Consider the following 144,179-nt stretch of genomic DNA (forward strand, 5'->3'; position numbering starts at 1 on the left):
CCACGAGGCGCCGGGACTTGGATCTCAGCTAAAGACATGGGTTGACTCAGTTGACCCGTTTAGTAATTTCAAGTTTATGCCCAGCAGTGTCTACTGCGAGCTGTCAAAGCTCAAGGTTAACAAGGCAATGGGACCTGACAACCAATACCCCAGGGTGCTCATGGAGTTGAGTGATGTCTTGGCGGAACCGCTATCCATGCTCTTCAATCTCTTCCTTAGTACAGGTAGCGTCCTGTTGGACTGGAAGATGGCTAACGTCATTCCACTCCACAAGAAAGGCTCAAGGATGGAGGCAGCAAACTACAGACCAGTGAGTCTCACATCAATAATGAGCAAACTAATGGAAACTCTAATCAAACGCCAATTGGATACAATTCTGAACGAGGAGAATCTACGGGACCCCGGTCAACATGGATTTACTAAGGGGAGATCATGCCAATCCAACCTGATCAGCTTCTTTGACTGGGTGACGGGGAAACTGGATGTTGGGGAGTCCCTGGACATCGTATACCTGGACTTCAGCAAAGCATTCGATAGCTTACCACACCGCAGGTTGCTGAGCAAGATGAGTTCTATAGGATTAGGTGACACATTGACGAAATGGGTTGGGAACTGGCTTGGAGGTAGGCTTCAGAGGGTAGTGAAATGATGGAGGTGAAGAGACTTGGCAGAAGGGCTCCGAGGTAAAATAACATTATTCGCCGATGATGCCAAACTAAGCAATGTAGTGGGCAAAAGCACAACAGACAAAAATTCAATGCCCAACAACATGATGCACAACCTACTCCTACTGGAGCGCTGGTCTAGGACCTGGCAACTCAGCTTCAATGCCAAAAAATGCAAAGTCATGCACCTGGGCAACCAAAATCCATGCAAGACTTACACCCTTAATGGCAAAATCCTAACAAGAACTGTAGCAGAACGAGACTTAGGGGTGATCATCAATGAGGACATGAAGGCTGAAAATCAAGTGGAGCAAGCTTCATCCAAGGCAAGACAAATCTTAGGTTGCATACGTAGGAGTTTCATCAGCCATAAGCCTGAAGTCATTATGCCATTGTATAGATCCATGGTGAGACCCCACCTGGAATACTGTGTGCAATTCTGGAGGCCACATTACCGCAAGGATGTGCTGAGACTGGAGTCGGTCCAGAGAATGGCCACCCGGATGGTCTCGGGACTCAAGGATCTCCCGTACGAGGAATGGCTAGATAAATTACAGCTATACTCTCTTGAGGAATGCAGAGAGAGGGGAGACATGATCAAGACGTTCAAGTATCTCACGGGCCGCATCGAGGTGGAAAAAGATATCTTCTTTTTCAAGGGTCCCACGACAACAAGAGGGCATCCGTGGAAAATCAGGGGTGGGAAACTGCGCGGAGACACCAGGAAATTCTTTTTTACTGAAAGGGTGGTTGATCGCTGGAATAGTCTTCCACTTCAGGTGATTGAGGCCAACAGCGTGCCTGATTTTAAGGCCAAATGGGATCGACATGTGGGATCTATTCACAAGGGTAGGGGAGGGTCATTAGGGTGGGCAGACTAGATGGGCCGTGGCCCTTATCTGCCGTCTATTTCTATGTTTCTGTGTAATTAAGTACGTCCAACAAGCCATCCGCTGGACGACTTGACATAATACGTCCATCTGAACATAATATGTCCATATGAACAAATCCGAAAGACGTCTAGGCCACGTTTATTGGTACATTTAAATCCAGGGGCCCGGGATACGTTTGCATCAGCACGAACGTCCATCTCCTATCTGTTCAGAGACACCGTCCTATCTACTGATGCAATCCTAACCCGTTTGTTGGATGTTACACATTACATGGTCTGCCTTGTCAAGCGTGTGGCTGTATTCAGGTAAGCAAGTATTCCTGCTTCATCGATGATATTTTACATGCTTATAGAAATGTCTGGGCCTCACGTTGCTGGTTACCCTCTGGAAAGCCTGTTTGAAACAGCGTTTAGACAAGCAGGGGGGAGCAATCTGCATAGGGGCCATAACAGGGTAAGGGCAAAGACTGGGTGAGCTTCTTGGAACACACCTCTTCCCTCTCCCCGTCCTCCATCCCTGCCTAGGCCAGCCACTGGTCAGCTTCCTAGTGCTTCACCTTGCACATGTGTAGCTCTTATGGGATCTAACTGATTGCATATGAACGGCAGCATTGCACAGCAGTCACCAGCTCCCTTTTACATGAGTCCTCAATCATAATTTGTCCCTTCAGAGGCCTCTAGAAAGAGGGGAAGCTATTCGGACAGTCAGGTGTTACATCCATTGCAAATCATGGAACTCTACATCTTGAACTGTGACTAACACAACCTCTGTCTCAGGTCCTGCAAGTGACATGGTCCTGGTCTCATCCAGATCTTATTTACAAGATGGCCACGTTCCCACTTTCAGTTGGCTGCCTGCCTGTCCTTTTGTTAGGTGCAGGTCAGTGACATGATATCAAGGGATCACACATGACACCCAGTTTAGATATCTGTTATTTATTTTGGCCTGTTTTTGTAGTCAAGATTCAAATATAAATGCATACACCTTTGCTGAGGTAGACATGAATGGTAGAACACCTGGTCACAAATGACTGTCATAGAACAATCGCCATACAAATATGTACGCATTATGAGAACATATAATATCATAGTTATGGTAACAACATGGCACACGCCTGTCCAATTGCCCCAACATGCCTAACACTGCTCCAACCTGTGCAAAGTAATCGAGCAATTCTGAGCCTCACATATGTTTTCATTTGTAAGGGTCAGCAAATATCTGTGAGGGCTGTCCTGCTGCAGCAGCCTCTGTCTCCAGGTTACATCATCATCCATTGGCCCATAGGTTATAGAAGCTATTTGTGACCTCAGAAATGCAGCCTAGCATTCCCACTTTCTCAGTGTCAATCTTTATGGCCTACCGGAGGAAGTGATCAGGCAGAGTACGGTACAAGGATTCAAACAGAGACTGGACGGATTCCTGAAGGATAAAGGGATCATGGGATATTGAGAAAGCTAACCAGAAAATAAGTATACAAACCCAGGTCGTGCATGTGCAAGACCGGAGGGCTAGAAAGGGAAACCAAGGCGGCATGGGGGCCCCTTCTGGTGAATTAGACAGGTCGTGACCTGTTTGGGCCGCCGCGGGAGCGGACTGCTGGGCAGGATGGACCTGTGGTCTGACCCGGCGGAGGCACTGCTTATGTTCTTATGTTCTTATGTTCCTCACCACATCCCATCTGATGGTAGGGTCTTTTCATTTCACTGGATACCTGTTTTCCACTGATATGGGGAGAGTACCCTTTATTGAGTTTAACACTGTCCCACCATATGCATGTCTTCCTACCCTAGTCATGGGATTGGAACACACCTTTAGTGCAACTATTGTACACCTTAACCATCACTGTACAGTTTGCATCTGTACATCACATCTCAACATTTGCAATCATTGGCAGAGCATATGGTGACAGCATTGTACACAACAGCCAGTACCATCAAGTAGGTTAACATCCAAGTATGTCCCAATGAGATACAGTAGGTAAAGTCTCCTGAATATGTGAAGGACAGGCCATGTGATGTCCTTTCAGTCATTGGATTTCTGCCAGCTACTTGTGAGCTGTCAGGGACACTGTTGGTAACATGATTGGTGCCTCAATGGCCCATTGGCAGCTTGGCCCTCAGGTTTGCCCCTTCAAACCCTACACTGGCTCCTTGAATATCTCAACCAGCTGGCGCAGAAGACTTATAATCTCCTGCAGGGTCTGCATAGTTTCACGCCTCCCCTCCTGCAATTCACTGCGTATTTGTCCCACCATGTTGAGCAGCTCTCCATACGCCTCAGGAGGGGGAGGAACTATTGGGGCCGCTGGCTGCACATCATGGCGTGGGGCTGAGGCTGCTGCCTCCATGACCACCTATTCATCCCCTTCAAGAGGAGGCATATCCTCATAGAAGTCAGGAACCTCCCATGCTCCCTGCTCCTCCACCACATGCTGCTGCTCCACCTCCACCACCACCTGTGCCTCCACCTCCGCCTCTACCACCTGGGCCTGGTCCTCCACATCAGAGACCTCCACCACTTCCTCAGGTTGCAGACTTTCCTCGGAGGCAGAGTAGCCTTCCACCTCCTGCTCTGCCTCTGCCACTGCCTCCCTGGCTGCCTATAGGCATATGTCCTGCACCACCTCCTGGGCTATGCCCTCAGCAGCATGCTGTGCGCGACCCATGTGCAGTAAGAATATGAACTCAAGGTTACCATAGCGTGCATTGGTTGCATACTACATACACAATTACCTATCAACCCCCCCCACCCAACCCAGTAAGACTAAGTGGGAGACAGATCAGGCCAGTGTGTGAACATATATGTAAACTACTTTCTGTGTACAGTTACACCGGTATACATCTAAACAAAAGGTGGCCGGCATATGCAGGTGACACTGAATGGCTTTGATGTATTTGTTGACACAGTGGACTGACCGGTATCTCATCACCCACATTTTGGGTCGCAATAGGTTGCATACCAGAACAGCTGCCAAGGAAGAGCACATTCACAAGAAAGTGAGCTTTGAGAGGTAGCAGACATGATATGACAGGATAGAGGGTGACACGTGCAACTATGAAGCATACATTATGCTTAGAATCGGATAGTAGGAGTAGGAAGGAAGTAGGAGGACAGTAGGCTCGGGGTAGCGGCGAGAGTTCGCTCCGCCCCCCACCCCCCACGCATCACAGGCAGCGCCGGACTCCCCCTTGAAAAGGGGAGGAGCCAGCGCGGCACACGCGGTGCCGAAGAGAGAGGAGAGAAGGGGAGCAGGAAGCAGAGGAGACAGGCAGCGTTGGTGCCGAGCACCGAAGAAAGCAGAAGGAAGTAGGAAGATGGTAGGCTCGGGGTAGCGGCGAGAGTTCGCTCCGCCCCCCCATGCGTCACAGGCAGCGCCGGACTCCCCCTTGAAAAGGGGAGGAGCCAGCGTGGCACACGCGGTGCCGAAGAGAGAGGAGAGAAGGGGAGCAAGAAGCAGAGGAGACAGGTAGCGTTGGTGCCGAGCACCGAAGAAAGCAGAAGGAAGTAGGAGGACAGTAGGCTCGGGGTAGCGGCGAGAGTTCGCTCCGCCCCCCCCACGCGTCACAGGCAGCGCCGGACTCCCCCTTGAAATGGGGAGGAGCCAACGGCGCCCAGCCGTTCGGCACGCGGCGAAGGCGCGCGGTAAAGGCGCTCACCTTAGCGAGAGCGCCTTTGCGAAGGGCCTTGCAAGGGACGAGCGCTACTCTCAAGAACACCAGAGGAGAACAGACCGGTAAGGAACCGACAAGCACAGAAGATAAGGAAGAGACAGACACAAAAGAAACCAACCCGCACATACAATCAAGGTGAGGTAGAGCAGAGACAGCACACACGAGAGAGACAACAAGGCAAGCAACACAAGGAAGCAGCAGGCAAGGGACACAAGCACACAAAGGCACAGGCACTGTAACACAAACAGACTCACTCAAATAGGAAGCCTGCAGTCAGGAAGTCAGAAGGTAAGGGGGAGGTAGGATCAGTAGGAAAAAGAGCAGCAGTAGGTCACAACAAATCACTCAGACAACCCACGAGTGAAGCACGAAATGGAAGCCCAAGGAAGTCAGAAGATGAGCTTTCCTGTCTTCTGTATCGACTGCAATATGTATGACTACCTCCCTTCGGGGATCCAGGCATACATTTGCGATCGATGCATGGAGATGGATAGCTTGAAATGTCAGTTAAGACTATTGGAGGGAACAGTGATGGAACTCGAAGACAGAATCCGAGCACAGGAGAAGATTCTAGTGGAGTACAGCCCAAACGACGAGGTCAAGGATCTAGAAATGTTCATAGAGGAAGCCCATCAGCACCACGTAGAGATCCCAGGGCTGGAAAACTGTACTCAGGAAACCCATGTGAGGAGAGAAGACACCCATGCAAACACAGAAGAAAACGAAGACGAGGTAGGAGACAACCGCACACCAGGAGGAATAGTGAGAGCACAGGAAGATGTCCCCCCACCCAAAGAACAGGAAACAATTTCAAGAGTATCATTGGAGGAAGATGACTGGCCCTACTCCAAGGACGTGGACCTACGCCCCCCAAGGAACTCCCGAATAAAGAAGATGGGGATCATCGTAGGCGACTCCATTATACGACACGTGGACAGCCACACCGCAGGAGGAAGAGAGGACAGAGTCGTCACCTGTCTGCCTGGAGCAAGAGTACAGGATGTGACCAACAGGATCTCCAGGATCATAGATGGCGCACGGGGAGTGGACATCGCTGTGCTTATCCACATGGGAACAAATGATGTGAGCGGGCGGAAGTATGACAGGGAAGAGATGAAGGGCCAGCTCCGCTCACTCGGAAGACAACTGAAGATCAGGGAGGTGAAGGTGGCCTTCTCTGAAATCCTCCCTGTACCAAGAGCAGATGGAAAGAGACAAGGGGAATTGCAAGTGATCAACGCCTGGATGAGACGATGGTGCGAAGACGAAGGCTTCGACTTCGTGCGCAACTGGACGGCATTCTGGGGAAAAAGCAAGTACTACAGAAGGGATGGACTACACCTCAACAAGGAAGGAGCAAGAGTTTTGGCAGGCAACATGAAGAAAGCAATAGAGAAGGCTTTAAACTGAAGGACAGGGGAAAGCCGACAGTCGACCACCGGTCGATGGCATAGACAACAGGTTGCCCCGACGTAGGAACAAAGGACTACTACTCATACACAAGAGAGGTCGACCTCACAGCCAACAAAGGAGAACAAGCAGGAAGGGACAACTCAGACACAGGAGGGGATGACCACACAGCAAACATGGGAGATAACACAGGAGCAGTAAAGGATACCGTAAATGAAACTGTAAGGACAGCCAAGAGTAGAAGGTCCAAAAAGGTAACACGAAGGGAACTTAGATGTATGTATAAAATGCTAGAAGTCTAGGAAACAAAATGGGAGAACTAGAAACGATAGCAAGACATGAGAACATGGATATCATTGGCATAACAGAAACATGGTGGAATGAAGAAAACAAATGGGACACAGTACTACAGGGATACAAACTATATAGAAGGGATCGAGAAGGGCAGAAAGGTGGAGGTATTGCCCTATATGTTAAGGAAGGAATAGATTCTGTTGGAATGATTACAACAGACAGGAAAGAGAAGCTGGAGTCCCTCTGGATCAAAATTCCTGGTCACAATGGCGCAGATACAAAAATTGGCCTTTACTATCGTCCCCCAGGACAGGCGGAGGTCACTGACTCAGAAATGATGGAGGAAATCAAACAAGTATGCAAGACAGGCAATGTAGTTATATTGGGAGACTTCAATTTCCCAGGAATAGACTGGAAACTAGGAGCCTCCAACTGCGGCAAGGAGGCCAAGTTCCTGGAGGTGCTAGGGGATTGCTTCCTGGAGCAAATGGTAAAAGAGCCGACAAGAGGCGACGCCACCTTGGACTTGGTCCTAAATGGTCTCACCGGACTGATAACAGAAGTAGAAGTCATGGTTCCACTGGGAACGAGTGATCACAATGTAATCAACTTTAAACTTGACATCGGGAAAGGGAAACATGCCAAAACCTTAACCACCACCTTAAACTTTAAAAAGGGTAAATACGATTGCATGAGAGCCATGGTAACAAAACGACTCGAGAAGATGGTGGACAAACTTGAAACAGTAGATCAGGCATGGTGCCTATTGAAAAATACTATTGCAGAAGCACAAGATCTCTACATTCTGAGGATTTCCAAAGATCGGAGAACTAAAGGCAAAGGAGAACCGGCATGGCTTACCATACAGGTGAAGGAAGCCATAAAAGAAAAGAAGGACTCTTTCAAAAAATGGAAATGCACGAAGACAACCGAAGCCTGGAACAAACATAAAGATGAACAGAAGAAATGTCACAAGGCGGTGAGGGATGCAAAACAGGACTATGAGGAAAAAATAGCCCGGGAGGCCAAAAACTTCAAGCCCTTCTTTAGATACGTGAAAGGGAAAAAACCTGCAAAAGAGGCAGTGGGACCCCTGGACGACAAGGGAAGAAAAGGGTACATCAAGGAAGATAAACAAATTGCAGACAAACTAAATTCCTTCTTTGCGTCCGTCTTTACGAAGGAGGACACCTCAACAATACCTGAAGCGGAGAAACTGTTTACAGGAGAAATAGAGGACAGCCTCACCACAGTTGAAGTGAACTTAGATCAGATATACTACCAGATCAACAAACTTAAAAGTGACAAATCCCCTGGACCGGATGAAATTCACCCGAGAGTCTTGAAGGAATTGAAGGTTGAAATCGGAGAGTTATTGTAAAAACTTGCAAACCTGTCAATCAGAACTGGTCAGATACCAGACGACTGGAGGAAAGCGAACGTCACACCAATTTTCAAAAAAGGATCGAGAGGAGAACCGGGCAACTATAGACCTGTGAGTCTTACGTCTGTCCCCGGCAAGATGATTGAATAACTGATCAAGGATAGCATAGTTCAGCACTTGGACACACACGACTTGATGAAACCCAGTCAACATGGATTCAGGAAAGGGAAATCGTGTTTGACGAATTTACTCCAATTCTTTGAGACCGTGAACAAGCAAATTGATAGTGGAAAGCCGGTGGACATAATATACTTGGACTTCCAGAAAGCATTTGACAAAGTTCCACACGAAAGACTTCTCAGGAAACTACAAAGCCATGGCATAGAGGGAGATATACAAAGATGGATAGGCAAATGGCTGGATAACAGGAAGCAGAGAGTGGGCATAAATGGGAAGTTCTCCGACTGGGAGAAAGTGACTAGTGGTGTACCCCAGGGCTCGGTACTTGGGCCGATCCTTTTTAATATTTATATCAATGACCTGGAAAACGGAACATCCAGTGAGATCATCAAGTTTGCAGACGACACAAAACTCTGCCGGGCAATCAGATCGCAGGAGGACAGTGAGGAACTCCAGAGCGATTTGTGTCGGTTAGAAAAATGGGCGGAGAAATGGCAGATGAAGTTCAACAGTGGAGAAATGCAAGGTAATGCATTTAGGCAGTAAAAATAAGGAATACGAGTACAGAATGTCAGGTGCAACTCTGGGAAAAAGTGAACAAGAAAGGGATCTGGGTGTACTGATAGATAGGACCCTGAAGCCGTCGGCACAATGCGCGGCAGCGGCAAATAAGGCAAATAGAATGTTGGGCATGATAAAGAAAGGAATCTCGAGTAGATCGGAGAAAGTTATAATGCCGCTTTATAGGGCAATGGTCAGACCCCACTTGGAATACTGTGTCCAACATTGGTCTCCCTACCTAAAGAAAGATATAAAACTGCTGGAGAGGGTGCAGAGACGAGCAACTAAACTAGTGAAGGGTATGGAGAAACTGGAATATGAGGATCGACTTAAAACACTGGGATTGTTCTCCCTTGAGAAAAGGAGACTGCGTGGGGATATGATCGAGACCTTCAAAATACTGAAAGGAATCGACAAAATAGAGCAGAGAAGATTATTTACATTGTCCAATTTGACACGGACAAGAGGACATGAAATGAAGCTAAGGGGGGGCAAGTTCAGGACTAATATCAAGAAGTTCTGCTTCACACAGAGAGTGGTTGACATCTGGAATACTCTCCCAGGGGAGATTATTGCGGAATCGACAGTCCTAGGCTTCAAAAGCAAACTAGATGCATATCTCCTTGAGAGAGGCATATAAAGATATGGTTGGCTATAAAATAAATTAATCTACCATAGCAAGAGGAATATAATAAATCTTCACACAAAGTATTCCAATATATACCCACTACTACAGAGGAGTGAAATGTGAGATAGGTATATACTTATAAAAGGAGAAAAGACCTCAGTTTCTTCCAGGGAAAGAAAAACGTTCACCTGGAGGACCTCTATGTCTGCCACATTCAACTACAGGCAGCATAGGAAAAAACATCCCTGGTCAAAAACTCCATTATAAGATTATATCTGAAAAACTGTTAATCTGCAGTCCAGAACATCAATAATCACTTATCTCTTTGATTCAATGTCCTCCAGGTGGGAACTGAATCCAAACAGTTCAATTGATATTCCACCACGTTGACTTTCTTGCAAACATGGGAAAGGATATATATATAAGACTCCCGACAGGCCCTGTTTCGCTAAAAGAACGTTGCATCAGGGGAGGTCTATAGAAATATCGAGCTACCGCTTCACAGATTCTCTAAAAAGAAATCTTTTTAGAGAATCTATGAAGCGGTAGCTCGATATTTCTATAGACCTCCCCTGATGCAGCGTTCTTTTAGCGAAACAGGGCCTGTCGGGAGTCTTATATATATATCCTTTCCCATGTTTGCAAGAAAGTCAACGTGGTGGAATATCAATTGAACTGTTTGGATTCAGTTCCCACCTGGAGGACAGTGAATCAAAGAGATAAGTGAATATTGATGTTCTGGACTGCAGATTAACAGTTTTTCAGATATAATCTTATAATGGAGTTTTTGACCAGGGATGTTTTTTCCTATGCTGCCTGTAGTTGAATGTGGCAGACATAGAGGTCCTCCAGGTGAACGTTTTTCTTTCCCTGGAAGAAACTGAGGTCTTTTCTCCTTTTATAAGTATATACCTATCTCACATTTCACTCCTCTGTAGTAGTGGGTATATATTGGAATACTTTTTTGTGTGAAGATTGGCTATAAAATAAGCCAGGTGTATACCTAGCAGGGCCTCCGCGTGTGCGGATCGCCGGACTTGATGGACCGAAGGTCTGATCCGGAGATGGCGCTTCTTATGTTCTTATGTTCTTATAGAAACATAGAAACATAGAAACATAGAAATAGACGGCAGATAAGGGCCCACGGCCCATCTAGTCTGCCCACCTTAATGTCCCTCCCCTACCTTTGCCCTGTGAAGAGATCCCATGTGCCGATCCCATTTGGCCTTAAAATCAGGCACGCTGCTGGCCTCAATCACCTGTAGTGGAAGACTATTCCAGCGATCAACCACTCTTTCAGTGAAAAAGAATTTCCTGGTGTCACCTCGTAGTTTCCCGCCCCTGATTTTCAACGGATGCCCTCTTGTTGTCGTGGGACCCTTGAAAAAGAAGATATCTTCCTCCGCCTCGATGAGGCCCGTAAGATACTTGAATGTCTCGATCATGTCCCCCCTCTCTCTGCGCTCCTCGAGCGAGTATAGCTGTAATTTGTCAAGCCGTTTTTCGTATGGTAGATCCTTGAGTCCCGAGACCATCCGGGTGGCCATTCTTTGCACCGACTCCAGTCTCAGCACATCCTTGCGATAATGCGGCCTCCAGAATTGCACACAGTATTCCAAGTGGGGCCTCACCATGGATCTATACAATGGCATAATGACTTCCGCCTTACGACTGACGAAACCCCTTCGTATGCAGCCCATGATTTGTCTTGCCTTGGACGAAGCCTGCTCCACTTGATTGGCAGACTTCATGTCCTTACTGACGATTACCCCCAAGTCTCGTTCTGCTACCGTTTTTGCTAGGATCTCGCCATTAAGGGTATAAGACTTGCATGGATTCTGGCTGCCCAGGTGCATAACTTTGCATTTTTTGACATTGAAGTTGAGTTGCCATGTCCTAGACCATCGCTCCAGTAGGAGTAGGTCGTGCATCATGTTGTCGGGCACTGAATCTTCGTCTGTTGTGCATTTGCCCACTACATTACTCAGTTTGGCGTCATCGGCGAATAATGTTATTTTACCTCGAAGCCCTTCTGCCAAGTCTCTTATAAAGATGTTGAATAGGATTGGGCCCAAGACTGAGCCCTGTGGTACTCCACTAATCACCTCCGTCATTTCGGAGGGGGTGCCGTTCACCACCACCCTTTGGAGCCTACCTCCAAGCCAGCTCCCAACCCATTTCGTCAATGTGTTACCTAATCCTATAGAACTCATCTTGCTCAGTAACCTGCGGTGTGGTACGCTATCGAATGCTTTGCTAAAGTCCAGGTACACGATGTCCAGGGACTCCCCAATATCCAGCTTCCCCGTTACCCAGTCAAAGAAGCTGATCAGGTTGGATTGGCAGGATCTCCCCTTAGTAAATCCATGTTGTCGGGGATCCCGTAGATTCTCTTCATCCAGGATCTTATCTAATTGGTGTTTGATTAGAGTTTCCATTAGTTTGCTCACTATCGATGTTAGACTCACTGGTCTGTAGTTTGCTGTCTCCATCTTTGAGCCTTTCTTGTGGAGTGGAATGACGTTAGCCGTCCTCCAGTCCAACGGGACGCTGCCTGTACTAAGGGAGAGGTTGAAGAGCGCGGACAGTGGCTCCGCCAAGACATCACTCAGCTCCCTAAGCACCCTGGGGTGCAGGTTGTCCGGCCCCATTGCTTTGTTAACCTTGAGCTTAGACAGTTCACCGTAGACACTGCTGGGCGTAAACTCAAAGTTACTAAACGGGTCAACTGAGCCAACCCTTGTCTGTAGCTGAGGGCCGAGCCCTGGCGCTTCTCGGGTGAAGACTGAGCAGAAGTATTCATTTAATAGTTGGGCTTTTTCTGAATCCTTTTCCACATAGTCTCCGTCTGGTTTCCTAAGACGTACAATCCCGCCTGAGTTTTTTCTTCTATCACTGATATACCTGAAGAAGGATTTATCTCCCTTCTGGATGTTCTTTGCTAGAGACTCCTCCATGAGGAATTTAGCCTCCCTGACTGCTGTTTTGACGGCTTTTGATTTGGCCAGGTAGTCTGCTCTAGAGTCCTGCTTCCCTGATTGTTTGTAAGAGATGAATGCTTTTTTCTTCTCCTTGATCAGGTCTGAGATCTCCGCAGTAAACCACTGTGGCTTATTGTTCCTTTGCCGTTTACTTACTGATTTTACATAGCGGTTTGTTGCTTCTTGTATGGTTGCTTTCAAAGTCGACCACATGTCTTCCACGTTATCGGTTTCTTCTTGGCTTTGTAGCGCCTGGTGAACGAAGTCTCCCATTTCTTTGAAATTTGTGTCCTTGAATTTGAGGACTTTGGTTAGTGTAGTAGATTTAGTGAAACCTTTCCTGATATTGAACCATACCATGTTGTGGTCACTGGAGGCCAATGTGTCGCCCACCGAGACCTCTGTGACACTTTCTCCATTGGTAAGTATCAGGTCCAGTATTGCCTGATCCCTTGTCGGTTCCAACACCAGTTGCCTGAGGCTTGCTCCTTTCATAGAGTTTAATAGCCTCCTGCTGCTGCCGGAAGCAGAGGTAAGTGTAACCCAATCCACATCAGGCATGTTGAAGTCACCTAGCAATACTGTGTCCCCACGCAAGGTGATATTTTCTATATCTTCGATTATTTCCATATCCAGGTCATCCTGTTGTCTTGGGGGTCTGTAAATTACGCCAAGATACAAGCATTTGTCCTTCCCTCTGGCCAAATTAACCCAAAGGGATTCCCCAGTATACTGGACATCTGAGATTCTCGTGACCTTAATGTCATCTTTAGTATATAATGCTACACCCCCTCCCTTCCTACCCTCTCTGTCCCGGCGAAGCAAGTTGTAACCCGGTATGACCATGTCCCACCCGTGGGAGTCTGTGAGCCAGGTTTCGGATATCGCCACCACATCCAGGTCGGCATTCCTTATTTCTGTTTCCAATTCCAGGATCTTGTTTCCTAAACTGTGTGCGTTGACGTACATAGCCCTCCATGTTATATTTTTGTTATGTCTCAGTGGGGATATTCCTGTTTGAGCTATTTGAACACCTTTAGCATTGTTTGTGTTATTTGTGCTTTCCTGAGGCTCAGAACCACAATGTGTACTCCCCATATACCCAGAACTACAGTGTGTACTCCCCCTAGACCCGGAATTACAATGTGACCCATAAATATGATGTGACCCTACTCCCGACTCAAAAGTGTGTGCACTCATCCCTGACCCAGAATTTTGGTGTCTACTTTCCTCAGCCTCATAAATGTATTGGCATTTTAGTTCGCCTGGTATGTTGTTTGTGCCTGTACCCTCCCCCGACTTACCTAGTTTAAAGCCCTGTGGAGTAGGCGGGCTAGGCAGTGTCCAAGGACATTCTTCCCTCTTCTGGTTAGGTGTAGCCCGTCGTGTCCCTGTAGTCCTTGCAATGCTTCTCCATGGTGCAGAAACCCGAAGTTCATCTCCTTGCACCATCCTCGCAGCCAGTCGTTCGCCCTTTGTATTCGATCCTCTCTGGCTCTGCCCTTGCCCCTCACTGGGAGAATCGAGGAGAAGACTACCTGCGCATCCATCCTCCTCAGCTTCTCCCCCAGGGCCCTGAAGTCTTCAGGTATGCTGTCCGGGCTGCTCCTTGCGGTGTCGTTGGTTCCGACGTGGATTAGAACCATGGGGAAGTGGTCTCGGGGCTTGATGAGTCTGTCAATGCAAGCAGTGACATCCCGGATCCTGGCCCCTGGCAAACAGCAGACCTCTCTTGATTGTAGGTCTGGTCTGCAGATTGGTCCCTCGGTGCCCCTCAGCAGCGAATCTCCGATGACCACCACTCTGCGTTTCTTAGGGGTGGGCTGTACTGTTGATTCCGGAGTTGGAACCGTCTGCTGAACAACTACTTGTAGCTCTTTCTCCGGACCTTCCTGTAGCAGCTGATATCTGTTCCTCAGGGCGATATGAGGTGTCGATGTTGAGCTGTCCTGTATGGGGGAAAAAGAGACAGAGTTAGGTCCTCTGCATTTTCTTGTGGAGGAAGTCACCAACTGCCAAGAGTCAGCGTCTCCAACCACTTCCTGCATTCCGGTAGTTTGTCTCAAGGTGGCCGTTTTGGATGCTATGGGTGTTCCCAGAGTGGTCTTGTCAGGTTCCTGTTCAGCGATCTGAGACAGCTCCTGGATGACTCCATCGATGAAGGTCTCGTCGTCTCGGATGCTCCTTAAGCGCTGAACCTCCTCTCTCAGGCTCTTTAGCTCCATCAAAAGGCTTTCGTCCGGTTGAACCATTACTTCTGTCTGCGTTGAGACTGTAGACATCTTTGAGGGGATGGCCTCGGTCTGTACAGAGACCTCTGCCCTCCGTCCTGGTTCTCCTTCCATCTGTACTCGGACCATAGCCATCCCCTGGGTGCTCTCGGTGACTGAACTGCCTGTTTTGATTGAAGTCTTGCTGCTTCTAGTCCTACCTGCCATTACAAAGGTTTATTGTTATTATTTCTTAATTAAAAATTTTTTTTTTTTTTTTTTTTTTTTTTTTTTAGGATGTTTGTTATGGTGGGGGCTGTTAGGTGTTGGTCAGTAAGTGTTGAGGGAGGGATAGAAGTAGTTAGTTAGTTCTTGGTCTGAGGGATGGAGTAGTTAGTTAGTTAGTTAGTAGTAGTAGTAGTTAGTTAGTTAACAGTTAGTTAATTGTCAGTTAAGAACGTCTGTTTGTTAGTGTGCCTGTTTAGTGAGAAAGATTTAGTAGCTTGTTGGTGAGATAGAAAGTTGTAAGATTGAGAGTTAAAGACTTGGTAGAAAGTTGTAGATTGATAGTTAAAGACTTGGTAGAATGCTAAAGAAAGACTGAAGACAATTGATTAGTTAGCTAGTCTTATAAGTTGGGAGTCCGGCTATAGTTGATAGCCCTTTCTTGATGCCCTTCTTGAGGCCCTTCGCAAAGGCGCTCTCGCTAAGGCGAGCGCCTTTGCCGCTCGCTTTCGCCGCGCGCCGAACGGCTGCGCGCCGTTGGCTCGTCCCCTTTTATGGGGGGAGTTTGGCTGGTGATGTCAGGGGTGGGCGGAGTTAGCTCTCGCCTCTTCCCCTGCTAGCACCGCCTTCTCTGCTCCTCTCTCTGCTTCTTCCTGCTAGCACACTCTCCGCTCACTGTTCTGCCATGTGCTCAGAACTCTGCTACCATGTGCTCAGGACTAGGCACAGCTCCTGCACTCTCCCTTCGGCTGGCCTTGCACTGTGTCTCTCTGAACCCCTTCTCTGCATTGAGCTGCATTGTCAAGGAGGCATATCTGAACAAGGGATATATGCCTCCACAACAGCAGGCCTGACATTGGTCTGGAGCTATGAAGGTGACCTCCAGACCAACATGTGGCCAGTAGCTTCTGAGGTGTATATCCCTTGTTCAGGAATGCCTCCTTGACAATGCAGTTCATTGCAGAGAAGGGGTTGAGAGAATGAGCACTTAGTATGCTACCAGCACCGATATCAACTGCACAGATATTCATTGATGTGACAATTACCTCCCGTTCCTCCATTATATCTTTTTAGCATCTGATAGTCGCCTCCACGTTTCAGGGTTTCTGGTATGTCTTACATGGCAACTGCCATACCTGAAGCAGGCTTGGTAACAGCTGTTCTAAAAAGGCAGGCATGTCAGATCCTTCAGCCTCCTCCCCCAAACCCAAAATTCTCACGTTACATCTTCTATTTCTGTTCTCAAAATATTCAATTTGCTTAGATAGATTTTGAATTACCACAAGGTCCTGCTGACATTGAACTTGAATTGCTTCAGTTCTTCCCACTCGGATTTCAACATTTTCCAATCTGCAGTTAGAAATCTCCAGCTGAGCAGTCAAGTTGCACAACTTATTACTCAGTTCCTCCAATTTATCAGCATTTCCTTAGAGCAATAGTCTAATTTGCTTTTATTCTATTTATTTATTTATTTTTTGTTTTAGGATAAAGTGGTATATTAGTTGTGTTGATAAAAATTTATAAACAAAGCCCTGCCAGCTGAATATCTCTTTCTCTAGTTCAGCAGCAGGAACTTTGATTTATAAAAACGGAATAAGCTAAATATTAGAGTACTAAGGCTTATATGGATGCTGCGGGGACGGTGTCGGCGCGGTGAATGGGATGGCAGTGGCGGTGATGGGGCAGTGAAAGGGATGGCAGTGATGGTGACGGGGCGGTGAAGGGAACGGCGGTGACGGGGCGGTGCAGAGGATGGTGAGCCGGGGACGGGGCGGTGACGGGGACAGATTTTTTCCCCATGTCATTCTCTAGTGTCAAGGACCATAACACAGATAGGAAAGTGGTTTTTTGCCATGCGTATTTGTATATGACTAAAGAACCATTCACCTGTGAACAAATTCACAAGGTTGCCCTCAAAATTCAGTATTTTCATAATTAAACAACTGATAAATTCAGCTCTAAGACAGAAAATATGATTCTATATACAGGGAGTCCTGTCATGGCCTTCAGTGGGTTGAATATCTGGTAGATTCTAATCATCGAAATCCATTTTCTAATGTATTTATTTTCTAAGTATTATAAATCAAGTGCACAATTCCCTTGCTGTTATTATTACACTCTTCACAAAGCACTCCTTTGAAATTAATATTTATCTTACAAGGTCATGTTCAGAAAAACAAGTTTATAAAAACAATCTATATTTAATATCAAATGCCCAAGTCAGTAGATGAAATCCGCTGAGGCTGAACCTTTCAGGAGCAGAGACCTATAAAGATCACACGATGCCCACACAGCTGCAGGATACTCGCTCGAATCAGCATTCACATCAACATCAGGATGAAGTTCTCTGGTCCAATCATAAAGTGACCTGTGTCCATCAAAGAGTCTTCTCAGTGTCAATTTGAAACTTCTTGCATAATACATAATATATAGATTTAAAAAGATGGGTTTCACTATGACGTGCAGAATCTTCCACTAGAAATTTCCCAAAGTGACAGAGCAGGAAGAGCAGTTGTTCCTCACCTTGAAATATGGCAGCTGATCCCCTTTTGATTTTATTCATATTTTACACTGATCTCTGGAAGCCTATTGAGAGCCAATGTCCAAAGCTGTACATGGACTTTTCAGAAGATGGCTACTACATGGATGGGGACATTATAATTGGGGGATTTGTTGAACAGTATGCAGTTAAGTTAACCAAATCCTTTACCAACACCATATCTTTTAATTACTCAGGGTAAGTAGCATTGTGCATTACCTCCCATTTCAGAAGTGTTTGTGAGTTGCTCTGTGACTAGCTGTTGGAAATATAACTTGTACTTGTATGAAGGATGTTTTGTAGTCTATGTCTTATAAGGAGTTTACATTTTCCTTCATTTTTATATGATATTACTAAATTTATAATTACATCTGAATTTTTGGTGTCCTCATTCTATGAATATTTTTATTTATCATTGAACACATAAACTCATGATAACCTGTAGCAAGTGAATTTTTACTAGCCAAGCAATAATCTTCCATACACTGCTAATATGTTATCATTTTTTAAAATTGAAATTTAATATATTTGCACTTTTGTCAATCTTAAAACAGATGAACATGCCTTGATAGTCCTGTTTGAAAATGTCCTCTGTCCAGTGAAAAGTACATTTCTTCTTCCACCTTTAGGCAGCCAGTGAGTAGGTTTTCCCAGAGGGGTGCTTTGAAAAGATGAGAAAAGCAGAGAATGTACATGACATTTTCACAAGAAGGCAGGGAATTTCCCCTTTTCAATCAATCACCCAAAATAGCAGGTGCAGTCACATTTAAAGCGCATACTTTACAAAATGAAGACCATTTAGGCGGGGACCCTAAAGAAGAACTTTCACATCATGAAAGACTCCTGCCTTGTTAATTCCTGATGAGCTGGCTACTCCTGGATTTTCAGCACTACTTGACTGGTTAATGCCACTGAAACTGAAGCATCACTAGCTGATCAGATGTAAGATGGTGTGGGGTAATGCTGATAAACAGAGCCAAGACCAGTGTGGGCAGGAGGTTGCAGGTGCTGGGAGTGCTGGCAAAGAGTTAAAGAGATATGGAAAGAAAAATAGACAAATGTTTGATAGGGGCATGGGAGGAGTGTGGGTGTGCAGAAGGGGAGGGGGGTACCTCCTACCATGACTACTCCACTGAGTTGCTAAGTAAGACTTTGTGTATGTATTGAAATGGTTGGAGGCTGTGTTGGCCACTTTTCAAGGTAACAGAAATAAAACAAAAACAATGGAAAAATGGTAACTCAATGCATTTTATGATGAAATTTGTGACAAATAGTATATTTAAGGAAAATATGTAAGCATTTCAGTGATAGTATCACAGGAAGAGGGAGGGGTTGGTGGGTGGACAGGAGATAAAGAGGTGGCAAAGCAGTGTTAAATTTCTTTGGAGTATGAAATAAAGCCCAGATCTTTAAGTTCTGTCTGGTAGGAGTCAAAATATTTCATCATTTTAATTACAAAGGTGCTATGTTCTTGGATTGAATGGGAAGCACTGATTCCCAAATAAAATGTTCTTTTGGATAGAAAGAGTGAACAGTTTGTGAAACTATATTTTGCTTTTGTGAACTCTCCAAATTTTAGAGTAAGAGACTTATCAGTGAAGGATAAATATATACCCTGTAAGAGTAAGAGAGAATCAATTTTTCACTCTTTCAAAGAGAACAAAAACCAGGAGACACTAAATTCCATTACATGGGAATAATTTGAAAACAAAGACTAGGGGACAGTCAATGAAGTTAAAAGGAGATACTTTTTAAACCAATAGGAGGAAATACTTTTTTCATTCAAAGAAGAAAAGTTCATAGTCTGTTTTTTGAAATGGACATTAAGGAAAGCCATTGTTTGCCATGGGATCAGTAGCATGAAACGTTGCTTCTATATGGGTTTCTCACACACTGTCCCAAATGGCCTCAAGAAGTCAAAAGAAAAAGGGGGAAAGGTGAATAGATAAATTACTATCACTCCCTAGAGTTGCAATGAACGTCAAAACAAATTGTTGAAAAAACTGCTTTCTATTAATTGAAAGAGAGGTATCAGAGTTGCTTATAAAACCTGGATCATATGACCTTATATAACGCAGTTATTCCAGGTCCTGATCTTATGATGTAAGCCTTTAATCAAGTGACTCTCTTTTCCTATTTACTTTCTGTTGTTAGCAGTCACCACCAACTTGTAAATGCAGAGAACCCAGAAAATTCAAAAATAGTCCTAACAATATATGCCCTTTTCAACTCCAAACATTGGTACACGATTTAAGGCAACTTGCTTCAGGGGATTCTTGCTGCCGATATCCTAGAAAAATACATAAGATGATTAAATATCTAACCACCAATCTAACTAGAATAAAATTACCTCAATCAAAAATTACTCTACTACAGCTAGCTCACAATAATTCCTGGTTTAAGAAGATTCCTGACTCAAGGAGAGTCCACAACCCTTGATAATTTACAGCACCCGCTTGTTTGTAATCTGGTGATGGCATGTTAAGTAACCAGGGTTTAATGGAAGAATATGTTAGAGAATTTGATTATATATATATAACTAGTCTTTAAGCCCGTTACATTAACGGGTGCTAGAATAGATGTGTCTGTCTGTATTTCTTTATCTCTCTCTCCTTGGCCGCTGTCTGTATCCTTCTGTCTCCCCCTCCCCCCCAGAGCAAAGCTGTCTGTCCCCTTTCCTTATATCTCCATGGCCCCTTCTGTCTCCCCCCAGCACACCCCTCCCTCCAAATCAGCCCCCTATCCCTCTCCCTGTCTCTCCATGGCCCCTTCTGTCTTCCCCCCAGAGCAAAGCTGTTTGCCCCAAGCACACCCCTCCCCCCAAAGCAGCCCCCTTTCCCTCTCCCGCTGACTCTCTCTCTGGTCCCCTTTCTCTGTCTGTCTTTCTGTCCCTCTCCCTGCCCCTGTGTCTTTCTTTCTTTCTGTCTCCCACCCTCCCGGTGTCTGTCTGTCATTTTTCCCCATTTCCCTGTGCTGCAGCATTTCCATCACATTTCCCTATGCAGCAGCAGCAGCATTTCCCTCCTACCCCCCCTTTCCTGTGTAGAAGCAGTAGCAGCATTTCCCCCCACTACCCCTTTCCCTTCTCTTACCTTCTCTTCCCTGCTCTGTTCGGCCCCTCCCCCTTCTTTTACTGCCATTGTCGATCCGGCCTGTTCCTGACCCTCCCACCGCCAACAAACCTTGGGGGCTCCAGCCACGTAGGCAGCACTTTAAACACGCTGCTTCGCGGTCTTCTACTGCCGATTTCCTCTGCCGCGTCTGTCTCCGATGATGTCATCAGAGACGCGGCAGAGGAAATCGGCAGAGAAGGGCGCGAAGCAGTGTGTTTATAGTGCTGCCTACGCCGCTGGAGCCGGGAGCCGACGGAGAGGGCAGGGGGTGCTAGCAGCCGGCAGCCGCCGCTCCGCAAGTGGAGAGCAGGGAAGGACGTGCAGGACACTTGTCGTACCTCGCGTGAGGCCAGACTCTAAGCCGCGCATGCGCACTTCCTATGTGTGCTACAGCTCACGGAAAACGGACGCACGCATAGGAAGTGTGCATACGCAGCTTACCGTTTTATTATATTAGATGACTCCACCAAACATCAGTAGTAGCACTGAATATCTAGAAAACCACTTTAAAGCTGTTCCCACCTTCACAAAAACACACCATCAGAAACATGCAAGATCACAAAACCCCCTTCATATACACTCTAAATCACTCTAAAGAACTATAAACACCCTTACAACATTCAACTTGCCTAACACTAGGAATGGCATGCACTTCTCCTCTTTGTTCCCTAAGCTGGAAGTTAATGCCTAGAATGCAAAAAGTGGGCTCCAATGCCACATTCATGATACTAGCCATTTGGAAACACACTGGCTAAATAAAAAAATCCAATGCCCCTCCTTCTGTATCAAGAGTCTATAAAAGCCACTTCCCCTCAGACTATTCTGAGTTGTCTCCAAAACTGTGAATCATAAGTTATTAAAATAATGGTGGAAATCAAACAATGTGCAGCTACAGGTGAGTTCTTGACCTGTTTTTAGATGTGAATTTAATGCTCAATAATCCTCATTTTTTAAAAGCCTTCATGTTGATTTCCAAATGGGAAGTGGATTTCTTGCGATTTCCGTTGGTGTTTGCAAACTGGGAGGAGGCAGAATGAGAGAAGAGGTGCAGGGAGGTTTGCTGCAGAGGGGAGAGGAGAATGTCCGAGCTCCAGGCCCCTATGACCCTTAGAAAGCATTACCATCCCGAATGGTGGAGGAACGAACAGGAAGCAGTTTGGTTGGGACAAAAAGGGGAGGGAAAAAAACAGCACATGGAAGGGTAAAAGAGCATGAAGCTTGGATCCGGCATGTGCAGACTGACACTGGGAGATGGAGGAGAAGCAGTAGCATTGGCAGACCCTTCTGGATGTTCACTCTGCCTCATTGAGAGCCCTGTCTTGGAGTTTGGTTTGACTGTATTTCTAATGCTTGGAAATGTATTAAATAGGGAAAAGACACGTCAGATTGGAAGTTGTTCTGTTGTAGATTGGCAATGTGCATATATTGGTGTGTGGTTGGTAGTGTATGGATGTTTAAGGGGAACCTTTGTAGAGAGCGAGGTGGGGGTTGGGATGAATAGTTTTGTAAGACAGGTGGGAGGGGTAGATATGGAATATAATGATTCTTTATAGTCTCTTTGGATTATTTACTCTTTCAATATTAATTTATTCATTTGTTTTTGACAGTGCATGAATGTGAATGAAATAGCTTTTTGAGTAACTTTTATTACTGGTTATTAATTTAAGTTGATGATTTAATTTTGTGAGAGTGATTGGAGTATATGGAAAAGATTGCTTGGTATGTGGGGAACTTGTTTTGGTAGGCTGTGTTTTAATAGATCAAATGCAATGAATGATTTATATTTTTGTCCATACGGGTTGTTCTGTTGTAGAGTGATATAGGTAATGTTGGTAATATTAACTGAATATAATGGGGGTGTATTGGAATGATATTGAGCGGGGAGGAGGGTTTCTGTGGCTCTTTTTAAGGTTTGTTATTTATTTTTAGAGTTATAGTTTTTAATGACTTTCAGAGCAATAATTTATTTTGGGATAAATTGATAAGTTATAAAGATTATCTCATATATATTATAAATCATTAATCAGTAGTGTCATATGAGAAGTTGATTCATGTAGTAATCTGTAAGGGATACAAGGTTGAATTTGGAAAAGAACTTAAAGAAGGCCTGAAGGGGTCTTTGAGTTAAAGAACTAAATAGGTGCTCTGGAGTAGGGGGAGGGATTATTTATAGGATGTGTAATGTTTATATAATGCTAGTAAGGGTTAAGCGTGTTGAATTATATTTTCGGATCCCATTTTTGCTAGAATATACATGACGCTGAAATTGTTTTCATTAAATGTCAATGGCCTTAATCATCCAATTAAGAGGGAAAAACCTCTTAATTCCATGAAAAAACAAGATGCAGATATATATTACATTCAGGAAACGCACTTAAATGCCTCAGAATCAAGTAAATTAGAAATAGGATGGGTTAAACATTGCTTTTATGCTCCTACGGTAGGCAAGAAGGTGAGAGTGGCTATTTAAATTAATAAAAAATGTCTGGCTACATTTAAATTCCTTTCAGCTGATCCTTTAGGCAAATTGGTTCAAGTAAACCTGAGCGAGGGGAAACATACGCTGAAGCTCATTAACATATATGCCCCTAATTCAAATCAAATTGAATTTTTCAAGGTTCTACAACAGTTGATTCTACCACTGTCTGCCTCTGATTTAGTGGTGGCAGGGGACTTCAATGCTGTAATTGATCTATTGCTGGATAAAAAACCTAGTAGGATGTTAAAATCATTAGGATTGGATAATATGGTTCAATTTTGTGGATTGAAGGATATATGGCAGATTCTTCATTATAATACTTAGGAGTTTTCTTTTTATTCCCATGTCCATAAATCATTTTCAAATATAGATTATGTATTTGTATCACACACATTTGTACAACAGATCACAAAAGCCACTATTGATCCAATCATTTTGGCAGATCATGGTGGAGTTTGGATTGAATTTAAAGTTGAGGAGTAAGAATATAATAGACCTGTTTGGATATTTAATAATGAATTGCTTGCAGATGCATAATTTATTGAGGAATTCCAAATAAAAATGAAGGAATATTTTCAACTTAATGCCTCAGAGGAAATCTATTTAGAAATACTTTGGGATGCTTTTAAAGCTACCGTGAGAAGGCAAATTATCTCATAATCAGCTCATGTCAGGATGCAACTTAAGCTAGAATTCACTAATTTAGAACAAAATATTAAGGACTTAGAGCTCCTTTTACAAAGGTGCGCTAGCGTTTTTAACGCACACACTGGTGTCTGCATCTATGGTTTTTCTTATTACATAGAGCATTTTGGACCCCTGTTAGGTTACAGAAATTAGATAGTTCAAAGTCTAATAGATGCTGGCACTGTCGTCTTGAAGCTGGGACTAGGGATAATTTATTATACTATTGTCCCTTGATACTTAAATTGATACTTAAATTATGGAGGTCCATATGGGATCAAGTGAACATTGATACATTGATGAGAACTAAAAGCCAAATATCTAATCGAAATAACAAACTTCTATTTATAATGACAGGGGTTGCCATACAGCTCATTTTAAGGAATTGGAAGAATTTGGATCGATTTAAGTTACAATTTTTGGTGGGAATCTCTGTGTTACAATTTTAAAATGGAACGCTTCATGGCCATACAGCAAGGGCGTTACAGAAAGTTTATGGATGTTTGGGAGCCATTGGCTAAATTTTGTAAGGAAGAATAATTGATTTTATGTTATAGACTTGTAAACATACACATCCAGGGTAGGTTGGGGGGGGGAGGGAGTTGCATTGGAACTAGATTCAGGGTATATATGGATAGTTTCTTGTGGGTTTTATTTTATTTGAGTATTGGGTGGGAGGGTGGGGAAATATTTAATTGTATATTAATGTCTGAAAGTTTATTGTGCTTGTCTTGTGATATTTTATGTATATGAATTATTTGTTGCACAATTGTAGTTTGAAAATCTAATAAAGATATATTTTTTTTAAAAAGCCTTCATGTTTTACCCACCTATATTAATGGGCAAGGCACCACAGTACATAAAGTAATCTCGATGTTGTACATGAAGTGAAACTTCTCAGGCTCCTTTTGACTTGTAACTTGTAATTATGTATTTGTACCTACAACATAATTGTATTAATAATCGTACTGATCTACCTGAACTTCCAAATCTATTGAATGTCTGTGTCATACTGTCCATTGTAACTTCCTGGGTAACTGACCCAACTTCTTTAATGTAATCTGACCTTTTGGAAAGAATTAAAAACCGCCTTATTTAAGAAATTCATATCCTAGCCAGATTTTTCCCTACACGATCAAAGCTACCTCACCTCACCCATATTCCTTTATTCCTCTCAATTAGAAGCCCCATTTTTTTCCGTCTACTATTATGTCTTCCTCACAATTGTACCCAGCTTTCTGCTGATGCCCAATGTTTTTCAATGTAATATGAAAATTAAGTTAACTCTTTTCAACAACCTATGTACATCTTTCTCCTAACCATTTGGCACCTTCTAATTCACTGATCGCTGAATGTTCTCACTTCTATCTATACTCTGTAATTCGCTGACTGTACAGCTTATCTTCATTGTGAACCACCTAGAAGTCGCAAGATTATGGCGGTATAGAAAAATAAAGTTATTATTATTATTGAACTGAATAGGTAGAGAGGGTACAAAGAACCTGATTAACATATATTAACATAACATACTTGTGACCTAGATTTTGCCACTTTTGGAAACAGGAGAGCACTGGTTTGATCCAGTATGGTTGTTCTTATGTTCTATAAGATATACTTGTAGGGAATAGAGTGTAGACAAAGCTATGTGAATCCATCAGCACTTGTGCATTGCTAACTGATTAGCTCAGGAATAGTGTGCAAGCTCATACTATGTGCAAAAGAGGGGCTAGAAGGGCTCACAATCTAATGGCCTTGCATTAGTGGGGATATTAGCTCATGGTCATTATAAAAAAATAGAAAAAGCTGCATGTTCCTGGCAGCATTACAAGTGGCTTCAGCACACCAGGTTTCTTTTTCACACTGCATGGTAAAAGAGAACATAGTTTTGTTTTGTTTTATTTTTGCATTCTGATATTTTATTAAAAAAACAAATACGCATAAATATGTGTATTTTTGCAAATATTTCAGGTACACTGTTATGAAATTATGATCTTAATGTCATTACAGATATATGTATTATAATAACTATAACTTCTTGGCCTTTGTTTTTGCGGTGGAGGAAATTAACAACAACTCAGACCTCTTACCAACCATCACACTGGGGCTCCATATTAAAGAGTCTTTTATATATACAAGGAAAATAATTGAATCAGCCTTGCAAATTTTGGCAGGACAGAGCACAATCGTAAATTTCAAGTGTAATTCATTTCGCACAGTGGCTGCCATCATTGAAGGCTTTATAAATGAGGAAACATATGCATTCTACAATATGTTCCAGATATATCAATACCCACAGGTCAGAGATATTAATCTTACTTTACATTCTATCCCTTACCCTATATAGTCCAACCTTGCATATATAAATCCTCTTCAAATGATTTCATCTATAATATGCTGCCAAAATGCTCTTTCCTTTGCAGTTTCAGGAAGAATATTTGAGATTTCTGCTCCCAAAATGTGTGAAACAAATCTGAATAGAAAGAGGTCTGTGCTGAGGAAGTGGTCCAACTAGATTTGAGCTTGAGCTTTGTGGAGGGAAGTATAATATTCCAAGTTAGGGAGGAGCCATGTCCTTTATTTCCTGGAGCTGGTCCAGCAAGAAATATGTAGAAGAGCCACAAGTGAAATCCCACCAGGAGCTCACTGGAATATCTATGAACTATGGAAGGAGAGGAAGGAGAAGAATTAGCAAATGTATTGTGAGTCTGGGCAACAGCTGTCCGCTGTTATATAGAAGAAAGATAGAGACTTGTTCACATGCTAAATGAACTGAACAGAGGTATGTAAGTCTGACCAACAACTGCTCATTATAGGAACAGTGTGACCTAAGGAGAAGAGTCTAGTCATGTTGGGACTGGATCTTGATTCTTTGCCAGAGAAAGTATAACATAGGAGAAGCTCCTGGCAACATAAGAGGTCTGTTAAAAATTCCAGGACTGATCTTATAAAATATATTAAACAATCCTACAACTTATTCCATTGGGTCATCTTCAAAGTTTTCCCCTTCCCTACATACACACTTTTCCCAATGTCATTTCCACTTCGGGAAACAGTCATTAAATAGATCTTCAGAATCGACAAAAGTTGCTTCATCAAATTTTGCTTTATGACTTCAGTGGTGTCAAATCACTTTCCTTTCAGTATAGATTTAAGTTTAGGAAACAAGAAGTCAGCTGGGGCCAAGTCAGGAAATTAAGGCACATGAGGGAAGAGCTGTCATTGTGATTTTTGTGCACAATTTCTGGTTGTTCTTCTAGTCATCGGTCATCAACCGTGGAACAAATTTTGCTGCAACACAATCCATCCCCAAATTGAACAGACTCTCCCAGTGTTGCACAGTCCAAGGTACACATGTCAATATAAACTGCTTATATTGTATGGTGAACCCTCATTTAAAGCTTTAGCACTTTCATAATCTTTCAATCTTATTTTTCAATCATCAACGGTACAGTACCATAACATCATAAGAGCAAAACAGTTGCAACACTGGGAGAGACTGGAGGTCCACCAAGCCTAGTATCCTGTTTCCAGCAGTGGTCGACCCAGGTCACAAGTATTTAGAGAGATTCCAAAAGAGTAAAATAGATTTTATGCTGCTAATCCTTCCCCCCCCCCCCCCAAGGTACCCTCCAAACCAATTAACTTCCCTGACCGGTATGTTTTTTTTCCCCTATAACAACAACAACAAAAAACCAACTATTGTACAATCTTGTATATTCCATGTACTATATTCCTTGTATATTACTCGCATATTCTTTGTACATTACTTGTATTATATTCCTTATATATTCCTTGTATACCCCTTGTATATTCCTTGTATCTCCCTGTGAACTTCAACGACATGTACATTCCAAAAAATTGTTAATTCCAATGTTATCTTGTGTGTATTCTTATTAACTGCTGTGAACCGCCTAGAACTCTCTGGGTATGGCGGTATACAAAATAAAGTTATTATTATTATTATTATTAACGGAATCTCAGATTCTAAAATATTATTAATATGTCCCCAAATTGATCTCCAAAAAATCAATATCATAAGAACATAAGAAATTGCCTCCGCTGAGGCAGACCAGAGGTCCATCTCGCCCAGCGGTCCGCTCCCGCGGTGGCCCATCAGGCCACTGAGTCTCAGACTATCCCTAAACCTACATCTACTCCTATCTGTACCCCTCAATTCCTTTATCCACCAGGAACCTATCCAAACCTTCTTTGAAGCCTTGTAACGTGCTCCGGCCTATCACAGCCTCCGGAAGCGCATTCCATGTACCCACCACCCTCTGGGTGAAAAAGAACCTTTCTGGCATTTGTCCCCTTTTAATTTCTCCGAGTGCCCCCTTGTACTTGTGGTTCCCCATAATCTGAAAAATCTGTCCCTGTCTACCTTTTCTATACCCTTCAGGATCTTGAAGGTTTCTATCATGTCTCCTCTAAGTCTCCGCTTTTCCAGGGAGAACAGCCCCAGCTTTTTCAGTCTGTCAGTATATTGGAGGTTTTCCATACCCTTTATCAGTTTAGTTGCTCTTCTCTGGACTCCCTCAAGTACCGCCATGTCCTTCTTGAGGTAAGGTGACCAGAACTGGACACAGTATTCCAGATGCGGGCGCACCATTGCACGATACAGTGGCAGGATGACCTTCTTCATCCTGGTCGTGATACCCTTCTTAATGATACCTAACATTTTGTTTGCTTTTCTTGAGGCTGTGGCGCACTGTGCGACGCCTTCAAGGTTGTGTCTACCATCACTCCCAGGTCTCTTTCAAGGTTACTTACCCCTAGCAGTGATCCCCCCATTTTGTAGCTGAACATCGGGTTCTTTTTCCCTACATGCATGACCTTGCATTTCCCTACGTTAAAGCTCATTTGCCACTTTTTGGCCCATTCTTCTAGTGTCATTAGGTCCCTTTGTAGATCTTCGCAGTCTTCCATGGTTTCTACCCTGCGGTAGAGTTTGGTGTCATCCGCAAATTTAATAACTTCGCAATTTGTTCCCACCTCCAGGTCATTAATAAATATATTGAACAGGAGCGGTCCCAGCACCGACCCCTGCGGAACTCCGCTCGTGACCCATTGCCAGTCTGAGTAATGGCCCTTTACTCTAACCCTCTGTTTCCTGCCTGCCAGCCAGTTTTTGATCCATCGGTGGACCTCCCCTTGCACTCCATGTTTCCACAGCTTTTTAAGCAGCCTTTCGTGTGGTACCTTGTCGAAGGCTTTTTGAAAGTCAAGGTAAATGATGTCGATGGATTCCCCTTTATCCACCTGGCTGTTTACCCCCTCGAAGAAGTACAATAAGTTTGTGAGGCATGACATACCCTTGCAGAAGCCGTGCTGACTTGGCTTTAGCTGTCCATTGTTTTCTATGTGTTCACAGATGCTGTCCTTAATCAGTGCTTCCATCATCTTTCCCGGGACCGAGGTCAAGCTCACCGGCCTGTAGTTTCCCGGGTCCCCCCTTGAACCCTTCTTGAAGATGGGCGTGACATTTGCAATTTTCCAGTCCTCCGGGATCTCTCCAGTTTTTAAGGACAGGTTACATATTTGGCGAAGTGGCTCCGCTATTTCGTTCTTTAGTTCCTTGAGTACCCTTGGGTGAATGCCGTCCGGACCTGGCGATTTGTCACTCTTTAATGTGTCTATCTGCTTGAGGACATCCTCTTGGCTTACCTCTAGTTGGGCCAGCTTTTCATCCCGATCCCCATGTACGATGTCCTCCGGTTCCGGAATATTGGATGTGTCCTCCCTCGTGAAGACTGACGTGAAGAACTTACTTAACCTTTCAGCTATCTCTTTTTCCTCCTTTACCACTCCCTTTTTGTCTCCATCATCCAAAGGCCCCACTTCCTCCCTTGCAGGTTGCTTCCCCTTCACATATCTGAAGAACGATTTGAAGTTTGTCGCTTCCCCCGCCAGTCTCTCATCATATTCTCTTTTAGCTTTCCTAACCACACGGTGACACTCCCTTTGGTGTTCTTTGTGCTCCTTTTGGTTGTCCTTTGTTTGGTCCTTTTTCCATTTTTTTGAACTAATGTTCCTATGTCTAGGTGATAGTGCCAGCATCTGTTAGATCTAGAATTATCTAACTTTATTCAATCTAACTGGGGTCCAAAAAGAACGATGTAACAAAAAGAACCAAGTTTGTTTCATAGATGCTGAAGCTGTACACCTCATCCTCCAAGACCAAATACGTGGCCATCGAGATGCATAAATATACTGCTTAATCTCAATGCTCCAAATATCTCTAAAAGCGTTTTTGGATTTCTTATTCATAAGTTCAGATATTAATTTATACCACTTGGCGGCTTGATGTCCTAGCATGTCTGCCTGAAAATAGAGGAAATGCAGACTATAAAAAATTTTAAAATTACGCCACTCAGGGAACCCTTTCTGAATAGCCTGCTTCAGTTGCAACCATTTATAAAACTGAAATTTTGAAATACCAAAAAATTGTTGCAACCGTGAAAAATCAAGCAATTTTCCATTTAAAATGACATCTTCTAATGTTCTTATGCCTACTTGCATCCAATCCTCCAGGCAATTTTGGACCCGCCTATTTGTATCTTGGAGTTCAGCCATAGGGATTGACATAAAGACTGTTCTATAGGAATTTCAGTTAACTTCCAAGTATCCAAAATAATGATATTATCCTTAGCATATCTAGGTAATTTAATGTCCAATACATGAGACAGACGCTTTGGGGACATAATTTTCCATTCCAAAATTAACCTCATGTTCCATGAGGTCAGGCAGGATCCAGTACATACCCTGAAGCATAATATAGGTTTTATGATACCTATAGAAATTTGGAAAATGTATCCCTCCCTCCACAATTGATTTTTGTAGAGATACTAAAGCTATTCTAGCAGTTTTGCCCATCCAAACAAATTTGATAAGAATACTATTCAATTTCTTATAAAAAGAACCTTGAAAGTAAATTGGTAACATTCCCATTTGGTAATACACCACAGGCAAAATCATCATTTTCACTGTTTGAATTCTTCCCCACCAAGATAAATGTAACGGATTCCATTTCTCACACATATCTGTAACCTTTAACAATAAAGATTTTTCATTTATTTTTATTGTATCATCCAGTGTCTTATAAATCCATATTCCTAAATATTTTAAACCCTCTTCTTTCCAAAGAAAAGGGAACTGATCAAACAATCCTTTTTGAGAATGTATATTAAGTGGAAGGATTTCTGATTTATTCCAATTTATTTTATATCCTGAAAATTTTCCAAATATTTTGATCAAATCCAATAAATGTGTAATAGTAGATTCAGGATTCCTCAAATGAAGCAAAATATCATCTGCATATGCAGAGACTTTGTATTCCCTATCAGCATAAGGAATACCTTGAATCTCCGCTGTTTGTTGAATAGCCAATAGTAAGGGTTCCAATACAATATCAAACAATAGAGGAGATAAGGGACATCCCTGCCTAACTCCCCTCTCCAGACGAAAACTGTCTGAAAAAGAATTATTTATATACAATCTAGCCAAAGGGGAGTTATACAAAGCTTTGGTCATTTGAATAAATCCAGAACCCACCCCAAACCAGTCCATGGCTTGGTACATAAAAGTCCATTCTACATGATCAAATGCCTTCTCCGCATCCAAAGATAGAGAGAAGGCTGGATCCTCCATGGATTTTGTTAAAGTCAACATATGAAGTGCCAATCTAGTATTATGTGAGGAATGTCTATGAGCAACAAATCGGGTTTGGTGCATACCTATAATATAAGGGAGAGCTTTAACCAAGCGTAGAGCCAATAACTTAGCTAACAGTTTTCCATCAACATTTATCAAAGATATTGGCCTGTAATTTGAAACCAATAAAGGATCTTTATTTGGCTTTGGCAAAACTATAGTCAAAGATTCTGCCATAGTACCTGAAATGCAGCCTTTATTCAGTTGAACCTGATATAAATTTAATAAAAAAGGCAGTAATATATTTTGAAATGATTTATAAAACTCCACAGTGTATCCATCCCCTCTTGGAATGGATCCAACTCTAAGGTACTTCAATGCTGTCTAAATGTCCTTCAATGTAATAGGTGCATCAAGAGATCCTTTTATATGTTTGGGAATTTTAGGATCTCTATTAAATTCAAAAACTTTAAACCATCAAGTTCTTTATTTGAATAAAGCTCAGAAGAATACAAAGTCTTATAATATTCCAAAAACTGTTTTAATATATTATCAATTTGAGAATGAGTAACCCCATTTTCATCTGCAATATCCACAATCTTTACTTTCCTTTTTTTTTGCTTTTAAATAATTTGCTAGTAATCTTCCCGCTTTATTCGAGTTTCCATAATACAACGCCTGTTGAGTAAATAATTCTTTCCTAGCCCATTTAGAAGTTATCTCATTATATTTATATTTAGCTTTTAAGAGGGACTGGAATGTATCATGTTTCCATTTTACTGTTAATTTTGCTTCTAATTCCTTAATCTTTTCCTCCAATTCAGAGAAATCTTTTTTAGACTGAGTATTAACATAAGCCGAATATGAAATTATATGCCCTCTCATGGTAGCTTTAAAAGCATCCCATATAGTTTCCAATGAGTTCTCACCTAATGAGTTAAGTTGAAAATATTCTTCCATTATTGTCTGAAATTTTTCAGTAAATTTTGTGTCCCCAAACAATATATTATTGAACCTCCAAATAGGTCTGTTTCCATCTTGTTCCACCAATTCAAACTCTATCCATACTCGACCATGATCTGATAAAATAATTGGATCTATGGCAGCTTTCCTTACCTGTTGTACTAGATTATCTGAAACAAAAATATAATCAATCCTAGAAAATGATTTGTGAACATGTGAACAAAAAGAAAACTCCCGAGCATTAAAGTTTAGAATTCTCCATATATCTTTCAGTGCACAAACTTGAATCAGATTATCCAATCCTAATGATTTTATCATTCTACTAGGTTTTTAAAATCCAATAATGGATCCATAACATCAATAAAATCCCCCGCCACCACTAAATTAGTCTCAGCTTGAGGTAGAAAAATATGTTGGAGTGTTTTGAAAAATTCTATTTGATTCGAATTAGGAGCATAAATATTAAAAAGCATCAAAGTATCATTGCCTAAACTCATGTTCACATGTACCCATCTTCCCATATTGTCAGCTGAAATCAAACTAAGTGATGCCGTACAATTTTTATTTATTAGTATAGTAACCCCCGCCTTCTTTCCTACAGCAGGAGCATAAAAACAATGTTTGACACAATCACCTTCTAACTTTTTAGATTCTATATCAGATAAATGGGTCTCTTGAATATAATAAATATCTGCATTTTGTTTTTTAAGAAAATTAAGTGGTTTTTTCCTTTTTATAGGATGGTTGAGCCCATTGACGCTTAACGAGAATATTTTCAAAACCATTGTGAATTTTTTGTTAATATAGCCCAAATAAGTAAACTCAAATTATTTAAATTAAAGATTTTAGTATATCCAATGCACATCCATAACTCATCCAATGGAACCCCCCTCTCTCTCCCATCTCCCTCCCCATAAATAATACGATTGCTTGAAAGCACTCAAATAGACAAGCAATCGACAGCTCCCTCCAGGCAAATGCACTCCATTAATATCTTTAAAGCATACATTAAATTAATTGTATAAATAATCAGACAAAGCATATTTAAATAAACTAAGTGATTAATTAAATCATCAATAGTATATATATAATATAAATATAATAGTATATAATCATTAACTAATTTGAAAGATTCATATATTCTATAAATAAGTAAAATTGGTCATAAATCTAAAAAAATGGAATATTAAAGTATCAGTAAGAGAATATATCAAATCTCATGCTCATTTGTTCTCTCATATAAATCAAATGTATTCTATATAGAAAATTTCAAATGTTAAAAACAAATCATGAACTATTTCATTAATTACCATAAAATTCAAATCAACTAGTAATTCCAGGAAAAGAATACTATAGATCTGGTATTTCATTAAAAAAAATAGCAAGAAATTAAAATAAAAATAATTTATAACTTCACAATATATGTTTAAGTCTCATAACAAAAACCCCCATCCCATATTTGACTTAAATATTTAACATCCTTCTGCAAACTCCTCATAGAGTTATTAAAGACATATCATAAGCGTTCAAGCAGAAAGAATACTTATATGGATTCCAACCTGTTTACTAAGTGTTAAGATAAAATCATAAATCAGAGGAAGAAAATCAAAGGAAGACAAAGTGAATTTATATAAGTTCAAATATTTTTCATTAGGATACATTATCTATACCATTCGACTCCTACATACTTTATTTGAAGGATGAAAATTAATTTCTCATACCGAAAGCATTTTAAAGGGCAGAAAATCTTATCAGTCAATAACAAAAAATTAGGGCTTTGAATACATAGTCACGTCAGCGGCCACTCCGCTTCAACGGCCCCGAACCCCATACAAAATTAAAGGGCCTCGGGGACGCCGACTCGTAAAAGAAGCAGACACCAACCAAAAAACCCCCCAAAACTCTTGCTTTCTGTCAATCCATGCCAGAAAACTAACATTCACCCTAACCAAATTCTGACTTTTTCTTTTTTTCCCCCCTTTCTCTTCCATTCTTCCTTCTCCTTCCCACCAAAGGCAGTGAAACTATTCCCTTTCACTCCTTTCTCATCCTGTATCTGGGGATAATTCACTTTAACACATTTTCATAAAAATTAAACCAGAGCAGCCAACAATTCATTCCATTGCTATTATCTCATAGATCTTCCCTCTCAAATATTAGACAAGTTTTTAATAATGTACAATAAACACAAGATCCTCTTCCATCTGAACCTTCACCCGAAGCCAGTCACATCTATTCTGCTCTCATTCTTCTCATATCTCTAAAATCCAGGCAGTTTCCCGAGGATTCAAATGAAAACTTTACAAGGTTTCCCTCCGATAGTCCAGCCGTGCCCCTTCAAACACAGGCAATCAGTTTCCATTTTCCCACATAAGAATTGTTGCAAAGTAGCAAATCCATCCAAGTTATAAGCAAAGTGGTGAATCCAACCAGTTATCTGAATTAGCATATATAGGTTGAGGCAGAGAGAATTCCATTGAATAAGTTCAAAACCAATCTTCTTCCTCAGGAGCCGCCGCCATTAACAAACGAAGCAGACAAAAAACTTATCTTCCCCCACAGGAAATGGTGAAGAGGGGCGGCACTAACCATTTTCAACCAATAATGCCAGGTTTAAAGAGTAAACATGGAACCAAGTGACCAACTGTCATTCCAATATCTGACAGTGGTAGACTTCAACTTTTCATAGAATATCACATTGATCTTCTTTTTTTCCCATTCTTCAAAAACCTCTTTATCCTTTTGCTTTTCTTTTCCTTTTTCCCCACACTAGAAGTTGTAGAATTGTATTATTAAAGCATTTTATATAGTTTATAAAAATGCAAACCGCTACAGCAAATTACCAATTACTATTTATTCCATGGGTTCTGATTGTTGCTGAGAGATGAATTCCTTTAGTTTTTTAGGATCATCATATTGAGATGTTTTGGCTTTATATGTTATCTTCATGATTGCAGGGTAGAAAAGCCCATATTGTATTCCAAGCAGTTTTTGTTGAGGTCTTAGATTTAAAAATTCCTTCCTCAAATTCGCTGTCTTTTTTGCAAAATCAGGAACTAATAGGATTTTTGACTCTTTATATGTTATATTTTTGTTTTGCTTTGCAAATTGTAATATCTCCTTGGCTTGTTGAAAACGTAAAACAATGGTCTAGGGGCAGAAGAACAGTTGAACCGTTTACTTGGAATTCAGTGGACCCTCTCTATTTCAAATGGAAGCTTAGAGGAAAGTGGGACCAATTTGGGAATAAAATGTTGTAAAAAGGCAATTACTGTATATCTTTCCCTTCTGAATTTTCCGGTAATCCTAAAAGTCTAATGTTCCTTCTCCTAGATCTGTTTTCAAGATCTAAAAGCTGATTTGATAGTTCTTTTTTTTTTTTTTTTATAAATTTATTCATTTGTTACAACTTATAACAATTCCATGAAAACAAATAATCAAGGAAAATACATCAAAATAAAAGAAAATCTAATTCAAGTCCACATTATATGAGGGCTGCTTGTTCTATTGGCATCACCAAATCATAAGTAAAAATTTAACAGGAAATTATTCAATAATCTTCAGATCAGGCAGGAGAAAAACTTCTATATTTCACTCAACCTCAATCTCTGAAATAGTTTCAGGTAAAATATTTACTATACTAAGATAGAATCCTTCATACCAGATAATCTTTATTATATTCCTAGTGGATTAAAAGTGACTTCAGAAGAGGGGGATAAGGATCAATTAGTGTCTCCTGACAGTTTAAATATTTCTCAATTCTTGGAATCATCGAAGGATGAGCAACATTGTTGGTCACTTTCAAAACTGACATAGAAAAACAGGACATTCTTAAATTATATTTTATAAATAAGAGTGCCTTGTTTTGTGGTCAACAGATAAACATCTTTCCAGATGTCTCCAAACAAACACAATATAGGAGGAAACAATTTCTACAACTCAAAACTCGTGTCTTGGGTGTAGGAGCTTCTTTTTTCCTTAAATTCCCATGCAAATGTTTGGTGACTTATCAAAATGTTAGATATGTTTTTGTAGATCCAGCTCATTTAGATAATTTTCTTCAAGATTTGATAGTTCTTGCATTTCCTTGTGATTCTGTTTGCACTGAATCATAGCCGATTCTGCTTTTCCCATTCTTTCATCTAGATTTTCTAAACGAGCATTTGTTACCTCGATCTTTTTGGCTAAATTAGCAACTTTTTCTATCACTGTCTCTAGCTTCTCTGAATTCCATGCGGTAGCAGTTTAATACAACAAAATTCCTCCATGAATTCAACTTTTTCTGTCGGCTCAACTGGCAAGGGAACTTTACACGGCGTCAGCTGTTCTTACTTACTTCTCTTTGATTTGTTCCCAGTGAACGCTGTTTCTAAATTAATTTGCTTAGTTGAGGCCATAATAGATCATGAATGACCAATCTGGCAGTAGACTTGAATTTTTGAACCGATAAGAAATTAAAGTTATGCCTGGAGGAGTGGAGCTAGTTAATTACCCAGCCATCTTCTAGCGCAGTCAAGCCACGCCCCCCCCCCCCAGGCAGAGATTTTTGATGAAGAGGCTAATGATAAGGTTAATTCTGGGTTTGTGCAGGATAGTGAAATGGCGGATAATGACATTACTTATGATATGGAAATAGAATGTTCTGATTTGCCCAGCTCTGAAGGTATGGACATAGGCTGAGAGCCATTGCTAATAAGGGAGCTGGAAGGAAAAGTAAAGTCTGCCCAAGTTTATTGAAAATGTTGAGGTTTTGTTTTGAACTTTAAATACAAGCTACAGGCAGTCATTTTGTTGGGATCTGGGGAGTGTATCTTTCCAAGCTGATTCATAGAGGGAAAATTATTTGGAGAGGATCCCACCCTTGGGGCATTAAGCCTAACCCCAAGGGAGTTTTGCCTAGCAGAAGTGAGAATCCGCTGACAAGCTCCTCAATAATTGACATCAAGGACAATGCAAACGGGCAATTATTACCCAAAAGCTGACAATATTTTATTTAAGCAGAATATGACAATGTAATAGCACAAAATATATTTAACAAAGGATTGTGTCTCAATTGGTATACATTGGAGGGATTGGTACAGGTTAGTGCCAAGGCAAAAGAATATCTAGCTGTAAATTACTCATTCCTAGCTTACACAAAGGCATGCATCAATTTTTATAACCTTCTCTCATGGCTACACCCTTTACTCTTATGCCAATCAAAACTCATATTGCAAATTTGCTCCTATCTACCATATCCTATCATTTTCTGGTAACCATAGCTGTGTTTATGTATAAATGACCAATCCGTACACAAGTCCACAGTTTTTTCTGTAGGTCTGTCTTTTCCTTATTTGGCAATTTAAAGTTGTTGTTTTTTGTGTTAGCTGGTGTCAGGTCCAGCCTAGCTAAAAAGTTCAGTACATTCATAAGGCCTGACGCCTATATCTTTACATCCAGATGTTTTGCTTGTGCTTCTCTGTAACGGGACCATATATCTTCTTGTTCACATGATTCATGTTCAAATCCATGACAAGCCTTTGTTCTTCCAGAAAAGTTTGGTGTCGTGCAGGCCTCAGCTTGCTTCTTTAATACATGAAACTTAAGCAGGTTGAAAATGAAATGCAGGGCAGACTTGCATATAGAGTCTTTGATATCAGTAAGTTAATTATAGTTCCACTTCATGTGGGACGGAGGGACCTTGGGGGGGCCAAAGGGCCTTTCCTCAGAAGAAAAGCTTTTGTTTTGTTGGAAAAAGGCTTTTATATTTGGTCATATATTTGGACAGCAATTGTTTCGTTTTGGATTGTGAATGCTGGACTTAAGCTCAAAGTGATACAAACCTGAGCATTTTATTTGACACTTGTTTATACTGGTGAAACAATAAACAGTACCCATGAAAATTGCACCCAAAGTTTTGAACTCTTTTATTTTGATACCAATAGCAAGCTACCAAAACAACCTCGCAAACCGTTCGGCCAAGGCTTGTGTGCATGGGTTAGGTCACTTGCTGAGCCCAGCTTGGCCATGCCCGGCCACAACAGGCAGTCAGTTTACTCAAAGCTATGGGTAGATCTCATTCAATGGGTAAGAGAAGTTGCATGTTATTGGTATGGATATAGAATTTTGAGTCCATTGACTGAAGCAGTTCAGCCAAAGGCTTAAGGTGGATATTAAATCAGATGGAAGAGAGTATGGACCCCTGTGGTACCCCTCAGTTCACTGTCCAAGGTAATGATGTGTTGTTGCTGAACAAAACTCATTGTTGTCTCTTTGACAAATAGGTTTTTAGCCATGTACTGTAAATACTGTGCTACAAATACCTTTTTTTGCCAGTTTTGTAAGAATGATATTATGATTCACAGTGTTAAAGGCTAATGTCCTGTAATGATCCCTGTGCAGATTATCAAGAAGGGACATAAGAATTATCTCTGTTCTATACCCAGGTCTGAAGCCAGATTGACATCCTGGTCTAGATATTTACATTCAATTAACCGGTTATTGAGTTGAATGCAAACTGTCCATTCTATGTTTTGTCAGGAAACACATGTTAGGGACTGGTTGGTAGTTTTTGAGCTTGTCCTCAACAAGGGAGCTCTTTATCATCAGGAGGTGTACCACAGGTCCTTTTTTGTGTTGTTGGCTGCTGCCCTTCTCCAAACAAGGAGTGAATAATTTAATTGGCCCCTTCAACGAGGCCAATACTGACTTGTACTATTTTTGCTGGACAGCGGGCAGGTTGTAGGCCATAGGCCTTTCAGGGGGATTTCAACAGCTTCCTCTGTGAGCTGGTTGAATGAGTCTCAGATGGTTCTGCATCTTTCTTTTCCATTTCTAAAATCTGACTTGATTTCTTAGCTGCCACCACACACTGAGCTCTGGATTTCAATGTATCCTCAGTGATGATATCTAGGTCTTATCCATGGGACGAAGTGTGAAGTTATAAAATTTGCAGATGACACCAAACTCTGCAGCAGAGTTAGGACCACAGAGGAGTGCAAAGACCTGCAAAGGGACCTAAGCAAACTGGAAGAATGGGCAAATAAATGGCAAATGCGCTTTAACATAGAGAAATTCAAGGTCATGCATATAGGGAAAAGGAACCCGATGTTCAGCTACAAAATGGGGGGAGCATTGCTGGGGGAAAGTAATCTTGAAAAAGACTTGGGTGTGCTGGTGGATACAACAATGAAATCATCGGCACAATGTGCAGCGACCTCAAAGAAAGCAAACAGAATGCTGGGCATCATTAAGAAGGGTATCACAACCAGGACGAAGGAAGTCATCATGCCGCTGTATCGTGCGATGGTGCGCCCACATCTGGAATACTGTGTCCAATATTGGTCACCGTACCTCAAGAAGGACATGACGATACTTGAAAGGGTCCAGAGAAGAGCGACGAAAATGATAAAAGGTATGGAAGACTGTTCATACGCTGACAGGCTGGACAAGCTGGGGCTCTTCTCCCTGGAGAAGAGGAGACTTAGAGAAGACATGATAGAAACTTTCAAGATCATGAAGGGCATAGAGAAGGTAGACAAGGATAGGTTCTTAAGACCAAGGGTAACCACAAGTACGAGAGGGCACTCGGAGAAACTGGAAGGGGACAGGTTTAGAACCAATGCCAGGAGGTTTTTCATCACTCAGAGGGTTGTGTACACATGGAACGAGCTCCCGGAGGAGGTGATCGGGCAGAGTACACTACGGGGATTCATAGAGGGGTTGGATAGATTCCTGAAGGATAGGGGGATTGAGAGGTACAGAGAGAGGTAGATAGGGTATAGAAAGAGTATAGATAGAAAAATAAGGGGGCTATAGGGCTAAATCAAGAAAACCTGACAGGTCATGGACCTGATGGGCCGCCGCGGATGCGGACTGCTGGGCGCGATGGACCTCTGGTCTGACCCAGTGGAGGCAACTTCTTATGTTCTTATGGGTGGTGACTTCTAACATGGAACCCTGCACTTGATTATATTTAACCTCATCTACCCGAACACTAATCTCTGTTTTCAAGAGAAAGGAGCCTTGAAAATTAAACCAAGTGGTGCAACCAGTAGGAAAAAATATCAGCCCATCTTCCTGCCTACTGTTTCCACTTGAAATGTCCCTATTTCCCTTTACTTCAAATGCAATCACTCTCAAAAAGTTGTCTCAAACTCAAACCTTTTGCAGGACCACATTTTGGATTTGTAGGTACTTGGAGGGCCGCAGAAAAAATAGTTAATGTCTTATTAAAGAAATGACAATTTTGCATGAGGTAAAACTCTATATAGTTTATAAATCTTTCCCCCCCCCCCCCCCCCCCACGAAGGCCTGCATGTTCCCCTCTTCTTTGCAGTATCCTCCAGCTTCCTCCCTGGGCTCCCAGTCTTAGTTTCAGCTAATTACCGGAGACTGCAGAGAGGATCGCTGGTGTTGTAGTGTTCCTTGCAGACTTCCATCGGCCTCCACAGCATGTTCTCTCTGTTGTGGTCCTGCCCCTCCTCTGATGTCAGGGGCAGAATCGCGGCAGCGGGAACGTGCTCCTGAGGACAACGGCAGTCTGCAAAGATTGCTACAGCACTAGCAATCCTCTCTGCAGGCTGTGGTAATAATCTGAAGATAAGAGTGGGAGACCGGGGGGGAATCCAGAAGAAGCTGCAAAGAGTGGTCATCACTAGTACAGACCATGGGCCGCAAAATAGTACCTGGCGGGCCGCATTTAGCCCACAGGCCAACACTTTCAGACTACTGATTTAAAACAAATATACATACTTTTTAATGACTGGATTGAAGAATATTTACAGCTTGAAAAATTTACTGACAGTTCCCACTTTGTATTCTTCCAGAGGCTCCAAAGAAAAGCCAATACCATTTAATGTTGTCTTGATTAACTTGCAAAGCAATACTACACTAAAATCATTCTACATTCAAATACATTTAAGTACCTCCCTGGATTTGTGAGGGAGGGTGGGAGGAAGAGAGTTGGCCTAATGTGAAGCTGTCTATGTGTAAGTGACTAAATATCCCAAAAGGGGGGGCATGCAATATCAGGTATATTATACATTCCTTTATAAAATGATCTTCATAAAGAGCAATTTTATAAAGGAGAGACTAACAGGAGCCTAGACACAAGCACCCTCCTGCAAACTATGTGCTATTAAATCCTATGACCTATGTGATATAAATTGTTCTTCAGAGAGATGAAAAATGATTATATATTAATTATTTTATATTGTCCTGATAGGTCAGTTATATCTCACAGAATCTTTATATGAGTGACCCTGTTCAGTATCCTTATTTTTACCGGACTATCCCCAATGAGTTGCATCTCTGTGCAGCGATAAGCAAGCTACTGAAGTATTTTGGCTGGAAATGGGTCAATATCATATCAACCAATGACGAAAGCAGTGTGAGAGCTATCGAGATCATGAAAGAAGGGATTAAACGGAATGGTGGCTGCATCGCATTACATCAAAGCTGTCCTAAACAGAACTCTTGCTCAGTTTTAGAATTACAGAAATTTTTTAGAGCAATTAATCAATCATCTGCTGTGAACATTTACTACTCTAATAAAAATTCTGCATATTCTCTAAATGATCTACGGAATCTTCAAGCAAATGTGAAAAGGGGCCGGGTTTTCATCACTATAGCTGAGGTAGAAAAAAAAGATATAAATCTAAAACATTTTAACATAAGGAACAAGTTTTTTATATTCAAACCATATAAGAAAGCTATGCCAAATTTTTATAAATTTATCCGTGAGATGATACCTGTCAGGCTGGTAAGTGATGTCTTGAGTAAAAAATGGTGGAAGGTCCTGTGTGACAGCAGATGCCCAAAGAAGATCAGAAGAGACTGCAACTCTACACTTGAGAAAGGTTTCGTAGCTCACTGTCTCGGCACATTCCTTGGGAGCAGCTACAGTGTGTATAATGCTGTGTATGCCGTGGCACACGCACTGCATAACATGATCATGTCTGGCTCAAGAAATGGCATTACATGGACCAGAGAAAATATGGACGTTTTGGACTCTTTGCCATGGAAGGTAAGGACCTGAATTCAGGACAAGATTAGTTCATCGAGGGCCCCAATGCACACAGGTCCACTGGGCCCTCTGCCTCCCTATCATGCCCCCTGCCCCATTTTCTTATTTACTTCTTTATTTCCACTTTATTTCTTTTATTTTAAAATTCAAAACAAACAACAAAGATTACCATAACCAGTGTACAGTTTTTCTTCTATGCAACCTCCAAAGATCTCTGACCAAATCCCCCCTTCCTTCCTAGAGGAAGAGATCTGCAGCTGGCAGGGCTTTGGGAAGCCCACCAATTTATATTTTGCATTTGGGTAGGAGGCAAGGGGCATGGCGGAAAGAAAATTTGGTGCCTGTCATTTTATTGGACTAATACATTTCTCAATTAGCTTTCAGAGATTAAAACCTTTTTCTTCAGGTCAATAAACTATACTGCTTTTACAGTATCCCTGCTCTGACCCAGGAAAGGAGTTATGGTCTTTGAATTAGTAAAATATGTATTAAAATTAGTCCAATAAACAGGATCACCTTATTTCCATTTTCTATTAATAAACTATTATCAACACAGCTACAATAATACTTTATCCTAAAGCAAAAATAAATATATAAAACAAATATAATTTTTTTTCTACCTTTGTCATCTTTCTGCATTCCTCATCATTTTCTTCCTTCCATCCACTATCTGCCCTCTCTCTGCCTCTTCTATATGCCATCTGATCTTTTTGTATGCCTCTTCCTAAAACTGTCTGCCTCTCCCTTCCATCTCTCCCTCCCACTAACAAGATTTTAGCATCTCTCTCTCTCTCTCCCCTCCTTTCCTTTCCTCAGATATGGTATCTGTCTCCTTCCTCCTTTCCTCCTCCCAGGTCTAGTATCTTTCTCCTTCACTTCTCTCTCCATGGTCTGGTATCTCTTTTCCTTCGTAATAAATAGCCTACTCTATAAAAGAAGGGTCATAACATATAAACTGGAAGAAAGAGACGTACTCTCATTTCATGGAACTGTCTTGAATCTATGGGCTTTCAAGTTTGCACCACTTAATTAATACTGGTTAGAAGTACCAATGTTTTCAGAAAATTTAATAGATAGCAGAGGGTGACAATCGGTTTATGGGAACTTTTTGACAAAAAGTCAGAAGTTCACCAGGGTTGGTCAAACATACAGCACCCTAAAGTGCCTGCAAGGTTACCCACAAAAATATAACGCCATCCTCTAGCTCTAGCTCAATAAGCTTTTTTTGTATACAGTCCTCCCCCATGAATTCACGGTCGGTGGTTCGCGGTCCCGGTCATTTGCAGTATTTTCCGACCATGAACCGCCTACCAGAAGAGGACAGCTGGAGAGGATAGGGCAGCCGGAGCGCCAGCGAATGAAGGAAATCATTCGCTGTGTGCTGACTGCCTCTTCCTGTACTAAAGTCGGGCCTCACCAATCAGGAGCTGCTTTGACACGCACCTCCTGATTGGTAAGGCCCGACTTTAGTACAGGAAGAAGCAGTCGGAGCATACAGCGAATGATTTCCTTCACTCACCGGTGCTCTGGCTGCTCTTTCCTGCTCTCCCTCTGCCCTCTCCATTCTCCCCCATGAAAAACCATATTTGCGGTTTTTCAAGTTTCATGGGGGTTCCAATATCAGGAAGTACTGTATATATAAAAATCTAATAAATATGAATTCAGAAGTGCAAAAATTGGTAATAGCTATAATAAAATGCCCAAAGTGTCAAGTGCAAAATCACAACATTCCAGAATTTCAAAAAGCAAAGAAAAGTGCAAAAATCATTACTGATGAGTCTTGTGAAAGCAAGAAGTCACATATGTCCAACAAACTTATATTGTGTAACTGGATAAGACTTCTCAGAATACAAATAAGCAAAAGATATGTCTGGCTTATAAAGTAAGTAAAGTGTTCACATATACTCAGAATTGTGAAATTTGACCAAGAGCGTTAGCTCCTATAGCCAAACCCAATGCCCCATCACTGTGTATGACTTATTTTGAAAAAGAACTTGAAAAGAACATACTGTTCAAATGCTCAACTAATATTCAATGGCAAAAGCGAGAAAGACGTTCCCACTTAGCTTTCAACTGTGTCAGCTGACACAGTTGAAAGCTAAGTGGGAACTTCTTTCTCTTCTTTGCCATTGAAAATTAGTTGAGCATTTGAACAGTATAATCTTTTTCAAGCTCTTTTCCAAAATAAGTCATACACAGTGATGGGGTGGTGGGTTTGGCTATAGGAGCTAACGCTCTTGGTCAAATTTCACAATTCTGAGTGTATGTGAACACTTTACTTACTTTATAAGCCAGACATATATTTTGCTTATTTGTATTCTGAGAAGTCTTATCCAGTTACACAGTATTACTTTCACTTCTTTGCCCTTTAAGCTACGACAACACACACCCACTACTAAATTCAGTGTGACTTAGTCAACAAACTTAAACTACCATCTACAAGGACTTATCTCAGAAGCTGCAAACATCCTCTCTCCCCTGGCAATTGGAAGCTCCTCTCCTTCAGCGAGGAATCCAACACCTCCCTAGCATGGCCCTTCCTCTCCTCCCCCCAAAGGGTCCCTCCTCATTCACATGCTACAGGCCCTCTGAGCCCAGGGCCCCCATCTCTGAGATTAGAGGCAGGAAAGAGAGTGAAAGGAGCTATGACTCTATCGGGGCCCCCCTCATCGCCTTTTCAAAATTAGTGGTCCAGCGTGTATCCCGCGCTGAAATCCTCCTGAAGATTGTAAATGTTGTAGCCAGCGGCACACCCGGGCCGGCATGCAGGAATGAGTTTTTATTGCTGCCGGCCAGCCCTCCACTGCTCCTTGATAGGCTGCCGCAAGTTCTCACAGGATTTGCAGTTCTCGCGGCAGCCTATCAAGGAGTGGTGCAGAGCAGGCTGGCAGCACGAAAGCTCGCTCCTGCATGCCGGCCTGGGTGTGCTGCTGGCTACTACCTTTACAAAGGAGGATTTCCCTGGACCACCAGGGAACAGGTACACGAGGGAGGGAAGGAGGGAGGGTAGTAATTATTAGTGTTGGCTGGGGCAGGAGACAGGAGGGATCCCTCCTGTCCCGGCCTACCATTAGGTAGTTTAAGTTAAGGGGAAGGGTTAATCTGCTGGCTGGGTAAGAAGGGACAATCAAGCCATTGTGACATCACTGATGAGTTGGCTCTTTTTAGGGGGAAGAGGGTACAAAGGAGGAAGGTGGGACAGTGTTCAGAGCCTGGCAGGTAGGGGGGCTTGGTTCACAGCCTGGTAGGGAATGGGACTGAGTGCAGGGCAGGGAGGGAGGGGGGCTGAGTGCAGAACCTAGCAGGGCAGGACACTTGAATATTAAGCCACCTGACTTATATTCGAGTCAACCATTTTTCCTCCTTTTTGGGGGGAAAATGGGGATCTCAACTTATATTCGGATCAACTTATATTTCAGTATATACGATATATAGGTTTTGTTTCTTTTTTTGTCACATGCCCAGCAATAACCCCAGTAGCACAGGTTAAACAGCTCCTGACTCTGCTCTTGCCCTATCAAATTATATACTTCCTCACCCTTTGATCATGCAGTAGTAGCCAACAGATCTATCCCTTTAGTTATTTGTTTGAACTGCAATGAGCACCACTGTAATTAGATATTCATTGAATGTGTTTAACTAATACCAATCGATCCAATCCTTTGTCTTATATACCAGGTCATTCCCAGAAAGGGACTCGATCCGGTTCACAAAATTAACCAAAGAGGTAAAGGAGACAATGATAGGACAAAATTAATCTATTACAATCCCTTATTTATCATTTAAGAATTTCTTAAAAAGATACGTCTTCAAACTCATTCTAAAAAGTGTCAAAGAAGAGAGAAGTCTAATTTCTGAAGGAAGATCATTCCAGATTTTTACCAAATCAAATGCCATAGAGTGTGAGCCTACCTAAGGTTTGTATATCCCTAGTGGAAGGGAATACTAATTTAACTTTATGTATTAGATTGGGCAAGGGTGAGTAGTGGAGCTAGGAATATATTAAAGAGAAGGGGAGAAAGAATTATACCTTGGGGCACTCATAGTTTTGGTAGATAGTGGATCTTTCTTTGAATTCTCAACAACCCCTTTCATCTAGATCAGGGATCTCAATGTCCCTTCTTGAGGGCCGCAATCCAGTCGGGTTTTCAGGATTTCCCCTATGAATATGCATTGAAAGCAGTGCATGCACATAGATCTCATGCATATTCATTGGGGAAATCCTGAAAACCCAACTAGATTGCAGCCCTTGAGGAGGGACTTTGAGAACCCTGCGCTAGATGAAAGGGGTTGTTGAGAATTCAAAGAAAGATCCACTATCTACCAAAACTATGAGTGCCCCAAGGTTCAATTCTTTCTCCCCTTCTCTTTAATATATTCCTAGCTCCACTACTCACCCTAGCCCAATCTATAGGTTTTAATGTATATACTTATGCTGATGATATTCAATTACTTCATCCCATAAATCCTACATCCCCTGAAGTCATAACAGAAATTAATCAAAAACTCATTAAAATAAGCCTTTGGCTTCGGCATAACAAACTATCATTGAACATTCTTAAAACTACTAGTGTTCTTTTCTCAATTTCCCCAGTTGACCATCTATGTCTACCCATCAGTATTGACTCCTCCCCAATTCAAATGGATAACAAAGTCATTCTAGACAGGGATCTTACTTTCCATCAACAAATTAGTGCAGACATGCAGTGGCATACCAAGGGTGGGGAGGCGGTCCGCCCCGGGTGCAGCCTTAGGGGGGTGCACAGCCGGCCCAGTCCCTATCGCGCTCCCTCCCTCCTTCTTGCCGCCCTTCTTACTTAAGGTGACCGACTGTCCCGTTGTCCCTACCCACCGCTTCGGGATGCCAAAAAGTCCTGTTGTCAGGGACAGCATCCCGAAGCTGTGCGAGGGGACAAGGGATCGGCGATTGCTTCCCCTCCCACGCAAAGCCTGCCTCCCTCCTTCCCTCCCTATAGCGCTGAAATGGTCAGGGGGGGCCATCAGGTCCGGAATCACCCTCCCTATTCTCAGGGCCGGCATTAGGGGATGGCAAGGGAGCCCTGCGATCCAGGCAGCTCTCTTAGCTGCCATCAGCCCTGCCTTCGGCTGCGCCGGTAAAGCTAAATTGGACGGTAAAAGCAAAGAGAGACACCGCGGGACTTTTCCACTTGTCTGCATCACTCGAAGTTCTGCCGCTCTCGATCCCGCCTTCTCTGAAGTGACTTCCTGTTTTTGAGGGGCGGGATCGAGAGCGGCAGAACTTCGAGCGATGCGGGCAAGTGGAAAAATCCTGCGGCATCTCTCTTTGCTTTTACCATCCAGTTTAGCTTTACCAGCGCAGCCGAAGGCAGGGCAGATGGCAGCTAAGAGAGCAGCCTGGATCGCGGGGCCTCCGTGCCATCCCCTAATGCCGGCCCTGAGAATAGGGAGGGTGATTCCGGACCTGGCAGCCCCCCTGACCATTTCGGTGGTGTAGGGAAGGAAGGAGGGAGGCAGGCTTTAGCACGGGAGGGGAAGCGATCGCCGATTACCGGCACAGCCGAAGGCAGGGCTGATGGCAGCTAAAAATCGCCTCCGGTCTTGCAGCAGCACTGGAACACTCTGAAGGACTTCTATACCATTCAGGCCTATTAAGTTGGGGAAAAGAGAGGAGGTACTGAAATGAGATGTGGGAAGATGGTGGGTTGGCTGGCTCAGGAAAGGGAAGAAAGCTGCTAAATCAGATAAGGAAGAAAAAAAGGAACACAGGAAGATGCTGGACATGGAGGTTGTAGAGTGAAGGGAAAAAACAGACATGATTTGAGTAGCAAGACAGGTGGGAGATGCTGGACACAGGGTGGATGCAATAAGAAGAAAAGGAGGTTCTGGATATTAGAGTAGTAGGTAGATAGGGGGGAATGCTGACACAGAAGGAGGGAGAAGGAAAAGGGAGAGGAACAAGAGATGCCAAGTCCATGGGAGGGAAGGAAAGGAAAGGAGATATCAGATCATGGAGGGGGAGGGATAGATGCCAGAGCATGGGGGGGTGGGGAAGGAGACAGATGCCAGATCATGGGAAAGGAAGGAAGGAGGGAGGGAGGGAGAGAAAGGAAGGAGAGGAGATGCCAGATAATGGAGGGGGAGGGGGAGTTGGAAGGAGAGGAGAAATATGCCAGGGCATGGGGGAGAGACAGGAAACAAATGCCAGACCAGAGGGAGAAGAGGTACCAGAGCATGGAGAGGAAGAGATGCCAGGGCATGGGGGAGGGAAGGAGATTGAGATGCCAGACCATGGGGTGGAGTGGGAAGGAAGGAAAGGAGAAGAGAGAGATTCCAGAGCATAAGGAGACAGAAAAATGGAGAGAGGGTGAAGCTGAAATGAATCATGTACAAAGGAGACAGTTTATGGAAGGAGCATAGAAAGAGGGTAGTTACCATATGGAAGAGAGAGTGGGCAGGGACACTGGATGGAAAGGGCAGAAAGGGCAGAGAATGGAAGGGGTGAGACAGAAGGTGAACAGTAGATGGAAGGGGTAGAGAGAGGGGGACAGACACTGAATGGAAGTGTGGGGGAGAGGAGTGACAGACGCTGAATGGAAGTGTGGGGAATAGGGGGGACAGATGCTGAATGGAAGTGTGGAGGAGAGGACGGACAAACACTGAATGGAAGTGGGGGGAGAGGAGGGACAGACACTGAATGAAAGTGTGGGAGAGAAGGGGGCAGACTGAATGGAAGTGGAGGGAGAGGGGGAGCAGACGCTGGAAGGAAGTGGGGAGGAGAAAGAAAAAAAGGTACATGCTGGATTGAGGGAAGAGGATAGAGTTAGATACTGGAAGAGTTGAGGGAAAGAGGTGGCGAGCTTTAGGTAGACAGTAAAAAAGGAAATTGATGAAAGGGTAGTAAGAACGTAATCTAGATGGATGCAGAAAATAAATTGAAAAGGAAAATGAGGGAAGAAAGGGATCTCAGAAGAGGAGAGTGGAAGAGGAGAGAGATGCCAGACCAATGGGGGTGAAAGGAGAAATGGAAGGGGAAGGCATACAGTTTCTGGAAGGGGCATAGAAAGAGAGAAGATGCCATATAGGGGCAGAGAGATGACAGACAGTGGATGGAAGGAAGAGATTAACAAGAAGATGAGGAAAGCAGAAACCAGAGAAGACAAAGGTAGAACAAAAATTTTCTATTTATTTATTGCTTTAGGAGACATGTGTCACTGCTTCTGTGGTGTTGCATTCTTTGCAAAGTCCAGCTTCTTGCTGGTTCGATTTAACCTTTGTCTATGTATTTCTATTTTATCCCCCCTTTTATAAAACTGTGGAGCATTTTTTAGCGCCAGCCGTGGTGGTAGCAGCTCTGATGCTCAGAATTCCATGAACGTCAGAGCTGTTACCACCGTGGCTAAAATCTACACTTAAGTTTTGTAAAAGGGGAAGGGGTTAGTTTGTGATGACATTTCATACTAAGCGAAGGTGTTTTCTGTGTTCTGTGTTTTCGAAAGACATGGTTTTCTGTTAGGATTGACGGTGTAGGATTAATCTGTACTAATAAATACTTCTGTACTAATAAATTAATCTGTACTAATAAATACTTCAGCTCGGTCTTCACCTGCGAGGCGCCAGGGTCCGGCCCTCAATTGAAACCACAGTCAAACACAAAAGACCCGTTTCGGAATTTTAAATTCACACCCAGCGAGGTTTACTTTGAGCTAACAAAACTCAAGGTGGACAAAGCCATGGGACCGGACAATCTGCACCCCAGAGTGCTTAGGGAGTTAGGTGATGTCCTGGCAGAACCGTTAGCCGTACTATTCAATCTCTCACTGAGTACAGGGACAGTCCCCTTGGACTGGAAAACAGCTAACGTCGCTCCTCTACACAAAAAGGGTTGCAAGACAGAGGCTGACATCAATAGTATGCAAAATCATGGAAACACTGATCAAACGCCAGTTGGACACGGTCTTGAACGAAGGGAATCTACGGGACCCCAATCAACATGGATTCACCAAGGGTAGGTCCTGCCAATCAAACCTCATCAGCTTCTTTGACTGGGTAACAAAAAGACTGGATGAAGGAGATTCACTGGACATAGTGTACCTGGACTTCAGTAAAGCTTTTGACAGCGTCCCACACCGCAGACTGTTAAACAAGATGAAATCAATGGGGTTGGGAGAGACTCTGACGGCATGGGTCAGAGATTGGCTGAGTGGCAGACGTCAGAGGGTGATGGTTAACGGTACTTTCTCTGGGACATCGGAGGTGACCAGCGGGGTGCCTCAGGGCTCGGTCTTGGGTCCGCTCCTCTTCAACATATTCATAGGAGATCTGACTCAAGGGCTTCAAGGTAAAGTAACATTATTCGCCGACGACGCCAAACTATGTAATATGGTAAGTGAGGACAATTTACAAGATAGTATGGCGCAGGACCTGCGCACATTGGAATGCTGGTCCTCAACCTGGCAGCGGGGCTTCAATGCTGGAAAATGTAAGGTCATGCACCTAGGTAACAGAAACCCGTGCAGAACTTATACCTTGAACGGGGAGACCTTGACCAGGACTTCAGCGGAACGAGATTTGGGAGTAATCATTAGTGCAGACATGAAATCTGCCAATCAGGTGGAGAAGGCTTCCTCAAAGGCAAGGCAGATGCTGGGTTGCATCCGTAGAAGTTTTGTCAGCAGAAAGCCTGCTGTCATTATGCCATTGTACAGGGCCATGGTGAGACCTCATCTGGAATACTGCGTGCAATTCTGGAAGCCACACTACCGCAAAGACGTGCAAAGGGTCGAGTCGGTCCAAAGAATGGCCACCAGAATGGTCTCAGGGCTTAAAGGTCTCCCGTACGAAGCAAGACTAGACAATTTGCAGCTCTACACTCTAGAGGAGCGCAGGGAGAGGGGAGACATGATTGAGACGTTTAAATACGTCACCGGACGTATAGAAGTGGAAGATGACATCTTCCTTCTTAGAGGCCCCTCAACCACAAGAGGGCACCCGCTCAAACTCAGGGGCGGAAAATTTCACGGCGACACCAGGAAGTATTTCTTCACGGAGCGAGTGATTGATCGGTGGAACGGGCTTCCAGTGCAGGTGATCGAGGCAAGCAGCGTGCCAGATTTTAAGAATAAATGGGACGCCCATGTGGGATCCCTAAGAGGGTCAGGGCAAAACACTAGCTAATCTTAAGGGGAGGGTCTATAGTGGGCAGACTTGATGGGCCTTGGCCCTTTTCTGCCGTCATCTTTCTATGTTTCTATGTTTCTATGTTTCTAGTCTGGCTTGTTTAGTTTTACAATGTTGTATTGCAGTATGTAGGATGCTGCCTTTTCCTAGGTACACATGTGTGACATGTGGCTTGTTACTAAAAATCATGTTTTTCATACAGATGGGAGGGTGCCAAAAAATGATGGGCCCCGGGTGTTACATATGCTAGGTACGCCACTGCAGTCATGCAGAAATGTTTTCATAAGCTCAGGCTCATCTATTCTATTTCCTCTTTTATCGACCATTCTTCTACTAATATCTTGATTCACTCCCTAGTAATTTCAACCATTGATTATTAAAATGCCCTCTATCAAGGCATAACCCAGAAAGAAATCCATCGTTTACAATTATTACAAAATACTGCTGTTAAATTAATCTATCATACTAAAAGGGTTGATCATGTCACCCCTCTTCTCTGTAAAGCACACTGGCTGCCCTTTTCTCATCCTCTTTCCTTTAAAATACTTCTCCTCACCTTCAAAACAAAAAATTCTAATCAACTGGCATTTATAGATAAACTTTTGATCCCATACTCATCATCAAGGGTCCTCCGATCAAATAATCAAAATTTACTTTCTATACCGTCAATATGGGAATTGTTTCATGACACCACTCGCAAATCCATCTTCTCAGTTACCTCCCCCTCTTTGTGGAATGCCCATCCACTCGACATTCGATTAGAGAACTCCCTCGAAAAGTTTAAAACTAAACTTAAAACTTTCTTCTTTAAAGATGCTTACATTCTCTAGCATCAGCCTTCACTTTCTAACTTCCTGATTCATATATAGTTTTGAAATATCTAACACTTCCTCTGAAGTGACTCGGGGAACTACAGACCAGTGAGCTTAACCTCAGTTCCGGGGAAGATGGCTGAATCATTAATCAAAGACAGCATCAATGAGCATATAGAGAGAAATAATCTGATGAGAACCAGCCAGCATGGTTTCTGTAAAGGAAGATCTTGCCAAACAAACCTACTGTACTTCTTCAAGGGGATAAACAAACAATTGGACCATGGTGACCCCATAGACATCATATATCTGGACTTCTAAAAAGCCTTCAACAAAGTACCCCATGAGCGCCTGCTAAGAAAACTGTGAAACCATGGAGTGGAAGGAGACGTGAACAGATGGATCTGTAATTGGCTGGAGGACAGGAAGCAGAGAGTGGGAGTAAAGGGACACTTCATGTTACACCACTCACTGAATGAACGCTAACTGAAACTTGTTACTGCAGGCATGACTGATTAATAAAGATGGCCACGGCATATCTCCTGCATGTCTTATGAGAGGCTCCACCCACTTTGTACATGACCGCATACTCACAGCTGATAGAGTTCACAAACGTAGTGGTGCACTGCGCTAATCTGCTACTGTCAACCATTGTGCATCCTCATTCAGGCCTGCAGGGGCTATTGTATTTGCTTCAAAAATCCATCTTAATTAACTGAGTGCAAGTAATCTATCTATTCATTTTCATTCTAAAAACAGTGCATACAAAAATTGCATAACAAGTTACCTGAAAAAACACCACTTATCTATCAGTGAAATACATAAGAATAATTTTCAGCCCCCTCCCCCTGATTTCAATATATTCAAGATATCCATACAATAGTACTAACAACTCATAAATAAATCAGTCCCTATACATTATTCTTCTCCCTCACACCCACCCCCCTTCCCTGGATGTAAAATATATAACCAAAAGTAAAGGGAAAAACCAACCAATTAGAATCAATAAAATTGATCTATGAACCCCACGTCAGATTAAACCACTTACCCCTTTGTTCAGACATCATTTTCTCGTAACGATAATACAATCATATCGAATTCTACCAAAAAGTGAAATTTAAGCGGTCACAATTCTTCCAGGTTTTCATACTCATTTGTATGGCTACCCCAATCATTATACCCAATAACCTGTTTTTATGCCTATCTGCTGGAGATAGAATATATCAGCTTCCCACATAATACCGCTTCATATGACATCGGAACCACAGTCTCTAGAATTAGAGTAATATATCCCCATATAGATCTCCAAAAACTGAGTATCAAAGGACAATAGAACAATTGATGATCCAGTGTCCCTATATCGAGATGACAGAGCCAGCATCTATTTGACTTAGAACTATCTTTATTTCTACAAATGAACAGGGGTCCATTTGCTTCAGATTTGGGCGAAGTGCCAAAAATTTCTTCCTCATAGCAGCTGTTGCCTTTGCAAAATCAAGGAAGAAAAACAGTTTGGATTAGCATATTTTTCGCTCCATAAGACGCTCCATAGATTTAGAGGAGGAAAACAAGAAAAAAACATTCTAAACCAAATTCTCCCTGCTAAGCCCTGTACCCTGTGCCCCCTCTGGCAGTCTAGTGGTAGGCCAGGACAGGGCAGGTAGGGACAGGGCACAGGGCAGGCAGGCCTAGTGGTAGACAGGCCGGCCTAGTGACAGGCAGGCAGGGCCACCCATTCCGAGGCAAGCAGGTAGGCAAGGGGATAGTGTTTACAGTGCTACAAAGCATGAATTTTTTTCAACCCAAGGCTTAAAAACAAAAACACAGCCCTGCAACCCTTTTAAAAAAAAAGCACAATTGGTCCTCCACATTCATAGAGCAACACACTCTTTTCCCTGCTGCCCCCATGGCACTATCTCATGCTGCCCTGTGTCCCAAAACTGGAGCTTCACTCCTGAACGGAGGCTTCCCCTCACAAAGGCAGGGCCACTGGGCAGCGGGGTATTCTCTTCCTCCTTGTGTGCCGCTGAAAAGATGGCTGTCCCAGGAAGGACCTAATTTAAAATGCCTGCCGCTTGTCTTGCTCCACTCCTTTCTCCCTCCCATTGGCTCCTAAGCTTCCTCCCTGCGTGCTTTGACTCGTGAGGCCCCCCTTTTATGGCGAGCCTCACAAGTTGCTCCGGCCTGCTTCTAAGCCATTTTCAGCCCATTTATACAATCTGTATCATAAAACAACTCAAGTTTCAGATTCAAAAATCAAGACTTTGATGTTTATGCAAGAAAAAATATCTGCCATTTGGTGCCACTTTCAAATCATTTTTCTGTTTTAAAGATGAGTGCAAAGGTCTTTGCTCTTACAGTCCCAACTTCCTATAGATCTGTCATTGAAGATGGAAGAATGAATTGAAAAGATAATGTATATTTCTTTCCTTTGTGCCTTCCTTCTCCCCATTCACTGGCTAGTTACATTATTTACTGGATTTTTGTTACTGTATACTGCACTTCTAGAATGGAATCAGAGAAGTTTATATGGCTGTTATAAAATAATTTTCCTAAGCTTCTTTAGGGAGTTGGTCCATACTTTAAGGCTGTGTCCATTTGTAAGTGAGAGGAGATAGAGAGTGATTTACCTCCAGAAATGGCTTTAAAATTACACTTCTTCCTCGGTATTCACGGGGGATAGGGGCAGAGAATTGAATTGAGACAGTGAATTGAGAAAAACCGCAAATATCTTCTCATCTGGTTCTGACCCACTCCCGCCTCCTTCCCGCCTTCCCCAGAATCTTGGCCTTATGTGGTGGTCTAGCAGGCTTTCGGGGCAGGAGCGATCTTCCTACGATCCTGCCCCATGCAGATCGCCAATAGGAAATGACTGCCGTGAGTTCCCGGAGTCTATCGAGACTATGACGGGAACTCACGGCAGCCATTCCCTATTGACGATCTACACGGGGCAGGAGCGTAGGAAGATCGCTCCTTCTCCAAAAGCCCGCTAGACTACCAGGTAAGGCCGGGATGCTGGGAGGAAGGCTGGAGAGAGGCAGAAATGTGCTAAACAAAAAAATTGCGAATTTGTGAAATCGCAAGTGTCGAAACCGCGAATGGGGAGGGAGAAGTGTAGTTCTTATAGTTATAAACAAATCTTTTTGTATGCTTGAAATTACCTGTCTAACCTGATATTACTTAAAATGCAAACCTCATTTCTTTTTTTTTAAATTCTTTATTCATTTTAATAACTTACATCAAGTGCATCAAAAAATATCCACATTTTAACTTAATATATCACCTGAATTCTACAATTTTTCATATTAAATAAAATTTATCCCTTTCCCTCCCATCCCTTTAATATCTCATATCATATAATACAGTCCCCCTCCCCCCACCCAATTTTTTCATTTGTACAAATCAGGGAAAATGATATCTCTTCATTACAATAATTTGTTAATGGCCTCCACACATCTTGAAATTTATTAAAATTCCCTTTCTGAATAGCTAATGATCTTTCTATTTTATAAATATGACATACTGAATTCCACCAAAAACTGTAGTTCAATCTATTCCCATTTTTCCAATTACATTTCTTAGCTTCATCGTTATCTGAGGAACCTCCATTTTAAGAATGGTCTAGGGGAAGAGATGAACCTGGATGAAAATGGAGAACTCGCCATTGGATACGATATTTTTAATTTGAACTATCTTCCTAATACAACATTGGAATATAAAGCTGTTGGACGTTATAACCCCCATGCTCCCCCAGGGCAGGATTTCACCATTGATGAGAAGGCGATCGTCTGGGAGAGTTCTTTCACTCAGGTCAGATTTAAGCGATCAGAGGTGCTGATCCAAACAGGTATCATGAAACTTGTCATAAAATGGTCAATAGAATGGTGTATTTTGGCTTTCTGGGCAAAACGTTAGCTTCCAGATTCTGTATAAATCACTTAAATTGGAGTGCTTATCCCATGTGTGTACCTATAGGGCTAGATTCACTAAGCAAACAGATCATGTACCGATCAGTTTGTGAACCCTTTGCGACCTGATTTTCCTCTGATCCGATTCACTAACCTCTCCTCCATTCCGATTCTGATCCATGCATGCAAATGAAGGGAAACAGCATGCAAAGTAGGACGGACACAATTCACTAAACATTTTTCAGGCACACCAACTGACTGACCAATCCAAAAACAAGTGACTGGTGAGGACCAGTCACTTGTACTAAAACCCTGCTCTCAGCCCCAATCTCCTGCTCTCTGCCCTGATCTCCTGCTCTCAGCCCCAATCTCCTGCTCTTAGCCCCAACTCTCCTACCCTTCCCTGCAGTGCAAGCCCATTATTTTAACGTGCCTTTAAAACCATGGGCCGGCAATGCACTTATGCAGAATATATAAAAAATCTTCCTTTTTTATATATTCTGCAAAAACCCGCATGCCTTCCCCCCCCCCCATGACGATGCCCCCCAATGATACCCCCGTGTGCCTTTGTCCACTGCTGTCACAGCCTATGGCAGCAAGGGCAGGGCCTAAGGCCCTGATTGGCTCAGGTTCCTCAGTCTCCACCCTTGGGAGGGGCCTGTGGCACCTCAGCTAATCAGGGACTTCCTTAGTAAGTAATGCCTCTCTCGATGAGTCTGATGCACGGCCCTTGTTGGCTCATGCATGGGCTCATGGGCTCATGGGCCGTGCATGCATGGGCTCATGCATGCACCCCATGCATCAGGCACCTCAGGCTCCTCCCTTGGAAGGGGCCTGAGGCACCTCAGCCAATCAGGGCCCTCCTTAGTGATTACCTAAGTACCTAAGTACTCACTAAGGAAGTCCCTGATTGGCTGAGGCACTTTCAGGACCTTTCCAAGAGAGGAGCCCAAGGCGCTTGATGCAATCAGAGCTTAAGGCCCCACCCTATGCATCAGACTAGAGAATGACATGGGGAAAAAAATCTGTCCCCGTCACTGCATCGTCCCCGGCCCACCATCCTCTGCACCACCCCGTCACCGCCGTTCCCTTCACCGTCCCGTCACCGTCACCGCCATCCCTTTCACCGCCCCGTCACCGCCACTGCCATCCCATTCACCGCCCCATCACCGTCCCCGCAGCATCCATATAAGCCTTAGTACTGCAATATTTAGCTTATTCCTTTCTTATAAATCAAAGTTCTGGCTGCTGAACTAGAGAAAGAGATGTTCAGCTGGCAGGGCTTTGTTTATAACTTTTTATCAACACAACTAATATACTACTTAATCCTAAAGCAAAAAATAAATAAATAAATAGAATTTTTTTTTTCTACATTTGTTGTCTGGTTTCTGCTTTCCACAACTTCTCATTCAATTCCTTCCATCCATTGTGTGTCTTCTCTCTGCGTCTTCCATTTGCTGTTACTGTGCCTCTCCCTTCACCCTCTCCCACAATTGGTCTAGCACCCATCTTCTTCCCTCCGCTCCCCCATAGTCTGGCATCTGTCTTCTTCCCTTCCAGCGTCTTCTCCCCACTCTGCCTTCCACATTTCCCTTCAGGGTCTGTTCCTCTCTACCCTCTTTCAATGTCTGTTCTATTCCTTTCCACTGATTCAACTAGAGGTAAGTAAAGAGGATGTCCTCAGACAGATAGACAGACTAAAGAGCGACAAATCACCAGGCCCGGACGGCATCCACCCAAGGGTACTAAAAGAACTGAGAAACGAAATAGCAGAGACACTTCAACAAATATGTAACCTCTCCCTAAAAACTGGGGAGATCCCAGAAGACTGGAAAATAGCAAATGTCACGCCCATCTTCAAGAAGGGATCAAGGGGTGACCCGGGAAACTACAGGCCTGTGAGCTTGACCTCGGTTCCGGGAAAGATGATGGAAGCAATGGTAAAGGATGCAATCTGCGAACACATAGAAAACAATGGACAACTGAAGGCGAGCCAGCATGGCTTCAGCAAGGGAAGGTCGTGCCTCACGAACTTGCTGCACTTCTTTGAGGGAATAAACAGCCAGATGGATAAGGGGGAATCCATAGACATCATTTACCTTGACTTCCAAAAAGCCTTCGACAAGGTACCTCACGAACGGCTACATAAAAAGCTGTGGAATCACGGGGTGCAAGGGGATATCTACCGATGGATCAAACACTGGTTGGCAGGCAGGAAACAGAGGGTTGGAATAAAAGGCCAATACTCAGACTGGCAATGGGTCACGAGCGGAGTTCCGCAGGGGTCGGTGCTGGGACCTCTACTGTTCAATATATTTATAAACGATCTGGAGACGGGGACAAAATGTGAGGTTATCAAATTTGCTGATGACACCAAACTCTGCAGCAGGGTTAGAAACACGGAAGACTGTGAAGACCTGCAAAGGGACCTAACGAGACTGGAAGACTGGGCAAACAAGTGGCAAATGAGTTTTAACGTACAGAAATGCAAGGTCATGCATGTAGGGAAAAAGAACCCGATGTTCAGCTACAAAATGGGGGGAACACTACTAGGGGTGAGTAACCTTGAAAGGGACCTGGGGGTGATGGTAGACACATCACTGAAACCATCGGCGCAGTGTGCGACAGCCTCAAAGAAAGCAAACAGAATGCTGGGCATTATCAAAAAGGGTATCACAACCAGGACGAAAGAAGTCATCATGCCGCTATATCGCGCAATGGTGCGCCCGCACCTGGAGTACTGTGTGCAGTACTGGGCGCCGTACCACAAGAAGGACATGGCAGTACTCGAGGGAGTGCAGAGGAGGGCGACTAAACTGATAAAAGGTATGGAAAATTTTTCATACGCTGACAGGTTAAAAATGCTGGGTCTGTTCTCCCTGGAGAAGAGGAGACTTAGAGGGGACATGATAGAAACCTTCAAAATCCTAAAGGGCATAGAGAAAGTGAATAAGGACAGATTCTTCAAACTGAGGGGAGCCACAAACACTAGGGGTCACTCGGAGAAATTGAAGGGGGACAGGTTTAGAACAAATGCTAGGAAGTTCTTTTTTACCCAGAGGGTGGTGGACACATGGAACGCACTTCCAGAGGATGTGATAGGCCAGAACTCTGTACAAGGGTTCAAGGAGGGTTTGGATAGGTTCCTGGAGGATAAGGGGATAGAGGGGTACAGATAGAACTTGAGGTAGGTTGTAGAGGTGTTCAGAAACCACTTCACAGGTCGTGGACCTGATGGGCCGCCGCGGGTGCGGACCGCTGGGCGAGATGGACCTCTGGTCTGACCCAGTGGAGGCAACTTCTTATGTTCTTATGTTCACCCTTCCCTCCCTCCTTTACCATCTGTTCCTTTCTACCACCCTTCTTTCATATCTTCTATCAGTACCCCCACCATCACTAGCAGTCTCTCTTCTCCCTTACCATGAGCAAATAGAACTTCTGAAAATTGTATTGCTGAGGCATTATTTCTAGTACGCCTTTTTTTCCAGATGGATAATGACATCGATTTTATAATTCTTACTGTCTGCTCTGATTTCATTCACAATTTGGTTTGTGTTGTGGCTGAGGATTCCTTGAGGCATTTAACCTTTTCCTGTCTCTTGAACTGTGATTTCAAGTTGATTCCTTCAATAATGGAGTCTCACGGCAGTAGCAGTTTTCTCTTTTGGGCTCTTTAGACATTGTTTAAGGGATTTCTTGCACATTTGGTGCTGGTCTTCTTTGATGAGGTCACTTCAGAATCTATTTCCAAGGAAGAGAAACTTTTTCCCTTTCACTCCCTCCTTCATTGTGTGAGCCGGGAACACGCGGTCCCCGCAGCCCCCACCGGCCCACCCGCACGCCAGCTCGATCATTTAACCAGCTTCCTCTCTCCACCTCACCTTAGTTTGCCGGCTTTCTTTTTCGGCGACCGGCACACTTTCAAAGAGCTGCGCATGCGTGGCTGCTCAAAGTTCAATCTTCTGCTCTGCTGCAACTTCCTGTTTCCAGTTGGGTCAGAGCAGAAGATTGAATACTGAGCAGCCGCGCATGCACGGCTCTTTGAAAGCGTGCCGGTCACCGAAAAAGAAAGCCAGCAAACTAAGGTGAGGTAGAGAGAGGAAGCTGGTTAAACGATCGAGCTGGTGTGCAGGTGGGTGATGCGGGGACCGCGCGATCCTTGATGCCTCATTGCGGTGACAAGACCATTCACCGCTCCACGGGGCGGTGAATGGTCTTGTCCCCGTCCCCGCATAGGCTGATATTTTTCATTCCCCGTTTTGGCGGGTTACCCGCGGCTAAACACAGTAGCCGCGGGTCATTCTCTACATCAAACTCATCAAGAGAGGCATTAGAGCAGGAGGGATTGAGCATCCCTCTTTATCTGTTAAAGGTACGGGGAGGGGACTGGGAATGGGAAGGGGGCATCCGGTGGGTGGCAGGAGGGAGTCAGCCTCCCTCCTGCCATATGTTTTTTTTTGTGGGGGTGAAGTCAGGGGTGGGACCAATGGCAGGAGGGAGTGAGAACCCTCCTGCCGTAATTTTAAAGGGCGGCAGTGGCTGGGCACATTTTTGGGAGGATTCGTGGAAGGGGGGATGGGGCACTTCTCAAGAGAGGGGGGTTCATTTTTTTTAAAATAAACTAATATTTTGTGTGTGGAAAACACGCAAAATATCTGCCCGATGAAAAATTAAAAGCGGGCAGAAGCCCTGACAGCAGTGACAAGAGGCTGGTTCTCCTGTTACTACTGTCAGGGCTCTAGCGATCCGTGTAGTCGGTTGGTGGCATGCCTTCTGTGGCAAAAGCAGAGGCGGAAGGACAAATGGCTAAAGATGTAAATAAGGGAAACAAAAATTTTTTCTGATATATTAGTGAAAGGAGGTAATGAAAAATGGAATTTCTAAACTAAAAGATGCTAGGAACCGATATGCGGTGTGTGATGAGGAAAAAGCAAATGTGCTAAACAAATACTTCTGTTCTGTGTTCACAGAAGAAAATCCTGGAGAAGGACCGAGATTTTCTGGCAAAGTTACACGATAAAATGGAGTACCGTATGAAGGGATACTTTTCATGTGTCTTGCAGTTTTCTTCCAACTGTGTTTGAAGTTGTAAATCCAGGCATTGTTTACCTTCTCTTGCTGAAATATTACAAGGCTATTTTATGTTTGAAAAGATGTGTGTTCTTATGCTATGTTTAATCCAGACATTGTTTGCCTTCTCTTGCTGAAATCCTGCAAGGCTATTTTATTATGTAGTTTTCCTTAAATTATGTTTGAAGTTGTAAACCCAGACTGTTTGCCTTCTCTTGCTGATATATTACAAGGCCATTGTATGTTTGAGAGATGTGTTTTCTTATTCTGTTGTGAAGCGAATTCAATTGTTTTCTTAGCTGTATTTGTAAGAAAATTTAGATAAGAGGCTCTGACCAAAGCACTTCTAGACCTTGGTCTTAGGTAGTAAAGGGTTTGTTATTTCTTTTAAAGTTGCATGTGATCTGTGTCCATATATGGTTTGCATTTACGTCATATGCTGACGACCCTTACCCATGTAAAATGATATAAAAAGAGGTACAGAATATTCAATAAAGCGGACATGTTTAGGAGATAATAGGCGTCTGTTTTCTCTTAGATATTGTCCCCGGATGCATCTGCTTGTTAAATGACAGAGTGTGTACGGCCATAATCGGGCCTTATCCTTTTCACCGTATTTTCACACATATAACGCGCGCATTATACACGATTTTACAAACCGTGCATAACCATGCGCGTTATACGTGTGAGCGCGTTTTACAATTTTTTTTTACATTCTGATCCGGCATTCCCCCTGCGAACCGGCATCCTCCCCCCCGCTCGCGTCACCCCTCCTCCCCCGCTATCCTACATCCCCCCCAGCACCGCAAATACAACTCTTACCCGATTGGGCACCGGCACCAGCACCAATGCACAGCATGTGCCAGTGCCAGTGCCCGAAGATCCTCCCTCCTTGGTTTGGGCTGGGCTGGGCTGGGCCGGGCGGTGCGAGAGAGATCCTCCTTCTTCTTCTGCTGGGCTGGACTAGGCTTTGAGCATTTGCGGCAGAGGAAGAAGGAGGATCTCTCTCGCACCGCCCAGCCTAGCCCAGCCCAGCCCAAACCAACGAGGGAGGATCTTCGGGCACTGGCACATGCTGTGCATTAGTGCTGGTGCTGGTGCCGGTGCCCAATCGGGTAAGAGTTGTATTAGCGATGCTGGGGGTGGATGTAGGATCGCGGGGGAGTGGGGGTGACGAGCGGGGGGGGGGAGGATGCCGGTTCGCAGGGGGAATGCCGGATCAGATTATCTCAGATCAGAGGGGGAGGGGGGGTGATGCGAGTGGGGGGGAGGATGCCGGTTCGGAGTAGGCAGGAGAAGGTTTTAGCATGCGCGGTATACGCGTGTGCATGCTATATTAACATTTTATTACATAAATTTGTGTTCCCCGCGCGGTATACCCGTGTGCACGTTTTACACGGGTGCGCGGTATATGAGTGAAAATACGGTAGATTCTGCACCGTTCACGGAGTATAGTGTTTATGAGCAACTTGAAAAACTGAAGGTGGACAAAGCAATGGGACCAGACGGGATCCATCTCAGGATACTAAGGGAGCTCAGAGAGGTTCTGGCGAGTCCTGTTAAAGACTTGTTCAACAAATCTGTGGATACAGGAGTGGTTCCTGGAGATTGGAGGACAGCAGATGTTGTCCCTATTCACAAAAGTGGTCAAGGGATGAAGCAGGAAACTACAGGCCGGTGAGCCTCACTTCGGTTGTTGGAAAAATAATGGAAGTGTTGCTGAAAGAAAGGATAGTGTACTTCCTTGAAACTAATGGGTTACAGGATCTGATGCAACATGGCTTTACAAAAGGTAAATCGTGCCAAACGAACCTGATTGAATTTTTTGACTGGGTGACCAGAGAGCTGGATCGAGGACATATGCTAGATGTAATTTACTTAGATTTCAGCAAAGCCTTTGATACGGTTCCTCATAGGAGGCTGTTGAATAAACTTGAAGGGCTGAAGTTAGGACCCAAAGTGGTGAACAGGGTTAGAAACTGGCTGTCGGACAGATGCCAGAGGGTGGTGGTTAATGAAAGTCACTCGGAGGAAGGAAAGGTGAGTAGTGGAGTCCCTCGGGGTTCGGTGCTGGGGCCAATCCTGTACAAAATGTTTGTGAGTGACATTGCTGAAGGGTTAGAAGGAAAAGTGTGCCTTTTTGCAGATGATACTAAGATTTGTAACAGAGTAGACACCGAAGAGTGTCACCTGACGGGCCCGCGGGAAACTGCGGAGGACAGTTGGCATGTGGCAGCACAGCGCGGCTCCCAATATGGGAGACCTTACCAGTGACTCAGTCCTTTGGCTTCACTACAATAAACACTAGTCAAAGTCCATTCACACTAATGCAACAGAGTTTAATTAGTTCAAAAGCAAAAATATGGAAAACAAAATACAAGGAAGTTATTTCACCACTTCCCTTTTCCTCAAAATAGTTTCCAATCAAACAATAGCAATTCAATGGACAAATTGCAGTTTCGGTCTCAGGTAAGTTCATGCAAGGCTCAGGTAATACTCTGGCAGCTTCACCCAGCTTCAAACCAGAAGTTCAATAACAATGAAAAAAAAAACAATTATAAAGAATAGTCACTCACATGGTCCTTGAGAACTGGACTTCTAATAATACAATCCTGTTTCTTCACCAGGCTTTTGAGCAATGTATCACAAAAACAAACTTGGAAAAACACGCAGTATTGAAGATTGTGGTTTCTTTCAGCAATAGCAACTCTCCAGCCTTTTCCACGGCTGGGCAACAGAATTGCCAGGTCCCCTTTTGTAAATAGCTTTTACAAGCCCCCACAAAGTCCCAACCCTAGATCTTCAGGGATCCTCCCCAATTCTGTAAGTCCCTTGGGTTTGTAAGGTAGAAAGAAAAACCCCCAAGCACACAAAAAGAAACTTTCACCAGCGTTTCCTGGCTTTAACACAGCTGGAGTGCAGCAGCTTAATTAATCCTGGAAACAGCTGCAGCATTGCTTACAGTCCAGTATTTGTCAAAACAAAACTTCTTCAAAGTTCTTAAGAAAATTGTCCCAACAAAATATTCTCCCTGGAAACAGTACCTTCATTCATTAGCGGGAGACTGCCAAGCTCACATCCATGGCTTCTACACCTTCGACAGGCATTTCCCATTCAGTAGTGTCCATGCTTTCTTGAGCACACATTTGCTCTGTTGCTCCATAGGTTCCTGAGTGAGGTCTGCCCTTTACCTGGCCTGGAAAGTCCTTTCTGCCAGGTCCTCGTGGGCTGTCTGCCTTACTGACTTGGAGAGCTGTTTAAGAGAGTTATAACCACTCCCTACCTTAGGTGTTTGGGAGGCTGACTTGCGTACTCTCTGGCTCCCCCCTCTAGGTCACTGGGCAGATTGCTACTAGGAAACTGATTAAATCTCCTCAGGGAGTTAGCTCTCTTACTAGGCTGAGGAACTGGATTGGATTCCAGCTCCTGGTCAGGTTCAAGTTCCTCAGGGTAGGCAGCTCTGCTCTCAAGATCTTCTGCCTCATCATGCACAGCTAGTTTTCTGCCCTGGACAGTGGATTTGCTATAGGTTTTAACTCTGACATTATCATTCTTAGGGAAGGAAATGTCACAAGAGGGAGTGGAAAATATGAAAAAGGATCTGCAAAAGTTAGAGGAATGGTCTAATGCCTGGCAACTAAAATTCAGTGCAAAGAAATGCAGAGTAATGCATTTGGGGATTAATAATTGGAAGGAACCGTATATGCTGGGAGGTGAGAAGCTGATATGCAGGGACGGGGAGAGGGACCTTGGGGTGATAGTGTCCGAAGATCTAAAAGTGAAAAAACAGAGTGACAAGGCGGTGGCTGCAACCAGAAGGATGCTGGGCTGTACAAAGAGAGGCATAGCCAGTAGAAGGAAAAAGGTGTTGATGCCCCTGTACAGGTCATTGGTAAGGCCCCACTTGGAGTATTGTGTTCAGTTTTGGACACCCTATCTGGCAAAGGACATAAGAAGACTTGAAGCGGTCCAGAGGACGGCGACGAAAATGATAGGAAGCTTGCGCCAGAAGACGTATGAGGAGAGACTGGATGCCGTGAATATGTATACCCTAGAGCAGGGGTCTCAAAGTCCCTCCTGGAGGGCCGCAATCCAGTCGGGTTTTCAGGATTTCCCCAATGAATATGCATGAGATCTATGTGCATGCACTGCTTTCAATGCATATATATTGTTTTTGTTTTTTTTTAGTTCAATAAATTTTATTCAGTATTTTAAAAAATACAAGGAGCAATTCAAATACATAAAAGTAGTATAACATTTTGCATTAATATACAGTTAATTATAAAGGCCCATATTATTAAGAAAAGCTCAGAGTTGTTTTTGGATTTGTTTGTGGTGATGTATGACAATAGAAAGTGAAATAGGACAAAGTAAAAATTGAAAGAGAGAGGAAAAAAGAAGAGAGAAAGAAAAAAAAAAATATATATATATAATTTTTAAAGAGAGGAGAAGACAGGAGTGTCTACATAGTAGAATGTACATATGAATCTAAAAATGACCAGGGTGATTTTTTGTTTTTCCAATTCATGGATTTATGGAGTGAAATTTTATTTTCATATGCATATGATTCAAATCTGTGGTACATACATAGAGAGTTCCACCAAAAAGTATAATCTAATAACGAAGATGATTTCCAATTTTTCAGAATATGCATGAGAGCAGTCACAAACATGGTATCAATAAGTTTAGGAGGACAATTTGATTGCGCGAAACAGGGGTGTTGAGATCGAAGGATTATAATGTCCATAGAAATCTCTTCTGAGCAGTTGGTGATAGATTGTATGGTATTCCAGATTTTGGACCAAAAAGAACGGACCAGAGTACAATGGAAGAACATATGATCAAGAGTTCCTTCCTCTTTCAAACAGTTCCAGCAGATAGAATCTTGTTTTAATTTGGCTTTCCACATACGAAATGGGGTCCATATTGCATTCCACATTACAAAGAGCATTGACTGTGAAACTCTAGAAGATAAAAGTGGGCGATTTGTTGAAGACCAAAAGAGTTCCCAGTCAATGTCAGAAAGTGGAATGGTTATTATATTATCCCAGTGTTTCATAGCATGATATGAGAAAGTGAAGGATTGGTCTCTTAGAATATTATAAAAAAAAGATATAGCTTTCCCTTTTGATAGAGACCGTAAAGACCAATGGTAAATAGTATTTTTAGAAGATATGAAGTCATATTGTATCTGTACAGAAGACAGTATTTCACTGAGTATGATCCATTGTGAATAAGCAGAGGATGTTAGTAGGTATGTGGAGCAAAGTATATCAAAAGGGATTAGTTTATTAAGAGTATATAATTGATGAACAAACCATATACCTGTCCGTTGCCACCGTTTCCATGAAAGGGATTTGCCTTGGTTTTGGATATTGGGATTGTTCCAAAGGGACATGAATGGGCTAACACTAATTGAGATATCAGCTATTTTATCTAAATGATGGAGAGCATGCTGCGTTGAATTCAAAAGAGAGTATTTTCTCAAATGTCTGGGTATTGGTATCGTTAATAGGCAAGAGATGTGTAAAGGTTTGCATAGAAAACATTCCATTTCATACCAATTAGGAGGGTCTTGAGAGAAGGAGTCATTGACCCAGTAAGCTCCATATTTAGTTAATGAAGCAATATAGTAGTGGTAGAAATCTGGAAAGTTAAGACCACCGTTAATTTTAGAGGCCTTCAGCTTGGCTAGAGCAATTCGGGGTTTTTTCTTGTTCCATATAAATTCAGATAGCTTCTTATTTAGCCAATGGAAAAATGATTTCTGGCATAAAAGAGGAAGCATTGAGAGGATGTAATTAATTTGAGGTGCTAGGGTCATTTTGATGGATGATATTCTACCCCACCAAGACAAATAAAGTGGAGACCACCTAGATGTAGTGTTAAGAACTAAATTTTTGATTTTGGATATATTAAGATCTTGAGCAAAGACTGGATCTTTGTGTATTAAAATCCCTAAATATTTCACAGCTTCATTTGACCATGTGAATGGAAAATTAGCCAAGTCTGATTGAAGAATGTTATTGTTCAGAGGAAAGATTTCTGATTTCTCCCAGTTTACAGAATATCCTGAGAAGCTAGAATATTGTTTGATGATATGTATAAGATGAGGGAGAGAAGATTGAGGGTTCCTTAGAAAAATTAATACATCATCAGCATATGCTGCTAGTTTGAAGTCTCGATCAGGGGAGGGAATACCATTAATTAGCAGGCATTGTCGAATAGCAGAGAGAAGAGGCTCCAACACTAAATTGAACAATAGTGGTGAGAGAGGACAGCCCTGTCTAGTGCCTCTGTGAAGGGGAAATTTATTGGATAAAGAGTTATTAATTAGAATACGAGCATTAGGACTATAATATAATGTTTTTATCCATTTCGTGAAAAATGATCCAAAGTTATACCATTTTAGGACACTGAAAAGAAAAGACCACTCCACTCGATCAAAGGCTTTTTCAGCGTCTATAGCTAGGCCTATTATTGGGTCTGTCAATGTTTTAGTATGTGCATTCACGTGGTGAAAAAGTCATAGGTTATCTCCTATATATCTTTGTTTAATAAATCCCGTTTGGTCTTTGTGTATAAGATGTGGAATCACTTTGGTGAGTCTTAATGCAAGTAACTTTGCCATTATTTTATAATCTAAGTTAAGGAGAGAGATGGGACGGAAGTTTTTGACCAAGGTAGCGTCTCTGTCAGGTTTAGGGATTACAACGATGGTGGCTTCTGTGAAATTAAATTGTTTATCAGGAGAGGAGTGGAGGAAATCATAGTATGTAAGGAGATGAGGAGCTAAGATGTTTCGAAATAGTTTATAAAATTCGTTAGTAAAACCATCCGGACCTGGGGCTTTTCCAGTCGGTAGGGAAGATATAGCAGTTTCTATTTCTGTTATGGTTATCGGAGAATCTAGTTCCAATTTAACAGGCTCCGATATGGTCGGGTGAGATAAGGAGGAAAGAAAAGAGTCTATATCTGATTCAGGAGCCACAACTTCAGACTTATATAATGAAGTATAAAAATTTTCAAATTGAGAAGAAATTGAAGATCTGGTTTTGACTAATTGTCCTAATGAATTTTGGATAGATGTGATATGTAATCTTTTGGATTTAATTTTAAGGTATCTGGCCAGTGGACGACCCATAAGATTATCTCCCATATAATGACCAGAATTGGAAATGAAGATATCTCGTCTGGCTGTGCATGAAACTAAAGTATTATATTCATATTTAAGTTTTTGGATATGATGGAGAATAGTTGGGTCATGTAAGTGATTAGACATATGTTGTATTTCTAATGTTTTAATAGCGTTTTCTAATTCTTTTTCTTTTTTCATGGACTGTTTTTTTTTTCCAAGAGGCAATTTTTATCAATTCACCTCTAAGGGTTGCTTTATAAGCTTCCCAGATTATGGAAGGACAAACTTCAGGATCTTTAGAGTTATTTTCGAAGAATTCTAATGTAAATGAGTTGATTTTTTCAACAGTTTCTTCATCCAAGAGTAAGGCGTTGTTTAGTCGCCAAGAAGGAGATTCATTACGTGGAGCCGAAATAGAAATATATAAAGAAATGGCAGCATGGTCCGTAAGGGAGATTGGATGTATACTAGTATTAGTAAGGTCATGAATTAGAGAGGAGGATATAAGAAAGAAATCAATTCTCGAGTATGTATTATGCGGTGGTGAAAAATGTGAATATTCTCTACCTTTCGGGTGAAGTAGTCGCCAAGGATCTACAAGGGAGAAAGCATCTTTTAGGGCCTGTAGAGCTGTGAAAGACTTGGTCTTGGATGGTTTACAGGAAGAAGATCTGTCAATATATAAGTCTTGGATTTGGTTAAAATCTCCACCCAATATCAGATATATCATATATATTGTTAAATCCTGAAAACCTGAATGGATTGCGGTCCTCAAGGAGGGACTTTGAGATCCGTGCCCTAGAGGAAAGGAAGGACAGGGGAGATATGATTCAGACGTTCAAATACTTGAAGGGTATTAACATAGAACAAAATCTTTTCCAGAGAAAGTAAAATTGTAAAACCAGAGAACATAATTTGAGAGTGAGGGGTGGTAGATTCAAGAGCAATGTTAGGAAATTCTACTTTACGGAGAGGGTGGTAGATGCCTGGAATGCGCTCCCGAGAGACGTGGTGGAGAGCAAAACGGTGACTGAGTTCAAAAAAGTGCAGGATGAACACAGATCTAGAACCAGAAAATAATATTAAATATTGAATAAGGCCAGTACTGGGTAGACTTGCACGGTCTGTGTCTGTATATGGCCGTTTTGGGGGAGGATGGGCTGGAGAGGGCTTCAATGGCTGGGAGGGTTTAGATGGGCAAGAGTAGGTTTTAACGGAGATTTCGGCAGTTGGAGCCCAAGCACAGTACCAGATAGAGTTTTGGATTCTTGCCCAGAAATAGCTAAGAAGTAAAAATTTAAAAAAATTTAAATTGAATCAGTTTGGGCAGACTGGATGGACCATTGGGGTCTTTATCTCCCGTCATCTACTATGTTACTATGTATGAAGATGGTTGGTGAATCGGTTAGCCTGCCTCCAATCGCCCATGGATCAGACACGGATTGGAAGGTTAGTGAATCTAGCCCATAGTAATTAGTCAATTGGGGTTAATTGACACTAATTAACTGTTACAGACACTTCTGCCTACTTACCCCTGACTCATTTGAAATGGAAAGGAAAGGGGATGGGGCTTGATATTTTGCTTTTTTCAGTGAATACAAAGTGTTTTACATGTTTTAGACAGGTACTTAATTTGGACCTGGTACAATAAAGTATTATAGGGAAAGGGAAAAAGGTACCAAGCCTTGAGGCAACAAAGAGAAGCACTGGAGATGTCAAGTCCATCCTGTAGTCACAAATCCTTTATTTACAGTTTGTATCAAAGTTTAATAACGAGTCTTTAAAAATTGCTAGAACAGGCAAAGTTCCAAAAGACAAAGTATTAAACAACTTTCCCAGAGTCACAAGGAGCTGCTGTGGGAATTGAACTCACAACCTCAGGGTGCTGAGGCAGCTGCTTGAACCATTTGGCCATTTCCCCACTTAGAAAGGAGAAGGTGTTCTTTTTCAGGAAGCAAATGGGATGTGAGGAGGCACGTTTTTTTCTATTTTGAAATTTGTTGGCTGTTCTGCATTTTTTTAATAGATTTTTTTTTTCATTTCAGTTTTTATTTTTAATGCGAAGTATTATGAATGTTCAATTATTGATTACTATAACCTATCCTTAGGTTAGTAAGCTCTAAATATTATTATGTAACTTAATTAGTCTATATAAATCTATTTCCATTAAAGTGATCACATCTGATCTGAGGCTGGTCTAATCTGGCTATGCACTGACAAGAATCAACACTTTTTGGGTATTTTTACAAGTACCTTCCTAAGCATGAAATATGCTGTTACACACGATGACAATTTAAAAATAAATAAAAGAAACATTCCAGTTTAGAAACAACCATTCAATATCAAATGACATTACATAACATGCTTTCTCAATCTTCAGAAACCTCCGCAGTTCAGATGCAGTCCAAGTTGCCATCCTGGTTACAGAAAATTAACCAAGGAAGGAAAACTCATCTGCTGCTATGACTGTATTCCGTGTGCAGAGGGAGAGATCTCCAACCAAACTGGTGGGTGACATCATGGAAAACATGGGATACAAATAAATATAGGGTATCTATTATGGTCCCTGTTCTTGAAATTAAGGAGGGCTGTACTACCTGCTCTTACATGCAGCCGTGTAATTTGCAGACATTAGAGTTAAAGTACCAGGTGCTAACTCAATATGTAGTTCACAGTCCTTCACTCTCCATGCAGTTAATGTGAATTAAACTACTCTTTCTTGGCTGAGCTGTGAAGATTATAGGACTCGTGATATTTAAATGCACTTTAGTAAATAGACCTCATGATATATGTGAGATAATAATATGATAATCTTCTTTCTCAGATATGGACACCTGTACAACATGCCCGGATGATCAATGGTCAAATCAGAAAAGAGATGCCTGCATCCCAAAAGTGATAACTTTCCTGTCTTTTGAAGATCCTCTAGGGATTGCTTTAACTTCCATCAGCATGTTCTTCTTTCTCATCACTACTGCCATCTTGGGAATCTTTATTTATTACAGAGACACTCCCATAGTGAGAGCCAACAACCGACACATCAGCTATATTCTCCTCATTTCCCTCATACTCTGCTTCCTCTGTTCATTGTTATTCATTGGGCATCCTGAGGATGTCACCTGCATTCTCAGACAGACTACATTTGGGATCACTTTCTCCATCGCTCTCTCCTCTATACTGGCAAAAACCATCACTGTGGTCACAGCCTTCCAAGCTACCAAACCTGGAAGCAAACTCCATAAATGGATGGGTTCAAGGGTTTCTAATTTTATAGTCCTTTCCTGTTCACTTATTCAAACAGTTTTGTGTCTTATCTGGTTGTGCACTGCTCCCCCATTTGCATATCTTAATATGAGATCAGAAATTGGAACAATACTAATTGAATGTAATGAAGGGTCAGTAATTGCATTTTACTGTGTTCTGGGTTATCTGGGATTTCTGGCTGGCATCAGCTTCATCATAGCTTTCCTAGCAAGAAATCTACCTGACAGTTTCAATGAGGCCAAGAATATCACCTTCAGCCTGCTGATTGTCTGCAGCGTCTGGATCTCCTTCATCCCGACATACCTGAGCTCCAAGGGCAAGTACATGGTGGCAGTGGAGATATTTGCTATTCTGGCCTCCACAGCTGGACTTTTGGGATGTATCTTTATCCCTAAATGCTATATTATTCTGCTGAGGCCTGAAAGGAACAACAAGAAGGACCTAAGAAAAATATAGGTGCCCTTTTATTAAGCTGCATTAAATGCTATCACACACTTAATATGGGGAAAGTGAGTAATCAGAAAGTGCATTAAAGCTTATTGTAGTAATTTGCCAGTCAGCATGGTCTAATCGAAGGTGGTGGGTCATAGAAAGGGCATGGGCATTGCAGTGTTCTCCTGCTAGCACATTAAGATGATCAAATGAAAACTGGATAATGTAGACTTAACAAAGAACTTAGGACCCAGTGAAAGTGGTTAATAACACAGCTGAGCGAGGTGTTAAACTGATAACTGACTTTGCTATTCATTTTACCACAGACCCAGTGCAGTGTGATGCCTTGTTGCAAGGAGTTGAACACCATTGCAGATTTCAATTCACACTTTAGTTTTTTGGACAACCTTAGTGTGGCTGTTATGTTTCTCTAGTGATCTGCTGGTGTGATTTTGTGCACCATTTAGAACTGTCTATATGTTATAGGCGTGGTAACATATTGCCAGTAACCCTGATTGTGATACCAGTGTTCAATATGCACAGACTGGAAGACTGCATAGACCATGCAGATTTTAAACTCCCTGTATCTTATCCCCCTCAAATCTCACCTTTGGTCTGATCTCTTCACATATTCCTCCATAGTTCTAATCTCCCATCTATAGTCCCCTTCACTTACCTTCCCCCCCTTCACCATTCTGACTTCCCTGTCCCTCCCCCAAATCTCACACCTGCCACCATGGCTGGGCTCTTCACTACCTTGGGAATTATGCAAAGTTGATCTCTAGCAGTATAGTGGAATGGGGAGGAATGGTCTCTTTCTACTACTTTTTTTTAACTTTATTGAATTTTCAGACATTGGCAGTGTATTACAGATGATATAACATTAAAAGCTTGCATAAAAAGCACCTTAATACACAAAATATAAATGAAACAACCATTCCCCCCATCATCCAATTATTAATACATTAAATCATATTTTTATTATGATAATATACTCATATATTTTAACCCCTCAAAATATCCCTCCCTCCTCTCCCCCCTCCCCCCCCCACCCTGAATGTGTACGGAAACCTGTGAAAAAAAACACAAAATTACATTATCCTTATTGTTTGTTAACAAATGCAGTCAATGGGCTCCATATTTTATTAAATGCATTACTCAAACCTAAGCATTCCGCGTTCATTCTTTCATATTTATATGTATTGCACACACTTGCCCACCAGAATGAGTAATTAAGTCTGTCATGACATTTCCAATTTATTGTGATCATTTGAATGGCTATTGCTGTCAAAATGAATAAAAGACGGCTTTTATATTTATCTAACCCTGGCTTTACCTGCAACAATGAGCCACAAATTATGACTTCATACGATAAAGGAATTGATGATTCTAATATAAGATTGATCTGTCCCTATATTGACCTCCAGAAACTAAGTATCATTGTACAAAAATATAACAGATGATCTAATGTCCCAATATTAATATGACAATGCCAGCATCTATTAGATTTTGAATTAGCAATGTTTTGTAATCGAACTGGGGTCCAAAAAATCCTGTGCAACAAAAATAACCATGTTTGTCTCATAGATGCTGACACTGTACATCTTAATCTCCAAGACCAAATTTGTGGCCATCGAGATGCAGAAATATACTGTTTTATCTCAATACTCCAAACGTTTCTAAGACTATTTTTTGGCTTTTTATTTAAAAATTCCAAAATTAATTTATACCACTGAGCGGCTTGATATCCTACTAAATCTGTCTGATAGCAAAGGATCTTCAAGCTATAATAAGTTTTTAAATTTTTCCATTCAGGGAACTCACTCTGAATAGCCTGCTTCAACTGCAACGATCTATAATGTTGAGAATTTAAAATACCAAATGCTTGTTGCAGCCGTGAAAACTCAAGCAGCTTCTCATTAGATATAACATCATCTAATGTCCGAATTCCTGCTTGCATCCAAATCTTCCAGGCAATCCCAGCACCGCCCACTTGTATCTTGGAGTTTAACCATAAGGACTATAAAGTAGATTTTATTATAGGAATATCTGTTAATTTATCAATAAATTTAATTGTTTTTCATGTATCCAATAAAATTCTGTTATTCCTAGCATAACTAGGTAATCTGATACTTAATACATGGGATAGTCTCATAGGGGACATAATTTTCCACTCTAGATATAGCCGGTCTGGAAGATGTTCCATGAGCTAGGGGAGGATCCAATACATTCCCTGGTGCATTATATAGGCATGATGATAACTATAAAAGTTGGGAAAATTTACCCCACCCTCTGTAATTGGTTTTTGCAGATACTAAAGCAATTCTAGCTTTTTTACCCAGCCAAATAAATTTAGTAAGAATAGTATTCAGGAGCAGAGACCTATAAAGTTCACACTATGCCCACACAGCTGCAGGATACTCGCTCAGATCAGCGTTCACATCAACATCAGGAGAAGTTCTCTGGTCCAGTCATAATGTGATCTGTGTCCATCAAAAGGTCTTCTCAGTGTGAGTTTCAAACTTCTTGCATAATACATAGATTTTAAAAGGAGGGGTTTACCATGATGTGCAGAATCTACTACTAGAAATTTCCCAAAGTGACAGAGCAGGAAGAGCAGTTGTTCCTCACCTTGAAATATGGCAGCTCATCCCCTGTTGTTTTTATTCATATTTTACACTGATCTCTGGAAGACTATTGAGAGCCAATGTCCAAAGCTGTACATGAACTTTTCAGAAGATGGCTACTACATGGATGGGGACATTATAATTGGGGGATTTGTTGAACAGTATGAAGTTAAGTTAACTAAATCCTTTAGCAACACCATATCTTTTAATTACTCAAGGTAAGTAGCATTGTGCATTACCTCCCATTTCAGAAGTGTTTGTGAGTTGCTCTGTGACTAGCTGTTGGAAATATAACTTGTTCTTGTATGAAGGATGTTTTGTAGTCTTATAAGGAGTTTACATTTTCCTTCTTTTTTATATGATATTACTACATTTATAATTACCGTATTTTCACACATATAACGCGTGCGTTATACACGATTTTACAAACTGAGTATAACCATGCGCGTTATATGTGTGAGCGCGTTATACAAATTTTTTTTTCCTGTGCGATCCGGCATCCCCCCTGCGAACCGGCTTCCTCCCCCTGCTCGCGTCACCCCCCCTCTCCCGCAATCCTACATCCCCCCCAGCACCGCAAAGACATCGGTCGCTTACCTGATTGGGCACCTGTGGATATCCTGAAAACCTGACCTGGCTCCGGCTCTTGAAGACTGGAATTGCCTACCTCTGCCCTAGAGAAATACATAACATGATTAAATATCTAACCACCTACACCAACATCTAACAAGAATAAAATTACTTCAATCAAAACTTACTCTACTACAGCTAGCTCACAATAATTTCTGGTTTAGGAAGATTCCTGACTCAAGGAAAGTCCACAGCCCTTGATAATTTACAACACCCGCTTGTGTGTAATCTGGTGATGGCATGTTAAGTAACCAGGGTTTAATGGAAGAATATATTAGAGAATTTGATCATTATATAATGACTCCACCAAACATCAGTAGCATTGAATATCAATAAAACCACTTTAAAGCTGCTTCCATCCCCACAAAACACACCATCAGAAACATGCAAGATCACAAAACCCCCTTCATATACACTCTAAATCACTCTAAAGAACTATAAACACCCTTACAACACTCAACTTGCCTAACACTAGGAATGGCATGCACTTCTCCTCTTTGTTTCCAAAATACTCTCTAAGCTGGAAGTTAATGCCTAGAATGCAAAATGGGGGCTCCAATGCCACACGCATGATTTTAGCCATTTGGAAACACACTGGCTAAATAAAAAAAATCCAGTGCCCCTCCTTCTGTATCAAGAGTCTATGAAAGCCACTTCCCGTCAGACTATTCTAATGTGAATCATAAGTTATTAAAAGAATGGTGGAAATCAAACAATGTGCAGCTACAGGTGAGTTCTTGACCTGTTTTTGGAGGTGAATTCAATGCTCAATAAGCCTCATTTTTAAAAGCCTTCATGTTTTACCCACCTATATTAATGGGCAAGACACCACAGTACATGAAGTACTCTCGATGGTGTACATGAAGTGAAACTTCTCAGGCTCCTTTTGACTTGTAACTTGTAATTATATATTTGTAACTACAACATAATTGTATTAATAGTCGTACTGATCTACCTGAACATCCAACTCTGTTGAATGTCTGTGTCAAATGGTCCATTGTAACTTCCTGGGTAACTGAATCAACCTCTTGTAATGTAATCTGACCTTGAACTGAATAGGTAGAGAGGGTACAAAGAACCTGATTAACATATCCTAACATAACATACTTGTGACCTGGATTGGCTAATTTTAGAAACAGGAGAGCATTGGTCTGACCCATTATGGTTGTTCTTATGTTCTACTAGTCTTTAAGCCCATTACATTAATGGGTGCTAGAATAGATGTGTGTGTCTGTCTTTCTTTTTTTCTTTCTCTCTCTCTCTTCTTGGCCGCTTTCTGTCTGTCTGTCTTTCTTTCTTTCTGTCTCTCTCTTTCCTTGGCTGTCCACCACCCCTTGTATGCTATCCCTGTCCAGCAGCAGCCCTTCTCCCTTCCTTTTACCTCTCCCTTGTCCAGCAGCAGCCCTTCCCTGCTCCCCCTGTCTAGCAGCAGCCCTTCTCGCTTCGTTGTACCTCCCCCTGCCCAGCAGCACCTCTTGCCTGATCCCCCTGTCCAGCAGTGGGCCTTCTCCTTTCCCTGCTCCCACTGTCCAGCATCTGCTAGCCAGGGCAGTCTTGGGGCTTTTGCTAGGCCTGCCCAGCTCGCATTATTGAAGTGGGCCGGCCTAGCAAATGCCCCGCGGCTGCTACATTTGCTGGTCCGGGGGTGAGAAGAGGCATCCAGGCAGTGGCAGCCCAGGTGTCAAACCACCACCGCTGCTCAAATCGTTGCACACGCCGCAAGCCGTCGCAAGCTTCCCCACGCGCCTGAAATCGAATTCGGCACAGAAGCAGACATCACGGGGCAGGGATCACACTGTTTCAACAGCACATGCGTATTTAAGGTTTATATTATAGAAGATAAGATATACTTGTAGGGAATAGAGGGTAGACAAAGCTATGCAAATCCATTGCTAACTGATTAGCTCAGGAATAGTGTGTGAGCTCATAGTATGTGCAAAAGAGGTGCTGGAAGGCTCACAATCTAATGGCCTTGCTTTAGTGGGGAAATTAGCTCATGGCACACCAGGTTTCTTTTTCACACTGCATGGTAAAAGAGATATAGTTTTGTTTTGTTTTGCATTCTGATATTTTATTAAAACAATAAATACGCATAAATATGTGCATTTTTGCAAATATTTCAGGTACACTGTTATGAAATTATGATCTTAATGTCATTACAGATATTTTAATTATATTAATTATAACTTCTTGGCCTTTGTTTTTGCGGTGGAGGAAATTAACAACAACTCAGAGCTCTTACCCACCATCACACTGGGGCTCCATATTAAAGATTCTTATAGTTATACAAGGAAAATAATTGAATCAGCCTTGCAAATTTTGGCAGGACAGAGCACAATCGTAAATTTCAAGTGTAATTCATTTCGCACAGTGGCTGCCATCATTGAAGGCTTTACAAATGAGGAAACATATGCATTCTACAACATGTTCCAGATATATCACTACCCACAGGTCAGAGAGATTCTTAATCTTACTTTACATTGTACCCCTTACCCTATATAGTCCATTCTTGCATATATAAATCCTCTTCAAATGAATTCATCTGTATCAAGCTGCCAAAATGCTCTTTCCTTTGTAGTTGCAGTAAGAACATTTGAGACTCCTGCTCCCAAAATGTGTGAATCAAATATGAATAGAAAGAGGTCTGTGCTGAGGAAGTGGCCCAACTAGATTTGAGCTTGGACTTTATGGAGGGAAGTAAAATATTCCAAGTTAGGGAAGCCATGTCCTTTTCTTCTTGGAGCTGGTCCAGCAAGAAATATGTAGATCAGCCACAAGTGGGAAATCCCACCAGGAGCTCACTGGAATATCTATGAACTATGGAAGGAGAGGAAGGAGAAGAATTAGCAAATGTATTGTGAGTCTGGGCAAAAGCTGTCCCCTGTTGTTATATAGCAAAAAGATAGAGACATGTTCACATGCTAAATGAACCAAACAGAGGTATGTAAGTCTGACCAACAACTGCTCATTATAGGAACAGTGTGAGATAAGGAGAAGGGTCTGGTCATATGGAGACTGGATCTTGATTCTTGGCCAGAGAAAGTATAATATAGGATAAGCTCATGGTAACATAAGAGGTCTGTTAAAAATTCCAGGACCGATTTTATAAAAATATATTAAACAATCCTACAACTTATTCCATTGGGTCATCTTCAAGGTTCTCCCCTTCCTTACATATGCACTTTTCCCAATGTCATTTCCACTTCTGGAAACAGTCATTAAATAGATCTTCAGGAATTGACAAAAGTTGCTTCATCAAATTTTGCTTTATGACTTCAATGGTGTCAAATCACTTTCCTTTCAATATGGATTTAAGTTTAGAAGACAAGAAGTCAGCTGGCGCCAAGTCAGGAAATTAAGGTACGTTGGGAAGAGCTGTCATTGTGATTTTTGTGCACAATTTGTAGTTGTTCTTCTAGTCATCGGTCATCAACCGTAGAACAAATTTTGCTGCAACACAATACATCCCCAAATTGAACAGACCTTGTACACATGTACTCAAGTCAATATAAACTGCTTATATTGTATGGTGAACCCTCTTTTGAAAGCTTTATCACTCTCATATTCTTTCAATCTTATTTTTCAATCATCAGAGCTATAGTACCATAACATCATAAGAACAAAACAGTTGCAACACTGGGAGAGAGTGGAGGTCCACCAAGCTTAGTATCCTGTAGTAGTCAACCCAGGTCACAAGTATTTGGAGAGATTCAAAAAGAGTAAAATAGATTTTATGCTGCTAATCCTAGGAATAACCAGTGTAATTCCCCAAGTCCATCTTTATAATGGCTAATGGACTTTTATTTTATGAAATTATTCAAACTTTTTAAAACCCTGCTAAGATAACTGCTTCACCTCATGCAAAGGCAGCAAATTCCAAATTTTAATTACATGTTGAGTAAGGAAATGTTTTAGCCACTTTGCTTTAATTGTACTACTTAGTAGCTTCATTGTATATCCATAAGTTCTAGTGAAGATCAAAATAAAGTTTTAAATTTCTCCTTGTAAGGTACTGGTAGACAATGTAGCTTTTTCAATAAGATAGAAATGTGGTCATGCTGCTTTCATTCTGAATTCTGAATTAATTGCATCTGATTCAAACTCTTTTTGTTTAGACTATGCATGGAGCATTGCAGTAGTCTAGTCATGATGCTATCATGATATAGACAACTCTGTTTAGACTTGTATTTTCAATATATGGAAAGATATTTCATAGCTGCCAAAGATGATACAGACTATTTTTAAAGGTTGTTTGAATTTGCAGGATCAGAGTAAACGATGAGTCTAACAGTATCCCAAGATTCCTTTTCTGTCATTTTAGGGGGTGTTTGAAGGGGCATATACTTCTTGTAAGTCTATTCTATTCCTGCTTGTGTAACATATACAAAAACTGCTGAAACAGAGGCCACAAGGTCTTTTCTTTTTCTGTTCTATAACTGATTAGTTTTGCCAAGGTTACCCCCACATCTTGTGCACATCCTGTGCTGTTCTGTGCATCAGGACTTAGATAAGAAGCATTGCTGGACCTTAGAGAAGACAGTATTATATGCCATAGTTACCCCCCCCCCCTTATGTTTGCTACCTTTTTCTAGTTGCTTTTATGTATCCTGTTACCATATATGGTCTTTCCTAGTCATATGCTAAAAAAACTGACCCATGTGAAATGCTATAAAGGTGTATGCAGTACTCTGAATAAAAGAGAGACATTTTTTTTGTCTATTTGCATGTGCGTTTGTGTGTGTGATTTTCTTTCTACAGAGGTGTCCCCGGATGCATCTGTAGTGAGGACAGCAGAACGAAGCTAATACAAATTGGGACCTGGTCGTTTCAGCTGGTTGCTTGCCCGGGAGTGGAGAATGGTGCCGGTCTAGAGAGTATCTGTTTTCTAGTGCTCACTGGACTCTGCCCTCTTCCACGCCCTTATTTGATTATTGAGGCTTTTGGCAAGTCTCTTGAGGCTTTTGACCCTTTGTGAGTTTATATTGGGCTTTTGTGAAGTCCATAGTTGTGGTTTTGGCAACCCCACAGATTACCTGTCCTTTTGGGAAGGACTGACCTACCTAATTCAAATCTGTACAGACTCGCCTGTTCTGCTGTTCTGGGAAAACTTTCTTGCATGTGCTTTATATTTCTATCGCATTGTATATTACGGTGTCTTGTTTATAAGGTCAGGTAAGTAAGATTTGTGTATTACCACGCTGTGTTTTGTAATAGGGAAAGAAAGTTGACGTTGTACATTTGTATATATACTGTATATATCTATATTAGGGGAAAGAATAGGGTTGAGTCCAGATCTGGCTTGAGTTTCTTCTGTGAGCACCCTGCAATTGTGTGAGACATGCCAGGGGCACGAAGCGAGAGGGAGTCCTTATTTGCGTTTCCATTGTCCTGCGAAGGGCGTGGCCAGAGACGGATGAAGCAAAAGATTTCTGTTGAATGTGAGGTGGCTCAAGGGGCCAGAATGGGGAGTAAAGCCGAAGTGAGAGACCTCCCCAGCCAGCAATCCTCTGGAAAAGCCCTTAGAGAGGATCCTGCAGTGATAATGACAGTGTGTCCAGTATTAAGAGGCAAGATAAGAAGCAAATGTTAAGTATTGAGATTCCACCTAGCTTCTGGCCAAAGTTTAGTGCGGAGGAAAAATTGGCTATGTCAAATTCTACATTAGTAGGAAAATTGCAAGCAACACTAAGGAAGCTAGAAATGTTTCCTGTTGAAAAAAAACAACAAAAACAAAGTGGATTGCAAAGAGGTATAAAATCTGCCCATGATACCCTTTAAACTATTTATCTCCTCCCTGTAAAACCCTCGGAGGAGAGGGGATGTTAGGAGAAAATAATTTCAGATGGTGCCTTAAACAGAGATGGGAGGAGCTGAACGAGTCAGGGTGAGAGAAAACATTTCCTCGTTTGGATGTTAAAAGTCGGAATCTATACTGAACTTCTGACTAGAGTTGAAACTTATTAAACTTTCTCAAATTCAGAATAGGAAGGGGGAGCAGTAAGCTGAAATAGATAAGACTCAGGAAGAAAGAGAGCTTTAGTAGTTGAGCTAATACGAACAAAATTTCCTAAAGCAAGGAAGAAAGTGTTTGCTTTGGAATTCAATAATTTTTACTAGTGCTTAGGACTCTTTTTGCATATTTGAAAGGAGATTGTCATTTTTTTGTTTGTGTTGTGCTTAGCAGAAAGGAACAGGGAATTATTAGCAAACACTGCTTGGGTAATTATGGAGAATCAATGTTAACTGAGTTTGAATACTAATAATAATAAAAGTAAACAAAACCCAACACTGTGTGATAACTTAGCTAGGTAGACCTGTGGTTGTAGGAGCCAAGAACTAGTTTTCTGATCTACATAAACAATTTATGAATTAATAGTTTTAGGATATCTTTTGGCTTTAGGAGACATTAGAATTATTTTATAAAGTTGTGGGTGTGTGACTTTTGCTAGCACCAATTTAATGTGGCAGAAATACTGTGCACCGTAATGTATGTTTTTATTTAGATTAGATTTTGATGTGACAGGAAAAACAAACACTTTATGGTCTCTCTTGAATGCCTTACTAGTTGTGCGCAACCCACACCAACTTATCACCCTTATGAACATTGTGTATCTGCCTATTGTCTCTCATTTCCGTACTTATACCAAGTAAATGTCCTCCTTTGACTCACCTCCCTGGGCTTTAGCTGCTGGATGATACCTGAACTCCTTTCAAGCTGGTGTATCCCTCCCTGTCTGTGCAGACACCTTTCTCTCCGAGTATGGACCTTACCAGTTTAAAGAAACTTATACCCCTGCAACGCCACATCCTGACCTTTTAATTTCTTAGACAGGAACTGTTTACAAGTGTTTGAGTGTAACTGGCAGCTTGTGGTTTATCGCAACCCCCACCTAGTGCCTTTAGTAGGTGTTGGGGGCCCCCTCATTACCCTCCTCGCCCAGTGCCTTTGTATTTTGATACATGCATGTTATTTGATGTTGCTTATGGTCATGGTACTGTTCCTCGATTGGCAGCATTATTATCTCAAATGTATTTCAAGCAATGCCCCTATGAGGATACCTTCACTCATGGAGGAGCCTGTCCTTTATGGGAATGTGTCTCGTGTGCTATTTTCTGTTATGTTTCCCCCATTTTTCTGCACATATGAAAGTAGATTTTGTTTTTCCTGTCACAACTAGGACAGTTTGCTGAATCTATAGACCAGACTCTTAATGTCAGCAATTGTTTTTTCTGTGTTGGGACTGGTATGGGAGAACAGTGGCCATGAGCACAGCTGGATATGCTAGACCTGCCTTCACAGAACCTCTCTTTCACGTCATCCCCATGATTTCCACTGTGGGCCTTGCTTACTTCCATTATTGCATCATCAATTTACCAGGACCTCCTCTTCAGCACCTGCTCCATGGAACTTCCTATGCCCGATGGCCAGCTCCTGATGGTTGATATTGGCTCTGTGGCCTGTTTGCTTACCCTTGGCTGCCTGCTCACCGGACTGGTACATGTGTACTTGGATCCGTCCCAGCTCCTTTATGCTACTGCTGGCCGACAGCGAACACCTGGGAGCCCCTGTGTTCGACACTAGGGGTCGCTAAAAGCGGTTAGCATTCTCCACCCCATACAGATTGGAAAATAGGGTGGCAACTAGCCTGTTGAATGGATCATTGCTGCTTATGGACCTGCTACATGGGCCAAAGATGGCTCCTGGGGTTGTTGGACCCCAATCTACCTGCTCAACTGCATACTTCACTTGCAGGCTCTTCTTGAACTTTTACAGTGCCATGTACCAGAATCGACTGTCCCTAGACTACTTGCTGGCTGCGGAAGGTGGCGTCTGTGGCAAGTTCCACCTCTCTAACTGCTGCCTTGATCTTGATGATGATGGTACCGTGCTCGAGGAAGATGTGGACCACATCACCAAACTGTCTCATGTTCCTCTCCGAACCTGTCGTGGCCTCTCTGCTGACTGATTCTTTCGCTCTTGGCTGCCTGCCTTGCCTGGTCCCTGTGATTCCATGATATAGTCAACTCTGCTGTTCATTGCTCTACTGCAGCCCTGACTAGTACCTACCGGTCCCTACCACAGACCCCCGACCTTTCCAGAAGCTTTGACCCCCATGTCTATATTGCTGCTCTTGGTGTCCCAAGAGGGGTTAAACACCTTCTTATTGAAATATATATCATAGGACATATCCGGAATATCTCTCCCTCCAAGCTCATGCTGTGCACTTATGACATCATTTTCATGACGTAAGAGGGGATTGAAGGCGCATATACTTCTTGTAAGTCTATTCTATTCCTGCTTGTGTAACATATACAAAAACTGCTGAAACAGTTCTTGTTTGTCAAGAGGCCACAAGGTCTTTTCTTTTTCTGTTCTATAGCTGATTAGTTTCGCCAAGTTTACCCCCACATCTTGTGCACACCCTTTGCTGTGCTATGCATCAGGACTTAGATAAGAAGCATTGCTGGACCTTAGACAAGACCTTATATGCCATAGTTACCCCCCATTCCTTATGTTTGCTACCTTTTTCTAGTTGCTTTTATGTATCCTGTTACCATATATGGTCTTTCCTAAAGTCATATGCTAAAAAAACTGACCAATGTGAAATGCTATAAAGGTGTATGCAGTACTCTGAATAAAAGAGAGACTTTTTTTTGCCTATTTGCATGTGTGTTTGGGTATGTGTGATTTTCTTTCTACAGAGGTGTCCCTGGATGCATCTGTAGTGAGGACAGCAGAACGATGCTAATACAAATTGGGACTTGGTCATTTCAGTGTTCATACGTACCCAAATTTTTTTTTTCTCTTGCTTCATTCTAATCATACCTATTGTATTACCCATTCTATGTAAATTCTAACAAATAATGCAATTGTAACTTTCCCCTTCCTTCCTACCCAATCATGTTTGTCCACATTGTTTTGTCAATTGTCTAACTTAGTGAAATTACATGTATTGCCACAATCTGCTGGTTTTTAATTGTACATCGCTTAGATATTTTTTATAAGCGATATATCAAATGTAAATAAACTTGAAACTTGAAACTTGAAATAAATTTTGAAGTCAGGTATTTGTCCCATTGTGTTAGGAACCCATGGAATCTCTGTTTTGTTGGGGTTCAGATGGAGTTTGTTGTTGTTTTCTCATTCCTGATTTGCTGTTAGACAGTGTCACAGGGCGGACCCTGTTCCTAGTGAGGAAGCCTTGCTGGAAGAAGAAAATGAGGTTAAATCCCTTGAAAGTATTCCTAAGCATGCTAAGGAGAGTCCCAAAGTAGTCCCTAGGAATACTCACAAGCCAAGCCTTCCAGTAAAGAAACCTCCTAAAGCCCTGCCTAAAGCAGGCAGATCCGGATTAGCTTTACCTAAGCCAGTTGTGGGAAAACAGAGGGAAAGGCTACATCTCCCAGCAGCCATAGGGCCAGAAAAAGAAAAGAGCAGGAATGGCATACTCACCACACCCAAACAAGCTCAAACTGGTTTAGGCCTGGTGAGAAATTCTCTGAGGGCAGGCTACCCTAACACACCTGCATGGAGGACTAATCAGCTCCCTGCAATGAAAGAAAAGGGTTTAGTTTTCACACAGACAGTTTCAGGACCAGCCTCAGAGCGCACATCTGCTCCAGACTCAGCAAGCCAGAGCCACACAGCAAAAAGAAAGCAGGAGACTACAGCCACAGAGAACCAGAAAGCAACAGTCCACCTCATGTCATCAAACTCAGGCAGAGATTTGTGATGAAGAGGCTAATGATAAGGTTAATTCTGGGTTTGTACAGGATAGTGAAATGGCAGATAATGATATTACCTATGATATGGAAATAGAATGTTCTGATTTGCTCAGCTTTGAAGGTATGGACATAGGCTGAGAGCCATTGCTAATAAAGGAGCTGGAGGGAAAAGTAAAGTCTGCCCAAGTTTATTGAAAATGTTGAGGTTTTGTTTTGAACTTTAAATACAAGCCACAGGCAGCTATTTTGTTGGGCTCTGGGAAGGGGATCTTTCCAAGCTGATCCATAGAGGGAATATTATTTGGAGAGGATCCCATCCTTGGGGCATTAAGCCTAACCCCAAGGGAGTTTTGCCTGGAAGAAGTGAGAAGCCACTGCCAAGCTCCTCAATAATTGACATAACCGGGCAATGTATTACCCAAAAGCAATATTACCCAATATTTTATTTAAGCAGAATATGAAAATGTAACAGCACAAAATGTATTTAACAAAGGATATTGTCTCATTTGGTATACATTGGAGGGATTGGTACAGGTAGATGTCAAGGCAAGAAAATATCTAGCTGTAAGTAATCATCCCTAGCTTACACAAAGGCATGCATCGATTTTTATAACCTTCTCTCATGGCTACACCCTTTACTCTTATGCCAATCAAAACTCATATTGCAAATTTGCTCCTATCTATCATATCCTATCAAGTTTAAGTTTCAAGTTTAATAAAGTTTTGATTTTGATAGCAAAATCTTAATTTAATGTGATTTACAAGAACTAGTAAAATTGGGGTAACAAAATGAAAAAACACATAGCTCAATCAAGATAATTCACACACCTTTGAACCAGACAAACACAATAGGGAGAAATAAAAAAGGATTAAATACTATTTGTAAATCAAATCAAACAGGGCAAGGTAGTGAAACAAAAGGATGGGGGAAAGATTACCCGCTCAATTTTTGCTTATAGATCTTGCTATTACTTTAACGAGTATCCTGGGTATATACAAATATATCTATCAATATATCTATTTATGGCGTAGATTTATTGATGATGTGATTATGCTGTGGAAGGGTTCAGTGGATGCTTTACAGAACTTTGTATTGTAGTTGAATTCATGTGATGAGAATTTAGTGTTTACCATGACATATTCTGAAACTAAACTGAACTTTCTAGACCTAGAGATTCAACAAGATCAGTCAATGTTCAATACTGATGTTTACATCAAGGAGACTGACAGAAATACATTGCTATCTTATGATAGCAATCACTCAGTCAAGTTAAAGAATAGTCTTCCATATTCTCAGTTCATCAGATTGAGAAGAAACTGTTCAGATGTTCATAAATTCAAAGCACAGGGTAAGATTTTAGAAAGGAAATTATTGGTCAGGGGCTATCCAAAGAAAATTATAAGAAAGGCATTTAAAAGGGCTAGATACTGCAATAGAGATTGGTTATTACTGAAAACCAATAAAGAGTCCATCGAAGAAGATACAGTAACCTGTGTCATTAGACAGAATAGATTGAGTGGTTCAATATCCAATTCTTTACATAAATATTGGGATATTATTACCATTCACCCAGCATTGAAAAATCTTAAGCTCAGAATAGCATATTCTAGAGGTAAAAATTTAAAAGAGATACTAAAAACAGGCGAAAATAAGTGTATGCAGAAACAAATGTGTGCCCCTGTAGGTTTCTTTAAATGCCTTTCTTGCAATATTTGTAAGATGTGTGTACAAACTAAGTTGTGGCAAAATCCTAATAACAATAAGGAATATAAAATCACTCGTTTTTTGAACTGTAAATCCACTTTTGTAGTGTATGTCATTTGTTGCCCCTGTAATAAATTGTATGTAGGAATGACAACTAGAGCGTTTAGGATCAGAATGTTGGAACATAATTCCAATATCAAATGTTCCAGAATCTCAGAACCCTTAGTAGAACAATATATAAAAATACACATAACTCAGTTAAAAGCATCTTTAAAAAGCCAGCTTTTCAGGAGATTTTTAAACTTGCCAAATAGTTTTTCTTCCATTATATTAGTTGGGAGAGAAGTCCAGATTTGGGGAGCTGTGAAGGAAAAGATCGTGTCACTCCTAGAGTAGATGACTCTTAATGAGGGGACTAGGAGGAGTGATTTCTCTTCTGATCTTAAAGATCTTATCGGAGTATAAGGGATTAAGTATTTTTCTAAAAAAGCAGGAGCTTTGTTCATTAAAATTTTATGTGAAAGTAATGCTATTTTGTATGTGATTCTATGGTTAACAGGTAACCAGTGTTTTTTCTTCAGAAGGGGAGTCACGTGGTCAAATTTTTTTCCTTATAGGGATTATTTTTATTGCCGTATTTTGTATGATTTGTAGTCTGCGTATTTCTTTAAGAGTTATTCCCTTTTACAAAACATTACAATAGTCAATTTTTGATATGATTAGGTAGTGCATTAAGATGTTTAGAGATGCTTCATCCAGGAATGTGGATAGTGATCTAATCATCCTTAGCCTATAGAGGCAGTTCCTAAACAGTGAACTTATTTGATCGTGATAGCTCAATTTCCTGAAAACCATAGTTGCGCTTATCTATAAATGACTAATCCATACACAAGTCCACAGTTTTTTCTATAGTTCTGTCTTTTCCTTATTCGGAAATTTAAAGTTGTTGTTTTTTGTGTTATTTGGGGTCAGGTCCAGCATAGGTAAAAAGTTTAGTACATTCCTAAGGCCTGACGACTATATCTTTACAACCAGTTGTTTTGCTTGTGCTTCTCTGGAACAGGGACCATATATCTTTCATACACTGAGAGACTGGAGAAACTGGGGCTCTTTTCCCTGGAGAAGAGGAGAGTTAGAGGGGATAAGATAGAGACTTACAAGATCATGAAGGGCATAGAGAAAGTGGAGAGGGACAGATTCTTCAAACTTTCAAAAACTACAAGAACGAGAGGGCATTCGGAAAAGCTGAAAGGGGACAGATTCAAAACCAATGCTAGGAAGTTCTTCTTCCCCCAATGGGTGGTGGACACATGGAATGCGCTTCCAGAGGACGTGATAGGACAGAGTACGGTATTAGGGTTCAAGAAGGGATTGGACAATTTTCTGAAGAAAAAGGGGATAGAGGGGTATAGATAGAGGACTACTACACAGGTTCTGGACCTGTTAGGCCGCCACACGAGCGGACTGCTGGGCACAATGGACCTCTGGTCTGACCCAGCAGAGGCACTTCTTATGTTCTTAACTTCTTGCTCACATGATTCATGTTCAAAGACATGACAAGTTTGTGTTCTTCAAGAAAAGCTTGGTGTCCTGCAGGGCTTCAGCTTGCTTTTTTAATAAATGAAATTTAAGAAGGTTGAAAATGAAATGTAGGGCAGGCCTGCATATAGAGTCTTGACATCAGTTAGTTAATAAGAGTTCCACTTCATATGTGACGGAGGGCCCTTGAGGGACAAAGTGCCCTTCCTCAGAAGAAAAGCTTTTATTTTGTTGGAATAAGGCTTTTATATTCTGTCATATTTTTGGACAGCAATTGTTTTGTTTTGTTTTGTGAATGCTGGACTTAAGCACAAGATGACACAAACCTGAGCATTTTATTTGACACTTGTTTATGCTGGTGAAACAATAAATAGTACCCAAAAAAATTGCACCCAAAGTTTTGAACTCTTTTATTTTGATACCAAAACAACCTCGCAAACCGCTCGGCCGAGGTTTGTGTGCATGGGTTAGGTCACTTGCTGAGCCCAGCTTGGCCATGCCCGGTCACAACAGGCAGTCAGTTTACTCAAAGCTATGGGTAGATCTCATTCAATGGGTAAGAGAAGTTGCATGTTATTGGTATGGATATAGAATTTTGAGTCCATTGACTGAAGCAGTTCAGCCAAAGGCTTAAGGTGGATATTAAATCAGATGGAAGAGAGTATGGACCCCTGTGGTACCCCACAGTTCACAGTCCAAGGTAATGATGTATTGTTGCTGAACAAAACTCATTGTTGTCTCTTTGACAAATAGGTTTTGAGCCATGTACTGTAAGTACTGTGCTACAAATACCTTTTTTTGCCAGTCTTGTAAGAATGATATTATGATTCAGTGTTAAAGGCTAATGTCCTGTAATGATCCCTGTGCAGATTATCAAGAAGGGACACAATAACTATCTTTGTTCTATACCCAGGTCTGAAGCCATATTGACATCCTGGTCTAGATATTTACATTCAATTAACTGGTTATTGAGTTGAATGCAAACTGTCCATTCTATGTTTTGTCAGGAAACGCATGTTAGGGACTAGTTGGTAGTTTTTGAGCTTGTCCTCATCAAGGGAGCTCTTTATCAACAGGAGGTGTACCACAGGTCTTTTTTTGTGTTGTTGTCTGCTGCCCTTCTCCAAACAAGGAGTGAACAATTTAATTGGCCCCCTTCAACGAGGCCAATACTCACTTGTACTATTTTTGCTGGAGAAAGGGCAGGTTGTAGGCCTCAAGGACTCAAGGATCTCCCATATGAAGACCGTCTAAGCAGACTGCAGTTATATTCTCTCGAAGAACGCAGAGAGAGGGGAGACGTTCAAACATCTTACAGGCCTTACTGAGGTAGAGGAAGATATCTTTTTCCTTACAGGTCCCACAGCAACAAGAGGGCATCCACTCAAACTCAAGGGTGGGAGACTTCATGGTGACATCAGGAAGTACTTCTTCACTGAAAGGGTGGTTGATTGTTGGAATGGTCATCCACGTCAGGTAGATGAGGCCGGCAATGTGCTCGACTTCAAGAGACAATGGGATAAACATGTGGGTTCACTCCGGGGAAATGCTTAGGGGGAGGGTTCTTTTATGGGGTAGGTTCTTTTAAGGGGAGGGCTCTTGGAGTGGGCAGACTTGTTGGGCCAATGGCCCTTTTCTGTCGTCATACTCTATGATTCTATGACTCTATTTCAACAGCTTCCTCTGTGATCTGGTTGAATGAGTCTCAGATGGTTCTGCATCTTTTTTTCCCATTTCTAAAATCTGATTTGATTTCTTAGCTGCCACCACACACTGAGCTCTGGATTTCAATGTATCCTCAGTGATGACATCTAGATCCTTTCCATGGGTGGTGACTTCTAACATGGAACCCTGCACTTGATCATATTTAACCTCATCTACCCGTGCACTAATCTGTGTTCTCAAGAGAAAGGAGCCTTGAAAATTAAACCAAAAGTTGCAACCAGAAGGAAGAAATAGCCCATCTTCCTGCTTACTGTTTCCCCTTGAAATGTCCCTATTTCCCTTTACTTCATATGCATTCACTCTAAAACAGTGGTCTCAAATTCAAACCTTTTGCAGGACCGCATTTTGGATTTGTAGGTACTTGGAGGGCCTCAGAAAAAAATAGTTAATGTCTTATTTTTTTAATTTATTTATTTTTAATTATACATCAAACTTTACAAGAATACATCTTGCTCCATTAAACACAGGGAGGAAAATCAAATCAAAGCATTGAAAATCAATCTTACAATATCAATCCATCTTAATCCCCTTCTTAGACCACTTTATTGGGGGGAATGGCCAAACAATACATGCGTTAATGTCTTATTAAAGAAATGACAATTTTGCATGAGGTAAAGCTCTTTATAATTTATTAATCTTCCCTCCCCCTGAAGGCCTGCATGTTTCCTCCTTCTTTGCAGTGTCCTCCAGCTTCCTCCTGGCCTCCCGGTCTTAGTTTCAGCTAATTACCGCAGCCTGCAGAGAGGATCGCTGGTGCTGTAGCGTTCCTTGCAGGCTGCCATTGGCCTCCACAGCACATTCCCTCTGCTGCGGTCCTGCCCCTCCTGTGATGGCAGGATCGCGGCACAGGAAACGTGCTGCTGATATCAATGGAAGCCTGGAAGGATCACTACATCACTGGCAATCCGCTCTTCAGGCGGATCTGAAGGTAAGAGCAGGAGGCTGGGGGTAACCAGAGGACGCTGCAAAGAGCGGTCTGCACTAGTACAGACCGCTGGCCGCAAAAATAGTACCTGGTAGGCTGTATATGACCTCCAGGCCGCTAGTTTGAGATCACTGCTCTAAAACAAATATACATGCTTTTTAGTGACTGGATTGCAGAATATTTACAGCTTGAAAAATTTACTGACTGTTCCCCACTTTGTCTGTATTCTTCCAGAGGCTCCAAAGAAAACCCAATACCATTTACTGCCTCTTTTACAAAGCCATGCGGCAACAGCCCAAAATCCCTTTAAATCTCTATGGGCTTTGTGGCCATTAGTGCAGGGCAGCCGCTAACACGGCTTTGTAAAAGAAGCCGTCGATGTTGCCTTGATTAACTTGCAAAACAATACTGCACTAAAATCATTCTACATTCAAATACATTTATGTACCTCCTTGGATTTGTGAGGGAGGGTGGGAGGAAGAGAGTTGGCCTAATGTGAGGTTGTCTATGTATCAATGACTAAATATCCCCAAAGGGGGAGCATGCAATATCAGGTATATTATATATTCCTTTATAAAATTACACTCATGGAGAGCAATTTTATAAAAGAGAGACTAACAGGAGCCTAGACACAAGCACCCTCCTGCAAACTATGTGCTATTAAATCCTATGACCTATGTGATATAAGCTGTTCTCTCAGAGAGATGAAAAAGGATTATATATTCATTATTTTATATTGTCCTGATAGGTCAGTTATATCTCACAGAATCTTTATATGAGTGACCCTGTTAAGTATCCTTATTTTTACCGGACTATCCCCAATGAGTTGCATCTCTGTGCTGCGATAGGCAAGCTACTGAAGTATTTTGGCTGGAAATGGGTCAATATCTTATCAACCGATGACGAAAGCAGTGTGAGAGCTATCGAGATCATGAAAGAAGGGATTGAACGGAATGGTGGCTGCATCGCATTACATCAAAGCTGTCCTCACCAGAGCATTTGCTCAAGTGTAGAATTACAGAAATTTTATAGAGCAATTAAACAATCATCTGCTGTGAACATTTACTACTTTAAAAAAAATGGTGCATTTTCTCTACATGATCTATGGAATCTTCAAGCAAAAGTGAAAAGGGGCCTGGTTTTCATCACTATAGCTGAGGTAGAAAAAAAAATAAATCTAAAACATTTTAACATAAGGAACAAGTTTTTTATATTCAAACCATATAAGAAAGCTATGCCAAATTTTTATAAATTTATCCGTGAGATGATACCTGTCAGGCTGGTAAGTGATGTCTTGAGTAACAATTGGTGGAAGGTCCTGTGTGACAGCAGATGCCCCAAAAAGATCAGAAGAGACTGCAACTCTACACTTGAGAAAGGTTTCGTAGCTCACTGTTTGAGCACATTCCTTGGGAGCAGCTACAGTGTGTATAATGCTGTGTATGCCGTGGCACACGCACTGCATAACATGATCATGTCTGGCTCAAGAAATGGCATTACATGGACCAGAGAAAATATGGACGTTTTGGACTCTTTGCCATGGAAGGTAAGGACCTGAATTCAGGACAGAATTAATTCATCGAGGGCCCCTAGGCACACAGGTCCACTGGGCACTCTGACAAAAAGCATACAGCACTCTAGAGTGAAAATTGCAAGGTTACCTACAAACATCATATAACACCATCCTCTAGCTCAGTGTTTTTCAACCGCTGTTCCGCGGCACACTAGTGTGCCGCGAGATGTTGCCTGGTGTGCCGTACGGTCAGGGCCGCCATCAGGGCAGTACCACCAGTCTAGGGAGAGGGGCGGTCCGCCCCACATGGACAGGAGAGAGCTGGACGGGGGACCCGCGGAGTTCAATACATCTCGAGCCGCGAGGCTCGTCTTCTGTTCCTGCCTGCCCTGCAGCTAACATATAGCCGATCGCAAGCGTTCCCTGATGTCAGCACTGACGTCGGAGAATACTTCCGTTCGGCTATTTGTGCGCGGCAGGGCAGGCAGGAAGCAGAAGACAAGCCTTGCGGCTTGAGCTTCGTTTTCCTGAGAAAGTTGCAAAGATGGGCTGGGAGGCAAACACGGAACACAAAAGGGGGGAGGGAGTGCGTTTTGGACACAAGGCATGAACTTGGGAGAGAGGAAGGGAGGGAAAGAGATGCTGAGGTGGGGGAGGGAATGGGTTTTTGGACACAGAAGAAATGGACTTGGGAGAGAGGAAGGGAGGGAAAGAGATGCTGAGGTGGGGGAGGGAATGCGTTTTTGGACACAGAAGAAATGGACTTGGGAGAGAGGAAGGGAGGGAAAGAGATGCTGAGGTGGGGGAGGGAATGCGTTTTTGGACACAGAAGAAATGGACTTGGGAGAGAGGAAGGGAGGGAATGAGTGTTTGGACACAGAAGGCATGGACTTTGGAGAGAGGAAGGGAGGGAAAGAGATGGTTGTGTACACGGGGAATAGAAGAAAGGAGAATTTTTGGTCATAGGGAGGGAGTGAGGTACAGATAGTGACATACCAGGGTGGGGGGGGGGCGGTCTGCCCCACCCCGGGTTTACGTCCCAAGGGGGTGCACAGCTGGCCACCCTCCAGTGTTGTCCCTAGGCCGGCAAACTGCGGCTCTTTAGCCACTTGAGTGCCACCGCCGCCAACGGTGTTGTTGGCGGTGGCAGCATTATAAAATACTTTCTTTGTGTTTATTTGATTCCTATTCAAGAGAATTACTTTATATATAGTCAATATAGGCACAGAGTTAAATTTTTTAACATTTTCTAATGGTGGTGTGCCTCGTGATTTTTTTCATGAAACAAGTGTGCCTTTGCCCAAAAGAGGTTGAAAAACACTGCTCTAGCTCTAGTTCAATAAGCTTTTTTTGTATATATATAAAAATCTAATAAATATGAATTCAGAAGTGCAAAAATTGGTAATAGTTATAATAAAAAGCCAAAAGTGTCAAGAGCAAAATGACAACTTTCCAGAATTTCAAAAAGCAAAGAAAAGTGCAAAAATCACTACTTGATGAGCCTTGTGAAAGCAGGAAATTACATATGTACAACAAACGTAAACTACCATCTACAAGGACTTATCTCAGAAGCCGCAAACATCTGTCTAATAAGGGTGTCTGTTGTCCAGGAGTGCCCCAAGGTCTTGGCATCTCTCTTTGTTTTCCTCTCCCTTCTCTGGTCTTCCTTCTCCCTTCTTCCCTCTCACTCCCCAATTGGGTCACATACTAGGTCAGACCAAAGGACTCAAGCCTACTATCCTGTTTCCTAGAAGTAGCCAATCCAACAGTGCCAAGCCAGTGGGACTCCAATATCCTTAAATTTCTTGGAAAGATGAAGCAGTGCCTGCATTCAGTGGAAGCTTCATTGATTTCATTCCTTTGTCTGCCGTGTGCTCACTAAGTTAAAGCGGGGCTTGAATCCTACTTTGCCACTTCCTCCAGCTCTGGTGCTCGTACAAAGCTCCCCGTCCATTTTCTTTCCTCACTCCTATGCTTACGCAGTCCAAAGGCTCCATGCCACCCTCTTTGCAGCACTGCCCGTCTACACCTCCTTCCCCCCTCCCTAATGCCTGTATGGGGCCCCGCTATCTTCCCTTCTGAACTTGGACTTACTCTTGCGTCTTCCTCTGGGAACAGGATATAAGCTGCAGTTCTTGCCCTTCTTTCCTATCAATGGATGGACCTTCCCCTCTTTCTGTTCTCTATCATGTCACCCCCTTCACTCTCGCATTTTCTTTACTCTCCCTTTATTTTGGAATTGTTCACCAGCCTCACCCCCTGTTCATCTCTGGCCCTCACCTCTCCCTCTTCCTTTTTCAATCTATCCCCAACCCACATACTCTTTCTTTCTTCTCTCTCCCTCCATCTCCTCCCCTCCCCATCTCTATCTAGTCCTAACCCCGTACTCTCTCTGTACCGCCCCCTCCTTTCTTCCTCCGCTGCCCTCTCTCTCTGGGACTTGCCTTAATGCTGTTTGCTCTGGCCTTCCCCCTCCTCCCCCTAATCCCTCCCCTCCGCCCATTGATGGTGTGAGGAGCTGCACTGAGACCTGCATACTGAGGAGCTGATCAGGATTCCTCCTACAGCAAAAGCAGCCAGCACTGAAGACCAATGCTCTGAGAGCCCTCGCCTCTCTCCCCTGGCAATTGTAAGCCCCTCTCCTTCAGCGAGGAGTCCAATACCTCCATAGCATGGTCCTCCATCTCCTCCCCCCGAAGCCAGAGAGAAAGGGTCCCTGCTCCTTCACACGCTGCAGGCCCTGGGGGCTCTGAGATTAGAGGCAGGAGAGAGAGTGAAAGGAGCTGAGACTCGGTCAGGGACTCCCCCCTCAGAGCCTTTTCAAAATTAGTGGTCCAGCGTGTATCCCACCTGAAATCCTCTCGAAGATTGTAAATGTAGTAGCCAGCAGCACAACAGGGCCAGCACGCAGGAGCAAGCTTTTCGTGCTGCCGGCCGGCCCAGCACCGCTCAATGATAAGCTGCCGTAAGTTCTCACAGGATTTGCGGTTCTCGCAGCAGCCTATCAACGAGCGGTACAGGGCAGACCGGCAGCACGAAAAGCTCGCTCCTACGTGCCAGACCGGGTGCGCTGCTGGCTACTACCTTTACAAAGGAGGATTTCAGTTCGGGATACACGCTGGACTTCCAGGGAACAGGTACACAAGGGAGGGAAGGAGGGAGGATGGTAATTATTAGTGTCAGCCAGGGCAGGAGACAGGAGGGATCCCTTCTGTCCCAGCCTACCATTAGGTGGTTTAAGTTAAGGGAAAGGGTTAATCTACTGGCTGGGTTAAAGGAGAGTATGGGACAATCAAGCCATTGTGACATCACTGATGAGGTTGGCTCTTTTTAGGGGGAAGAGGGTACAAGGAAGGAAGGTGGGACATTGTTCATTGCCTGGCAGGGAGGGGGGACAATATTCAAAACTTGGCAGGGAGGGGGGCTTGGTTCACAGCCTGGTAAGGAATGGGACTGAGTGCAGGGCAGGGAGGGAAGGGGGCTTGGTGCACAACTTGGCAGGGAGGGGGGCTGAATGCAGATCCTGGCATGACAGGATACTTGAATATTAAGCCGCCCGACATATTCGAGTCAACCATTTTTCTTCCTTTTTGGGGGGAAAATGAGGGTCTCGACTTATATTCAGATCAACTTATACTCGAGTATATACAGTATATATAAGTTTTTTTGGGGGGGTTTGTCACACGCTCAGCAATAACCCCAGTAGCACAGGTTAAACAGCTCCTGACTCTGCTCTTCCACTATCAAATTTTATACTTCCTCTCCCTTTGATCATGCAGTAGTAGCCAACAGATCTAGCCCTTTAGTTATTTGTTTGAATTGCAATGAGCTCCACTGTAATTAAATATTCACTGAATGTGTATAACCAATACCAATCGATCCAGGCCTTTGTCTTATATACCGGGTCATTCTCAGAAAGGGACTCGATACGGTTTACAAAATTAACCAAAAAGGCAAAGGAGGCAATGATAGGACAAAATTAATCTATTACAATCCCTTATTTATCATTTAAGAATTTCTTAAAAAGATACGTCTTCAAAGTCTTTCTATGAAATGTCAAAGAAGAGAGGAGTCTAATTTCTGAAGGAAGATCTTTCCAGATTTTTACCAAAGCAAATGCCATAGATTGAGAAAGCTTATCTAAGGTTTCTATACCCCTAGTGGAAGGGAATACTAATTTAAATTTATGTATTCCTCTGTTTTTTTATATTCCTCTGTTTGTTTGTTTTTAATGTATTCCTCTTTTTTATGTATTCCTCTGTTTTGGCCAATCGGGGACTTCCTTAGACTCCTACCTAAGGAAATCTCTGATTGGCTGAGATGCCCCAGGCCCCTCCATAGGGAGGATTCCGAGGCGCCTTAACCAATCAGGGCCTTAGGCTTCTCCCCATGCATCAGATGACGACCAATTGAAGAGTAGGAGCAGGAGGACTTTCCTCCTGCTCCCGAAGATTTTGGCGGTGCAAAGGAGCAGGAGGAGGGTTCGGGCACCCCTCCTGCTTCCAAAGATGTTGGGGAGCCTTGTCCAAGGAGCGGGAGGGACCAGGCACCTCTCCCAACTCTTTTACAGGTACCGGGTAGGTGGGCCGGGCACAACCGCATGGGTCAACCAGAGGTGGGCCGGAGGTGGTTGGCCTAGGAGCAGGAGGGATTGAGCACCCCTCCTGCTCCCAACTTTTTGGTGCTGGGGGGTTGGGGCCGTGCCGGGAGGGGGCGAGGGTGAGGGAGGGCCGTGCTGCATGCATGCAGCATTTTTTTTTTACCGCTGATGGCAGAAGGGAGTTGGTATCCCTCCTGCTTATTTCTCGGGGGGGTGGGGGTGTGGCAGAGCAGGGCAGGCAGGAGAGATCGGGGCCTGGGGGGGTGTCAGGCCGATCTCTCTTGCCTGCTCCCGGAATCTCCTGCTTTCTACCGCCTTTAACCATGCAGTACAAGCCCGCTTTAAAACCACGGGCTTGCACTACAAGGAATGGCGGCAGAGAGCAGGAGAGTCTGGGAGCAGGCAAGAGAGATCTCAGATGGGCTGAGCTCTGACAGCAATGACAGGAGGCTGCTTCTCCTGTGTGCGCATGAGTCGGGATCGCTCTGGACGTGGGTAGGGGGGCTTGCTAACGATCATCCCCATTTGCATGTAGGCCTTTACTGAATCAGTCGGCCTGCTTGCAAACGGAAACGGATCATGCACAGTTTGGAGGTTTAGTGAATCCTGGCCTGTGTCCCTGATTCTGTCTAATAGGTTAAGTATTTGTTTTGCTTTATTTTAATTTTCTTTGTTCTTGGAGCCAAAGATTGTGGACTAAATAATTAATTAATCTATTGTTTGATGTTAATTCAATTATATTTACCTTATTGGATTATTTCCAAATCCTTTCAAGTTTTTGTACTTTTTATGATGAAAAATTTGAATAAAATAAAGTTTAAAAAACCTACTAAATGCACTCTAATTTATCGAACGTGTACTTAGCTTGCTTAGCAGCAACACTTCTCCAACGGAATATCCGTTTCAACCCTTTCTTCAGGGCTTGGGTGAGCTTTTAGAGTAGAATGCTGCAAAGCCAAAATGAAAATCGCATTAGTGACTCTACTATTATCAGTCCTCAAAAAAACTATTTTGTATAAAACTTTACATATGAAAAAAAAACCTGTACTTGTTGCATATCAATCATAAAAATCAATCCATAAATAAATCCATAAATCCATAAATAAATCCATAAATAAATCCAAAAATCAATCCATAAATAAAATTCTTCATGTTAAGCCACTCACCGGTAGGGCTAGTCTCAGTTTGACCAGAAGGCCGCCGTGTAAGCGGGCTGCTGGGCAAGATGGACCAGTGGTCTGACCTAGCAGCAGCAGCAGCAGCAGCTCTTATGTTCTTATGAACGCTAACTGAAACTTGTTGCTGCAGGCATGACTAAGGTGACCATTTATTTTTTCATCAAAAGGGAACATCTATTAATTGTCAGTCCCGCCCCAAATCCCACCATAGCCCTACCCCAATCCCGCCCTAGTCCCACCCCCAATTCTGCCCCTAATTTCTTCCATTCATTTTTTATGTACACATACTATCTTATTAATTCATAATGGTAACCATAAAATTTTTAAAAACTACGAAGCACACTACGCTTAGAAAATGTAAATTATCATTTATATTTGAGGGGGTTTCAAAGATGTCAAGGCAGATGACTTTAAAATATGCAATGTCACCTCAGTAACAACTATAAAAAAAATAGACAAATATACCCCCTCCCTTTTAACTAAACCGCGATAATGGTTTTTAGTGCAGGGAGCTGCGCTGAATGCCCTGCACTGCTCTCAATGCTCATAGGCTCCCTGCGCTAAAAACCGCTATTGCGGTTTAATAAAAGGGGGCCATAGTGCAAAATATAGACAGCAGATATAAATTCTCAAAACTAACACATTTTGATCACTAAATTGAAAATAAAATCATTTTTCCTACCTTTGCTGTCTGGTGATTTCATGAGTCTCTGGTTGAGTTTCCTTCTGACTGTGCATCCTTTCTTTCATTGCTTTCTTTCTGCACTCAGGCCCAACAATTGTCCCTTTCTATTCCCTCCCTTCTTCCTTCCCAAGTCCTTAGTGCCCCCAGTCAGTGGCGTACCTAGCATATGTATAAACAACTCTTCCAATAGGAGACTGGTGTGGTCGTGAGATGTTGTAGTAATACAAATTTGCTGCAGAAGCAGTGAGAAACCAATATCAATTCTTTATTGCTCAAAAAGAAGGAAAACGCCTCAGAAAAGGCCCTCCCACCTCCACAATGGTGGATCTAAAGGTGGTTAAGCGGTAACCTCATAGGCAAAACCTTCTTGCAAAAGTGAGCAATTAAATCAAAAACTGTGCTTCACATAGATGCTGAATTAAAGATAGAGGCAAAAAACCACTTATCTTGGAGCTGATCGGCACACCGACGGAGGCCAGCGTTTCACCGACAGGCTACATCAGGGTGTGACCCGACCGATCAGTCTAAACAAGAGCGAGTACCAACGCTTCAAAAAGTCCAAAAAATGGCTCCCTAGCATATGTGACACCCGGGGCCCATCATTTTTTGGCACCCCCTTCCCCCCCATCTGTACGAAAAACATGATGTTTAGTAACAAGCCACACATCACACATGAGTACCTAGGAAAAGGCATCATCTTACATACTGCAGTGAGAAGTACAACACCAATACACCCATTGTAAAACTAAACAAGCCAGACTAGTACAGATCAATCCTGCAGTCAATCCTAACAGAAAACCATGTCTTTTGAACACACAGAACACAGAAAACACCTTTGCCTACCTAGTATGGAATATGTCATCACAAACTAACCCCTCCCCCTTTTACAAAACTGTAGTGTGGATTTTAGCCACGGTGATAACAGCTCTGATGCTCATAGAATTCTGAGCATCAGAGCTGCTACCACCACGGCTGGGGCTAAAAAACGCTCCACAGTTTTGTAAAAGGGGGGATAAAATAGAAATACATAGACAAAGGTTAATTTGAACCAGCAAGCAGCTGGACTCTGCATACAATGCAACACCACAGAAATGGTGACACATGTCTCCTAAAGCAATAAATAAATAGAAATTTTTGTTCTACCTTTGTCTTCTCTGGTTTCTGCTTTCCTCATCTTCTTGTTATTCTCTTCCTTCCATCCACTGTCTGCCATCTCTCTGCCCCTCTATGGCATCTTCTCTCCTTCTATGCCCCTTCCAGAAACTGTATGCCTCCCCCTTCCATCTCTCCTTTAACCCCCTTTAGTCTGGCATATCTCCTCTCCTTCCCTCTCCCACACCTCTCTTCTGCAATCCCTTTCTTCCCTCATTTTCCTTTTCAATTTATTTTCTGCATCCATCAAGATTACATTCTTACTACCCTCTCATCAATTTCCTTTTTTACTGTCTACCTACAGCTCGCCACCTCTTTCCCTCACCCCTCCAGTATTTCCCTAGCTCAATCCTTTCCCCCATCATCCTTTCCCCATCTTCTCTCTCCCCACTTCCATCATCTGCCCCTTCTTTCAATCCCTCCATCCACCACAGGCCCATCTTTCTCCCTTCCTCACCTTTCCAATTTTGGCAACAAGATCTGCAACCCCCCCTCCCCTCGATGACACTTAAGATCGGCAACGGGCCTCTTTCTACCCCTGGCATCAACAGAATTTCAGATCGGCAATGCGGTGCTCAGTCAAAAGTGGAAACAAGAAGCTGAGTCAGAGGGAAGCTTTTGATGTGAGAACTAGAGAATGACATGGGGAAAAAATCTGTCCCTGTCACTGCACTGTCCCCTTCACCGCCCTGTCACCACCATTCCCTTCACCGTTCCGTCACTGCCATCCCATTCACTGCCCCGTCACCGTCCCCGCAGCATCCATACAAGCCTCAGTACTGCAATATTTAGCTTATTCCTTCTTTATAAATCAAAGTTCTGGCTGCTGAAGTGGAGAAAAAGACATGTTCAGCTGGCAGGCTTTGTTTATAAATTTTTATCAACACAACTAATATACTACTTTATCCTGAAGCAAGAAAAAAAAAATAGAATTTTTTTTCTACCTTTGTTGTCTGGTTTCTGCTTTCATCATCTTCTCATTCAATTTCTTCCATCCATTGTCTCTCTTCTCTCTGCATCTTCCATTTGCTCTGTTACTGTGCCTCTCCCTTTCTCCCCCTTCCAAATTGGTCTGGCACCCATCTTCTTCCCTCCGCTCCCCCCATAGTCTGGAATCTCTATCTTCTTCCCTGTCTGTGTCTTCTCCCCACTCTCTCTTCCCCATTTCCCTTCAGCATCTTCTCCCCACTCTCTCTTCCCCATTTTCTTTCAGCATCCTTCTCCCCCCTCTGTCTTCCCCATGTCCTTCAGCGTCCTTCTCCCCGCTCTGTCTTTCCCATGTGCTTTCAGCGTCCTTCTCCCCCCTCTGTCTTTCCCATGTGCTTTCAGCGTCCTTCTCCCCCTCTCTCTTCCCCATGTGCTTTCAGCGTCCTTCTCCCCTCTGTCTTCCCCATGTGCTTTCAGCATCCTTCTCCCCCTGTCTTCCCCATATCCTTTCAGTGTCCTTCTCCCCCCTCTGTCTTCCCCATGTCCTTTCAGCGTCCTTCTCCCCCTCTGTCTTCCCCATGTGCTTTCAGCGTCCTTCTCCCCCTCTGTCTTCCCCATGTCCTTTCAGCGTCCTTCTCCCCCTTCTGTCTTCCCCATGTGCTTTCAGCGTCCTTCTCCCCCCTCTGTTTTACCCATTTCCCTTAAGCATCTTTTCCTCTCCACTCCACCTTTCCTCCCTTTCTCCCTTCTTGCCCTTTACCTTTGTGGCGCTTCCTCCCCCCCCCCCCCCCCCCCGACAACAGACCCGGTCTGACAAACCTTCCTGCCCTGTGGCTGGCAATGTCTAAACTGCCTTCTTACAGCAGCCGGAGCGTTGTAGTTGCATATGGCTGCCGTAAAGGTCGTCTCTGATGCAACTTCTGGTTGTATCAGAGATGACCTTTAAGGCAGCCACACGCAGCTTCAATGCTCCAGCTGCTGTAAGAAGGTAATTTAGACTCGAGGCCACAAAGGTAGGGGGTAGGGAGGGAGAAAGGGAGCTGTTTCAAGACCATTCACTGCTGAATTTTCCGGAACTGGCTGGCTGTGCACCCCCCTAAGGCTGCACCCAGGGCGGACCGGCGCCCCCTGGTATGCCACTGCTCCCAGTGCCTCCTTCCTATGTTCTTAGTGCCCCCAGGTGCTCTTTCCTATGTCCTTAGTGCCCCTTTTTGTGTCCCTAGTACCCCCAATGCCTCCTTACCATGTTCCTTAGTGCCCCCAGTGCCTCCTTCCCATGTCCTTAGGGCTCCCAGTGCCTCCTTCCCATGTCCTTAGTGCCCTCAGTGCCTCCTTCCCATGTCTCCCTCACTGCCTTCCAGACTTTGTCCCACCCCCACCCCTGAAGCCAGCCAGCCAGCCTGCCTGCCTGCCTGCTTCCTTCCCTCCCTGCCGCAAAAAAACCCCAAACCTCCCTCCATCACCCGATTTAATCCCGCCCCTCACCACCGCCGCTGTTCTCCTTCTTACATCACTGCTGCTGCTGATAATCGTCGCCCAGAAGCCTTCTTCCCGACGTCAGTTCTAACGTCAGAGAAGACGTTCTGGGCCAGCCAATCACTGCTTGGCTGGCCCGGAACATCCTCTCCGACATCAGAACTGATGTTGGGAAGAAGCTATCTGGGTGGTGATTACCAGCAGCAACAGGGAGGTAAGAAGGATAACATTGTGGCGGTGGACGTGGGGGGGTTAAATCAGGCGCCATGTCCAGCCCTGGCTCCTTCTCCTGCCCTATTTATGAGTAGCAGAAGAGCTGAGAATGACACCTTCTTTTCTCTTCTCCTCCAATCAGAGCTAGAGGGCGGACCCTTCTATGACTTTCCCACCACAGGAATCATTCTGACCAATCAGCACTGAAAGGGATTGAAGACCATGCGTCACTCAGCCCTCATCTCTGCCCTTCTCTCCCTCCCTCCAGCGCTGCAAGAGGCCAGAAAAAGAGGCGCTTTTTTTGGCACGGCAGTGAGGGACAGGAAGCGATCGCCTGTCCCAATGTCCCCACGCACAGCTTCGGGATGCTGTCCCTGAAAACGGGACATTTCGGCGTCCCGAAGCTGTGTGTGGGGACAATAGGACAGGGATCAAAAAACGAGACGGTCCCGTTCAAAACCTTAGAGTGAAGAATAAAGATGGCCATGGCGTCTCTCCCACTTGTCTTATGAGAGGCGCCATCCACTTTGTATGTGACTGCGTACTCACAGCTGATAGAGTTCACAAACGTACTGGTGCACTGCGCTAATCTGCTACTGTCAACCATTGTGCATCCTCATTCAGATCTGCAGGGGCTATTGAATTTGCTTCAAAAATCCATCTTAATTCTCTGAGTGCAATTAATCTATCTATATCTTTTTCTTTCTATATATATATATATTGTAACCGGAACTGTGGACCGAGCGGGACTCCACAGCTCCTCCAGTAGTTACTTAGAAAAACAGCACAAGCATATGACCCGAAATGTAGTCACCCTGCAGGATTGAACTAGAATTAGACAGGAACTTGAAAATTAAACAAAGTCACCACCACTAAAGTTTGTAGCCAAAATAGTTCTGTTTTACTTATGCTTTGCATTCAGGTAAATAGTTCATCATACAACTGCAAAATGGTCAGCATTCAAAACAGCAATTAAGCAACAAAAATACCAAAAAGAAACAGCAGTTCAAACAGCTCCAAAAGTCAAGTTCACCTTGGCCACAAAAGTCTTTAACTCTCAGTAGAGCTACTATAAGCCTGCTCCCAAGCAGTTTGTTCAATTTCACAGCTAGCTTTAAGGATACTGGCTTTCACCCTTCACAGTAATTGAAAAGAAAAAAAAAAATAAGTAAAGCCTCTGGCAGTCTTATCCTAATGCCAGGTAAGGAGAGTGTTTCAGGTGTTGCCAAAACAAAGAACATAACATAAGCATAAGCCACAGCAATGGCCTTCAAAATCCCACCCAAGGTGACAGCAAAACCTCTCCCCAATTCACACTCCTAGCTTTTCAAAAACAATCAAAATAGTCCAAACAGGCAAACAATTCAAAGCACTCACTCTTTGTAGCTTGAGATGAGATCCACCTGCATGGGCTCAGGACAATCAGTTTCACAGACTACACAACTTTCTTGAAAGTCCATGGGCTCTACATCCAGTAAAGACAAATCCTCAGCTTCTCCAGCCTCTGTTAGCTCCATGGACATGGGTCCATTGCTCCTGCTTGGCCCAGGGAACTCCTCAGGGAGAATAGGTTTGAACCTTCTCCCTAGCCAGCCTGCCTGTCTGATCTCCACTGCCGGCTTACATACTCTAGGGCCCTGCCCTACTCTGGCTGAGTCAGCAGTGTATCTGGAGGTTTTTGGGCTCCCCCGGTGGTGGCTTGGGTACAGCTCACCTATCCCATTCTCAGCTATATCAGGCTCCCTCCGGTGGTCAAAGGAAAAATGATCAGAAACCTGATCCGGAAAGTCCTTGGAATTTGCCTTCCGGGTTTTCCCTTTTACTTTTACTCCTGAACTAACTGGGACCTTGGCATGCTTCGTGTCCGCCTGGTCACAATATATATATATATATATATATATATATATATATATATATATATATATCTTTATTCATTTTCATTCTAAAAACAGTGCATACAAAAATTGCATAACAAGTTACCTGAGAAAACAGCACTTATATCCATCAGTGAAATACATAAGAATAATTATCACCCCCTTCCCCCCCCCCCCCCGATTTCAATATATTCAAGATATCCATACAATAGTACTAAGACTCATAAATAAAACAGTCCCTATACATTATTCTTCTCCCTCCCACCCACCCCCCTATCCTGGATGTAAACTTTATAACCAAAACTAAAGGGAAAAACCATTCAATTAGAATCAATAAAATTAGTCAATGGACCCCCATGTCAGATTAAACCATTTAATATTACCCCTTTGTTCAGACTTCATTTTCTCGTAACAACACAAGCGTATCGAATTCCACCAAAAAGTGAAATTTAAGCGGTCACAATTCTTCCATTTTTTCATAATCATTTGGATGGCTACCCCAATCATTATACCCAATAACCTGTTTTTATGCCTGTCTACTGGAGATGTAGGAGATAACAGCGTCCCACATAATACCGCTTCATATGACAGCAGAACCACAGTCTCCAGAATTAGAGTAATGTCCCCATATAGATCTCCAAAAACTGAGTATCAAAGGACAATAGAACAATAGATGATCCAGCGTCCCTATATCGAGATGACAGTGCCAGCATCTATTTGACTTAGAACTATCTGCAAACAAACAGGGGTCTAAAAACTTCTATGCAATAGAAAAGCCCAGATTTGTCTCATAGATGCTGACTTTGTATACCTCATCCTCCAACACCAAATCCGTGGCCATGGAGTAGCATAAAACTGCTGCTTAATTTCAATGCTCCAAATATCTCTCAAATTTGTTTTTTTGGTTTCTTATTCATATAGCCAGATATTAATTTATACCATTTGGCTTCCTGATGCCCTAGAAAATCTGTCTGGAAGCATAGGCCTGGCAAGCTATACTGATTTTTTAGATTTCGCCAATCAGGGAACCCCCTTCTGAATGGTTTGCTTCAGCTGCAACCACTTATATATTTGAGATTTTGAATTACCAAATGATTGTTGCAGTCGTGAAAAATCAAGCATTTTCCCATTAGATATCACATCAACTAGCATACGTATACATGCATGTAATCCATGCTTCCAGAAGATCTTAGACTTGCCAATTTGAATCTTGGAGTTCAACCATAAGGACTGACATGTGGATTTGTCTACTGGAATCTCTGTTAAGTTGTTAATAAATTTTAAGGTGCTCCATGTGGCTAATAAGACACTATTGTCCTTATAAATTCTGGGCAATTTGATACTCACCGTATGACATAATTATAATGGGGATATATGTTGCCATTCTAAGTAAAGCCAATCAGGGAGATGTTCCATGAGCTCAGGAAGGATCCAATACATACCCTGACGCAGTATATAGGCTTGATGGTACCTATAAAAATTTGAGAAATTTATCCTACCCGCCACAATTGGTTTTTGTAAAGATACTAAAGCTATTCTGGCAGTTTTATCCAGCCAAATAAATTTAGTAAGAATACTATTTAATTTCTTATGAAAGGACCCTTGAAAATAAACTGACAACATACTCATTTGGTAGCAAATTACAGGCAAAATCATCATCTTGACAGTTTGAACTCTCCCCCACCAAGAAAGATGTAATGGGTTCTATTGCTCACACATTTCTGTGACCTTCAGCAATATAGATTTTTCATTTATTCTCATTGTATCTTCTAGCATTTTTTGAATACAGATATCTAAATATTTTATACCCTCTTCCTTCCAAAGGAAAGGGAATGAATCAAATAATCCTTTTACACAATGTACATTTAGCAAAAGAACCTCCGATTTATTCCAATTTATTTTATATCCAGAAAATTTTCCAAATCAGTCAATCAAATCTAGTAGATGAGGAATGATATATTCAGGATTCTTCAAATAAAGGAAAATATCATCTGCATAAGCAGAGACCTTATATTCCCAAACTGCATAAGAAATACCTTGTATCTTCCTTGCCTGTTGAATAGCAAGTATTCCAGAACAATGTCAAAAAGCAAAGGGGATAGTGGACACTCTTGTCTAACTCCCCTCTCCAGACGAAAATGCTCTGAAAAAGTATTATTAATATATAATCTGGCAGAAGGGGAACTATACAAGGTTTGAATCATTTGAATAAATCCAGATCCTACACCAAACCTGTCCATTGCTTGATACATGAAGGTCCACTCTATACGATCAAAGGCCTTCTCTGCATCCAAGGACACGGAGAAGGCCAGATCTTCCATGGCTTTTGTTAAGTTTAACATGTGAAAAGCCAGTCTGGTGTTATTTGAAGAATGTCTTTGAGCAATGAAACCCGTTTGGTGCATATCGATAATATAAGGAAGAGCCTTGGCTAAGCATAAAGCCAATAACTTAGCCAGAAGTTTTCCATCTACATTAATCAAAGAAATAGGCCTGTAATTTGAAAACAACTTGAGATCTTTATTTGGCTTCGGCAAAACAATAGTTAAAGATTCTGCCATAGTACCTAATGCAAACTTTAGTTAGTTGTGACTGAAATAATTTTAAAAGATGAGGTAATAACGTAATTTGGAATGATTTGTAAAACTCCACAGTGAATCCATCACCACCTGGAGTGGATCCAACTCTAAGGAACTTCAATGCTGCCTGAAATTCTTTAAGGGTTAGGGTTAGGCGCCTCAATAATTCCTTTTATATGCTCGGAAATTTTTGGCCCCTAGATTAACTTTAAAAACTCTAAACCCTCAAGTTCTTTATTTGAATAAAGCTCAGAAGAATATAAAGCTTTATAATAGTTCAGAAATAGTTTTAAAATATTTCCAATAATAACTTATCTAGTATCACCAATCTATTCAGCCCTCCTGAAAATGATGTTATCACATCTGGGACCAAACATATCATGCTACACTATCTAATTTTATTCTTCCATCACTAAAAGCCATTGAAAATAACTTACATTGTATGAATACCAAAGGCTCTATCCTAGAGCCCATTCCTCCATTTTTCCTGAAACGACACTTTACAGTTTTTGGATCATACATTTTTCAAATTATCCACACTTGTCTATCTACAGCCAATATCCCACCAGATTGGAAAAGCTCTATCATAACCCCAATCATCAAAGACCCAAAAAATAATCTTGATAAATGTTCTAACTATCGACCAATAGCAAATCTTCCATTCCTTTGTAAATTAACTGAAAAAACTGTATTTCAACAATTGACGGACTTTGTTGATAAAACACACGTACTCCACCCCAATCAAACGGGTTTCCGTACCAACCACTCTACAGAGTACTCATTACTTGGTCTCACTACATCCATAAACTACTATCTTGATCATCACAAATCCGTTCTTCTAATCTCCTTGGATCTTGCTGCAGCTTTCGATACCATCGATCATTATCTCTTATTACAACGTCTCGCTTCCATAGGCGTAGTCGATCATGCCCTGGAATAGTTCCGTTCTTATTTCTCTGATAGAACCTATACAGTACATTTCAACACTTCAAAATCAAATCCCTATCACTCTAATTTTGGAATCCCACAAGGTTCTATTTTATCACCTTTATTATTTAACATCTACTTGGCCCCCCTTCTGACTCTCTGTCAATCAATAGGGTTTACAGTGTACGCTTACGCCGATGATCTCCAAATTCTGCACCCCATCGACCCATCCAATCACTCTGAGATTCAGGCAATTAATCAAAAACTAAGTAAAATTCACGACTGGCTAAACATCAATAAGCTATCACTGAGTATTTCAAAAACTAATACTCTCCTATTCCCTGGAAAAGAGGGAGCTCAACTAATTTCTCCAGTTGTCATTGATAACATTCCACTATCACCAGTTACAACCACAAAAATTTTAGGAGTTCTCATAGACAATAAGTTAACATTTCGACCACAAATAAGCACCTTAGTTAAAAACTGTTTCTATAAATTGAGAATGATCCGATCATTAGCCCCTCTTCTCGACATTAGTTCCCTCAATATTCTGATACATTCACTCGTTATATCAAAATTAGATTATTGTAACTCACTTTTAAAAGGAATTTATCATAAGGACTTAAAACGTCTGCAGCTGATTCAAAATACGGCCATTAAGATAATTTCGGGAGCAAAGAAATATGATCATGTAACCCCTCTTCTTCAAAATGCCCACTGGTTGCCAGTCTCACAAAGAGTTACATATAAAATCGCCCTTTTAACATTCGGAACTTTGCAGTCAAATGCCCCAGCTTTCATAGATAGATTACTGATTCCATATGACCCACCAAGATCCCTAAGGTCCATATCTCAATTTAACCTCAATATTCCTTCCCTAAAAAATATTGGCACACGATGTACCTCAATTTTTTCAGTTACGGCCCCTACAATCTGGAACGCTCTTACGCTTTATTTAAAAATGGAAAAAAACTTTAAAAAATTTAAAAGCAACTTAAAATGTTTTCTTTTTAATGATGCTTTTAACTGAAAAATAAAAAAATGGTTCATTTCAGAGATTAAATAATATCTGCTTTTAATTCATGCCCACTTCCCCAATTCCTTTTGTGTTTACCTTAAATGTTTCTTCCATTTACTTTACCAATTGTATTTCTTTCCCCCTTTCCCATTTGTGTTTATTGCTTGCCAGTCCATAATTACCTAGTACGTTCTGTAGTCAGTCATGTAGTTTATAGAAAGTTTGTTCTAAATGTTACATTTTTTGCTGTAATGTTATTTTATATTCTGTACAATGCTTTGAAGAAACGAAAAAGCGTTTAATCAAAAATTAAATAAACTATAAACTATAAAACTATAAACTATAATAAGTTTCACCCTTCTCATCTTTAATAGCCACAATCTTTACTTTTCTTTTTTTGGCTTTTAGATAATTAGCTAATAATCTTCCCGCTTTATTCGAGTTTCCATAATACAGAGCCTGTTGAGAAAACAAATCTTTCCTAGCCAATTATGAGGAAATCTCATTGTATTTATATTTAGCTTTCAAGAGGACCTGTAAAATAATTTGTTCCCATTTTGAGGCCAATTGTGATTTTAAATTCTTAATATTTTGTTCCAAATCAGAAAATTCCTTTTTTAAACAATTGCATAATATATGCCGAATTCGAAATGATTTGCCCTCTTATAGTAGCTTTGAAAGCATCCCACAATGTTTCTAAAGAGATTTCCTCTGCGGTATTGAGTTGAAAATATTCATTCATTTTTATTTGAAATTCCTCAAGAAAGTTTGAATCTGCAAGTAATGTATATTGAATCTCCAAACAGGTCTACTGCAATCTTTTTTTAGCAAATTGAAATTCAATCCAAACTCCAGCATGATCCAACAAAATGGGTCTATGCTAGCTTTTGTAACCTGCTGAATTAATTTATCTGAAACATAAATGTAATCTATTCTTGAAAATGATTTATGCACATGGGAGCAGAAAGAAAATTCCTGAGCATTAAAATGAAGAATCTGCCATATATCTTTCAAGCCACAGGACTGTACTAAATTATCTAAACCCATTGATTTTAGTATCTTACTGGGTTGTTTAGCCAACAAAGGATCCATAACAGCATTAAAGTCCCCCACTATTATTAAATTAGAAGTATCCAATGGCAGGATAATATGCTGAAGAGTTTTGAAAAATTCAGCCTGATTTATATTAGGAGCATAAATGTTAAGAAGCATCAGAATATCTTCTCCTGAGCTCATGTCCACTTGAATCCATCTTTCCATAGGGTCTACTGTAACTGCACTAAATGCAGCTTAGCGTTTTCTATGTACTAGGATAGTCACCCCCGCCTTTTTCCCAAAGCAGGAGCAAAAAATCTATGCTTAATCCACCCACTCCCTTCTAACTTGGCCACTTCAATAGCAGATAAGTGAGTTTCCTGAATTACATATATGTCCGCCTCCTGCTGTTTTAAAAAGCTGAGTGCTTTTTTATCTTAATAGGATGGTTTAGTCCATTGACATTTAATGAAAATATTTTTAAAGCCATTTTAAGTGATTATACCATACTACCAAATATTCTCTTGATTTCCCTTTGAACACATAAGTCAATAAAATTTTCCCCACATCTAGGATCCCAATCTAAACCTCTTCCCCCAAACCCACCCCAATAAATATCTCTTAAACTTAGGTGCACCTATAACGACTAGCAACCACTGTCTCCCCCCTTAGGCATTCTAAAACTACCCCAAATTATCCCCTACATTTCATGAATAAAATCACATAAATTGTAATCATCTATCATATGAAGCTAAAAATGTTATTAAGCATTGCGTATACAACTAAACAGTATGCAACATAAATCAATTAGCCCCTTTATCATTAACTAAAATCATACATGAGACACTACCCTGCTTTAACAGTAAAGTATGATCATATTTAATGAATATTCAATGTAGATTAATTTCTTAGGTAATTTAACAATTTAAATTAATCATCAAAGTACCACTACCATTAATTATTCCCTGAATAACATATTTAACCCATATAAACCAATCACAATATCATACCCATCCATTCTAGTAGTACTCAATCAGTACTGCCTAAAAAAACAATCTTTCATCCCTATTCATCCATGCATTCAACCAATTGCCATTACTATTCAGATATCCAACTATGCAACACTAAAATATTAGCCAAAATCCTATACATGTAATTTCAGATAATTATTAGATAATGGAATTTTTGAGACCTGACACTACCAGATTCACCCACATACTCAAACTATCTTTCCCCTCGTTAAAAGGCGTCATGTATGCAGGTAAATTAGGGAAATTCCTTTTTTTCAAATTCACTGAGCTTTGAAATAACCTCCCTGCCCCGCTGCGGAACCTAGGCTCATTCCAATTATTCCGAAAGCATCTGAAAACCTGGCTTTTCTCCAAAATGTAAAGCTATCTATTTAAAATGTAAAGCTAGCTATCTTCTTCATAACCTCTAATTTCTTATTATGTCCTTGCCTCATTTATTGAATTACCTGTAAACTGTGCCGAGCTCTATCTTTATGGAGATGATGCGGTATATAAACTTAAGGTTTAGTTTAGTTAATTCTAATACCGCAAGTACCATCTATCGACATCCTGAAGGTTCCCACTCAGGCCAACCGACACCACTCAATCTTATGAACCACAATAAACAAGAATGACAAAAGAAAAATAATAGCACAGCTGCAGGCAATTCCCAACAGGACACACACCATAGCCTGCAAACAAGTAGCCTGAGTACACTAGAAGAAAACCCTCAGTCCACTGCACACATTTAGAACTTGAGTCCATGACCAGGAAGAAGTCTTCTTGCAACTGAGTATATCCTGGGCATGTCTTGAAAAGTTGCTCTCCCTCACTGTTAACAAGTCTGGAAAACAAGTTTCCTGTATTAGGTTCAAAATCTCCTATAAATCTCTTGGTTAGATAGCGTACCACCATAGACATTTTCCCCACGCTGCTTGACCCTAAATGGCCAGATAGAAGTCCTTGCTAATAACCTGATCTGCGCACTCCGGGATCGGTGTTAACAAGAAGTTAGTGGACATGTTCAGCAAACACATGGGAACAGAGAAATCCAAGCTGCAACCCCACTTTAAATGGAAGGTAGAAAAGAAAACTCTCCAATGTTTTCACCCGAGTGAACAAAGAGACAGAACAGTGCGTGACCCGCGTGCGGGCTGCCTGCATGGTTACCAGCATCGTTCCTCTCCTGCAGTCACAGATTGGAGCATTTTGCGCTGACTATCCCTAGAGGAGGTGAATGTTGAGCTTTTAAGGCATATTCATAATCTGCCCCTTCCCCCTGCTGGCACATTCCCTGACCTGAAAAAGCAAAGCGATGGGGGGGCCTCGGAAAGGCAGGATAGGAGCGAGAAATCCTCTTTCACTCTTGATAGACTGCGCTCAGTCTTTGAATGAAGATTTTGATCTGCTCCCAATCCTTACCACAACACGACGCTGAAAGGGGCGGAGCGTTAACCACAATGAGGCTTGGAAGGCATAACGATGCTCAGGCAGAACTGCAGCAATGAAAAAATGAACCAGAAATCTAGACGCCAGAACATTCTAAACTGTAACATTTTGAATTTTAATCTTCCATAAGATCACATAACAGAGCTGTAAGTCTTCTGTAACCATGGTAACAAATGTTCAAAACAAGTCAGAGGCCAAACTTCAGTTTTAAAATAAAACACACTTTTTAAAAGTACAATTTTACTCACTAATCCTGCCAGATACAAAGTACAAATAAAAAATAAAATAAAGGTTAATTTGTCATCCCGACCTTTTTTATGACATTCCATCTAAGTTTTGATTGATGTACTCTTGTAATTTAATCGGATCCTCATAAAAAATAGTTTTGTTACTGTGAGTGATCTTCATCACCAGTGGATAAAATAGCCCGTACAGGGCTCCAATTTGCTTCAGATTTGGGTGAAGTGCCAAAAATTTCTTCCTTTGCAAAATCGGGGAAAAAAATAGTTTGGAACCCTGCCAGATTATATTCTTTTTTCCCCTGGCCACTTTCAAAATTTCCAGCACTTGTAGAAATCTCAATAACTTAAATATTATGGGCCTGGGGCCAGTACCAGCGTTGTTTTTTCTTGATGGGATCCAATGAGCCCTCTCAAATTCCAGAGGCTGAGAAAAGGTTATAGAGAGCACCTTAGGAATAAAATCTTCCAGAAATCTGATCATATCCTTACCCTCAATATCCTCAGGAAGTCCCACAATTCTTAAATTATTTCTCCTCTCCCTGTTTTCAAAATCCTCCAATTTCTATGTGAGAGCAAGGACTGCTTTATGATCTGACTGGCACTGGACCATTTTAATCTCACATTCACTGAAATGCTGCTTAAAGCCATCAAGCCTGGAATTAGAGATTTGTACTTGTTGAGTAAGATTAGTCAGATCTTCCTGGACCGAGACCAACTTTGATGAGTTGCCCTGTAAAAGCTCTTGCACATTTTTCACTCTCTCCATCAAATTCTTCAACATCTCCATGGAATCAAATGGCAATGGCACTTTAAAAGGAATCACAGGGTCAGGATTTGATCGTTTACCTGATCCCTGAGCAGCAAATGAAGCCTCTAAATGTGTCTCTCTTCCTGAGGCCATCTAGGATCAATAAAAAAAACTGCTAGGAAGAAATAAAATATCAAATAATAAGCAGTAAGTGTGTCCAAGGGAGGAGTTAAGCAGTTACACAGCCATCCCTGTTGCCACCAAGTTCCAGAATCTATCTATATATCTTTTGATTTTTGAAGCAAATGCAATAGTCCCTGCAGGCCTGAATGAGGATGCAAAATGGTATTGAGAACAACAATATTAATAACATTTACCACTGTTTTACAAAATGGCACAAGTTAATAAAGATATCTTCAATAAAGAGTAACATGATCATATCTACTCTTACCAAATATTAATTTGGCCACCGTGTTCTGAATAAGCTGCAATCTCTTTAAATTGCACTTACTTAAACTGATATAAAGGGAGTTTACATAATCCAGATGAACCAATATAATAGCCTGGACCAACACAGCAAAATGTTGCTGATGGAAAAAACGACGGACCCTCCTCGACTAAAGAAACATTTTTTCGATATATTGTTAATTTGATTAGTCAAAGAAAGAATAGAATCCAAAACAAACCCAAGGATTCTGATCTTAACCACTGGAGGCCTTAGGATTCCATTGACCAAGAATATGAACCGTTCCATGTGACTGCCCAGACTAGGATGCCTCTGATTTTATGTATATACAATTCACGTAATATGCTTAGACCAATTCACTTAATATGTTTTGGAGGTCCCAAACTACTGCAGGAGACTCTGTTCTCCCCTGTGACTACAGCCTTTTGCAGATTCTGTGCAACCCCACTTCCAGTGTATTCTGCCCTAAGCCCACTGAGCACCACGCGGGCACCACTGGCACCAATAGGAAAATATATGGAATACCTAACCATCATAGGCAATATAATACACCACCTTGGGAATATGGAAGAAGTGCCCTTTAACCACTGAGCTACATCAGCTCCGTCTCTCCAGTGCAGGCCTGTCCTGAGATGCTGACATCCACGCTCCCAAAAAGCCGCTGCTGCAACATGGCACTCGGTGACCCCTACATGCGCTAGATGGGGTGGCTGGATCCGGCGAAAAGTGAGGCATTAGGCGCAGCCTTCCCAGGAAATTAATGTGGGAGCTCCCACTCACCCGTCACAACTCACGCGCTGCCCAACTGCCTCCCAAGGGCAGCGGCTCTACCGCTGGAATGCAACTGCCTCACATGAACCGTAAGCTCCCGGAGCTCCCAAAACCAAATGGGTCGAATACACAGACAGCACACCAGCAGGAAGCAATCGCGAGGACACAGAACCACCCTGAGGAAAGCAGAAAACCGCCCCCACTGCCTACCTGCACTGCAGCAGCTCTGATCTCCCAGGCCAGAAGGACAAACCAGCGTGCCATGCCCCCGATGCCAAAAGCACAGGCAGGCCGCATCTCCAAGCAGCAGGGTGTCCTCTTCATCCCAGCACGCCCACATCCCCTTGCACTCTGCGAAGCTGTGAACTGCCGGTTGGCCGAGGCTTACAGCAGCTCCCCCAACTGCCCAGTGGTGATGGGCCAACACCAGAATCGGGGAGTGGGGAAGAAGACCGAAACTCTGCGCTACTGCCCAACTGAGCCGCTGCGGCTCCAGCTACCCAAATGCCCCTAGCGCAATTGGTACTCCACATTCATAGAGCAACACCCCCTTTTCTCTGCTGCACATCTGGCACTGCCTTATGCCTCCCTGTGTCTCAAAACTGGAGCTTCACTCTGGAACGGAGGCTTCTCCTCGCATAGGCAGGGCCACTGAGCAGCGGGGTATCCTCTTCCTCTTGGCGCGCAGCTGAAAAGATGGCTGCTCCAGGAGGGACCTAATTTAAAATGCCTGCTGCTTGTCTTGCTCCACCCCTTTCTCCCTCCCATTGGCTCCTCAGCTTCCTCCCTGAGTGCCTTGACCCGCGAGGCCCCCCTTTTGTGGCAAGCCTCGCGAGTTGCTCCGGCCTGCATCTAAGCCATTTTCAGCCCATTTATACAATCTGTATCATAAAACAACCCAAGTTTCAGGTTCAAAAATCAAGACTTTGATGTTTATGCAAGAAAAAATATCTGCCATTTGGTGCCACTTTCAAATCATTTTGCTGTTGGGTTTTTTTTCCCCAATTCTTTATTCATTTTTTTTTTTTAAGTTACAATAAGTGTCTTTTATAACATTTTAAACTCAAATACAACACTTAATGTTCTGTCAAAATCCATATCAGAATTTATCCCCCCTCCCCCTAATCAATAACATTCTTTAAATTCAAGAAAACCTACCATAAACCCCATTCCTATATACCTTATTTAATATTCAAATATAATAAACCCTTCCCCCATCTTGGATGTGCATTTTTTAAGGGGAAAAATAATATTAAATCATTACAATATTTTGTTAATGGTTCCCAAATCTTATGAAATTTTCTAAAATTCCCCTGCTGTGTGGCTATTGTCCTTTCCATTTTATAAATGTAACATAAAGAATTCTACACAAATCAGAGTGGAATTGTCCAGGAGAAAATGATGTGCACTAAAGAAGTGTCCTCCAATATGTCTGGTGATTTGAAGATCTTTATTGTTCAAACATCAATAAAACACATTCATCGACTCGACGTGCATGTTTTGGCCATCAGACCTGCCTCAGGAGTCTTAAAAATTGTGAATGATGATGTAAGAAGTATGCTGGTACTCAAGAAGATATACGACCAAAAATCAATCAAGAAGAATATCATCCCACCCATAATACGGGAGTTGTCAATTTCCACGTTACGTCTAGTTACGTCAGAAACTGTAATTAAGTCTCTTCCAGTTTTTCCAATTACTCGTAATCTGTTGTATGGCAACCCCTGTCATAATAAGTAGAAGCCTGATATTCTTAGATGATATTTGGCTCTTAGCCCTCATTGACATTCCAAACAGCACAGTATCATACGATAATGCCACTGGATTTTCCAAAATACAATTTATTTGACCCCACATTGATTTCCAAAAAGCAAGAATCAATGGACAATAGAATAATAAATGATCTGATGTCCCAGCTTCGAGATGACAGTGTCAGCATCTATTTGACTTAGAGCTATTTAACTTTTGTAAACGAACTGGGGTCCAAAATGCTCTATGTAACAGAAGAAAACCAAGTTTGCCTCATAGATGCAGACACTGTACATCTCATCCTCCAAGACCAAATTCGTGGCCATTGAGATGCAGCAATTTGATGCTTAATCTCAATGCTCAAAATGTCCCGAAGACGAGTCTTTGGTTTCTTATTCATAAATCCAGATATTAATTTGTACCACTGAGCAGCCTGGTGTCCCAGAAAATCCACCTGAAAACACAAGAACAGCAAACTATACTGATTACTAAGATTTTTCCATTCAGGGATCCCTACCTGAATGGCCTGCTTCAATGCAACCACTTATAATTTTGTGATTTATTAAAACTATATTTGTGCTACAATTGTGAAAAGTCAAGCAGCTTACCATTAGAAATAACATCATCTAAAGTGCGTATATCTGCCTTCATCTGATATTTCCAGATGACCTTAAATCTGCCAATTTGAATCTTGGAGTTTAGCCATAGGGTCTTATATGTTGATTTAAGTATTGAAATAGGTGTTAAGTTATTAACATATCTAAGGTTTTCCATGTATCTACTAATATTCTATTTTCTTTATATAAACTAGGCATTTTGATACTGAGAACATGGCTTAATCTCAGAGGATCAATACAACAGATAAAGGAACCAAAAAGTGATACTTCAAATACCTTATTAACCTAGAGTGGTGCTCAGAAACTAAGATGGCATATGAAGAACTCAAAACTGGGGAAAAACCCCTAGAGAGATTCTTGTGATATCTATCATTGCACCAGTGTATGGTATGAAGGTACTGTAAAATATTTATAAGATATCTTATAAAGATAAAGATATCCAGATATCTTATAAAGATATCTTATAAATATTTTACAGTACCTTCATACCATACACTGGTGCAATGATAGATATCACAAGAATCTCTCTAGGGGTTTTTCCCCAGTTTTGAGTTCTTCATATGCCATCTTGGTTTCTGAGCACCACTCTAGGTTAATAAGGTATTTGAAGTATCACTTTTTGGTTCCTTTATCTGTTGTATTGATTATCTGGACTTTCAGGAACATATTTTTGACCTCATTCCCCAGTTGTTTATATTTAATCTCAGAGGAAACATGAGTTGCCATTCCAACGTCAACCAATCTGGGAACTTTTCCATGAGCTTTGGAAGGATCTAATACATAACTTGACGCATAATATAGGATTGATGATACCTATAAAAATTAGGAAAATTTACCCCACCCTCCGTGATTGGCTTTTGTAAAGATACTAGAGCAAGTCTTGTAATTTTCCCAGCCAAATAAATTTTGTAAGAATACTATTTAATTTTTTATAAAAGGACCCCTTTGCTCTTACAGTCCCAACTTCCTATAGATCTGTCATTGAAGATGGAAGAATGAATTGAAAAGATAATGTATATTTATTTTCTTTGTGCCTTCCTTCTCCACATTCACTGGCTTGTTACATTATTTACTGGATTTTTATACTGTACTGTATACTGCACTTCTAGAATGGAATCAGAGAAGTTTATATGGCTGTTATAAAATAATTTTCCTAAGCTTCTTCAGGGATTTGGTCCGTACTTTAAGGTTGTGTCTATCTGTAAGTAGGAGGAGATAAAGAGCGCTTTAAAATTACTTCTTCTCACAGTTATAAACAAATGTTTATGTATGCTTGAAATTATCTCTCTAACCTGACATTACTTAAAATGCACCCCTCACTTAGCTCCATCGTTATATGAGGCGCCTCCATTTTAAGAATGGCCTAGAGGAAGAGATGTACCTGGATGAGAATGGAGACCTCACCTCTGGATACAATATTTTGAATTTGAACTTTCTTCCTAATATAACATTGGAATATAAAGTTGTTGGACGTTATAACCCCCATGCTCCCCCAGGGCAGGATTTCACCATTGATGAGAAGGCGATCATCTGGGAGAATTCTTTCACTCAGGTCAGATTTAAACTATCAGAGGTGCTGATCCAAACAGGTATCATGAAACTTGTCATAAAATGGTCAATAGAATGTTGTATTTTGGCTTTCTGGGCAAAACGTTAGCTTCCAGATTCTGTAAAGGTCACTTCAATTGGAGTGCTGATCCCAGATGAGTACATATAGGGCTAGATTCACTAAGCAAACCGATCGTGTACCGATCAGTTTGTGACCCCTTTACGACCTGATTTTCCTCCGACCCAATTCACTAACCTCTCTTCCGATCCGATTCTGATCCATGCATGCAAATGAGGGGAAACGGGAAAGACATGATTCACTAAACATTTTTAGGGCACACTGACTTGCTGGCCAATCCAAAAACAAGCGACTGGTGAGGACTAGTCACTTGTACAAAAACCCTGCTCTCTGCCCCAATCTCCTGCTCTCTACCCCAATCTCCTGCTCTCTGCCCCAATCTCCTGCTCTCTGCCCCAATCTCCTGCTCTCAGCCCCGACTCTCTTGCACTTCCCCTTTTTTATACATTCTGCAAAAATCTTTAACCCGCATGCCATTCCCCCCCCCCATGACGATGCCCCCCGATGATCCCACCATTGCCTCTGCCCGCTGCTGTTGTAGCCTATAGCAGGAGGGATGGGGCCTAAGGGCCTGATTGGCTCAGGTGCCTTGGGCTCAGCCCTTGGAAGGGGCCTGAGGTGCCTCAACCAATGAGGGACTTCTTTAGTGAGTACCTAAGGAAGTCCCAAGCTGCTATTTTGTGTGTATAAAACACGCAAAATATCTGCCCGATTAAAAAACTGTTAAAAGCCGGCAAAAGCCCTGACAGCAGTGACAAGAGGCTGCTTCTCCTGTCACTACTGTCAGGGCTCTAATGATCTGTGGTCAGTTGGTGGCATGCCTATGATCACCCCCATTTGCAAGAAGATGGTTGGTGAATCAGTCGGCCTGCCTCCAATCGCCCATGGATTGGACACGGATCGGAAGGTTAGTGAATCTAGCCCATAGTAATTAGTCAATTGGAGTTAATTGACACTAATTAACTGTTACAGGCATGTCTGCCTACTTACTTGGAACAAACTCCTGACTCATTTGAAACAGAAAGAAAGGGGATGGGGTTTGATATATTGCTTTTTTCTGTGATTACAAAGTGTTTTACATGTTTTAGACAGGTACTTAATTTAGACCTGGTACAATAAAGTATTATAGGGAAAGGGAAAAAGGTACCAAGCCTTGAGGCAACAAAGAGAAGCACTGGAGATGTCAAGTCCATCCTGTAGTCACAAATCATTTATTTACATTTATTTCTATCAAAGTTAAATAACGAGTCTTTAAAAATTGCTAGAACAGGTAAAGTTCCAAAAGTATTAAACAACTTTCCCAGAGTCACAAGGAGCTGCTGTGGGAATTGAACTCACAACCTCAGGGTGCTGAGGCAGCTGCTTGAACCACTTGGCCACTCCCCCACTTAGAAAGGAGAAGGTGTTCTTTTTCAGGAAGCAAATAGAATGTGAGGAGGCATGATGCTGTTTTTTTCTATTTTGAAATTTGTTGGCTGTTCTGCATTTTTTTAACAGGTTTTTTTTCCATTTCACTGTTATTGTTTTTAATGTGATGTATTATGAATATTCAATTATTGATTACTATAATCTATCCTTAGGTTAGTAAGCTCTATATATTATTATATAACTTAATTAGTTTATATAAATCTATTTTCATTAAAGTGATCACATCTGATCTGAGGCTGGTCTAATCTGGTTATGCACTGACAAGAATCAACACTTTTTGGGTATTTTTACAAGTACCTTCCTAAGCATGAAATATGCTGCTACACATGATGACAATTTAAAAATAAATAAAAGAAACATTCCAGTTCAGAAACAACCATCCAGTATCAAATGAAGTTACATATAAGGATCTCTCATACGAAGAAAGACTGGGCAAACTGCAGCTCTATACTCTAGAGGAGCACAGGGAAAGGGGTGACATGATTGAGACATTTAAGTACGTCACAGGTCGTGTCGAGGTGGAAAATGACATATTCTTTCCCAAGGGACCCTCGGTCACAAGGGGGCACCCGCTCAAACTCAAAGGAGGGAAATTTAGTGGCGACACCAGGAAGTATTTCTTCACAGAAAGGGTGGTAGATCACTGGAACAAACTTCCAGTGCAGGTGATCAAGGCCACCAGCGTGCTCGACTTTAAGAATAAATGGGACATTCACGTGGGATCCCTACGAGGGTCGAGTTAAGGAACTAGGTCATTAGCACTCAGACTTAATGAGGTGGGTCAGTAGAGTGGGCAGACTTGGTGGGCTGTAGCCCTTTTCTGCCGTCATCTTTCTATGTTTCTATATTTCTAACATGCTTTCTCAATCTTCAGAAACCTCCGCAGTTCAGATGCAGTCCAAGTTGCCATCCTGGTTACAGGAAATTAACCAAGGAAGGAAAACCCATCTGCTGCTATGACTGTATTCCGTGTGCAGAGGGAGAGATCTCCAACCAAACTGGTAGGTGACATCATGGAAAACATGGGATACAAATAAATATAGGGTATCTATTATGGTCCCTGTTCTTGAAATTAAGAAGGGCTGTAGGTCTCCAAAAAGTGTAATTCATTTTCAAGTTTCAAGTTTATTAAAAAATTTTTATACTGCTTATCAGACAAAGACATTTAATTTCATACATATGATAAGGTGCTGGAAATTCAATGATTGATAGGATAGAGATACAAATAAGGGAGAAAACAGGCTGGGTGGGACTATTTTTTTCCTTTACAGAATGGGGAAAATACTTGATAAGATTCTTCTCTTCCTACCAGCTGGCCACACAGTCATGGTAATAATTTAGGAACTAGCCCTTGTCTCTTTAAAAACAAAACACCATAGGATACCAGACAGAGAAGGCATAGGATGAAGCTAAGTGGTGATAGTCTCAGGAGTAATTTAAGAAAATGCATCTTTATAGAAAGGGTGGTAAAACGTGAAATGGCCTCCCAGTGGAAGTAGTGGAGATGAAGACTGTATCTGAATTTAATACAGCATGGAGCAGGCATGTGGGATCTCTTATAGAGAAGAGAAGATAATGGGTGGTGGGGAAAGGCAGACTGGATGGGCCATTAGGCCTTTAACTGCTGTCGTGTTTCTATCTTTCTATGAAAACTCAGGAACTCAGCTTAGTCGAAGCACAGAGATACCATGAAATAAAAATGGAATCAATCTTGTCTTATGAAAATTTGGTTTTCTTATGAGTGCAAATAATGTGGAAGGGGGGGTTATTATATGTCTTCTTATGTTTGATGAAAGTCATTGACTATGGGGGAGGGAGGGTTATGGATATTAAGTGATGTATTTAAATATAAATTGATGTTATATGCTGTTGCACTTATTATAAGTTTTAAAAATGAATAAAGAATATTAAAAAAAAGAAAATTATGTAGAGCCACACAATCACCAAAATATAAAAATATATATATATTATAGAATTTTTAAGATAATGCATTAAACACTCAACTTCTATATTTGTAGCTGAAGGACTTACATTCAAATTTTATAGACATTGTAGGTACTGTATATCACTTTGGAACAGAGTGGTTTGTTCATTTTTAATAAAATGAAATAAAACTTGCCCTGTGCCAAGAGGGCTTATAATCTAAAGATTTTCTCCCATTGCTGTAAAACAAGGTTTCAAGGTTCAAGGTTTATTAATATTTGATTTATCGCTAAATCTATTTACAAAGCGATGTACATAACTAAAAAAGTAAAATACAAAGATACAAATAAAAACTCAGTAACAACAATTTTAAAACATGACAAACTTGAATTGGGAGGAAAAGTGGGGGAAAGATTACATCTATTATATATAGAAAAAACAAATACGGGAAAAAACATGAGGAAACAGGGGTAAGTAGAAGGTTAAAAATTAAAAAAAAATTTTAATGAGTATTAAAAACATCTTTAAAAAGGTAGGTTTTCAATTTTTTTTTTTTTAAAGAATGGAGATCTCTTTCGTTTGTGATATGGTGTGGTAAAGAGTTCCACCATTGTGGACCCATTACGGAAAACATGTCTGCTCTTCTTGTTCCTATTGCTTTTAGAGAGGGTATCACCAATAAGTTTTGGGAAGATGATCTAAGTGAGCGAACAGGGTTGTAAGGAATTAACATCCTTGATATAAACAGAGGATCGTTATGAACTAGGGTTTTAAAAATGAGCAGCATAACCTTATATAAAATTCGGTGGCTAATGGGAAGCCAGTGAGCATCGATAAATAGAGGCGTGACGTGATCAAATTTCTTTGGGGACCTGTTTATAAAAGTGAGGTGAATTATTACAAAATTGAGGTGAGGTGAATTATTACAAAAGTGACCTGTAAAAGTGGCTGGCTGTTTACAAAAGTGAGGTAACATAGTAGATGACGGCAGATAAAGACCCGAATGGTCCATCCAGTCTGCCCAACCTGATTCAATTTAAATTTTTTAAATTTTTTCTTCTTAGCTATTTCTGGGCAAGAATCCAAAGCTCTACCCGGTACTGTGCTTGGGTTCCAACTGCTGAAATCTCCGTTACTACCTACTCCAGCCCATCTAAACCCTCCCAGCCATTGAAGCCTTAAAATTAGCATGACTTTTTTTTTAATCTTTATTGATTTTCAAACTTTGATAGTGCAATATAATTAATTGAACATAAAATACTGCATAAACGCACTATAAACTACACAAATAATATATAAAACAAATATTTTCTCCTATACTCATCTCAATTATTAATACAATAATACATATGAAGTGATTACAATAATATAATTAAATAATTTAAATCTTCAAAATACATTAAGGGGTCCTTATATCAAGCCGCGCTTGTGGGGTTAGCGTGTCGGACATTTCATCACGCACTAACCCCCACGGCCGGCTAAAAAACTAACGCCTGTTCAATGCAGGCATTAGCAGCTAGAGTGGCAGGTGGTTAAACCCCTACCGCTGCTTGATAAAAGGACCCCTATATCTTCCAGTGTGTCATAGATCTGTTTCAGTTTCTATGGTTTATCAGCATTGACAACCATTCTGATACTGGTATCTGCCCCTTATCTTCCTCATTATAGACAAATGCAAAACATTAATTTAATCTTTTGACTATGGCCTTGTCTTCCCTGAGAACCCCTTCCTTCATTTTATTTTCACGGAATTCAAATACAAAATCTTGTAGCTGTATGACCTGGTTTCATTGGGGGGGCTGTGCTTCTCCTCTCCAAATGTGGCTGGGATTTTGGTTTCATTTCCTGTGTCTTCTCAATGCTGCTGCTCTCCATTCCACCTCTTTGCCTTCCATTGCTAGGCTTGTGGAAACTAGCAACAAGTGTAGACTGTTCTTTAATCACTCGACTCCTCCTGAGAGTTGTGGGCTTGTCTAAACTGGTTCCCTGCTTTGCAGAATTACACAAGATTGCTTGAATACACTTTCCACAAGTTTCAAGTTTGTTAGTTTCTTGATGTACGTCCCTCAAAGATATCTAAATGGTTTACAATAAGAGAAACTATATAAAAAAGAAAAAAAAAAATTATTTAAAACCCACAGGGATGGCTGCAAGACTGAATTGTGCACAGCTTACAGTTGTTTGGCCCTGTCTTTGATTAAGGTGATGAACTATTGAGAATAAGTTCCAAGGATAAACTGAATGTCTGAAGATAGCTGTATGAAGAGTGCAATGTGCTGTTTTGAATTCACACCCCTGACAGGATTCTAGATTTCCATACTACTCACCTGCCCACCCTTCCCACAATCCCAATAATGTTTGGGACATTTGTTACTCTTAATATCTTTGACCCATAACTCCTTGATATAAGGCCAGAGACCCAAACCTGAAATCACACCCCCAGCACTTTTTTATGGGTATCTCCCATGCATTACAAGTGGGGCAATAATGATCCCCATTTCCTCATGTTGCTTTATCAGCCTTTCAGAACTAACTCAAAGTTGTATCTTACTTATTTGGTAGACTGTACTGTAACCCCCCTCTATTTTTTCTTACCAAAGTGCTGAGGATCCTAAACTGTAGTCATGGTATCCAAGTGGCTTAGCTCAACACCCAGCCAGAAAAAGAGGAAAGTCAGAAGAAAAATGAACACTAGCCACTCTTAACTTGGATTTTAAGAGAACTGGCTAGGATTAAATGTTTTGAAAATCAGATAAAATATACAAAGGTTATAAACATTGTAATGAATAGCCAGACTAGATGCAAGGTGCAAAAACAAATTTATTGCACCTTCAATAATTTGTCTTTAAAATGGTTAAAAGCAAATAAAATCTTTTAATAAGTTATAAAGTGCTTATCATTATAATTTAATAACATATTCCTAACTGGATCCAGTATTCTAATATTCTAACGTGTTTCAGCATTCACTATTTATCACTAATACATACTGATGACTGAACAACAGTGTTTCCTTTACAGTACAGAAACCTTTCTTTATATTACACGGTTCTCAGGGTCATAAATGTCATTTAAAGTCATAGAGTCTTAACTTCAGGTAGGCAAAGTTGTTCTTAGCAGAAATTAAAATGACTTCTGTCTTTGGTGAATTTTACTTATCTTTGTTCTTCATTCTTCAATCTTCAGGCCTCTTTCCTTCATCTGTTCTTCTCCCTACACCTCTCTAAGTCAAATAAAAATAAGAGGAAAAATACCCTCACTCCCTATATGTAAGTATCTTAAGTTTGCCTGCCAGTTCAGGATACCTAAGAACTGTTCCACTAAATAAGATTAAAAGAAATAAAAATAGTTTCTATAACTGGAATTCTATCTAAATTATTTTTTATTTTCCTTAAACTAACTATTGTAGCAGACTGAGTTCTCTTTACTTACATTTTTCCATTTTCTTAGACAGACATTAAAACAACACACAACTTTCTCACATACCAATTTGCCTTAAATCTGTTCCAAAAATCTGTTAGTCATACACACAATTTTTATTAAAGTTTCATTCATATACCTCACCTTCTATCTCACTTACTCTCATTTACACACAGAACAAAACCAGAACCGTTTTCCCTTCTTCAAAGACAACTCAGTCTGTTTAACTGTCACAAGACAGTTGATGTCCCTGCAGACTTGTGCAGCCAATCAGAAACATTCTTACATTAGCATAGATTCTCAACACATTCTAATCAATATCTTTACTCAAATAGCTCTGCATTAGGAAACTACCAACAGCAGCCAATCAGAAACATTCTTACATTAGCATAGATTCTCAACACATTCTAATCAATATCTTTACTAAAATAGCACTGCATTAGGAAACTACCAACAGCACCTCTGCTGAATGTGGGCTCAACATTCCACAACACAACACCAGCACAAATACTCCACAGTATCTGACACAACACATGGCCATATGCCTCTGGAAAATGGATCAGGTATTTAATTTATATTATAACCTTGGTTATAGTACTACCATGGATCAGAGCCACTATTTTCAATTTGAGCTTGAAAAGCAACAAAAATGTCTGAGGATTGCTCATGCCCCCTGCCTAACCCCCCAGGGACACCATCATTAAAGGCTGGGTGATCCGTATGAGCGAGAGAAGGGTTAGGTCTTCTCCAGTAGAATGGAGGGGTTCAGGATTCATATTGGGGGGAATGGTTGCATTTTTTTGTGCAATGGTCTATGGTATCTGCTTGTAGTAGCATGAGTGCATATACTACCTGCTCTTACATGCAGACATTTGCAGACATTAGAGTTAAAGTACCAGGTGCTAACTCAAAATGCAGTTCACAGTCCTTCACTCTCCATGCAGTTAGAGTGAATTAGACTGCTCTGTCTTGGCTGAGCTGTGAAGATTATAGGACTCGTGATATTTAAGTGCACTTTAGTAAATAGACCTCATTATATATGTGAGATAATGAGATGATAATCTTCTTTCTCAGATATGGACACCTGTACAACATGCCCGGATGATCAATGGTCAAATCAGAAAAGAGATGCCTGCATCTCAAAAATGATAACTTTCCTGTCTTTTGAAGAGCCTCTAGGGATTATTTTAACTTCCATCAGCATGTTCTTCTTTCTCATCACTACTGCCATCTTGGGAATCTTTATTTATTACAGAGACACTCCCATAGTGAGAGCCAACAACCGACACATCAGCTATATTCTCCTCATTTCCCTCATACTCTGCTTCCTCTGCTCCTTGATATTCATCGGTCAGCCAAACGAAGTGTCTTGTATCCTCCGACATGCCACCTTTGGAATCACTTTCTCCATTGCTCTCTCTTCCATATTGGCAAAAACCATCACTGTGGTCATAGCCTTCCAAGCCACCAAACCTGGAAGCAAGCTCCGGAAATGGATGGGTTCCAGGGTCTCTAACTCTATCGTCCTTTCCTGTTCCCTTATTCAAACAGTTCTGTGTCTTGCCTGGTTGTTCACTGCTCCCCCATTTGCATATCTTAATATGAGATCAGAAATTGGAACAATACTAATTGAATGTAATGAAGGGTCAGTAATTGCATTTTACTGTGTTCTGGGTTATCTGGGATTTCTGGCTGGCGTCAGCTTCATCATAGCTTTCCTAGCAAGAAATCTACCTGACAGTTTCAATGAGGCCAAGAATATCACCTTCAGTCTTCTGGTTGTCTGCAGCGTCTGGATCTCCTTCATCCCAACATACCTGAGTTCCAAGGGCAAGTACATGGTGGCAGTGGAGATATTTGCTATTCTGGCCTCCAGTGCTGGACTGTTGGGCTGTATCTTTATCCCTAAATGCTATATTATTCTGCTGAGGCCTGAAAGGAACAACAAGAAGGACCTAAGAAAAATATAGGTGCCCTTTTACCAAACTGCATTAAATGCTATCACACATTTAGGGCTCCTTTTACGAAGGCGTGTTTGCGGTTTTAACACGTGAAATTTTTCATCACGTGCTAACCCCCATGCTGGCCGAAAAACTACCGCCTGCTGAAGAGGAGGCGGTAGCGGCTAGCACGGCTGGCGGTTTTAGCATGCGTTATTATGCGCGTTAAACCGCTAGCATTGCTTCGTAAAAGGAGCCCTTAATATAGGGAAAATAATTGATCAGAAAGTGCATTAAAGCTTTTTGCTGTAATTTGCCAGTCAGCATATACTAATCGAAGGTGGTGGGTTCTGGGAAGGCAATGGGCTTTCATGCACTGTATTCTTATTTGTTAACATGGTTAATGTATATAATTGTAGGTATTTTAGTAATAATGATTGTATGATATATATATATATATATATATATATATATATATATATATATATATATGTTAAAAAAATTAAATAATATTTAGCTTCATTATTTATGAATTATTTGAATTTAAGCTTGAAGCTGTGTTTTGATAATATTGTTTCTCGGTATTTTGTGTTTTGATTAACTCATCTAATTTACTTTACAATATTTCACTTGAAGGAAAAAGGATCTCTGAATTCCAAACCATAGAGTTCTTTGATGTCAATTGGTAACCAATGGATTTCATTATCATTGATCCTAAAATCTTGTTTATTTATATATGATTTATTTTTATATATACTTTAATATGAGAAAATCTCTTAATTATCGTTTCCTTCAAGTAAAATGTTGTAAAGTAAATTAGATGACATGCATTTTCATTGAGTAAATTATTTTCAAGTCACTTGGTCCCCCATTGTCCCAGGTATTAGAGATAGATTGTGAGCCCTATGGGACAGACAGGAAAAAAATGCTTTTATACCTGAATCTTAAAGACCTGAATACATTTATGTAAACCATTCTGAGCTCCTCAGGGAGAATGGCATAGAAAATTGAATTAATGAATGAATAAATAAATAAAATGAAGCATGGAAAGTTGCTACTCTTTGGGTTTTTGCCAGGTACTAGTGACCTGGATTAGCCACCATGAGAACGAGCTACTGGGCTTGATGGACCATTGGTCTGAACCAGTAAGGCTATTCTTATGTTCTTAAGGTATGGTAGAGAGGTAGGACGCTGGTACTATAAGGGTTGCAGAGAACACCAGTGACACTACAACTTAAAGGAACAGAAAACAAGTGAATCAAGTATGCAGGAATGCAGATGTGTTCTGACTGGCAGGCATGGTGCTTAGAAGGCTACTCTATAATTTGGAAAGCAAGGTCAGTGCAGGGCAATCTTCTACAATATGTGTCCTAAAAAGGGAAAGACAGATCAGGATGGACTGGAGTGAGCTTTGGTGGTAACATCTGTGGTTGTGAGGTAAGTCCACTCCCAGGTAGTCCTCTGAAGTCTGTTCCATTTATATCATTCTGTAATGCATGTGGCTGTTGGGTTGTCCAGAAGAATCTAAAGTTTAAAAAAACCACTGATTATTTAAATTCCATTTTTCTCATAATTTGCTATTATTTTTGCTTAAAGGAACAAATTATTTGGTATTATAGCTATAAATCTTATGTTTTCACACTCTGCAATGATACATTGATAAAAACACATTTTATGCAAACATCTAACAGTATTTTATTAAACAAATCTTTTGTGGAAGATGAAATAAATTTAACATACTTCACTTTTTGCTAAACACATACACTTTGCTGTAGTCATCTACCAGTAGATTTGTTGTTGCAAGCCGGTTTTCAAGCAAGTAAACTGAAGCACATCATTGGGAGACTTGGACCTGCATCACAGATCCTGTTTCACGCTCTTGGTATTACCAATGAATGTTTGGCAAAGCCAGTGGACAGGTGGCCTGAAGATCCAAAGTTCCGTACTGCTGAATGGTTTCTCAATACAGTGAAGGTGGTTAACAACACAGTTGAACGAGGTGTTAAACTTGTGATTGTCTTTACCATTGGCATTACCACAGATCAAGTGCAGCGTGAGGCCTTGTCGCAAGGAGCTGAACAGCTTCACATGCTTCAATTCACACATGAGGTTTTTCTGGACAACGCTAGAGTGGCTGTTATACTTCTCTGCCGATCTGGCGGGGTGGTATTATGCACCATCTAGAACTGCCTATATGTGATAGGCATGTGGTCAAAAATTCCCAAGAACCTTGACTGTGATGCCAGTGTTCAATCTGCACAGACTGGATAGACAATGCAGATTTTTGTCTACCTTTAATCCCTCTCTGGATCTTATCCCTCCTCAAATCTCCCCTTTGGTTTGATCACTCCCCATCTCCCTCCCTGGTTCCAATCTCCCAACCATAGTCCCTTTCCCTTACCCCCAGTTCTGATTCCCCAGTCCCTCCACCACATCTCCGACCTGTCCCCCACCCAGGCCAGGCTCTTCACCACCTTTGGAATTATGCAAAGTCTAGTGGAATGTCAACCCATTCCACGTCTCATTATTTTATAGACGTCTATACTATCCCCTCTGCCATCTCTCTTCAAAGCTGAGGAACCCTAGCTTCCAGTGGCATGTGTTGACATTTACAGAAGGGGATACAGTCTATAACCTAAACCAGAGGTGACCAACCTCAACCCTCACCAAGTCAGGTTTTCAGGATTTCTCTCAATGAATATGCATGAGATCTATTTGCATACAACGGAGGCAGTACATGTAAATAATCTCATGCATATTCATTGTAGACTCTTCCAATAGAAGCTATTGTTAAATCTAGATTTTTATTTATTTTTCATAATTTTTACTGTTACTCATTTGTCAATAAATGCATAATCAACCAAAATCACAACAGGAGCCTATTCCTGTTTCATCTACATAAAATGAACATTCAAACTGATTCACATGTGCAAAGTCCACACTTCTTTTCTTCTTACAGGGGTTTCAGTCATAGACTTATAATGGGCGCGTTAGCATTTAGCGCGTGTGTATATTTAGTGCACGCTAAAACGCGTACCACACCTTAGTAAAAGGAGCCCTAAGTCCATTAGATACCAATTCTTTTGTCCTTTTTCCCCTCTTTTTTTTTTTTCTTTTTTCACCACAACCAACCGCAAAGAGCCTGACACAAGACTGCGTTTCGCCCAAAAGGTAGGTGCATTGGACTATGACTACTACTATTAATTATTTCTATAGCGCTACCAGACGTGCGCAGTGCTGTACAGAGTCACAAAGAAGAAGAAAACAGTCCCTGCTCGAAAAACCTTGCAATCTAAATAGCCAAGACAAACAGGATGTCATGGATACAGTTAAAGGGAACAATTAATGAGCTGACTGGGTTGGAGGGTAGAGGAGAGTACAGGACAATCAAGGCATTGTGACATCACTGATGAGGTTGGCTCTTATTGGTGGAATGAGGCATTATGACATCACAAGCTCAGCTCTGCTTCCCAAAGACTGAAACTCTTCACATTACTACTACTATGAATTATTTCTATAGCGCAGCGCTGTACAGAGTCACAAAGAAGAAGAAAACAGTCCCTGCTCGAAAGAGCTTGCAATCTAGGGGCCTTGGACTAGACAATTACCTCAAAATGGTACTATTCGATTACATGCAATTTGCATCAATTCAGCTAAGCCTTTTATACAATTAAGTTAGACTCCTAGATCGAATAGGCAGGCCAATTTAAGTGCCTAACATTAGGCATTTTTTATAGAATTTGGATATTATTGATTTTTTTCCCAAAGCCATATAGAGCAGTGGTCTCCAACCCTGTCCTGGAGGACCACCAGGCCAATTGGGTTTCAGGCTAGCCCTAATGAATATGCATGAGAGAGATTTGCATATAATGGAAGTGACAGGCATGCAAGTCTGCTCCATGCATATTCATTAGGGATATCCCGAACACCCGATTGGCCTGGGGGTCCTCCAGGACAGGGTTGGGGACCACAGATATAGAGAATATAGTCTTAACTGCATAATGCAATTTAGTGAAAGGCTCCTAAGTGATGTGGTTGTTGTACGAGAGATTATGGAGAAGAGAGATGGGGAGGGAGGAGCTGCTAATGTTAGATCATTATAATCAGGAGGGATTTTAATACTGACACAACTTTATTGGATTCAGTACCAATTCCTTAAAATAAAATCCAAACTATATGAAACAAAATACAACACAATTCCCTTTCAATATGGCACGAAATGCCCTCCCAATTCTGTATTTTCATAATTAGAATAGCTGTTAAGTTTGACTCTAAGACTGAAACTAGTATTGTATATACAGTGAGCCCTGCCTTGGCCATCAGGGGATTGAATATCTGGTAGCTAAGAAGAAAAAAAAAATTTAATTGAATTAGGTTGGGCAGACTGGATGGACCATTCGGGTCTTTATCTGCCATCATCTACTATGTTACTATGGTAGGTTCTAAGTATTTTCTACTTTATTTATTTTCTGTGTATTATAAATTAGGTGCACTCCTCACAAAGCAATCCTTTCAAATTAACATTTATCTTGCAAGGTCATATTCAGAGAAATAAAGCAATCTATGTTTAATAGATGCACAGATGAGAGGACAATATCCCTTGAGGCTAAACCTTTCAGGAACAGTGTCCTATAAAGATCACAGAGCTGCAGGACTCTCTTTCAGATCAGAGTTCACATCAACATCAGGAGAAGGCTTCTCTGGTCCATCTGTAATGTGATCTGTGTCCATCAAAGTGTCTTCTCAGTGTCAGTTTGAAACGTCTTGCTTAATACTTAATACATAGATTTGAAAAGGTGTATTTATGGGGGGGTAGGGTCACTATGACCTGTGCAAAATCTTTCACTAGAAATTTTCCAGAGTGGCAGAGCAGGAAGAGCAGTTGTTTCTCACCTTGAAATACGGGAGCTCATCCCTTTTTGATTATATCAGTGGCATACCAAGGGGAGGTGGACTGCCCCGGGTGCATGCCCTAGGGGGGTGCACATCCAGCTGGGTCCAGGTTCAGGTCCGGAACGTCCTGCCCTACTGTGCAAAAGGACCTGCACCTCAGTACAGCTGCCGGTCCACCCCTTCCGACGTACTTGCTCTGGAGCAGAGTCGGCAACTGCACTGAGGTGCAGGAAGGTCCCACAATGACTATGTCTGCTGGCTCTGCTCCGGAAGAAGTAAGTTACATCAGAGGGGGGTGGACCCAGCAGATGCAGTGATCACGGGACCTTGCCGCAACTCCCTGCATCTGCTGGGTCCACCCCCTCCAATGTAACTTCTTCCAGAGCAGAGCTGGCAGATGCAGTCATGGCAGGACCTTCCTGCACCTCAGCGCAGCTGCTGACTCTGCTCCAGAGCAAGCACATCGGAGTGGGGTGGACTGGAAGCCAGCAGCTACAGTCATCGCGGGACCTTGCTGCATGAAGGGAGAGAAGGGAACAGGACTGCTGGTATGGAAGAGTGGTAGAGGGAGAGAAAGGGAGCAGGGTGGTATGGAAGGGTGGTGCTGATGAAATTGGTGTGCAGGGAAAGGGGAGAGAGACATAAGGGGGAAGGATACTGGATGGAATTAGATTGGAGGGAAAGAAAGGGGGCAGATGCTAATTGAAGAGGGGTGGATAGAGAGAGAAAGGGCAGACATTGGATGGTAGTGGGGTATGTAGAGTGGGAGCCTATGCTGGATGGAAGTACGGATGGGAGAGATAAGGGAGCAAATGCAGGAAGGAAATGTAGTTCTAGCCCTTTTCCCTTTTGTTTCTGTTTGGTTTTAATTGTTTTTAATAACTTATTGTTTTTAATGATGTGCTGTTTCCCTAAATATGTTTTTTTAGTCAATACATGTTTTTATGACATTGTACACTGCCTAGAAGGCTGATTGGGTGGTATATGATATCTTAAATAAACTTGAAACTTGGACAGAGAGAGAGGAAGGTACTAGATGGAAGGGGTAGAGAAAGAGGGCACATGATGGAAGGAGGATATAAATATAAATAAAAGGAGGGCACAAGATGGGGTGAAAATGATTGAGTTAGTGAAATACCGGAGGGGGTGAGGGAAAGATGTGGCGAGCTATAGGTAGACAGTAAAAAAGGAAATTGATGACAGGGTAGTAAAACAATCTAGACAGATACAGTAAATAAAAGGAAAATGAGGGGGAGAAGGGAAAGGGAAAAGGAAAATGGGGAAAAGGGAAAGGGATTGCAAAGGAGAAATGTGAGAGAGGGAAGGAGAGGAGAGAGATGCCAGACCAATGGAGGTGAAAGGAGAGATGGAAGGGGAAGGCATACAGTTTCTAGAAGGGACATAGAAGGAGACAAGATGCCCTATAGGGGCAGAGATACGGCAGATAGTGGATGGAAGGAAGAGAGTAACAAGAAAATGAGGAAAGCAGAAACCAGAGAAGATAAAGGTAGGAAAAAAATTTCTATTTACTTATTGCTTTAGGAGACATGTGTCACCGTTTCTGTGGTGTTGCATTGTATGCAGAGTCCAGCTTCTTGGTGGGTCAATTTAACCTTTGTCTATGTATTTCTATTTTATCCCCCCTTTTACAAAACTATGAAGCGTTTTTTAGCGCCAGCCGTGGTGGTAGCAGCTCTGATGCTCAGAATTCTATGAGCAGCAGAGCTGTTACCACCGTGGCTAAAAACCACACTACAGTTTTGTAAAAGGGGGAGGGGTTAGTTTGTGATTAATTATTCCATGCTAGGCAAAGGTGTTTTCTGTGTTCTGTGTGTTCGAAAGACATGGTTTTCTGTTAGAATTGTCTGTGCATGTCCCCTTTCAGTCTCCTCTTTTCAAGAGAGAAGAGGGCCAGTTTCTCTAGCCTCTCAATGTACGGCAACTCCTCCAGTCCCTTAACCATTTTTGTCACTCTCCTCTAGACTCTTTCGAGTAGTACTATGTCCTTTTTCATGTACGGCAACCAGTGTTGGACGCAGTATTCCAGGTAGGGGCGTACCATGGCCCGGCACACCGGCATAACCTTCTGTGATGTGTCAGCATATAAATTGGATAAAGTACTCGAAGAATCACTAAAAAAAAAAAAAAAAAAAAAAAGAATTGTCTGTGCAGGATTGATCTGTACTAGTCTGGCTTGTTTAGTTTTGCAATGGGTTTATTGATGTACTGCTCACTGCAGTATGTAAGAAGCTGCCTTTTCCTAGATATTCATGTGTGACGTGTGGATTGTTACTAAAAATCATGTTTTTCATACAGATGGGGGGTGTCAAAAAATGATGGGTCCCGGGTCTCACATATGTTAGGTACGCCACTGGATTATAATAATATTTTACACTGATTTCTGGAAACCAATTGAGAACCAATGTCCAAAGCTGAAAATGCACTTTTCAGAAGATGGCTACAACATGGACGGGAACATTATAAGTGAGGCATACCTATAATTCCAAGACAGAACAATAAGCTGCAGTTAAATGTAATTTCCAGTATGCCTCTGACAATAGTTTCTGATTAATCTTAGTTATCTGTGTACCTGGACCCACCGTACATCCCAAGCTGTCCATTCTAAGCATCAGACATCAACATATTAACACCTTTTAGCTAAGCACTCAGGGTCTATCTGCATCTACATTCCAGAATCAGATTGATATAATTTTCCATAGGCCCTTGCCGACATTAGCTATGCCAACCGAAAATGCTGATTGCTGGCAATAGCTATGTTGACATCTCCTATACTTTGTTTATTTTTATTCTTTGGAATGAAGGGAAGCTTGTGGTACCCTTCTATAAACAGCCAGTCTGCACTTTGAAGATGCCTCACTTACCTCCAACATTATAGCAGCACGTCCCCTGTCCTTCAGAATCTCCAAGCTATGAAGATAAACAGTTCCCATTATGAGTTCAAACCTGTCTTAGGTTGTATAGTCCGTCATCTGGGAGGAAATCCCAGTATGCTTATATCTTACCCGTCATTGAGCGAATGAACGGTGCATAAGGGATGCAGGAAACTTTCTCAGGAGGTTCAGGCATAAAGGTACCAAGATGTCATGAGAGAGTATGGGAGATGAGATAATATTTTATGTCTGACCCTGGTATGCAATGCAATATTAAAACCAAATTAGAACTAAATTAGCCAATTAGCAAATGTCAGAGAAGATACTGAAAATATATGTATAACTGTCTTAAAAGTTAGAAGGAACGTTGTGGGATAAAGAAATGTACATGTGCTTCACTTTACAGCAAAGGAAAATCATGACAATACATAGCAAAATTTGTAGAATAATTAAGGTAATGATAGGGTGAATTAAAACATTAAATACGTGATTTGCAGTAGGCGAATACTCAAAGAAAAGTTCTCAAACTTGAGACATGAACATCTCGGAGCAAATTTTCTACAGTTTGTGCAATCTGTCCATTTTCAAAAGAGATAGCATGACTCACTTCTTTGGAGGTTTTCTTAAGCTGTAAAATGTATGCATGGAGTTCAGTAAAGTTCAGCAGCTTTTGAAATGTCTCGTTCCCCATACCAAGAGGTAGTGGATGCACAGCATATGAAATAAATTCTGGAATGTCCATAGCAGTAAATAAGTTGAACTGTACAGCAAAGTGTTCTTAGGAAGGTGGCTATCATGAATCCGTAGATCCAATGTATAGGAAACAGCTAACTGGAAACATTGTGTACAGCATGAGTGTGAAGGTACAGAAGTCTTTGCATTCAGGGTGCAGGAAGATGACTTAGTCCAGCAGGAACCGACAGTCTCTTTAAACTGGTGAGATGCACACTTGGGATGAAATGATGTCTGCACAGGATCTGTTAGTCACTGGAAACTGGTGGTGTTCACCCTTGGGATTAAATGATGTCTGTGCATACAGGGAGAGATACACCGGCTTGAAAAGAGTCCAGATATCATTCAGCAGCTGTACTCCAGTGTGATCCAAATAAGAGATAGAAAATGAGAGAGAAATCCTGTACTGAATGTAGAGAGAGAGAGAGAGAGAGAGAGACCAGGTTGCCTGTACTGAATGTGGCAACATGTGACAATATTAATGCATTTACTTGGTATAGTTATGGCAAAAGAGAGACGATATTCAGTTACTTAAGGTTCTTAATCAGACATTCCAAAAAGATGTGTTTCTGTGTGCTCCATATAACTATTATGGCAATTCAGAGAGACCATAATTCTGTACTGAATGTATTTTAAAAAATTATGTCAGAAATGTATACTGAATGGTTCATATCTAGTGAGCACCATAGAATAAACACTGTATAACCTTTTCTTAAACATATAACCCCTAACTAAGCTACATTTAGAATATGAAAGCTATAAGTAAAAAGAACATTGCACAATTAGGCTAGTAAAAAGTGGGAAAAGAGCTCTAGAAATGGCCAATGTTATGTATCCTGGGGTACCCACTAAACTAAAACAAGTGGACAAAACACAGACCACATGGCACAGACAAAACATAAAACACAAAGTAACATAGTAACATAGTAACATAGTAACATAGTAGATGACGGCAGATAAAGACCCGAATGGTCCATCCAGTCTGCCCAACCTGATTCAATTTAAAATTTATTTTATTTTTTTTTTTTTTTTTCTTCTTAGCTATTTCTGGGCGAGAATCCAAAGCTTTACCCGGTACTGTGCTTGGGTTCCAACTGCCGAAATCTCTGTTAAGACTTACTCCAGCCCATCTACACCCTCCCAGCCATTGAAGCCCTCCCCTGCCCATCCTCCTCCAAACGGCCATACACAGACACAGACCGTACAAGTCTGCCCAGTAACTGGCCTAGTTCAATCTTTAATATTATTTTCTGATTCTAAATCTTCTGTGTTCATCCCACGCTTCTTTGAACTCAGTCACAGTTTTACTCTCCACCACCTCTCCCGGGAAGCGCATTCCAGGCATCCACCACCCTCTCCGTAAAGTAGAATTTCCTAACATTGCCCCTGAATCTACCACCCCTCAACCTCAAATTATGTCCTCTGGTTTTACCATTTTCCTTTCTCTGGAAAAGATTTTGTTCTACGTTAATACCCTTCAAGTATTTGAACGTCTGAATCATATCTCCCCTGTCTCTCCTTTCCTCTAGGGTATACATATTCAGGGCTTCCAGTCTCTCCTCATACGTCTTCTGGCACAAGCCTCCTATCATTTTCGTCGCCCTCCTCTGGACCGCCTCAAGTCTTCTTACGTCTTTCACCAGATACGGTCTCCAAAACTGAACACAATACTCCAAGTGGGGCCTCACCAATGACCTGTACAGGGGCATCAACACCTTCTTCCTTCTACTGACTACGCCTCTCTTTATACAGCCCAGCATCCTTCTGGCAGCAGCCACTGCCTTGTCACACTGTTTTTTCGCCTTTAGATCTTTAGACACTATCACCCCGAGGTCCCTCTCTCCCTTCCGTGCATATCAGCTTCTCTCCTCCTAGCATATACGGTTCCTTCCGATTATTAATCCTCAAATGCATTACTCTGCATTTCTTTGTCATTGAATTTTAGTTGCCAGGCATTAGACCATTCCTCTAACTTTTGCAGTTCCTTTTTCATATTTTCCACTCCCTCTTCGGTGTCTACTCTAGTTACAAATCTTGGTATCATCTGCAAAAAGGCACACTTTTCCTTCTAACCCTTCAGCAATGTCACTTCACAATACATATTGAAAAGGATTGGCCCCAGCACCGAATCCCTGAGGGACTCCACTAGTCACCTTTCCTTCCTCCGAGCGACTTCCATTAACCACCATCCTCTGGCGTCTGTCCGACAGCCAGTTTCTGAACCCAGTTCACCACTTTGGGTCCTAACTTCAGCCCTTCAAGTTTGTTCAACAGCCTCCTATGAGGAACTGTATCAAAGGCTTTGCTGAAATCCAAATAAATTACATCTAGCATATGTCCTCGATCCAGCTCTCTGGTCACCCAATCAAAAAATTCAATCAGGTTCGTTTGGCACGATTTACCTTTTGTAAAGCCATGTTGCCTCGGATCCTGTAACCCATTAGATTCAAGGAAATACACTATCCTTTCTTTCAGCAACACTTCCATTATTTTTCCAACAACTGAAGTGAGGCTCACCGGCCTGTAGTTTCCTGCTTCATCCCTGTGACCACTTTTGTGAATAGGGACCACATCCGCTCTCTTCCAATCCCCAGGAATCACTCCCGTCTCCAGAGATTTGTTGAACAAGTCTTTAATAGGACTCGCCAGAACCTCTCTGAGTTCCCTTAGTATCCTGGGATGGATCCCGTCTGGTCCCATCGCTTTGTCCACCTTCAGTTTTTCAAGTTGCTCATAAACACCCTCCTCCGTGAACGGCGCAGAATCTACTCCATTTTCTCGTGTAACTTTGCCGGACAATCTCGGTCCTTCTCCAGGATTTTCTTCTGTGAACACAGAACAGAAGTATTTGTTTAGCACATTTGCTTTCTCCTCATCACTCTCCACATATTTGTTCCCAGCATCTTTTAGCCTAGCAATTCCATTTTTTATCTTCCTCCTTTCACTAATATATCTGAAAAAAATTTTATCTCCCTTTTTTACATTTTTAGCCATTTGTTCTTCCGCCTGTGCCTTCGCCAAACGTATCTCTCTCTTGGCTTCTTTCAGTTTCACCCTGTAGTCCTTTCTGCTCTCCTCTTCTTGGGTTTTTTTATATTTCATGAACGCCAACTCTTTCGCCTTTATTTTCTCAGCCACTAGGTTGGAGAACCATATCGGCTTCCTTTTTCTTTTGTTTTTATTGATTTTCTTCACATAAAGGTCCGTAGCCATTTTTATCGCTCCTTTCAGCTTAGACCACTGTCTTTCCACTTCTCTTATGTCCTCCCATCCTAACAGCTCTTTCTTCAGGTACTTTCCCATTGCATTAAAGTCCGTACGTTTGAAATCTAGGACTTTAAGTATCGTGCGGCCGCTCTCCACTTTAGCCGTTATATCAAACCAAACCGTTTGGTGATCGCTACTACCCAGGTGAGCACCCACTCGAACATTAGAGATACTCTCTCCATTTGTGAGGACCAGATCCAATATTGCTTTTTCCCTTGTGGGTTCCGTCACCATTTGTCTGAGCAGAGCCTCTTGAAAGGCATCCACAATCTCCCTACTTCTTTCCGATTCCGCAGATGGAACATTCCAGTCCGCATCCGGCAGGTTGAAATCTCCCAACAGCAGAACCTCCTCTTTCCTTCCAAACTTTTGGATATCCACAATCAGATCCTTATCAATTTGCTGCGATTGAGTCGGAGGTCTGTAGACTACACCCACGTAGATAGAAGTTCCATCTTCTCTTTTCAGAGCAATCCATATCGCTTCTTCCTCTCCCCAGGTCCCTTGCATTTCGGTCGCTTGGATATTGATCTTTACATAGAGAGCTACTCCTCCACCTTTATGACCATCTCTGTCCTTCCTAAAAAGATTATATCCCGGTATGTTTGCATCCCATCCATGTGATTCACTGAACCATGTCTCTGTGATAGCAACAATATCTAGATCTGCCTCTAATATCAGGGCTTGCAGATCATGAACTTTGTTGCTTAGACTGCGAGCATTTGTGGTCATCGCTTTCCAGCTATTTTTCAGCGATAATCTCCTTCTTCGTATGGATTTTTGTGTCGTTTCACTTTCCGTTGCAATACTAAGAAATGAGTTGCTGATATTGCTTATGTTGCAGCCTTTACTACTATCACATCTTTTCTTTTGCCGGGGGTGGTCTTTATAATTGTCCTTCGTACATACACCACCCCCACCTTCTAGTTTAAATGCCTGGAAAAATATTGTCTAAATTTCTCTGCAAGGTTTCTTTTTCCTGCTGTAGTAATATGTAGCCCATCAGTGCAATATAGCTTCTTGTCCTTCCATGTATTTCCCCATCCTCCTATGTACCTGAAGCCTTCTTGATGACACCAGGCTCTGAGCCATCTATTAAAGTCCTCTGTGTTTTTCACTCTTTGCTCTCCTTTTCCATATGCAGGCAGTATTTCAGAAAAAGCTAAAGTCTTTACAAAAGGTTTCACGCCCTCACCAAGCTCCCGAAAAGCTTTCTGTGCTGCAAGTGTGGAGTTGTTGGCCAGGTCATTTGTTCCCAGATGGATAACAACATCAGTGTTAAAATCCTTAGTTTCTTCCTTAACTATAGTCAGTATTTGCCTGGAACTCCTGGTAGCTGAGGATCCTGGAAGACATTTCACTATTTTGGACTCCTCGCCCTGTGTTCCAAGGTTAATGCCTCTGATGATGGAATCCCCCAACAGTAATAGTTTTCTGTTTTTGGCTTTTTTATTTGTACTTAGGGTGCTCTTGTTCTCTTGAGTTTCCTTCATTGGTTCCAGTCCCACCTCCCTTCTGTTTTCCTGAGTATCGCAGTGCACTAGTGGAGCGAAGGAATTCTGTAGAGGTAATATTAGTGAAGGTGGATGTTTCTGTGTTACATGTCGCAGTCTTCCTGAGCCTACTGTGACCCATTTATTCCTGGGCTGTTTTATTCTTTGAGGTAGAGGTGGTAAGTTGGTATGATTTTGTGGAGTGATGGAAGCTGCTTTAATTGTATTCAATTCCTGTTTAAGTTTGCAGAGCTCCTCCTTAATACTGGCAAGTTGAAGACAGATGGGGCAAGCCTTAAGCCTCCAAATAGTATGTCTTGGAATTAAAGCACCACAGTGATTGCATAGAATAAAGGTCATCTTGATTGGTTGTGAAGTCCTGATTATATGGGTCTCTATATATGAATAGTGGTCCCTGGGGTTGGTGGGACTATAAGTAAGACTACTAGTAAGGCAGAAATATAGGCTCTATACCACCTAAAACACAGTATTTTAAACAAAACTGCAGGAAGAAGAAATAAGATTTAACAGAGGAAAGAGAAGGATTTTTTTGTGCTTTTTTATATTTTTTTTTTAGTAAGAAACAGGGAGGAGAAGAGAAATTAAGCAGATATAATGCTGAAAACCAGTGAAAAGAGCAGAATATGAAATGGTAACTTAGCTTTTAGAAGTTCACAGGGCAGCCTTGTTTCAGCAATGTCCCAAAGATAATGCAATTAACCTTAGAAGTAAAACAGAACCCCTCCCTTCTCCACCTAATCAGCAGAAAACAATGGCTGAATACTGGTAAGACAGAAATATAGGCTCTATACCACCTAAAACACAGTATTTTAAACAAAAACGCAGGTTCTATCAGTGCTACCCTAAAACACAGGATTTATAACAGGATTTTCTCTACTTTAGTGCCCCTGAGCCACAGACACCAGAAATATAGGCTCTATACCACCTAAAACACAGTATTTTAAACAAAAACGCAGGTTCTATCAGTGCTACCCTAAAACACAGGATTTATAACAGGATTTTCTCTACTTTAGTGCCCCTGAGCCACAGACACCAGAAATATAGGCTCTATACCACCTAAAACACAGTATTTTAAACAAAACTGCAGGAAGAAGAAATAAGATTTAACAGAGGAAAGAGAAGAATTTTTTTGTGCTTTTTTATATTTTTTTTTTAGTAAGAAACAGGGAGGAGAAGAGAAATTAAGCAGATATAATGCTGAAAACCAGTGAAAAGAGCAGAATATGAAATGGTAACTTAGCTTTTAGAAGTTCACAGGGCAGCCTTGTTTCAGCAATGTCCCAAAGATAATGCAATTAACCTTAGAAGTAAAACAGAACCCCTCCCTTCTCCACCTAATCAGCAGAAAACAATGGCTGAATACTGGTAAGACAGAAATATAGGCTCTATACCACCTAAAACACAGTATTTTAAACAAAAACGCAGGTTCTATCAGTGCTACCCTAAAACACAGGATTTATAACAGGATTTTCCCTACTTTAGTCCCCCTGAGCCACAGACACCAGAAATATAGGCTCTATACCACCTAAAACACAGTATTTTAAACAAAAACGCAGGTTCTATCAGTGCTACCCTAAAACACAGGATTTATAACAGGATTTTCCCTACTTTAGTCCCCCTGAGCCACAGACACCAGAAATATAGGCTCTATACCACCTAAAACACAGTATTTTAAACAAAACTGCAGGAAGAAGAAATAAGATTTAACAGAGGAAAGAGAAGGATTTTTTTGTGCTTTTTTATATTTTTTTTTTTAGTAAGAAACAGGGAGGAGAAGAGAAATTAAGCAGATATAATGCTGAAAACCAGTGAAAAGAGCAGAATATGAAATGGTAACTTAGCTTTTAGAAGTTCACAGGGCAGCCTTGTTTCAGCAATGTCCCAAAGATAATGCAATTAACCTTAGAAGTTTTAGGCGTGAAGCTATTTTTCCATCTGTCAAGTGTGCAGGGCTGAATTAAAATCTGCAAATAAACACATTGTTATAGAGAACCAAAATAAAGATGAACACATGAAAAATAGAAATAATGCATATCATAGCCATCTCATATTTGGAAAAGCTAATGTCTCTTTGGAGCATCTCTATCTCTGCAGTGATAAAGAGGATCCTTGGAATACATTAGAAATATCTTTGAGCCAAAACTGGTCTGGGATGGCTATGTATATATCCGAACTGCTGCTAAGAAAAAGAAAAAAAAACATTTTAAATTGGCAACATCCTAATTTCAGCTAAAACAATAGCTGAAATGTCACATCACACCACTTTTTTCCAATTCACAAACGTGCCAGCTGTGGCTTTCCTGATTTTGTCTTTAATAGTCCTGTTCATGCGTTCGACAATACTGGAACTCTGTGGGTGATATGGGAGATGAAATTTCCACTCAATGTGGCAGTGAAAGCAGGACCATTATCTGAGTTGATGTGTGTGGGACATCCCCACCTAGGGATGATTTCGCAAAGTAAAATGTTCACCACAGTCTGAGCAGTTTCATTTGTAGTGGGAAAAAACTTCAGGCCATTGGGAGAATATGTCAACAATAACAAGGGCGTAATCCTGGCAAGTCCAGGTGGCATGAGGAATATGAGTAAAGTCAATCTGTAAATATGTAAAAGGAGAAGTGGGGTAAGTAAAGTGTCAAGCTATATATGTCTGTATCAGGGAGCGATCACTGGCAAAAAGTTGAAATGTCGAGCGAGCACTGCGGTGACCAATGCCATGATATTGGACAATGAATAAGGAAGAGCTAGCAGCTGGTATACAGCTCTTTCCCCTCTTTGCACCAAAGTCCATCCGAAGGGCAGCTTTGGGCACCTGCCAGATGCCAGGCATCAAGTTCAGAGGGGGTAACAAAGGACTGAAGCTGAGAAAAAATAGAGGAAGGGAATCCTGTTCACCCTTGAGACCCAGAAACCCATTTAAAAGGAGGGAGGGGCTGTAAGTCAGGGCAGAATATCTGATGGTGAGATTAGGATTAGAAAGAAGGATAACCTCATGAACCAAAGGTTTAGAAGCATTTAGAATTCCTGTACCCAATGCAAGACCAGCCACCTCAACTATTTCTTTGCCTGTATTCTCACTCGTGCGGGCATTAGTTTCTACAATATCTTTCCTTTGCTCCTTT

General features: G+C 41.8%; 1 protein-coding gene and 1 long non-coding RNA gene across 2 annotated transcripts; one reads left to right on the plus strand and one right to left on the minus strand.

Moving 5' to 3' along the window:
* The first annotated feature begins 3,964 nt into the window (after positions 1-3,964).
* Positions 3,965-83,543, plus strand: LOC117368567 (vomeronasal type-2 receptor 26-like). The gene is made up of 12 exons (XM_033962298.1): positions 3,965-4,228; positions 17,688-17,839; positions 25,925-26,213; positions 41,736-42,536; positions 56,090-56,317; positions 60,194-60,204; positions 71,021-71,130; positions 71,448-72,316; positions 75,097-75,164; positions 77,739-78,027; positions 80,744-80,748; positions 83,351-83,543. Exons 1-12 carry the CDS (start codon positions 3,965-3,967, stop codon positions 83,541-83,543), a joined length of 3,279 nt encoding a protein of 1,092 aa, XP_033818189.1.
* A 938-nt stretch (positions 83,544-84,481) lies between these two features.
* LOC117368015 lies at positions 84,482-100,265 on the minus strand. The gene is made up of 3 exons (XR_004540892.1): positions 100,255-100,265; positions 96,741-96,742; positions 84,482-84,619 (listed from the first exon to the last, which is right to left on the minus strand). It is a non-coding gene; the product is annotated as an uncharacterized LOC117368015 (long non-coding RNA).
* Positions 100,266-144,179: the final 43,914 nt, after the last annotated feature.

Source organism: Geotrypetes seraphini, chromosome 10, assembly GCF_902459505.1.
Source record: "Geotrypetes seraphini chromosome 10, aGeoSer1.1, whole genome shotgun sequence".
Lineage (NCBI taxonomy): Eukaryota > Metazoa > Chordata > Amphibia > Gymnophiona > Dermophiidae > Geotrypetes > Geotrypetes seraphini.

Bases quoted from the DNA above. Each gene is read 5' to 3' on its own strand.
- LOC117368567 (XM_033962298.1), top strand. From the start codon at position 3,965: ATGCTCCCTGCTCCTCCACCACATGCTGCTGCTCCACCTCCACCACCA. The intron at 17,840-25,924 runs GTAAGTAGCATT...ATGTCATTACAG, and splicing joins ATATCTTTTAATTACTCAGG to ATATATGTATTATAATAACT. The intron at 71,131-71,447 runs GTGGGTGACATC...CTTCTTTCTCAG, and splicing joins AGAGATCTCCAACCAAACTG to ATATGGACACCTGTACAACA.